Genomic DNA, 112,901 nt, shown 5'->3' with positions numbered 1-112,901 from the left:
ATAAGCTTGAACCTTGGAATCAAAGTAAATTCTTTCACATAACTGTGTTGGACTGCAGTTCTTAGAAAAACAGTCCCCACATACGCTTCAATTATCGAGAGGGATTGACCATACAAAAAAGGCAGCAGGCACTAATCAGGGTGGGATTTACTGCATCTCTCACAAAGACAGGTGTTCGAGGACGCCCATGAACTCCTTAGTAACATAGGAACTATGGGGACGTATGTTCACTTGGTGCCAAGTGTCTAAATGGCTCTAATGGGTCCTCAGCTGCTTTAAGAGATCATAATCCTTAGGAAAATAATACCACTCTTGTATGTGGTCAGACATTTCCATGTCTATATCCTATCACCTAATTGATTAGAAAATAAATATCACATCCCTTTCTTACTTTTGTCTAATCCAACGTGCAAAGAAACGAACACGGTTTAGATGTAAGTATTGTGCTAAGATCTGTGAACGTAGTCTTCTATGCTCTTAAGCCCAATTATTTTTCTGTAGAGGAAAAAAAGTTACTTTTTAAAGGGACAGTCCATTGACCAAATACAAAGGTTTACTCCATATGCTCTCAATGAAAACATGCATGCATTTAATTATGCTTTTTTTTTTTCTTTTTTTTTTTCATTGGGTGTTCTATCTAAAAACAGCTTGCAAGAGCTGTAAATCTGTCTGAACACTTTGCAAGCCTTGTCCTTCTAACTTAGCCCAGACTTTCTGCGGCTGTCCAATCATAGACTTCACAATGCAGCTCAATGAAAAGTCTTTGCACTGAGCAGTTGTCTTCTGGAATTTAGGATTAAACCTGATCAGAGCTGATGAGCTGAACTAGTGGAATGTGCGTCAGGGGCTCTGTTGCTCCCACTAGAATTTCATTATAGAATTGCAACCAGGCATTCTTGATTTGTTGTCACTTTGATCACTCTTGCATGGCAACAACCGATCCCAGCGGTTGTGGGGAGTTTGACTTTTTCCATCTATAGCACTGGGCTACTCTCATCAATTTCATTTCTGGGATGGGTGGAGTGATAAGTATTTCCCAAGCAGGACAGGGGCATTTTTGGGGTAACGGGTGCCCACGAAGGCACAATAGGGAAGCCATTTACTTGAACTCCCTTCTAATCTCCATATTTTACCCTATTCCTCCATCCTATTTGACTACTAGTTACAGCCAGCCGTTTAGGCCGTCACTGCTGCAATAACAATTAGGGTTACTACTTATCATAATACTGATGTAGCGTTGTTGAGACATTGATACTATTATACTGAGTTTCTAGCATGGTTTTGTTTAGCAGTGGTCCTATACCAAGGTTTCTGCATGTGTCTGTTCAGCCGTGATTTATTAATATCGACTACAAATCATTTTACTAGTGGAAATGTGCTTATCTGCAATTACCATTATCAAGTTGGCTGCCACCATAATATCTATACTAATGAAAAAGTTGTGAATAGCACCATGATTAAATATTTGTCAGAGCACACTATTGTGTGCAAAATATTATGTCTATACAGCTATTGTTTTTTAAAGATGTTTTTTCTGTAGTACTATTTTTCTTTTTTTGTGGTTCTTGTGGACTTTCTTTTACCATGATTTATTAAAAGCCAAGTCTTACATCTTGTGGTATTTTATCTTTATAGTATTCCATCTTTAGTACCAAGTCTTGCAACCTCCATTTTCTTGTTTGTCAATTGTTTACTACAGCAGTTACCCACCATTTAGGAGGTTTGCACTGGCTCCAGCTCTTCCTTTTCTGTTTCTCCTTTTCTCTTTTTAGTCACTCTATCCTTAACACACTAAAAATACATCAAAAACACACATTCTACATCTGTTTCTTGGCCAACTAAAACTTCCTCTCACTCCGGCTAACTCTACATAAATAATTAGAATTTTGAATTAAAATAATAGCAGAATAGTTCAGCTTGCGTAGTTCAGAAAAATGAAAAAAAAATAAGTCTTTCAAGGAATATAAGGACATCATTTTAGTTTTTAAGAATTGTTTCGTAAGAATATATAACACAAAAGCATAAGGTGGAGCTAATAATACTTCCCTCTATTCTTAATACAGCCAACAATGTTGAAACAGAAAAAGAGGGATATACAATAGTGCAGATTATCCTTGTGACAGCATACGTATTGGAGGATCTCAATAAAGCACACTCACAAGAATAGAGCCATATGCAGAACCTGGCTCTGGTTAAATCTCCTTAGGATCCTTTTTGGGAGATCCAAACCCCTCTTGAGATGATATGAGGGTGATCCAGTAACTTCCCAAAAAACGATAGATGGCAGGAATATGGAAAAGGCGAACAAATGTATTGATATGGATAAAACAACAAAATATTGAGCATAAATAAAAGTCCAATAATCACCAAAACTCGTTTCGCCGAAGTGTGGCTTCTTCCGTTGGTGTATATGGAATTGCTGGGTCCTTGTGCCTTTTTTTTTTATCCTTGTTCCATTTTTGAGGTCTTTTTTCTTGGTTGAACGCATCATGCGTTCCACCCATATGTTGGCTTCTTCCTGTTTCCGCACGTCACGTCTCATCAAGTGAGCGGATCCTGCAGTAGTGGATCGCAATCTGCGTATTATCCCTCTCTCTGGTATGACTTGTATGCATACGGGCATAAAAAAAGTTCTTAATGGAACGCAACATGCATTTCACTTTCATCTATTCTCAGCAAATACCTTTAGTAATAACATACAGTAAGAACACTTATACTAAATGAAAAATAAAATGCAATTTAAAATATACCCAATAGGGAAAAGATAGAAATGTATTAGAGATCGTATTTCACGATAATATAACATCTTCTTAGCAGCAATGTGAAAAAAAGAAAAGGTTTTAGAGGTAAATTTTTAAAGGGTTAATTTCAAGGATACAGGGATCGATATTTGTAAAGGGAAAGAATCTGACAGTACCACCATCATTTATATACCGAAAAAGTAAAGCCATGTATCTGTAAAGATTTTATACATTTAGAATACAGAAATAGTTCATTAAAAATGCAATAGTAATCAATAATAAAAGTTGCTGAACAATATGAAAAATGAAAAAATATACAAAAAAAAACATGATAAAATACAAGACCTGATCATTACAAAAGGAATTAAGATTAAAAAAGGACACAATTCAAAATCTTGAGTAAGACCATGGGTAATAAGTGTTTTAAAATTATAGATACATCTTATCTCTTCCTCACCTATTTTCTTATTAAAATCTCTTCTCCAATCTTTCTGAACCAATTTAATGACGTAGAAAAAAAAAGATCTTTGGTTATTATTATGACAGGTGTTAAAGTGATTTTAATTATGTGTTTCTAAACCTCTTTTCACATTTCTAATATGTTCTTCAATTCTGATGTGCAGACATCTGGTGGTTCTTTCTACGTAGATCAGATTGCAGGGAAATTTGTAAAAAATTATCCAACAAAAATGATCCCACACAAAGGTTCAAAATATGCCTTTTGAAGTACCCTGGGATGTCTTCTTTAAGAAATGGTATGTCTTTATGGGGTAGTTGGATTATATAGGCTTCTAAAATGGGACATGGACACAGCGTAAAAGTTCAAAGTTTGGAGGGAAAAAAAATGGAATGACTGTGTTTCAAATGTGCCCCTTCCATGTCCACATATACCTGGCAAAGGTACTTATGGGGGTATCGCTGTACTCAGACGACAAAGCTGAGAAACATATGAAGTATTATACAGTCGTAGCACGCATAACGTTTGCAAAATACACTGTGCAAACTCACTTTGTGTGTCAAAAAGGCAGAAAAAATGTTTACCACTACACTTGGTACAAGCTAGCAGAAAAATGATCCCACGCTAAGGTTCAAAATATGCCTTTTGAAATACCCTGGGATGTGTTCTTTAAGAAATGGTATGCCTTTATGGTGTAGTTGTAATATGTAGCCTGCTCAAGTGCTCCAAAGTGGGACACGGATGCATCAAAACCATCCATGAAAATTCACACTTAAAAACCTGAACTTGTCACATCTCTTTTACAGCACTGTAACTTCACAAAATAGTGTCTAGGTCATACATTGGACATATTGTTTTACTCAGAAGGTGTAACAGAGTATAATTTGGGGATTTTTATGACAGTGGTACATATTAAGTGTAAGAAATTATCAGCAAGAATGCAACATATGTAAAAATTTAATTTTTCCCTCCCCTCACCACAAACATTGACATAAACTGGTAAAAAAAAAAAAATGGTGACAAGTTAAGGCACAATATACAACATATAAGATACCCTGGGGTGTCTGCTTTATCAAATGAAAGCCCTTTGTGAGATTATTTGAACAGTCACACTGCTATAATACCCTAAAATGAGACATAGGCCCGTCAAATCCATCTATGAAAATTCTAACTATAGAAACTGAAATAGCCTTTTCTCTTATATGGCACTGTAGCGTTACAGAAAAGTGCCAAAGGCATACAATGGGGGTATCGTTATACTCAGCAGATGTAGCTGAACACAGTATAGGGTTCTGTGCAGGAATAGCACACACCAGCTTTATGAAATACACATTACAAAAGCCTTGTTACATGTGTATATGCCAAAAAAGAGAAAAAACACAACTTTACTCCAATATTTAGCAGAGATTGGCGATGAAATGGCTACGTAAAAATAGCCTTTGATGTCTACTTTATATAAATATATACTTTTGTGAGGCAATTTTGTTTTCTGTGATGGCTACTAAACCTACAAGACAAACATACCAAATTCTAAAATTGTTGCAAATTGAAATTTTATTCTAGTCCTTGTATTTTGTGACCTGTAGCTTTCAAAATAAGCTGAAATCCTATACATATGATGTACTCTATAAATCAAGACACATAAATGAATTTATTTTGAATTACTTTTCTAAGCTGGACTGTGGCAAACCTAGCCACTTCTGAGCTATATGCAGTATAGGTTGTCCGTAGGCTGAATGTATAATGTGTTCCGTTAAATGTATATGTGTTGTGCTATGGCCGTTCGCATGCTGACAGCCGTACGCTGCCAGCATACAAGCATTCGTACGACGAAACACGGCTATCCTGGCCGTTCGCCGTACGAATACGGGCTCCCCAGGTCGACCACACATTCACAAGTCGTGTGGTACCAATTAACCGATTGCAACATTGTTGCAATCGGTAATTAGGGGCTCTCCTAGGTGGCCGTCGTTCGACTACCGACCATGCGGCGGTCGGCCATCTTGGATCCTTTGTCTCTGCAGCGGTGTTCGGTCGTCGAGAGCCTGGAACTGAAAACGGCTACTCAATGATCCGAACACCGCTGGACTTCCAGAGCGTTCGGGAGTTCCGCGTTCGGTACATTATGTGTCCCGTACTTATTCGGTACTTTTAGACCAACTTCCATGTTTAAATGTATTATGTGCGGCGTTCGGTCAATTCAGCTGGGATCAGAGCGATATTCTCACAAAGTGTGCGCTCCGACCCCAGCTATCTACCGAACGTTCGGTTATTCCAAAGTACCGAATATTGTGTGAAATATGTATTTTAGTCAATTGTCGGTTTTGCTGCACGAGGGGATAATCCACTTAATCGTCCATTTTAGTGGGAGTATCCTTCTCGTGCAGCAATGCCTGTTGGGAAAGTCACAATGCATGTTGGGAGAAATCCCCTGGATTATCTGTGTGGAAACCCCTTGCATGGGGAACTGTAAATATGCTGCCTGTGAATAAACCGAGTTAGTTGACTCCCAAACTGTGTTTCGTCCGGTTATTGGGAGGATTGGGGATATTGCCTTGCTTTCTATTCTGACTGTGGATTTCCTGAGGATACCGACGGATATCGTGTATTATTATACTGCATTCCGTTACATGGACATATTATGCACACGCTATTATTGCCAAAACTGTGAAACAAAACTTTATATTTTTTTCCCAATTTTTTGGCATTTTTATAAAATTCATGGGAATGTATCTATGTATATGTGGCATCAAATTAAAGCTCTGTTTGCCCTCTAAAAAACGATGTATAATATGTGTTGGTGCAATAATTGACAAATTGATGCAAATTGCATTGAATACAAACAGCAAAAAAATACAAAAATGGCCTTTGTCCTTAAAGGGACACTCCAGGCACCCAGACCACTTCTGCCCATTGGATTGGTCTGCATGCCAGCTCCCACTACCCTTAACCCTGAAACTGTAAATATTGCAGTTTTCATAAACTGCAATATTTGCATTGCAGGGTTAACTCCTCCTCTAGTGGCTGTCTATTAGACAGCCACTAGAGGGCACTTCCGGGTTTCTAGCACAGATTTTCTGTGCTATAGCGTCAATGGACGTTCTCACGCTATGTAAGGACCCTTCAACATCGCTAAAATCCCCATAGGAAAGCATTTTTAATGCTTCCTATGGGGAAATTTCGGAACCAATTTAATGGTTTCAAAGCAGTAGATGATTGTAATGTTTAAAACAAAAAAATAACCATGTACATTTTGTCCTAAGTGATATGAAAGCATATCACAACAACTGAACTAATTAGCTTTGTTATCCCTGGACATCAAAGCGGAACATACAGCAGGAAGCCTATTGAATGCTATGTCCTGCCTGCAATCATCACCCTCCTCTCGCACATAACTAAATGTCATCCACCCGGTTTGCTGTATTTATCCTAATACGCGGAGCAAAGTAAACCCTTTCACCGAACCCAATGTGCAACAACCCTCCCTACTCATTTATGCCATCTAAATCCCTTATTTTTATGTGCAACTAAGACCCGCTGTCCAAATTCTTTTCCTTTTTGCTTATTTGTGAACTTGAGCCAGTAAATAGGATGTGAAAGTGGAATCTGGTGTGAAGAGGACACAATGGAAGTGCTTACCTGGCCAACAAACCTTCAAGTGCCAAGTGAATAGTAGCATGCCAAACATTTTATGGTGGTTAGCAGTAAAATTGAAAGGTTATTAACTGCAATAGTTCAATAGCTTCAGCACCACCTCAAAACCAACTGCCCAACAGTAAGTAGTAATCACCATTGTAGATTGTAAGCTCGTTTTGAGCAGTACTTTCTTTACCACCAATATCCCCTTAAAGATAAAGGCACTCTAAGCACTAGGACCAACATAGCTTAAAGGGACACTCCAGGCACCCAGACCACTTCTGCCCATTGGAGTGGTCTGGGTGCCAACTCCCACTACCCCTAACCCTGCAACTATAATTATTGGAGTTTTTTTTAATAAACTGCAATATTCCCTTGCAGGGTTAACTCCACCTCTAGTGGCTGTCTACTATATACGGATTGTTTTCCTGGCACTGGAGTTTCCCTTTAAAGGAACACTAAAGAAACATAGAATGTGACGGCAGATAAGAACCATTCGGCCCATATAGTCTGCCCAATTTTCTAAATACTTTCATTAGTCTCTAGAGCTTTGGGAATACAACCATGCAGGCCCCCTGCTGTAAGATATTCAAAGGCGAGTTTTACTGAAAGAGACACTCCACTGTCAAAATACAAAATAGATAAAATCACCAAATGAACGCTTGCATGCATTTTATTATGCATTTTTCATTGGAGCTTCATCTGAAAACAGCTTGCAAAAAACGCAGATCTCTTGTACGTTGATTTTACAAGCCCTCCTCTTCTAACGCTGCCCAGGCTTTGTGACTGTTCAATCACAAACTTCTCAATGCAGCTCAACGATAAGACATTGCAAGACAGGTGCTCTGGGCAATTGCTGCCTCTTCAGTTCAATGCAAGCAAGTTAACCAAACCAGGAAATAACAAGACATGTTGTCTGCTTGAAAAGCCAGGGGGTGTAACCAGTATTAATTATAAATCTGCACTGTTTCCAAAATTAGAAAAATAGTACACACTCTTCACATATAAAGCTTTTCAGTAAGTTAAAGTGCTTTAGGGGCCTGGATTGTCTCTTTAAAGGGAAACTCCAGTGCCAGGAAAACGATCTGTTTTCCTGGCACTGGAGGGTCCCTCCCCCTCCCACCCCCAATCCCGGTTACTGAAGGGGTGAAAACCCCTTCAGTGACTTACCTGAGTTAGCGGCGATGTCCCTCGGCGCTGTCTCCGCCTCCGCGACGCTCCTCTTTATTGCGTCGCCCACCGGCCGAGGGGACCTAATGCGCATGCGCGGCAATGCCGCGCATGCGCATTACGTCTCCCCATAGGAAAGCATTGAAAAATAATTTCAATGCTTTCCCATGTGGTTTTGAGCGACGCTGGAGGTCCTCACACAGCGTGAGGACGTCCAGCGACGCTCTAGCACAGGAAGCCTGTGCTAGAACCCAGGAAGTGACCTCTAGTAGCTGTCTAATAGACATCCACTAGAGGTGGAGTTAACCCTGCAATGTAATTATTGCAGTTTATAAAAAAATTCAATAATTACACTTGCAGGGTTAAGAGTAGTGGGAGTTGTCACCCAGACCACTCCAATGAGCAGAAGTGGTCTGGGTGCCTAGAGTGTCCCTTTAACTTTACTTGCCACTGTTTCTCCGCCTCCTTGGCTGAAATCAAGATTGATTATCTCAATCCAAAGCTTCCCCATAGGGAGGCTAGTGCGCATGTGCAACAAAACGCAGCATTATGCGAATCATATATTTATGTAAGATCAACTGATTGAATAGCAGAGTTCAGCTAAGCTATGGAGGTGTAAGTGCCTCTAGCGGCTGTCAGAAAAACAGCAACTAGAGGTGCATTTATCCATTCCATGTAAACGTTTCTGTTCATACAAAAAACGGCAATTTTATATGGAGGGATTAAAATGACATAACCACAGCACCCAGACCACTTCATTGAGATAAATACAAACATTTAGATTAAGCAGCAACCTCCCGTAGTTTCCCCCCCCCACTTACCTTATTTGGGGGGTGGAATAAAAAAAATTATAACTGTGGACTGCATGAGAAAGCCGCCTGCCTGACCTAATTTTGCAATATGGAATGAGGATTAAAGTGTTGGCATTGTATCAGAACTTTATTTGTTTTAGTTTGCCGGTGGCAGTTATTGATTGCCGCAGTAGAGGCATTGACGGTTTTGCCAGTCTACGTAAACTGCAGCTCTCAGCTCTAGATAAGGAATAAACATGCAGAGATGCTCACAGAACTCTGAATTTTACCAAATTAAATTGAATGGAAAAACTGAAGAAAAATTACCGATTTGGCTGAATTCTTCATATTCGCTATAGTCACAGTAGCTGTTATAGTCTGAGTGTTCCAGTTTGGATTTACTAAAAACCCTGTTGATGTACAGTGAGCCCATCTGTAGTTCAAAGAGTGTGCTTAATCTCATGATAGGAATAAAGAAACCTCATGATATGTCCACAAGTTAAAAATCGGTATCAGGTGTACACAAAGAGTAGCAGTATTAGTAAGCTCTTTGGAGAAAGGCCTATACCTTTTCATAGGCATTTCTGTCAACAGAAGTCCATTAATTGACAAGGGCATCAGGTGACGGTGCCAGGAGGATGGGAACTATTAAGAGAACTTTGGAGTAAAACAGTTTTTGACATACTGGACATAGGACTGTGTCCAGGACCTTCAGACATCATAACTACTTTATTGAGATTAAGTTGTTATGATGCCAGAGGGTTCCTTTAAGGTTACCTATATTCTCTGTAAAGTGGGTTGCAATGTGGTTTGGCTGCTTTTACAACAGACAAAGAGTGTATGTAGTGGGTTGCGCACACAGTGAACAGGCATAAAAAGTATACAGTGGTAGAGTGAATAGAACAAATATAATTATATAAATACCCTATATAGATTTGTCTCAGATGTAACTGAAAGAGATCATAGCTAATATAGGTCAGTACAGTTTGAATAAAATATAAAGTGCAAATGCAAGTATTTTAGATACACCCCACTCACATTTTACCGAGCCTGTGATTCTCTCTTCCGTTTTTTATGTCATTTTGTGTTTGTCATTTTCATGTCAATTTTGGCGCAGTATAACAATATAGCTCCGCCCCCTGGTGCCCGGGATTAGCTGGTTCATAACCGGCACCTTGTAGCTCTGCCCCCTGATCTCAGCCAAGTGCCGGGTGATTTATCTTTGGCTGCTTTTACAAACATATATAGACCAGTGATCTCAAAATCTGAACTACAACTCGCAGGCACCTTGTTGGATTCAAATAATTCTGGGAGTGGGAGTTGTAGGTCAACATCTGTGGGACCAGAGTTTGAAGCCCCCATTCTAAACAAATTGCAGCAGAGGCCCATCTCTATTTCCAAGTTATCAGAATGGTCAGATTGGACTTTTCACTCACAGTACATTTTGGAAACATGATCATTTGGCAGTGTCTAAAATGTTTACTTCTACATAAATATATTCTGGCAGAAGAGTTGTGAGGCAAATTTCCAGAAGTGGAGCAATCACCATAGAAACCGACTGAACATTCCTGTTTGCTCCATTTTTTTTTTTTTAACTTTGCCCTGAAACTGAGCTTCTAAATAACAAGAGCTCTAGGTATCCAGCCTAGAATTAAATATTTTTTTATTAGGTACTAAAAAAAAAAAAACCTCCAGCATTTAGATAGGAAGACAGCCATTAGAGCATTCAAGGAAACATGGAAGATGTAGTTTTAAAACATCTGGCGATCTACCTTTGGGGCACCCCTTCACTAAATGAATATTTAACCCAGCAATGTAAACATTGCAGTTTCCAATAATAATAAAAAAAAAAAAAGTACAGGGTTAAAACTACAGTGCCAATGCACTCAGACCACATCACGTGAAGTGGTCTGGGTGCCTTTCATGGTCCTTTAAGGTAGAAGAACAAAATTATATTTGGGGTTGGAAAAATAATAGTATTATGTATCAATTGGTGGTGGTGAAAAGTTGGTTGCGGTGTGCAGAAACCAACGAACGGGTAGGCCTGTAAATAACAGAGGGCCAACCGAGGAGATGAGTGGAATTAATTAATTAAATAAGGGTTGAGGCAGGTGGGATGACCTGAAACGGAACGGCCCCAGTAGGATTGTGTTAGAGTTTTTATAAGCCAAACTCCTCCCACAAATACAGGTCTTTGGCCTTAAAACATGTATAAAGTCTGCATGTAAAACAACTGAATATAGTGTAAACAGGTTTTGAATCCAATGTAAAATTTCTGAAGGCAGTTTGAATTCGTCTTTATATCTAGAATACACAGTAGTAGCAGCAGCACCTACAATGAAGTCAGTACAAGAGCTTGAGCTATTCCTGCACTCGTGTATATGCTTTAATTCGGGGTCTGCTTTAGTTAATGCAAAATCAGCGCAAGCATTTTGCATGCAGAAGCAGCAGTGTGAACAAACATGAGTGACTGTGTGTTCACCATCAGCGGATGCCATTTTTTTCTGTTTGCTATGTCAGCATGTGATAGTTACGGTGTGTGAAATGTCATTGTCTGTGTTTCACTGTTTGAGTATTCTGCTCAGAATCATCTCCCCAGTTACACAGCCAAACCAAATTTACAAATAAAAAATATAGTAAATGCAAACTCACCGATGACTTGTTTTTATTAGAATCATTTCTAGACTCCGTAAACATTTCTAGGCACATTTTCACCATGCTATACCATTTCACTAGGAATGTACAATATACTCTTTCAATACAATGTATCTTTCTGCACAAACATGCTCCAACATACTGCACTAGTCAATAAAATATATACATATATACTCCCACATATATAACTATAAATATTTGACATATTACCAAGCATACCTACAGCAGAAATAGGGACCCTTTTTAAATAATGCAGAAAAGTGCAAATTCAACATCATGGGCATTAATATTTACGCCACATATATACTATAAGTACATTACTTTAAGCAAGGGTATTTAAAGGTGCATATATTTTACAAGTGCTGTTTAACAAATGCAAAGACAATCACACATTAAGCATAGCTAAGCAATGCCAGTAAGAGCCATTTCAGCAATAGAAACACGATTTGTAATGCAAAGTGCAAAAATGAATTCTAGCATATGAGACATTTTAGTAAGGATTAGTGCAATGTTTGGGGTGGGGGGGGTGTGAACCTATCACTTCAATTTATATTTGTCTTAAAGCAAACCAAAACAAATGCTAATGTTTGCTGCTTTATAAAGTGCAAATAAAAATATTTAGGTGCAATAGTGACAAACATAATTCATACAAGTGCCCTAAATAGCCACAAACACAAGAGAAAACCGCAGTCCAATTTTACAGTTGTAAAAAGGTTAGATGGTAAGGACTTTAGGGGATTCTTCTGAGGGAATGTAAAGCCATCAAACAACAACCACGCATCAAGGTACCAATGTTATATACAGGATCAATGTTCCCTCTTTGGGTACTGAAAGCCCAAATTACTGTAGGAATGATGGGCATTGCTACAGCCATGAGATCGGTCAGGAAATGATCACTCCACTGTTTCTTTGGCACAAGGGCCTGAGCAGTCTCTTCATTTCGCATCTCCAATAAAGGATTTTCAAAGTCAAGTTCTTTCATAGCACGATTTGCATTGGCACTTGCAAAATCCTTCTGCATTGACTCTGGGGATAAAAGAATTGCAGAGTTGGGGTCATCTGGTGTCAGATCTATTAGTGTTTGGGATCCAGTAGAAAATTTTATTTGAAGATCCTGTAAAGGAGATGATCTTCCAAATGGATTGTTATTTGCGTGACTCTTGAAAACCTTGAGAATAAGGTGCTCCAGATCAATGCTATATGGAACCACATCAGTCTGTATAGCTTGTTCCATCCATAGTGATTCTTTTGCACGTTTCCATTTTACCTTATCAAATCCACCTGTTCCAAGGCTGGACTGCAACCCTGTGGAATTCAGATGTCCTAAACCACTAAGCTCACTTGTGGTTTCCATCATTACTTCATCATACAAGTCATCTCTGTTTGCAAGGTCATCATTGACAAGCAGATCACAGTCTGCCATTTCTTCAGTTGCTTGTTCTTCTAATAGGAGTCCTTCTGACATTTTATCATAAATTGCACTTTCAGTCAAAGATGCTCCAGGTGAGCTACAAATATAATCCAGACATGGTTCATCTCTGAAGGACTCATCCTGTGCTATCTCCATGCTACGCAGTAGTGTTTCCAGTTTACGGTTTTGAATGTTTATATCAATGAAATATTTTTGGATCCCTTTATCTTTCTCAGCTAAGCTGTTTTTCATGGTTTCAATAAACTGTTTTAACTGTTTTATTTCCTTCCTCGCTTCCTTTAGGGCAAGTTGGGCTTCAACTCTATGGCACTCTTCTTCAATCCAGTCTTCTCTCATACGGGCCAACTGAGACTTAAGGTCCTCTATTTCTGCTTCTCTGAAATGCCAATAAAAATATATATTTAATATCAAAGAACTGGTATTGGATACAATAAATCAAAGTGTTTTTTTTGTTTTGTTTTTTAACAAATGATACAAAAACCAGAACCACAACTGGGATTTTTGATTGTTTATGCAATAAACTCCAAACTGTAGCAAACAGAAATCAGGTGTAATATAAAGGCCAACAAAAGCTAATCTACAAAAATTATTCAGCCCAGCTATAGCCACAGTTTAACAAATGTAGTTTACATTTTGCCATTTACATTTCAGTTTGCAACAATTTGGAGTTTTGTGAATAAGACCATATGTGCAATAGCAAAAAGCCCCAAACAAATTATGAATACAGAAGATGTTTTTTTCAAGTCTTTAGACAGTTCATTTGAAACAATATATATAGCATATTGAAAACAGTCTCTACATCTAGACCCACTGCAATAATCCATTGGTGTCAACCGGGGGTAATAGCACATACCTACAATTGACTTGACCAGCTTAGTCTGGCATTTTTGTACTTCTGAACTAATGCTTCCGAAGAACCATACGGAAAAATGGTCCTAAAATCTTACACTAGGCATACATATATAACCTTTTTGCTACATGCACATGGCTATCTCACCCACAAGAAATTGCTACAAAATGGCTTGTATTTTGTACAGGCATTTTAACTGCTTGTGGTCCTGTTTCTCAAATCACAATTTTGGACCAAGTTATGCCACTAACCTACGGTCTCCACTCATTTCTTTATTTCCTTCACGGACCCCTTTGCACTATTTGATCTCATACTGCCACATCCACACAAACAAAAATAAACTAGTTCCCATTCTAGCAGATGAAGCGGAAAAAAAAAAAAAAGCTTGTATGTCTGGATAAGCCCAGTCCCCCCCCCCCTCCCCCCCCCCCTCCACTTTCCTTGCATCTTATATAAAAAAATAATAATAATCTAGTACATGTGTTCCATATGGACTGGCTGGATACAGTGGGCTCAAAAGAGAAACACATAGGAAAATTCTTCAAGACATTCTAGAGATTCTGGAGATTCTGACCATCGGGGATTATGCTACTCGGCACCCCAAAGCAGTCGCCCTGAGCAACATTCAGGCAGAGACTGTGGCCGAAGCCCTGATGCGAGTGTTCTCCCAGATAGATTTTCCCCGGGAGATCATCTTGGACCGGGGCACCCAGTTCACTGCCGAGGTAACTCCGCAGCTATGCGACATTAAGCCAGAAGTGTGACACTACCTACATGACCAGCCCCTTGCTCAGGTACAGGAGTAAGATGCATATTACATGTTAATATTCTGAAACATTACTACAAGCGGATAGAGGAGGTAACCGCTATATATGCGCCCTCCACGGAAGATTTTGATAATCTTCCCCTGCCTAACCTCCTGGAGGAGGGAGCTCTGGCAGTGTCCAAAGACTAGGTCCACCTGGTAGACCGCCTGACTGAGCAGGAATGCAGGCAAGCGCAGCAGCTGCTGTCTGCGTAGATGGAGACTTTCTCCAACCTGGGTGCACCCCCCTCACCACCCACAAGGTAGAAACCCCCACGCCCAACAACCGGAGACAAACCCCGTACTAGATCCCAGAGGCGAATCCGGAGAATATGAAACAGGAGATTCAGCAGGTGCTCCGACTGGGGGTGATCAAACCGTCCCAAAGCGAGACGGAGCCACCCGGTTCTGTGTGGACTACAGGAGTCTCAATGACAAGTCTGTCTCAGATGCATTCCCCATGTCCCGTATAGACAAGCTACTAGATAGGATGGCTCAGGGCAGGTACCTCACCTCTGTGCAAGGGATACTGGGATATCTCTGCACTCCTCAGACTTTTCCTCACAAAAAAAAATATGTTTTTTTAAACACTATTGTGTCCCTTTAAAGAAACAAGAATCATGCAGCCAATTTAGCAGATTCATAGCAAGTTACATAGGAGCTGTAAATTAAATACCATTTATGGTTTTATGGATAGATTATTAAAGGGACACTATAGTCACCAAAACCACTACAGCTTATTGCATTTGTTCTGGTGAGTAGAATCATTACCTTCAGGCTTTTTGCTGTAAACACTGTCTTTTCAGAGAAAATGCAGTGTTTACATTACAGCCTAGTGATAACTTCACTGGCCACTACTCAGATGGTTGTTCCTCCTCAGATCCTGCCTGGGTCATGGCTGCCTAGAATGCATCCAAACATTCAGTATCTCCTTCCTCTGCATGCAGACACTGAACTTTCCTCATAGAGATTAATTGATTCAATTAATCTCTATGAGGAGATGCTGATTGGCCAGGGCTGTGTTTGAATTGCCCCTGATCTGCCTCCTTGTCAGTCTCAGCCAATCCTATGGAGCACTGTGATTGGATCAGGCTACCACTTCTGATGATGTCAGCAGACTGCTTGTTTTTCTGAGGCAAACAGCATGCAGATCTACAGCTTCAGACTTGAATACAGTAAGATTTTGCTATATTTATGGAGGCATATGGGGCCCAGAGGAGCTAGATGGTGGTTTTAACACTATAGGGTCAGGAATACAAATTTGTGTTCCTGACCCTATAGTGATCCTTTAAGCATGAAAAAATTTACACATGTTGATTAAAAATATGTATTTATATAAAATAAAGGAATATGTCTATATAAAAAGTTTTACTTTTTTCAGTAGTATAAATGTAATTATGTCACAATTAATAAGGAAAAGAAATGTACAAAAATAAAAACATAAAAATGCACCTCTCTTCTAGGGATGTCTTCGATTCCTTCAATTTTGCCTTCAAATGTCGGATAGACACTTCTTTCTGCTGAAGTGGCGTCAAATACTGTTCAGGGGATGGAGGTTTGATGCCATGATTGTCCCCACAAGAGGTGTATCTCGTGCGTCTGTGAATGCAAAGATATATAAGCTGGAATAGTGCGTCAAAGACTATTGTGAGTCACAAACACAGCATTCAATAATTCTCAGCTACTTACTTCAGTTTTGCTTTGTAGTAGACTGTAATAATCATTCAAAATAAAAATCTATATTTGTGCATGGAAGAAAGGGACACATGGAGGGGTGGGGAAAGAGGAAGGAAAGAGACACATGGAGGGGGAGAAAGGGAGGAAAGAGACACATGGAGGGTGAGACAGAGGGAGGAAAGAGACATATGGAAGGGGGAGAGGGAGGAATTGGATACAGGGAGGGGTGGGGGAATAGAGGGAGGAATTGGACACAGGGAGAGGGAATAGATGGACACATGGAGGGGAGGGGGAATAGAGGGAGGAATGGGACACATGGGGAGGGGAGGGGGAATAGAGGGAGGAATGGGACACATGGGCAGGGGAGAGGGAGGAAAGGGACATGGATATGGGAGAGGGGGGAAAAGAGACACGGGGGTTGTAACGGATCGACGGGCACCCCGACTGAGTACCTCCATTGAAGGATGCTCCAAGCATTGGAGGGCTCCAAGCATTCCAGCCGACACCATAACCACCGTGGACTCCTTCATAGAGCAGGACAGGAACAAGCTCTTACAAGAGCTTAGCAGTGAATATAGCAAGAGAGTATGCAGAGCATAGCAATCCCTTGTAGCAGATTCCCCCAATAAGAGACGGCACTCCAAATTGAGGGTGAAGTAGAACTGACTGTACGGGCACATACATATTATTCACATTCTACAAACATAGTACTGCCCACAGGGTTTTGAAGAACAACCAATCAACACATTACAACACAGCTAACACTCCCATTCATTACATCAGAAATCCTCCCCTCTGCCTGTGATACAATTATCTCAACACAATAGACTAACTTAATTATCACAATCAGGAAAGTATTATAAAACATATCACAGGGAACCCAAAACATGCAATAACCCCATTGGAAGATACGGTTTAATACAGATTCCGCAGAACATATACAGGCTATATGAAAAATAATTACTGTTAAATGTGTCCCCTGTTCTGTAGTTAAAACTACTGAACGATGTCTTTGTGCACCAAATACCGGCGAGATGGCACCGTGTAGAAAAGTCAAAACAGTGTCTATGAGTTAAAATGGCCGCCATCCATTGTTCTCACCATGTGCCTCTGATACATAAAATGGTAGCCACCCAGTAACTCCACAGTTTGTCTGGTAGTCTATCCAGCCGAACCAACAGATGAAATACATGGGTAACAGTGCAACAAACGAAGGGAATCATAAAAAATATGGACAATAGTCATATTTGTGCACAATCTCCAGTGTTGTCACAGGGCACAAATAGGGTTTTCAAATGCCATATATCCCAGGGCTCAGGGCCGGACTGGGACAAAAATTCAGCCCGGGCAATTAAAGGCAGAGCAGCCCACTATTAGGGGCGGGGCCAGAAAGGGGGCATGTCATGTCACCACCATTGACACGCACACTCCCTTCCCCCCCACCAAATGAGTATGTTAATGTGACGCTCCTCCAGAGCATCCAGTGCTCCTGGCCAAAATAAATGCCATGATTTTTTTTTTTTTTTGGGGGGGGGGGGGGGGGGGGGGAGGGGTTGAGTTTGTGCTGCGTTTGCTGGCGATTTGTCTCTGGTGTCCTCAATAGTGGGATACCAGAGATCAAAACAGGAACCGGACTGTTAAAGAGTGTTGTGTATGGGTGGGGGTGTTCCTTGTGTTGTTGTATATGTTTGGACGTTGCATGTGTGTAGAGCAATTGTGTGTGTGAAGGGGTCTGTTTGTGGCGTACTGCATGTGGCTAGGGGCTGTAGTGTGTGTGTCTTTGGGTTGTAAAGTATGTGTGTTTGTGTGTGTGTGTATTTTTATATAGGGCCTGTGGAGTGTGTGCATGTAAGGAGCTGTACTGTGTGTTTGTGAGTGTATCTAGGGGCTCTAGTGTGTGTTTGCATATAGGAGCTGTAGAGCACATGTGTATAGGGGGGATAATGTATGCATAGGTGGTGTGGTGTGTACAGGGGGTGCAGAATATGTATTTATAGGGGATATAAATTAGTGTGGATGCATGCAGGGGGTGTAATGTGTGTGTTTATAGGGGGTATAACGTATGAGAGTGCAGGGAGTGTAGTGTAGGTTTATGGGGTATAGAGTGTGTATGTGAGTACCAGGGGAATAGTGTGTATATAAGGGGTATAGAGTGTGTGTAGTGTGATTGTGTGTTAGTGCAGGGGGTGCTGTGTGTTTGTGTGTTAGTGCAGGGGGTGCTGTGTGTGTAGTGTGTGTTAGTGCAGGGGGTGCTGTGTGTGTAGTGTGTGTTAGTGCAGGGGGTGCTGTGTGTGCAGTGTGTGTTAGTGCAGTGTGTGTTAGTGCAGTGTGTGTTAGTGCAGTGTGTGTTAGTGCAGTGTGTGTTAGTGCAGTGTGTGTTAGTGCAGTGTGTGTTAGTGCAGTGTGTGTTAGTGCAGTGTGTGTTAGTGCAGTGTGTGTTAGTGCAGTGTGTGTTAGTGCAGTGTGTGTTAGTGCAGTGTGTGTTAGTGCAGTGTGTGTTAGTGCAGTGTGTGTTAGTGCAGTGTGTGTTAGTGCAGTGTGTGTTAGTGCAGTGTGTGTTAGTGCAGGGGAGCAGTATGTTTGTGTGTTAGTGCAGGGGAGCAGTATGTTTGTGCGTTAGTGCAGTGTGTGTTTGTGTGTTAGTGCAGTGTGTGTTTGTGTGTTAGTGCAGTGTGTGTTTGTGTGTTAGTGCAGTGTGTGTTTGTGTGTTAGTGCAGTGTGTGTTTGTGTGTTAGTGCAGTGTGTGTTTGTGTGTTAGTGCAGTGTGTGTTTGTGCAGTGTGTGTTTGTGTGTTTGTGCAGTGTGTGTTTGTGTGTTTGTGCAGTGTGTGTTTGTGTGTTAGTGCAGTGTGTGTTTGTGTGTGTGTGTGTGTTTGTGTGTGTATTTTTATATAGGGCCTGTGGAGTGTGTGCATGTAAGGAGCTGTACTGTGTGTTTGTGAGTGTATCTAGGGGCTCTAGTGTGTGTTTGCATATAGGAGCTGTAGAGCACATGTGTATAGGGGGGATAATGTATGCATAGGTGGTGTGGTGTGTACAGGGGGTGCAGAATATGTATTTATAGGGGATATAAATTAGTGTGGATGCATGCAGGGGGTGTAATGTGTGTGTTTATAGGGGGTATAACGTATGAGAGTGCAGGGAGTGTAGGTTTATGGGGTATAGAGTGTGTATGTGAGTACCAGGGGAATAGTGTGTATATAAGGGGTATAGAGTGTGTGTAGTGTGTTTGTGTGTTAATGCAGGGGCTGTAGTGTGTATGTAGGGGTATAGAGTGTATGCAGTGTGATTGTGTGTTAGTGCAAGGGGTGCTGTGTGTGTAGTGTGCGTTAGTGCAGTGTGCGTTAGTGCAGTGTGCGTTAGTGCAGTGTGCGTTAGTGCAGTGTGCGTTAGTGCAGTGTGCGTTAGTGCAGTGTGCGTTAGTGCAGTGTGCGTTAGTGCAGTGTGCGTTAGTGCAGTGTGCGTTAGTGCAGTGTGCGTTAGTGCAGTGTGCGTTAGTGCAGTGTGCGTTAGTGCAGTGTGCGTTAGTGCAGTGTGCGTTAGTGCAGTGTGCGTTAGTGCAGTGTGTTTGTGCAGTGTGTGTTTGTGTGTGTTTGTGTGTTTGTGCAGTGTGTGTTTGTGTGTTTGTGCAGTGTGTGTTTGTGTGTTTGTGCAGTGTGTGTTTGTGTGTTTGTGCAGTGTGTGTGTGTGTTAGTGCAGTGTGTGTGTGTGTTAGTGCAGTGTGTGTGTGTTAGTGCAGTGTGTGTGTGTGTGTTAGTGCAGTGTGTGTGTGTTAGTGCAGTGTGTGTGTGTGTGTTAGTGCAGTGTGTGTGTGTTAGTGCAGTGTGTGTGTGTGTTAGTGCAGTGTGTGTGTGTGTTAGTGCAGTGTGTGTGTGTGTTAGTGCAGTGTGTGTGTGTGTTAGTGCAGTGTGTGTGTGTGTTAGTGCAGTGTGTGTGTGTGTTAGTGCAGTGTGTGTTTGTGTTAGTGCAGTGTGTGTTTGTGTTAGTGCAGTGTGTGTTTGTGTTAGTGCAGTGTGTGTTTGTGTTAGTGCAGTGTGTGTTTGTGTTAGTGCAGTGTGTGTTTGTGTTAGTGCAGTGTGTGTTTGTGTTAGTGCAGTGTGTGTTTGTGTTAGTGCAGTGTGTGTTTGTGTTAGTGCAGTGTGTGTTTGTGTTAGTGCAGTGTGTGTTTGTGTTAGTGCAGTGTGTGTTTGTGTTAGTGCAGTGTGTGTTTGTGTTAGTGCAGTGTGTGTTTGTGTTAGTGCAGTGTGTGTTTGTGTTAGTGCAGTGTGTGTTTGTGTTAGTGCAGTGTGTGTTTGTGTTAGTGCAGTGTGTGTTTGTGTTAGTGCAGTGTGTGTTAGTGCAGGGGAGCAGAATGTGTGTGTGTTAGTGGTGCAGTGAGTTTTAGTGCAGTGTGTGTTTGTGTGTTAGTGCAGGGGAGCAGAATGTGTGTGTGTTAGTGGTGCAGTGAGTGTTAGTGGTGCAGTGAGTGTTAGTGCAGTGTGCAGTGTGTGTAATGTGTTTGTGTGTGTGTATATGTCCTTTAATTATTATTATTAAAAAGTTAAAAAAAAATTCAATGTATTCCCCCTTTTAACTTTGCAGGGGGGGAGGGAGCATTCACATACCTGGTGGTCCAGTGAGGGGGGGCTACGCCACACACACATCCCAGGTGTTCCAGCGGCAGGTAATTCAGTCTGTACCCCGCAGGGTACAGACCATCTCTCTCTCCCTCTCGCGAGCGCCGTTTTTTCAGAGCGGTGCCGCGGGTTACCATGGCAACGCTCTGATAATCTTGGAGCTTGCGAGAGGAAGAGAACGGAAGCTGCTCGGCGTGCGCGGAGGGAGACCGGCTCACTTCCCGATCTCCCCTCCGGCCCATGATAGGATAGAACTCCATCTTGGGGCCGGTGCTGCTGCGCATGGGCCGGCAGGAGAGATCTCTTGATCTTTCCTGCTGGCCTCGGCCCATGGCCATCGCGGCCCACCGGGCATTTGCCCGGTTTGCCCGATAGCCAGTCCGGGCTATAGTCAGAAGGTAGTAGGCGGGCAAGCAGCCCCCTCCAAGAACACGTGGCGAGGTCTGTTCCGCCACTAGGGGGATAGAGGGAGGAATTGTAAACAAGGAGGGGCGGGGTTATAGAGGGAGGAATGGGACACATGGAGGAGAGGAATAGGACACATGGAGGTGGGAGAGGGGGAGGAATGGGACACATCAAGGGTGAGTGGGAGAAATGGGAAACATGGAGAGTAGGGGGTGATGGAGAAATGGGACACGGAGGACTTGGGGGGAATGGGACACGTCGCACACATGAAGGGGCTGGGAGAGAGGGAATGAGACACGTTGAGGGGCCAGGGCAATTTTTGCATTGCAACCCTTTGGTTTCTAGTTATGCTTCTGCCTGGGAAAATGCACCCAGACCACTTCAATGAGCTGAAGTGGTCTGGATGCCTGGAGTGTCCCTTTAACTGGACATTTGTGGGAGTGTTAACCAAACAATTTGTTAAATGTTCAATGACAGACCACTAACCAAGGCTGCCATGATATATATTGATATTTTTTTTACATTTTATTTATTTTTAGTATAATACTTTTCAGAAAAATGTTCCAATGATTGCAGTTAATATCTTTGAGGCAGCTGTTTTGTGACTGAACAGCAGTAGAGAAAGATTAGTTAATGGCTATCAAAGTAGTGGATGGATAATGTAAAGACTTTGTAACAATATCAACAGAAAAATACAGTATACTTTACCGCATAGTGGGGCTGGTGTCACTTCCTTTATATGAACCAGAGTTGCTACTACTAGGAGATGAAACTCCATAGGCATCGTGAGCGTGGCTAGAGTTTAGTGGATTCCTGCACAACATTAAAAAGAGGTCCTTTTCTCGCGAGGCAGGAGGGCTGTTTATTGGTTTGTTTGATGAACCTTGAGAACCTTTACCATGAGATGTGTGACTGAAAGGATAAACCAACATTTATTTTACCGTTAAAACACACACCTTTTTTTTTAACACAACAACAAAAACGCACGCACACACAAAACAAAATCAACATTAATAACATGATCACAAAATTAACACGATTCAAAGAGTCAGAATTCAGATCAATTACAATGATTTGTATTCGCAACCAATGATTTGGTTTCTAAACACTAAAATACACATATATTAATGGAACTGGAATGTGAAAAGAGAGAGAACTGGAGGTGTCGGGTTCATAATACGCAGCTGCATGAAATAGAATGGTTAACATTGGCCACACATTTACCATCTGTAAAACATAAAGTCAGGTTATGGTGCAGACAGAAAAAAAAAAAAAAACTATGACTATGTTAGAATTATGGTATGGATAATTAACACTCCATAAATACAGGATCATTGTCGGTGTAAAAAGAAGCTACGGTGTAAAATCACACTGCATCTCCATATAACTGCTAGTGAAAGCTTCATGGTTAGCATTACTTTAATAGGTTTAGAAAACAAGCTGTTAAAATGTATAAATGTGTTTATAGCAGAGTATCTATAGTCTAAAAGCATAACACAGCATGCAGCTAATCACTAAAATGTGCAAAAAAAAAAAAAAATACAAACTATGCACATACAGATATCCCAAGTTCACCATGTCAAGTGCTGGACTCATTCTACTTACGGCTTTACCCCTTAAGGTTTTTGGCATATCTTGCAATCTTGAAAGCCCACCTTACAGGATGGAGGTGGGCAGGCAAGAGAGCAGGCTGCACAGGGCACAGTGAAAGTGGTGGTTTTGCCCATGAATGGCGCAAGTTTGTCTGGGAAAGAAAGGCATGCTTTAAAAGAGGGTGGCCAGCCTGCCCCCTCCCCCAAGGCAGAACATGCAAACAGCACTGCTGAAGCGGTCTGTGCATGGTCCAAATGCCCAGTTTGTTTGTTGACCTTGTAATCTGCCCGGCAGAGACCCTGTGGTGCAAGGACAGTAACCTAAAATAGCAAATTCAGGACTGCTCTATGGCTTTGGTTGTTTGATACAGCCAATTCTAAATAATTCTCTATGCTTAATAGCACCCACCAATAATGCCCATCTCCTTTTTGCTTTGCCTGTAGAACCATTGCCATGTGCCATTAGGGAGTCCCAGACATTACTGACTGATCACTGAATGGGCATTACGTATATCAAATCAATTCATCTCACACTGCTTTTCACCTGACTCAATGCCCTACTGAGTTAAACTCCCCCACTTATTAATTTGAGAGAGGAAGGGATAGGTTTGAGGAATGACAGCTATCCTTGGAGTCCATAAGCTATTCTGAAGAGGTAGGTTTTAATTAACTGGAGATGCCAATCAGGAGAGAACTACAGTAGTCAATGAGAGGAACTGCAAGAGCATGAACAAGCTCCTTAGTAACATCTTATGTAAGAAAGGGTGTGGTGCAAGCAATGTGTTTAAGGTGGAATTGGCTGGATTTGCAGTATAACAGAAAAGTTAGAATCAAAGACAACACTAAGGCAGTAGGTTCTTTCTTTAAAAGCACAATTTATGTATATCCTATATAAATAGACACATTCACACACTATTTTCAGCTTAAGTTAGCTATGTATTGTTGCACCTCAATATTATCCAATTATTAGTTTTTGTGTTATTGGTGTGCTGCTATTAATCTCCCTTTCACCTCACAGTACTGTGCAAACCAGTTCCAGACAGTCACACATGCATACACAACAAACACAAATCACAAATCAGAAGAGATTTCAGCAGCTTAATAAGCTCATAATATGGAATGTACCACAGTAACAAAACAAACCTGGGGCAACTGAGTGAATTAAAAACAAATCATCTAGTGGGTCTTCCTGGCCACAACCCCAACCACTCGCCTAAAAAAAAAAGTGTCCCTCTTTTTTCATTTTTAATGTTAGGAGGTATGCAATTGTTACTGTGAATTAGGTCAGTGTGCCAGTCCTGGCCAAGAGAACATTGAGGTTATGGGACACCAGCTAGGGAAAAAACCATGGTAGCAAAAGCCATGAACAATTCCTCCTTAATGTCTTACTCGTGCCGTACTCAAACAGATATCTCAATGGATTTCCAAATCTACAGAAGAATGATACAAGGGTGATATATACATGCATGCAACCCAGTGACCCTGGAGAAGAATTTCCCCTCTCCCTCTAAGCCAGACAGGCAAATATCATCTACCAGAGGCTGTGAGCTACTTTATTCATAAGTTAACCATTCTGAATGTCAGAGATGCATCAAATGCATAGCTGGGGCAATGTCAAAATATTTCAACCTTAAAGGACCACTCTAGGCACCCAGACCACTTCAGCTTAATGAAGTGGTCTGGGTGCCAGGTCCTTCTAGGGTTAACCCATTTTTTCAGAAACATAGCAGTTTCAGAGAAACTGCTATGTTTGTGAATGGGTTAAGCCTTCCCCTATTTCCTCTAGTGGCTGTCTCATTGACAGCCGCTAGAGGCGCTTGCGTGATTCTCACTGTGAAAATCACAGTGAGAGCACGCAAGCGTCCATAGGAAAGCATTATGAATGCTTTCCTATGTGACCAGCTGAATGCGCGCGCAGCTCTTGCCGCGCGTGCGCATTCAGCCGACGGTGAGGAGAAGAGGAGGATCGGAGGAGGAGAGCTCTCCGCCCACCGCTGGAAAAAGGTAAGTTTTAACCCCTTTCCAGAGCCGGGCGGGAGGGGGTCCCTGAGGGTGGGGGCACCCTCAGGGCACTCTAGTGCCAGGAAAACGAGTATGTTTTCCTGGCACTAGAGTGGTCCTTTAAACTGGATCAACTTGAACAATGTTAAAAAAATAAAAACTTAAAATATAATAAAGTCAATCACACAACTGGTTAATATCATTTGGGCAACATATGAAAATACCACACAACAACAACAGTTCACAATGGCTTTAACACCTGGAAGACCAAATGAGTGAACAATGCAAAATTCTTCCCTTTGACATTCACAAGATTAAATATGATTCACATGAACACATGTCAGAGGTTCACATGCAGTCACCTCTCTGACTGAATCCTGGCAACCCGTTTTTGAGGCTCTGATCTGTAAGGCAGCCTTCCAAGACAGGAAAAAGAAACAGAAGTGAATGCATTTAATACTAGAACTTTAGAATAATACACCTTAGACAGACATTTAATGCAACTAAATTATAGGTACAAGTCTTTTAGCTCAGTAAATGAGTAAATATTCTTTATACTTTAAACACTGTACAGCTTGTGAGTATCGGTTATTTTGCTACATGTAATTGGACTCATAAACTGATTGCAAGATCTCTGGGTATATTTTGTATACAATATATCAACATTTACTGATGGAAATCTGTATCATCTCAAGTGGAACCGTTGGAAAAGTCCATATTAGGGACAGTTATTCTGAGAAAGTAGAACCAGAATCTAAACAGAAACCAACCATGGACTATACAGTCTCCATCTTCTGCACCTCGTCAGCATGTGGTGCTGGTTACACTGGGAGAATTGTGGAAACGTCATTTCTCAGAATTACTGTGCTCAGAGTGGTCATTTCCCAAGGTCCTACGTGACATATGTTGATAAAGCACTAAATTCAAATTTGCATAAACTTAAAAGCTTTATACTGTTTGGTATCATCACAACGTATCTATCAATATATCTTGCTTGCCATCTATCTATCTATCTATCTATATATATATATATATATTACATAATCTGCTCATTGATTGAATTCTCTTGCTAGTTCCTTATCAGCTCTTGTATGGTAACTTACTATTGGATTAATTCATGCGCTACATTTTGCTCATGACACAACTTTAAGCAGAGCTCATTTCCAATGTATAGAATCAGTATGGAGCATTACTTACTTGCGCGAGAAGGAAGCCTTTTTGCCTCCAGTTATAGCAGTCATATGAACTTCTGGGGCAGAAATGCTCCCTGTACTGCTTGAGGAGCTAAAATCTGCTTCACTCCCTACAAGTGGAAGAGACATAAATTAAGCCGAGGTCACTCACACTAAATCATTTATTTACCTGCATATACATTCAAAGGGTAAATGCTACCTTTCAGGAATATAAACCATTGAATAAAGCATCGGCATTGGTTGTTTACTAAAGTGAGAGTTTAAAGTTAGAGATGTCCCGAACGGTTCACTGGCAAATAGTTCCTGGCGAACATAGCTTGTTCGCGTTCGCCACGGATGGCAAACATATGCGATGTTCGGGCCACCCCCTATTCATCATCGAGTAAACTTTTTTTTCGACAATCTTGAGAGGAGTCTGCTGCTGACTGAGCAGAGTTTAGTGGGGACAGGTAGTGGAGAGGGAGGAGATATGACAGATGGGGAACAGGCATGTAGCTGGGTGACAGTGGGGCGAGGAAGCAGGGGGGGAGGGAAGAGGAAAGGGCTAGCTAGTCCTGATTTGGTGCAACCTAGCAGATTTGCCCGTTTGAGGGAAGATGTTGGGAGCATCAGCTCAGGAGTAGCTGTATTAGAGGAAGCTGTTACTTCTAACAGCCGAGGTGACAGCCCCTCTAGTACGGGTGGGGATCAAAATGTAAGGAAGGCAAGACAGGTTGTGGTGGTAGGGGACTCTATCATTAGGAGAGCAGATAGGGCAATCTGCCACTCTGATCGGCTCAACCGGACAGTTTGCTGTCTCCCGGGTGCTCGGGTCCGGCATGTTGCTGACAGAGTGGATGGATTATTGGGAGGGGCTGGGGATGACCCAGCGGTCATGGTCCATGTTGGTACCAATGACAAAGTAAGAGGAAGATGGAAGGTCCTAAAGAATGATTTCAGGGAATTAGGTAGCAAACTCAAGAAAAGGACCTCCAAGGTGGTATTCTCTGAGATATTACCTGTGCCACGTGCTACAGTGGAAAGGCAGCGGGAGATTAGAGAGGTTAATGCGTGGCTGAAGTCTTGGTGCAGGAAGGAGGGTTTTGGGTTTTTAGAGCACTGGGCCGACTTTGCGATTGGGTACAACCTATATAGTAGTGATGGATTGCACCTAAACGGAAGGGGGTCTGCAGTGCTGGGGGATAGGATGGCTAGAAGGTTGGAGGAGATTTTAAACTAGTAGTAGGGGGGGAGGGTCATAGCAATCTACAAAATGGAGATAGGACAGAAAGGAGATGGGCTTTAGAACAGTATAAGGAGGGTGGAGACGGGGGGAGGGGAGAGCTCAGAACAGAGAAGCTATGTAATGTTGGTAATTCACAAAATAAACAAGAGACGCATGATATTAAATGTATGCTTACTAATGCAAGGAGCCTAAATAACAAAATGGGGGAACTAGAGGCATTAGCATACACTAAACAATATGATATAATAGGCATAACTGAAACATGGTGGGATGAGACACATGACTGGGCAGTTAACTTAAATGGGTACACATTATTTAGGAAGGATAGGAAAAACAAGAAGGGTGGTGGGGTATGTTTGTATGTCAACCATGATTTAAAGCCAAATCTTAAGCAAATTGAATGCGATGAGGAAAATGTGGAAGCTTTATGGGTAAATATCTGCTTGGGGGAAAAGAAGGGAAACCAACTATTGGTTGGGATATGTTATAAACCACCTAATGTTAATATTGACGAGGAACAACAGCTGTTTGAGCAAATTGAGAAAGCTGCAAATCTTGGTAACACTTTAATTATTGGAGATTTTAATTACCCAGACATAAATTGGGACATAGGGACTAGTAGCTCAGCAAAGGGAATTAGGTTTTTAAACTTGTTAAATGACAACTTCATGTCACAACTTGTACAAGCACCAACTAGAATGGACGCTTGTCTGGACCTGGTTTTAACAAACAACGTTGATCTTTTGACCAACATTCAAGTAGGTGAGCCCTTGGGAAATAGTGATCACAATATAGTGTCCTTTGAAATAAACTCAAAAAAACAAAAGCACATGGGGTATACTAAAACATATAATTTTAAAAAGGCCAATTTCAATAAGATAAGGGAAGCTTTACAATATATTGACTGGCATAAACTCTTTAGTGAAAAGAACACTGAGGATAAATGGATCATCTTCCAACAAATATTAGAAAGGTACATTTCTCAGTATGTACCATTGGGAAATAAGTATAAAAGAAACAAATTAAAACCAATGTGGCTTAGTAGAGAAGTAAAACAAGAGATTACAAATAAGAAAAGGGCATTTAAAGCATTTAAATCAGACAAATCAGATGCATCTTATAAAAGATATAAGAAAGCAAATAATGCGTGCAAAAAGGCAATTAAACTTGCTAAACTTCAAAATGAAAAAATGATAGCTAAAGAGAGCAAAACCAACCCCAAAGCATTTTTTAAGTACATAAATTCCAAAAAACCCAAAAATGAAAGTATAGGTACACTTAAAACTGAAACGGGGGTGTTAGTTAATGAAGACCAAGAAAAGGCAGGAATTCTAAATAACTATTTCTCCTCCGTATATATTAAAGAAGAACCCATGGCAATAGATGTGCAAATGATTGCTACTAAAAACTTGCAGAATAATTGTAATTGGTTAACTCAAGACAATGTGCTGCAGCAACTAAAGAAAGTTAATATAAACAAAGCTCCAGGGGCTGACGGTATCCATCCACGTGTACTTAAGGAACTAAGTGTAGAAATAAGTGAACCTCTGTTTTTAATCTTTCAAGATTCTTTTCTTTCAGGAAGTGTTCCGGAGGATTGGAGGAAGGCAGATGTGGTTCCTATATTCAAAAAGGGTTCAAAATCCTTGCCTGGAAATTATAGACCTGTGAGCTTAACTTCTGTGGCTGGTAAAATATTTGAAAGGTTATTAAGGGATAATATTCAAGAATTCCTTGAGAAGAATATGGTTATCAGCAAAAATCAGCACGGTTTTGAGAGGCGGGGCTTAGCAGCCGATGTGAGCGGTCGCACTACTCGAGAGCTCCGAGGCCCAAGCGAGGAAAACGGGCGCACAACCAGCCATCCTGCAACCAAACCACGGCAAAAGCCCTCGACACACACCCCAACACCATGGGGCGCAAAACCGGCAAAAAAAACCCGGGGAAAATCAACCCGGGACTCACCATAGGGGACATGTGGCGGCAGGCCCGTGGCACAGACGAAACCAACATGGCGACACTCCACGGTGGATGTTCGGACTTTTCTGATGACCTCTCAGGTGAGGAATACTTACCGACCCACACTACCGGACGTCCCTCACCACCGACCAACGCCCCACAAGACTCCATGCCAGTGACGGTGGCGATCCTTCAGCAAATGCTAACCGACCACCACAAGGACTTCCACAAAGAGATCACTGCGCTGAGGGGAGACCTAAAGGGGGTGACAAACCGCTTAACCACCATAGAGAACCGAACTGAAACGCACAGTGAGGACATAAGGGACCTCAAACGTACCGTGCAGGAGCTGCAGCTGCGGCTACGCTCTCACGACCACCGCATGGCCGAGAACGAAGATGCCCGGCGGCGCAATAACTTGAAACTCAGGGGGCTCCCAGAGGGCGCCGCAGATACGGACCTGCCGCAAACCGTCAAAAGCCTACTCGCAAAGATACTACCACCAGCACAGGCTGAGCGCATCCGCCCAGAGCGCATTTTCCGGATCCCCAAGTCACCAAAGGCGCCCACTGGATCAACTAGAGACACCATAATTGCATTCCGGAATAGCTCCGACAAGATGGCGATATTGGACGCCCTGCGGGGTAAAGCGCCTCCACAACACGAGGGCAAGGATATACATTTTTACGCAGACCTCTCCAGCAACACCCTAGCCTGGAGACGGTCACTCCAGCCACTCACCGCCATCCTCCGCAAACAAGGCCTCGGCTACCGCTGGCGGCCGTCTCACACCCTTGCGGTCCAACAGGGTCCTGATTTACACCGCATACGTGACTTAAGCGACGCGGCACCACTCCTGCACTCCTTAGGCCTAACTATGGACTCCCTCATACCACCGAGCCAGCAGAACCAATCCTCCCCGCAACACCGATGGGACCCATCCAGGACTGTCCCGTTTGTCCCACAAGGCCTAACCCCGGACTCTTACGCTACCATCACCACTTAAACAGAGTCGAATGACCGCATGGAATGCCGGTCCCTACAACCAGCACGTATATGGAGATTGACCTCTAACAGCTCCATCCAGCACCCTCGACCACTGAAAACCATCTTCATCGCATTCACCACCCCGGAGCCTCATACAGGGTTGGCACACAAGGAATAGTGACACTTGGACTGAGCAGTACTGCACTCGTGGTGCGCTTTCCCAATCCTAGACCCAATTATTGTTATGATTTTGTTCCTTATCTAACATGGAATTAACTATACCTCACTTAGCAAACTGCACCCACTTATAGCTCCAATTGCTTTATTTACTTTTCCACCGCATGTACCCAACTACGACCGCCCAAAAGCCATAACTAGGTTGTCACGGTCGACCCCATTGCCCTTACCCTCCGCACACCGGTTACTCTGATGGTTACATACCACCCGACATAACTTAGGGCAAACAGACTAGATATAACCATGTGCATTCATTCCACCACCAGCACCTCACCTTCATGCCTCAAAGACATGGGTCTCCATCCCGCAATAGGCATTGAGATGCTCCATTATGCCCTCCCACACCAGGATGCACACTTAAGTTACAACCATATGGAATTTTAGACGTTTCCCTTTTTCATTTCATACCGAGGGCCAAAAGAGCCTTAGACCCCTTCCTAGCCGCTGACGGAAGGCAAGATGCACAGTACTCCACACAGGAACAACCTAGGGGTTAACCGAATAAGCAACGATACACACCCAGACTTACATAGTGAGCTCACTTTAGACCACGTTAACCTTACATACACACTTCACTTACAAGCTAACAGACTAGCCTATTACAAGGGTACCAGTCCAGCTCACACTTAAGAAAAGACATGAACGTCGCTATAATAAGTAGTCGGCACTAAAACTAGCCTGAATACTCTGTGCTCTATCATATCCGCGTACCTTACAACTAGCTTTCCTTCTAGCAATGTACAGTTAAGGTAGATATGGGTCCCATGTAGATTACTCATGTGCCTGTAAAGTTAAGCATATTTATATCTGTTAAAATGTGCAGAATAGAGAAAGCATACTACCAACGCTATCTCCAGCTACTATTGAAAACCTAATTTGTTTTCAGTTAGCAAGGTCTTCACAACCCCACAAGTCGAGCTGTATACCTACTGAACTTGGGACCTATGACTAAACTTAGGGATGCCCACCATGTTTTATGTTTTATTTCTGGTTTTAAAACTCTACTTACTGTTTTTATGTTGCCTTTCACTCACTCCCAAAGTAACGGCACTAATGGCTGTTAGGTGACTAATGAAGCAAGGTTCAATAACTTGTGTCTGTTATGTATATATACTAGAATCAACAAATGTTTATGCATGTCAAGTATACGGAGAACTAAAGCTACTACACAATTGGCACGGCAGCGATGATGTTACATATTAATCATATACTGCTATCGCTAAACAATAACTTATCCTACTATGACAAATGTAGATACTCAACCTGTACCTAGCGTGTTTTGTTAATTTAAAAATTTTGTGCGTTCAAGCTAAATGCTGTATAGCAGTCTATGAAAATGTGTTTTTACAAGTGTGTATAATTGTTACTGACATTACTGATGTGCGATTGTCCTTTCACGCACAACAAAAATAAAGAATTTATAAAAAAAAAAATCAGCACGGTTTTATGAAGCACAGGTCATGTCAAACTAACTTGATTGCGTTCTACGAAGAAGTAAGTATAGATATAAGAAGTATAGATCAGGGTGTTGCAGTGGATGTGATCTATTTGGATTTTGCCAAGGCATTTGATACAGTTCCACACAAAAGATTAGTGTTCAAACTCAAGGAAATCGGTCTCGATGAAAATGCTTGTTCTTGGGTAGAACATTGGCTTAAAAACAGAATACAAAGAGTTGTCGTTAATGGTAAATTTTCAAGCTGGACAGAGGTGGCAAGTGGTGTCCCTCAGGGGTCTGTTCTGGGACCCCTTCTATTTAACATTTTTATAAATGATCTTGAAGACAGCATTGAAAGTCATGTTTCAGTGTTTGCAGATGACACAAAACTTTGTAAAATAATACAATGTGAGCAAGATATTACTTTGCTGCAGAAGGATTTAGATAGACTGGAGGACTGGGCACTCAAATGGCAGATGAAATTTAATGTTGAAAAATGCAAAGTTATGCACTTCGGCGTAAAGAATACACAAGCAACGTATACCCTTAATGGAAGCGAATTAGGGATAACAACACACGAAAAGGACTTGGGAATTGTTATAGACAACAAACTATGCAACAATGTGCAATGTCAATCAGCAGTGGCCAAGGCCAGTAAGGTATTGTCATGCATAAAAAAGGGCATTCATTCTCGGGACGAGAATATCATTTTGCCTCTCTATAAATCACTGGTAAGACCACATATTGAATATGCTGTGCAATTTTGGGCACCTGTTCTAAAGAAGGATATCATGGCACTAGAAAAAGTGCAGAGGCGGGCTACAAAATTAATAAAAGGAATGGAACATATCAGCTATGAAGAAAGGTTAACAAATTTAAACCTATTTAGTTTAGAAAAACGTCGCCTGAGAGGGGATATGATAACATTATACAAATATATTCGGGGCCAATACAAACCATTGTGTGGAAATCTATTCACAAACCGGACTTTACATAGGACACGAGGCCATGCGTTTAGACTGGAAGAAAGAAGATTTCGTCTAAGGCAAAGGAAAGGTTTTTTTACTGTAAGAACAATCAGGATGTGGAATTCTCTGCCTGAAGAAGTGGTTTTATCAGAGTCCATACAGATGTTCAAACAGCTACTAGATGCATACTTGCAAAGACAGAATATTCAAGGATATAATCTTTCAATGTAGGGTAATAACTGCTTGATTCAAGGATAAATCTGACTGCCATTCTGGGGTCAATAAGGAATTTTTTGTCCTAGCTTGTTGCAAAATTGTGCTTCAAACTGGGTTTTTTTTTTCTCTTTTGGATCAACAGCAAAAAACAGGTGTGAGGAAGGCTGAACTTGATGGACGCAAGTCTCTTTTCAGCTATCTAACTATGTAACTATGTAACTATGTAACTTTGACCCTGTACCACAGTCAGCAGACACATTCCAGCCAATCAGCAGCAGACCCTCCCTCCCAGACCCTCCCACCTCCTGGTCAGCATCCATTTTAGATTCATTCGGAAGCTGCATTCTTTTTTTTTTTTTTTTTTTAGACAGAAGTGTGTTATATTTGAGCATGCTAGGCTGAATGTGCGTATATCATGGCTAGTTGCACTGAGGGTATGAGTATATAGCAGTACATTGTTGTGAAAGATGGCTGGCATGTTTAGGGTGTAGCTTGCACGTTATCAACTGTGTATTTATATCAGCAGCTCCACCACTAGTTATAAATCAAGTGTGAGTCGCCCCATGAGATGAGACTAGTGAATAACATGGTGTGGAGGATCGGCTATAGTGGGACATGCTTGGCAGGCTGCTGTTTACTGCTTGTGCTCATCCGATCCCTTCTGGGCGCCAGGTGCAGACCCTGGGAGTCCCTGATACCTGGAACAACAAAGGCAAGTCTCTGGCTGAGTGCCGGGTTCGCGGCTTGAGGTGGTGCATGCCGGAGGGGGATCCATGGCTAAACTCCCATGGAAAATTACATAGTTGATGCAGAGTCTGGTTTTAATCCATAAAGGGCATAAATCACCTAACATTCCTAAATTGTTTGGAATAACGTACTTTAAAACATCAGGTATGATGTTGTATCGATCAGGAAGTGTAAGGGTTACGCCCGCTTCACAGTGACAGACCAAACTCCCCGTTTAACGCACTGCAAACACTGGAAACTGTTGTCAGAGGCAGACATAACAAATATCACTTCAAGCAGCTAGGAGTCTCTTTTGGTCAACTAAACGCTAAGATTTCAATGATACAATTTTTGTTAACAAGGTTTAGTGAGACTAAATCACACTAACATATGAAAGAAGGTTTAAGATCAGGCTAAGTGCACTAAACACAGGTACACACGACACGGATGCCCTCGGGCATTTCACAACACAGTTGGGACTGGAAACCTGAGCATCAGCGTCTATAACCCCCAGGCAAACCTCACATTACAGGCAGACAGATTCCCAACGCTCCTTCAATTCAAACACAATTTATCCTGAGATAAATAAAGTGTTATTTTGTTTGTTCTTGGCTTAAAGTGACACTATAATCACCAGAACAACTACAGCTTATTGTATTTGTTCTGGTGAGAATAATCAGGCTTTTTGCAGTAAACGCTGTGTTTTCAGAGAAAATACAGAGTTTACATTACATCCTAGGGATTCCTCATCTAACCACTCCTCAGATGCCTGCTAGAGGTGCTTCCTGGGGCAGTGCTGCACACTGTGCAGCACAGCCATTCAGTGTCTCCACGCTGGAGACTCTGAACTTTCAATTTGATTCAATGCATCTCTATGTGATGCTGATTGACCAGGGCTGTGTTTGATTTTTGCTGGCTCGGCCACTGATATGCCTGATGAGCATGAATAGCAATTACCTCATTCCACCAACCAACAAATCCAATATATGTTCTGTGCCTACCCGAAAAGAACTTTTAGCCTAACCTCAACACAATTTTTTTTAAATACCCATGTAATAAAAAAACTTCAACATACATAACCCTAGTTATTATTTCATATACTCCCAATCACATGCACAAATATATAGAGCAAATGGAAGCTCTCAACTGAAAAAAAAAAGCACATAAACAGAATGGTTCCGTTTAGATTACTATTAAATAAACAGAGTTTATTAAATGACATAATATACTAGATAACTAAAGTATTGTACAAAGTATTCGTACAGATAAAAAATATGGCGCTTCAGTCAAATTACACAGCTATACAATCTGCCAATACACATTTTATTTATTTATTTTACGGTAAATCTATACAGCTAGTCAATGCTGCACATTCGATATGACTATCAATGTGCTCAATGTGCAAAATGGTCATACTCAGCCATATTAAATATGTGGTGCTTATGCAGGAGAGTTCTAAAATCCCTCCTAGTATAATTATTATCCCGAAATATAATTATTAAGTGTTCTTGCATAGCAAGACAACTTAATGTTCTCTCACATATAGATTAAGTGTTCTTGCATAGCAAGACCACTTAATGTTCTCTCACATATAGATTATTATTCTTATTATAGCCAAATATACCACCCTAACTTCTCCCACAGTTTTTACACTACATAGACAAAAATATACCAAAACGTGCGGATTGTTCCCGATTGGTGTGCTATTACTTTGTGGAACGTTTCGCCGAATGGTTCACGGTATATCGTCGTTCGAGGCAAAATTGGTCCCATAGGAATGAATGGCAAAATGTTCAAAGCTAGAGTGGGAGCTGGCAAAAGCTGAAAAATCAGGACATGATTTCTAAACTGCCACCACTCCCTCATTTTTAGGCCCACCTACACAAATCTTATATCAAAACGTTCAGCTATCCCTACTGCCACTAAAAATTTCTAATAGTTTTCACAATATGACCATTTGTTTGCAACTCACGCCGTCCATTGACATTCATTGAAACTCCACTCTGCAAAGCTCACATTTGAAGGGCAATTTCTAAACTGCGACTCTGCCTTCATTGTTAATATCTCAGAGACATACTATGCAGCAAAATGTAGGCCTGGGTCTTGTGATGCTCACAATATAAAGCTCTTCACTGTAGGATTTATAGTTTTTAAAATACGACCGTTTGAAGATGGCTACCGCCAAAATACTCTGACCTGTGCCAGGCTGCAGCAGCAAGTGATGTCATAGACAGAGCCTTTTGTACACCTGCTAAGGTTTTTATAAATGTATGTTTTAATGTAACTGTGCAACAACGTTGCAATTAAATGTGCTATATAAATGATAACAGTTACTCCGCCCACTTCAGTTGTAGACTACTGGTGGAGGCAAGAACACTTCACACAATTTCCCCAGAAATTGTAGCTTTTCTAGTTACAACTATTCTTCCATTTCATTCTTTATTATGAATGTTTAGATTTTGACCTCTTATCTTATTGGTAAAAATATTCTTGACTTAATGAATAGTAAACGTTTTTCTGATCATCAGTTTCTATATGCTACATCCAAGACTTTAAAATCAGAAAAACAGAAATAAAAGCAATAGCAAAAGTAAACGGATTGCATTTTTTGACTATTAAGATCTACTCTCCCGAGCGCTTTTAATTCCAGGAGAAGCAGCTGTAAAATAAACTCTGCCTCGGGCTGCAAAGCCTTGACTGCTGTGTTGTACTGAATATCTATTTTATTCTCTTGGTAGAATTTTTTTTCTAATGCTCCTGTAACCATGGAAACAGACTTTAATAACTCCTTGCGCTCACAGGTCAAGTAAGCAAATCTACACAGCTCCATGACAACAGAAAGGAAGGCTCAGCCTATCCGCGGCGTGCTCTGCAGCTGCTATGCAGAAAGGTAATGCTCATTATTCATTCAGAACGAGACAACACACAATTATCAACCACTGCTAAATAAATGATGCAATACAAAAGAACATTCGAGACCAGTGTTTTTCAAAACCCGTGGTCCAAGATATAAAGAAAGGGTTAGACAAAATCTAGATCCCTAACTGTTATTTTACAACGCAGTGATGCTTTGGGGATTTTAAATAATTGGCAGATGTTTCTTCTTGTATTGGACAGATTGTCATCTTTTTATTATTTCTTGTAAAATTCACATCATCATCAGAATTAAGTTGTTATGGTGCAAGGAGGTCCCTATTGCTCCGCCCTAGACTTCGGCTCCATGTCTGAGCCACTGATAGGAACGTATCTTTTTCACTCTCAATTGAGAACTACTCATACTATCAGCGGCGTCAAGCCAAGACTTCCGAACGGAAACCTCGGACATGGAATAGAAGTTTAGGGGCAGAATGATTTGGCTTGATGATGTATGGTTAAACCATTAAAAGTTTAACCCCTTCAGGTAAGCCGGCACCCAGGAACTCCTTGCACCATAACAACTTCACTCAGATGGAATGGTTATGTTACCCTAAATGGCACTTTAATGTTTACATTTTGCTATAGTAATAACACAGTTTATCACTGGAAACCATTATATCTAGCAGTTACAGTAGGGGCACTTTTGGAGTGAACAATATTCTAGGTTAGTTTATTTCACGGATAAATCTATGCTTTTCTATTTCCAGTCTTCTGGCATCTGTGGAGCATGGAGGTGTAGAGTAAGTACAGTAAATTTCTATGTTGCTGCTTTAAAAGGTTACTCAAAGCACAATGAACGCTTCACTGATTTAAAATGGTCATGATGCCTGAAGTCTGTATGTGACGTCAGCAGGGCAGGATCAGGCTAAGGGAAGAATTTGGCCTTGGCACTGGAGCGGAGGTAAGCAGTAGCTTTAAAAACAGTATTTTAGTAAAACACGTTTTTTGTTGTTGTTGGGGGTAACTCTTTAATTGTTTAGCTCTGGCCAAGTTTAGGGATCCATGTACTGTGTGGTGGCCATCAAACCATTATATGTTGTGAAGTGTGCGGCAGTCTTGTCTTGAGAAAGGACATGGCAAGCCCAAATGTTGACCTACATAACCGTTGGAGATATTGGATAAAACTTAAATATCTATTTGCAAAAAAAGACCCATGAGGATCCATATTTCTTTGGTATCATGGATTATATGTTGCAATATTCCAGTCCATATCATAGAGAGATTAGGTCACTGGCACCCCATTTTGGTAGGTCCTGTTGTAGCAACCTAATGCCTGCTCTCAAGAGATCAATCCACTTACTTGGGGAATCCATCTTCATGGGGCTCTCTTCAGTGCAAGGTTAAATAGGGCCATGGAAGGAGGCACCTGTTATGTACTAGCGTACATACCACGGTCGCGGCCACATTTTGCCAGCCTCTTCTCCTGGGGTCTGTTAGTGAGTGTGTGTTTGTCAGTGAGAGTATGTATGTGTATCTGTCAGTAAATGTGTGTGTCTGTTAGCTAGTGTGTATGCGTCTGTTCGTGAGAGTGTGTAGTTAAAACCCCTTCAGTACTTACCTTTCTACAGAGCCGGACTCCCTTGGCGCTCGGGATCCTCCGCCCCGATCCGCCTCTCAGCCCTGAATGCGCATGCGCAGCAAGAGCCGCGCGTGCATTCAAACCGCCCATAGGAAACCATTACTCCTAAATATATTTATATGCACCAGGGCTACACTCACCTGAACATACATACATTATAAGGGTGCTGTTGGGGCCAAATAATACAAAACACAAAATCCAGAACACTCACTTACTAAACACCAACTTCAAAGGTCACAAAATTCTATAGTTGGTCTTAAAAACAACCGACTTAGCCTTATGAACCCTATATTGTAGAATTGTGTGCGTATGGCTCGCCAATTGTAAAAATTATTGTCAATACCTGCTTTAGCAAGTAGTAACAGTGTTACATATTTTAGTTCGCCGATACTCCATATACCAGCTAAATAAACCAAGTGAGATGAAGGATATTGAAATGATGTGGACAGGACTGGCCCTTCTGGCATCATCTGAACACTGACCAAAATAGCTGGCAGTGAAAGGGCCAGGAATTTGCAAACAAAGGCAAACTACAAATACTGATGCTAAAGAGAAGGATTTGCTACAACAGAGGATGTCCGACTCAGGGTTCTGTTTAAATAAAATTATTATAAAGGAAAAACATGTTTAATACCATGGAAACAGAATTAAATTGAAAATTGTCAGACAAGAATAAAAAGTTGATAAAATGTGGCATTATTTTAAAATGGAGATCTAGGTACACGTTATCACTTTCAAATAAATTTAGATCTGATGTTATTTGGAGTCTTTCTGCTCTGAATATTTTCTACACAACTAAATGTAGAAGAGCATTAAATTATCATATAAAAGTACTCCAGATAATTTTAATATAGATACACATTCAGTCTAATCTCGGGGCAAATACTTAGCAGATTCTTAATTTTCTATTGACATTTCCCCAGTTTCTACCATGTTATAATAAAGGATACAATGGCAAAATAAGTAATTTTATCCCAACAAGGGCAGCGCCGTGCTTCATTGTGAGATGTTTGGTTGTCCAAGACTGTCCTAGATCACCAGTCACTCATTGTAACCTACAATGATGGACTTGTTATATGGAACTGTTGCACAAGGATTTCCTAACAAATTAAAGCTCCTTCACTGCAATTGTTGTGCCTAACCACAGCTTTGCCATCAACCATTCCAATAGTAAACCCACTTTAAAAAAGACTTAATATCCATTTTCTGAAAGATACTTATACATGGTCAGCAACGGTAGACTGTTTGATACAATCTATGCTCTTTGCCCTGACATCACCAGCAATAACATATCAATTTTGGCAAGCATACATGTTTCTTGGCACCAGGGTATCCACCTGGTTTGAATACTTGAATTCTTACTCAAAAGAAAATGAATGAACATACATCATATTCATTATGACTGCCAGGATTCCTGAATGTTAAAATAAAACATATATAAAAATGTTGAAAAGTCATGTACCAGTTTATGATATATCATGCAATCTTGATATGTTGCAACTTAAAGGGACTCTATAGTCACCATATAAAAGCAAGAAAGACAGGTCCCCCAGCCTTCCTTCTTGCTTTTATATGTACTTTCATTCATTAAAATTTTTTTTCGAGGTTTTTATATTAAAAACTTACCTCCGTTCCAGCGCCGAGCTCCCCGCTAGGCCGCGCCACCTTTTTCGTCAAAATGACGAAATCGCGGGGCCCAATGGGACGGCTTCGCGCTGCACCAAACACGTTCTTCATAGAGCGGCATTGAATGCCGCCCTATGAAGAACCTGAGCGCTTTACCGCGCATGTGCGCGGAATGCGCGTTCGCGAGCTGAGCTGTCTGACTGACAGCTCAGCTCGCTTTCTAAAATTATCAATGGGGGGGGGTCCTACAGTCCCCCCCCGGCCCCCACCCCTGTGCGGCGGGTGGGGGCCCTAAAATTATCAATGAGGGGGGGGGACCTACTGTCCCCCCCCCGGCCCCCACCCCTGTGCGGCGGGTGGGTGCCCTAAAATTATCAATAAGGGGGGGGACCTATTGTCCCCCCCGGCCCCCACCCCTGAGCGGTGGGTGGGGGCCCTAAATACAAAGGGGGGGGACCCTAGTTAACCCTTCCCCCCCCCCCCCCAAAAAAAAAAAAATATCTTCCTTCCTACCCCCCTCACCCTAAAAATAATGAGGGGGGACCATTAACTAAAAACCTGTAAAAAAAGAAAAAAAGAGATAAAATCAACTTACCATTCGATGTTTTCTTTCTTCTAAAATCTTCTTTCTTCAGCCCCAAAAAAGGCCAAATAAAAATCCATAATAACCGACGCAATTAAAAAAAAAAAAAAAAAAAAAAAAAGCGCAAAAAAAAATAATCCATCTTCACCCATGGAGGGCTCCGCGCAGACTGAGCTCCGCAGGGTGGGGAAGGCTTATAAAGCCTTGCCCCGCCCTGCAATTAGGCTAAGAACACTCTGATTGGTGGGTTTAAGCCAATCAGAGTGCTCTTTGACATTTTACAAGTGTGGGAAAGTTCTTTGGAATTTTCCCACGCTTGTAAAATGACACAGAGCACTGTGATTGGATGGATTTCAAGCCATCCAATCACAGTGCTCTTTGTCATTTTACAAGCGTGGGAAAGTTCTTTGGAATTTTCCCACGCTTGTAAAATGACACAGAGCACTGTGATTGGATGGCTTGAAACCCATCCAATCACAGTGCTCTGTGTCATTTTACAAGCATGGGAAAATTCCAAAGAACTTTCCCACGCTTGTAAAATGACAAAGAGCACTGTGATTGGATGGCTTGAAATCCATCCAATCACAGTGCTCTGTGTCATTTTACAAGCGTGGGAAAATTCCAAAGAACTTTCCCACGCTTGTAAAATGACACAAAGCACTGTGATTGGATGGCTTGAAACCCATCCAATCACAGTGCTCTGTGTCATTTTACAAGCGTGGGAAAATTCCAAAGAACTTTCCCACGCTTGTAAAATGACAAAGAGCACTGTGATTGGATGGCTTGAAATCCATCCAATCACAGTGCTCTGTGTCATTTTACAAGCGTGGGAAAATTCCAAAGAACTTTCCCACACTTGTAAAATGTCAAAGAGCACTCTGATTGGCTTAAACCCACCAATCAGAGTGTTCTTAGCCTAATTGCAGGGCGGGGCAAGGCTTTATAAGCCTTCCCCACCCTGCGGAGCTCAGTCTGCGCGGAGCCCTCCATGGGTGAAGATGGATTATTTTTTTTGCGCTCGTTTTTTTTTTTTTTTTTTTTAATTGCGTCGGTTATTATGGATTTTTATTTGGCCTTTTTTGGGGCTGAAGAAAGAAGATTTTAGAAGAAAGAAAACATCGAATGGCAAGTTTTTTTTAATCTCTTTTTTTTTTTTTTTTTACAGGTTTTTAGTTTATGTTCCCCCCCCTCATTATTTTTAGGGTGAGGGGGGTAGGTAGGGAGATAATTTTTTTTGGGGGGGGGGGGGGGGGGGGTTAACTAGGGTCCCCCCCCTCCTTTGTATTTAGGGCCCCCACCCACCGCTCAGGGGTGGGGGCCGGGGGGGACAACAGGTCCCCCCCCTTATTGATCATTTTAGGGCCCCCACCCACCGCTCAGGGGTGGGGGCCGGGGGGGACAATAGGTCCCCCCCTTATTGATCATTTTAGGGCCCCCACCCGCCGCACAGGGGTGGGGGCCGGGGGGGGACAGTAGGTCCCCCCCTCATTGATAATTTTAGGGCCCCCACCCGCCGCACAGGGGTGGGGGCCGGGGGGGGGGGGGGACAGTAGGTCTCCCCCCCCCCCCCCTTCAACCACTATTGTGGACAGTAAGCGTCCCTGTGGGTTCGGGCTTCAGCTGTCAGCTGAAGCTGAAGCAGTCAGCTGAAGCCACGCCCACAGCAGTGCTGACAGGCTATCAGCACACAAAGCGCGTTCACAGTGCTTTGTGTGCTGATAGCCCGTCTGATGCATTCACCCAGAATGCATCGGACGAGAGGCCTTTTTAGGGCCTCTGAACTCGGAAGTCCCTCTGGTGGCCGTCTGATTGACTGCAACAAGAGGTGTTCCAAGCTTCCAATGTAAACACTGCATTTTCTCAGAAAATACAGTGCTTACAAGAAAAAGGCTCTGGGTAGCTGTAGCACTCACCTGAACAACCTCATTAAGCTGAAGTTGTTCAGGTGACTATAGTGTCCCTTTAAAGTTCCCGATTCTTTCTTTCCACATATAATCCATTCAAGGTATACTACAGGCATCAAAACAACTTATGCTTAATAAAGCAGTTTTGGTGTATTGATCATGCCCCTGCAGTCTTGCTACTCAATTTTCTGCCATTTATTAGTTAAATCATGTTTATTTCGGTTTATGCAGTCCTAGTCACACCTCCCCTGGCTGTGAGTCACACACAGCCTGCATGAAAAAAATGGTTTCGGTTTCAATCAGATGTTAACCTACTTTAGAAGTTTTTATCTTCTGCTCAATAATTTGAACTTTAATCACACACAGGATATTTAAATAAAAAAAAAAAATATTGTCAGAGTATTGGGGGAAAATGTGTGTATCTGTAAGCGAGTATGTGTGTGTGTCAGTGAAGGTGCGTTTATAAGTGAATATGTGTGTGTGTCTTTCAGAGTGTCAAATCAGAGAGTATCTGTCAGTCAGTGAGTAAGTGCATGTCTGTAAGAGTGCATTAAATCAGTGAGTGGGTATGTGTGTCTGTCAGTGAGTGCATGTTAGTGTATTTGAGAGTTTGTGCCTGTCAATGAGTGGATGTGTCAGTGTGGGTCTGTCAGTGTGTGCCAATGACTGTCAGTGCATGCATCAGTGAGGGCATGTGTGTCAGTCAAAGTGCGTGTTGGTCTTTAACTGTAAGAGGTGCAGCCTTGACAGGAAGGGGTGGGGCGAATTTAAATTGGGGGAGTCCGAGTTTCATCATGCCTAGGGCAGTACATATCTAAAATACACCACTGCATAACAGTATAATAAAACAGCAAAACCTATAACCTGCATGCGGGAACAGGCTACAGACACGAGAACAAATACATTAAGCTATAGTTGTTCTGGAGACTATAGTGTCCCCTTAAATGACTGGTATGGGTTTTTGCCCCTCTTATTAACTAGCAGGGGAAGAGAAGCAGTAAAACATTATCCAGTGAATAAAGGAGACAGATCTCTGTCAGTGATAGCACAGCTCTTCACTGATCACTCTTTGATGGCCCTGTGCTCTCTTGATCAATTACAACAGAGAATGAGGTCATTATTCAAGATAAACATTAAAGTGGATGTTGGTGGAGTATTTCTACTCGTACAATGTATAGATTAATATTAATGCTCTTTAATTTGAACATCTATGTAACATAAAAAAAAAAAAAAGAAGAAACAAAAGGAACAGGTAAAAGACAATGAAAATATACCTGTCTTTAGCAAACCTGTCTTCATTTCCTTTTTGTACCGAGCAGGCTGTAGCTTGCCATCTGGGAATGTACCCACACTGACTTTTTTGTGGCGATAATCATCTTCACTTCCTGTGCAGAACCCCATTGGGCTCATACCAGCATCTGATGGAGTTTTAACAGGAGATACTGACTGACTGCTTGGGCAACCAGTGTCATCTAAATGTAATAGTAAAAAACAATTAAATAGGAGACAAAGTTAACAACTGGTTAATTTCATATATTAAGTTAACGCAAAATTTTCTGAATAATACAATTCTGTAGAAGCACGATGCAACAATGAGAATTCTTAGTACAATACACCTGTTATAGAATCTATTGAATTAGGCACACTGTGCACTGTATTGTATACAGACAACTTTACTCTGTGAGTCCTCATTTTAACACTAGGGTCCTACTGCCTCCTGGGTTGGGAGGGCTTCTCACAACCCACCTATTAGGGTCTCAAAAGTAAGAAAAACTATTCGCAAACTATCAGTTGGAGCTGAACTCCTAACAGGTTTAACCCAAACCATCAGATAAATTATCAGATTCTCAGGACAGTGGTCTCTCTCTTGTTGACATGCACAATCTCAAACAATACTTATACCTCCTCAAACGCCCTTGGAGTCTATGGATTTCATCAGACCTAAATTATCACAAAGAAGTTGCTTACCATTGAAATGTAGACTCCATTCCTGTATGGCCTAGTGGTCAGAAGCCCACACCCACAAAGCTATTGTTGAAGGATTTCTTACCTTCATAATAAAAGTATCCATGCGCTGTGGGCTGTCTAGTCAAGACCTGGTTTTTACTAGTGTCTCTAGTTATACCTAACTTCTTGATATTATTCCAGCCTAGATTGGAACATCATGTTCCTGCATTCTGCCTACCTCTGGAAAGCCTTACCTTCTGGCCAGTTGCCATCAGGATGGGTAAAACTTCTGTCCTGAAACACTAGTACCATAGCTTGTTCGTGCTCTAGTAATCTCTCGCATGGATTACTGTAATTCTCTCCTAATTGGTCTCTCCAGAAGCCGTACTCCTCTCCACCGCCCTACAATCTGTGATGAATGCTGCTGCTAGGCTGATCTTTCGCTAGAGTCGCTCCTCTCACACCTCACCGCTCTATCAATTCTTACACTGGCTTCCTGTACCCTACAGGTGTCAATTTAAAATACTAACCCTCTTACATTTCTTCAATGATTCATAGGTATTCCCCCTCTCAGGCTCTCCGCTCTACTGGTGACCTTCTCCTGTCTGCTGCTCGTATCCTTACTGCAAATTAATGCCTGCATGGACGGCTCCTTTCCTTTGGAACAGCCTGCCTACCCCTGTCAGACTCTCCCCTAGTCTTTAATCCTTTAAGAAGACCCTCAAAATCCATCTTTTTAGGATTGCTTATGGCCTCCAAGAGTAACATTTATCTCTCAAACCTTTCTCTTGCTCTCTCCTAAATGGCCACTCTCACCTCCAGTTCTCCTATTTTCCCACCATGTCTATTTGCAGTCTCCCTTAATACCCTTACTATTGTGTTTTTATAGTTCGTTTGAGCAGGGTCCTCAACTACCTATTGTTCCGGTTACATTTTCTTATTGTCTCATTTGGTAAATTCCTGTTTTATTGTAAAGCGCAGCGGAATAAGCTGGCGCTATATAAATACTAATAATAGTAATATTATTATTATTATTATTATTATTATCCATTTAGGACTTAAAACATTATCAAATGATTTAGGATTTCAGAATGTCTTTTTGGATCATGCTTTTGTACTTATCTTTGGATATACCTTATGAGTCCAACTTACTGGTAAAGATAAACACTGTATGGAGTTTCACCTTTTAGCGAAATATAGGATACAATTTTCTAGAGCACCAAGAGTACTTATTGGAGCTTTAATACTACTCCCTGATCCATCTTCAGACACTAGCACGGACCCGTTTTCTTATAAAATCTGTAGTTGCAGTTCCCCTCCCCAACCTAGCGTAGTCAATGTTTGATAATTTAGAAACTGCTACATTTAGGCAAAATTGATGATCACTTATAAACAAAACCTCCAACTATTCTATAATCCTAGCTAAACTATTTTAAGCTACATCTTGCAATTCTGTTTTAATTTCAGTGATAAACACCATAGTGATTTTTCTTTTCTTTAAATATCAGCTATTTTGGTCTTCAGTTTGAGATTTTCTGTAGAATCCCGCAAACTTTACAGTTTAGTGAATAACCCTACATGCGTTAAGACATTAAAAATGCTTGGAGATATGTAAACATACAGCACATTCATTAAATGAGAAGCATGGCTGTAACGGTCTATATAAAAATACATTTTAAAAGGAAAAAAAAAGTTCTTGGAAAAAGCAAACAAAATGAAAAAAAAAAATTATATATATATATATATATATATATATATATATGACAGCCAACTCAAATAACTAACTCAGTTAAAATTAAATCCACTGATTCATGGTATCAAGTGTTTTGTGTGTCAGAATTTTCTGTACCCCAGCCAACATTATGAAAAGTCACTTGGTGTAAAACGTGTCCTGGGAGTTTCCAAGAGAAAGACATCTATTTAGATGTGTTTTCAGCCAGATGCGGCTGGCAGAATGTTTTCCATAGCTCAACATCCGAGCCTAATGGCTTCTGTCCAAACACAATGTTGAAGGGAAAGGAGGACCCAAGTGTCAAATGGTAAACAGTGTTCTGTTACTTGAGACTGTTGCTGTGCTTGTAGCATACACACACAAAACGAGCAGGGAAACGGTTTTATTAATACTGTCTTCAGTGTAATTATTTACATTTTTTTCAGCAAATCTAGCTGGGCACTTATGCTTCTTTTTCAACATACAATCCATTTGTTTAAAATAAAAATGTTTGTACCATGGAAATACGGTTTTATATACACACAAACTTCTCACATAGAGCTTTTTAAGTTACAGAGTACCAAAGTTGCCCTCTTATTTGAGGAATGCAGCTCACTTATTAACTGAAAAGTAGATGTGCAAGAGTCAAGTCACATATGCCAAGAGTCCCAGATCTGGTAGAAGAGCCCCAATTTGGGACTCTTGCCTTGCAGTCATGGTTTACTATTTTTCTAGCATCCCCAAAAGTACACAGTGCAAATGTGTTGTTACTAGTGATGTCCCGAACAGTTCGCCGGGAACATAGCGTGTTCGGTCCACCCCCTATTCATCATCATTGAGTAAACTTTGACCCTGTACCTCACAGTCAGCAGACACATTGCAGCCAATCAGCAGCAGACCCTCCGTCCCAGACCCTCCCACCTCCATGACGAATAGGGGGCAGACCGAACATCGCGCGTGTTCGCAACCGCGAACTGTTTGGGACATCACTAGGTTACACAAGCTGTAGTTTAGGTATGACTTTTGAAGACCATCTCTGACCATGAAATATTGCTTTGGGGCCATCTTTGCATGGGTAGCACTTTTTCATTGGCAGAATAGAAGAGTTGTTGATAACTCTGCACATCACCATGGACATGTACTGCGTCACCGACTTGTTCCTTCACAGACCCTGCTGCTCCTCAATGATTTCATACCACTGTGTTGCAAAGTATGGATGCCAGTTGGTAAATCACTACCAACTTGCTTGATAACATAAGGACTCAAATATCTAATTCCTCCCTTTTTTTGCATTAGAATGCAAAGGGCAATCTCAAAACTCAAATTTCAGACCTAGATAGTTTACCAGGTTAACCGCATAATCAACAGAAACACTCATTAAAGAACCAAGGTAACCATATTACTTCATCTCTAATAGTCCTTTAGTTTTAACCCAGAAATGTAAAGCATTGCCATTTAGTAGATGGTGTACATCAATGCTTACATTTCAGGATTAAAACAGATCGCTCTTCAAACGCAATTCTCACATCTAACCTCCAACAAGAGCACTGCATTAGCTTTTCATCCCCAACGTCTCTGTAAGGAGCATTGGATTGGACACTTAGAAACATCAGCATGACGTTGCGGGAGGTGGATTGAGCAGTTGCAGGGACATCTGGAAAAAAGGATGAATAAAAACCTTTTTTTCCCAGTTTTTACTTAGATGTCTGGTGGGGAGGCTGAATCAAAATAAAGAGGAGAACACTATAGCGATAGGAATACAGGTTTTTATTCCCAACGCTATACTGTTCCTTTAAGCGGGTGGAGGTTCTTTGTTCAGAAAGGTAAAACACCAATCCCTTCAGATTCCTAGAGGTCCAGTAAGGAGATGTGAAATCCAGAGCCTCTAAGACAAGACAAGCAACTTACAAAAAACTGTTTGTTTATTTTAAATTTCTATTATAACAGGCTCAACCAGCATACCTTGCATAGACTAGAGATTATACATATGTAAAAGATTACTTACAGAATTATTCACTAAACTGTGACCGGTTGCGATTACAAAGTCAATTTCAAATGTAATTCAGAGCAGCAATACTTAAAAAAAATAAATAAAAAAAAATAGTTGATTTGGAATGGTTTTCAAATTGTCTGTTTTAGACAAAAATTGTGCATATAAAAATTTCCAACAATTCACACGTTAGTGAACAGTACTGAAAGATTCAAATATTTACATAGACAAGTCTGTACAGAAGTAACAGTGGCCACCTTCGAAGTGACTGTGTACATCAGAAACACTTGTAGCACTTTTGCACAACTTGCTCATGCATGACGCCTTAGATGGTACAGGCTTTGTGCGGAAATCTGGGTTGAATTGATAAAGCCATGTTGTGCAAGTAGACAGTAAAGATTGGCATATAAATGTTATATATATATAAAGACGTTGCAATGCTTTATCACAAACGCTGACCAGCTAAAAGCCATTCTAAATCACGGAGGGTGAAAGGAGTTTGGTTTGTTATAGGCATGAGAACATGTTATATCACATATGGAAATAGGAATAAACAAATTAATATGGAAATAGGAAGAACTCAGAAAACATATCCTGATATCAAACTTAAAAATTTCCCAAAATGAGTCTAATCCCAAAAAGGACGCTTGAGTGGTGAGGACCGATTTTATCTTGATTTTATTTATACAGCACTTTGATAAATATTCTCTCTGTATTGGGTACAGTGCAAGGTCTGTTCTTTTCTTATCTCTTACATGAGATAGCATTAGACTGGGGAGACACAAAGTTATATTGTGAATATACAAAAAAAAAACAAACGATAGAATCCCAAAGACGGTCAATCTTAAAATGAGATGTTCAAAGGAAGGTTCTCAAATATACTAAAATGATGTGTTTGGAAATGGCACAATATCATATATGCCATTTCATGTACATGAATACTCTCACTTAATATATCTAGAAAGAATTTAAAGTGATCCAACTGTAATTTTATCTCAGAAACTTTAATCCTATACGCAGCGTTGCCTCTTTAGGCTCAAAGTTAATCGACGAAGCCCTAATAAATTATTTGAAGATAAATACTAAATTGACACAACCTACTGGAGGGGAATTCAAAAGTTATTTAATCGTTTTGTTTTAAAAGTTATTTTGAAAAGAATGAAGCGATTTGCGTTTGTGGTTTGGAATCCCAAATAACATAAGGGGGAATGTCTCTCAACAAACATTGTTAGCAAATACATTGAGTCCTACATTTTTTTATTCAAAAAGGAGAAATGGCAGTTTTATACCTGAACAGAAACTGTTGCTGCTTATTGTCCTTGTACATCGACTTGAAGTCAAGTTAAAATCTTTACTTTCTTCTTCGGAAAACGGAGATTCAGAAGATGGGGGAACTTTCTGTTTTGGCAAGAAGGGACGCAGAACCAGTCGAGGGATGCGGCTGCGGGCAATCTCCTTTTCTTGCATTTTCTGTTTACCAAGGAAACATTTTTAACGACCTCAAATGTATAACAAATGTGATGATGTAATAGGCATAATATGGCATACAATGCAATAACCTTGTGTCTTTGTAGTATTTATTACAATATTTTTTAAAAATAGTAATATTTAGGAATCCTGATAGATCAGAAGAGTCATAGATCCTTAAAAAAAAAAAATAATCACAACAACCAAATAGATATTTAAAAGTTAGCTTTTAGGATACTAAAAATAAATACATTTACATCAAACTTATGGTGAAAAGATTTTTTTTATAGGATTGCAATTTAATAATAAAATAAAAAAAATTACACAAAATGTATTTATGGTATTCTGACTGTTGTAATCCATTTTCCATAGCATCCTCTGTATGGCATGTGCACAACCAGTTATGTGAAACTAGATAAATACTGTATATAGCCTGGCAGAAAATAATGAGAATACCATACCACAACGTACAGTATGTACAAAGGAGCATGTGGATTTATTTTATGTAAACTCACCAATATACACATTTGATGAGTTTACCTAAAAATAAACCCACAATGGGGACTTATTTTATTCCTTAGAATTTACACTCAACCTGTGAACGCTGGGTGGAATAATCACATTTTTGCCTAACAAATCCAACTTATCAAAATTTGTTCTAGTGCAGTTGTGCAAATGTGTCTACTGCCTTGTCGTTTTTCATGTTTAGTGGAAAGAAATAACTAAAACAAACAAAAGAGTAAAACATAATCACTGTGACAATTTTATTAAAATCGGACTATTCACCACAGCCCAAACGGTGCCCATTTTTAGAAATTTAAGGACAGATCCAATTACACACTTCTTGAAGGAGCAGATTTATATATTTGGTCCTAATGGCTGCGGCAGTAGAGTACCACTATTGTTGCACACAAAAAGAGGTAGAAATGGTTATTACAGGCCAACTAAAATCAAAGTGACAACGTTGCCATCATAAACAGAATCCATATAAATCAGTTCCCCCAGATCTGCAGTTGCCGACTTGCCGTACCACGTGTGCAGTCGGTTATGATTAATGGAGGAGTCACATCCATAGGGTGGGCTAATACAAACTCCCAAAAAGTTAGAGTTTAAAGCCCTCTGTCTTGTTGGGTTTTTTGAGCCCTGCTTTAAAATGTTACAAAAAAACAAAAACAAAAAAAAAAACCACATTGGCATCTGTCGTGCTTTGAAGTGCTCATGGTGCTTGGAGTCTCTATGTACAGTTTTTTTTGCTATGAAACACTGCACATACAGAATTTAAGTCCTTTGCTGCCAGTGGTGTAATTCCACCTTCAGCAGAATCAATGGACATGCACTTCAGGCTAATGTCAGCCCTGTGTATATTGGACATCTCCATCTCCACACTCAACATGTTGGAGTCCAATGGTGGCAAGACACACGTGCCGCCCATGTCATCCCCTCAGCTCAGACGCCCTGATATCCCTCCCCCTTCATCAAAGATCAGGCTGGGCGGAGAACATAGTTAGGATTACAAAACTGTATTCCTTTCCTAATGCTATAGTTTCCTTCTGCCCCCCTTATCCACACTTACCCAATTCCAGTGCCCAGGGTCTGCCTCCTTCTATTTTGATGTCATTAGGCCTACCCCATAAGAAAGTATTGAATTAACGCTTTCCTAGGGGCTTTAGAAAACACTGGTGGTCCTCATACATTGCGGGTCGACGTCGAGCAACCACCTTACCACCGGGTTAAGGGATACTATAGTGTAAGGAATACAATGTAATACTATGGTTCCTGCTGCCATCCTTCACTTTTTTTCTTATAAAAAAAAAAACATCTCTGTAGCCCATGTTATTTATCCTCCGGAAGGATATTTGACACACTGTATCTATTTGTTTTATTTTTATTTTATTTATTTTTTTTAAATATCGCAGTTTACATTTTGCTGTACTTGAAGGTCATTGTTCCATGCTCATTTCTATCTGGTGTTATTTGTGATGACAAAAGGCCTGAGGTTGGAAAGTGCCATCAATATTTCTTGCTACAGAGAGAAACTACTCATAGATTCTATGGGAATCTATTGAAAACATTTTTATTGCTGGAAGAATAGGAGGTCAGCAGACTTGTTTCACTGTGTTGCAATAAGAACTCAATGTAACAGTAAAATCAAATTAGGAAAATAATTTCTTTCAAAATACAAGAAATTCTTCAGCTTCCTGGCTCAGTTACAACCATCGTGATTATCAGCATTGCAACAAAGGGCCTCAAATTGCACAGTTTACAAACCTGTCCCTAGTATATACTATATATATATATATATATATATATATATATATATATACACACACACACACACACATACACACACATATATATACACACACATATATATGTATGTGACGAAATGCCTTTTGTCACTGGGTTTATTGGTGACAAGCTGCCCTTTACCCCTGGCTGTTGGAGGAGCCTGATTGCCAGCCTCTTACCTGTTGACTATGGTCCCTGGGAGATTTGGCCCTTCAGGTGCAACATTTGGGCACATTGGATTTGCATGGTGCTGCTGCTGGCCCTTTAAAAAACATCCGTGGACATATTATGACTTTTAGGAACAATGTCCCTTTAAGACTGTGTAGCAGATTGCATTCAGGCTGTCTTCAATATTATGTATACTATGTGTTCGGTAAATTGTAAATGTGTAGGTTCTATGTGATAAATGTAACAGTATGTATTTTTATGTCTTTTATTGTCCTTTGTCTGCCATGTGGCTAATGGAGTTTTGCCTCTGTCCTTGGAGATACTAGGATTACTTCCCAATTATCTCCAGGATAGAGACTCTGTGGAACTTGTTTTGGGCAGAAAAGCCATGCTTTATTTGGTCACAAAGGACTTTCCCTTAACTTTTGAACCACTGGTCTGATTAGTGACATTTTTTAATATGTTGTTCCCCTGAATGGATTGATTGTGAATATGTAATTTTTATGGAGATTGGATGTATGGTTTTAGAGTTATGAAAGTTGGGTAAAAAGTATGTTTTAATCGTATGTGTAATTGGGTTACCTCCCAGGATAAGGGGAGGGAATCTGTGGATTGTAACTGAGATGTTATTGGTTGTTTTATACCTCCCTGTGGGCGGTCCTGTATTGGCAAAGATTGTAATAAAAACCAGACTGGGTGTGCCAGCACCTCAGATCATCTTGTACCTTCATGACGTTTCGGCTCATGTTTGGGGGATTGGAGAACTACACTCTGGGGATTGCTATAATCACTATACTCCCCAGGGTATAATCGCTGAGCTCTGCTAAGAGCTTGTTCCTGTTCCTGCTCTCTGGAATTCGGAGAGGTCCACCTACTGGAAGCTGGACCCTGGTCTTGGGTCCAGGGTGGGTGGAGTCGGCGAGACCCCAACCAAGCTGCGGCGGTTCGTGGGGTCTGCAGTGGTTATGGTGTCAGGCCGAGTGCTTGGAGACCTCGGAAAGCACTAGGAGCATCCGTCAGCGGAGGGTACCCAGTCGGGGTGCCAGCGGTTCCGTTACAATATATATCCCCCTCTTTTCCCATCTCACCATTTTCTAATGCCAAAACACCTTTGACACTGATTACCTCTCTACCTCCAATGAAATAATCAAGGATGAAAGGCCTCCTCAATTATTGACCCAAGCCAGTGCTTCTCATAGAGGAGCATTGAGAATGCATCTAATGTGTCTCCTAGAAAAAAAAACATTGAATCCCATGTCTTTCCTATGAGCTGCCACATCACATGACTGAGTTACACTCACAGTGCTGCAGGAGCGTCTCTAGTGGCTGTCTAGGAAGACAGCAACTAGTGCTGGATTTAACCCTGCAACATAAACTAGTAAAGGAAAGGGCCACTGCACCCAGACCACTTCATTGAGATTAAGTGATCTAGGTGACATTTGCGATTCTTTAAATATCCAACTGATGGGATATATATTAAAGGGACACTATAGTCACCAAAACAACTTTAGCTTAACTAAGCAGTTTTGGTGTATAGATCATGGCCCTGCTGCCTCACTGCTATTTAGGAGTTAAATCACTTTGTTTATGCAGCCCTAAGCACACCTCCCTGCATGTAACTTACACATCCTTCCTAAACACTTCCTGTAGAGAGAGTCATCAATTGTTTACACTACCTGTATTGCAACCACTGTTTAATTTAGAATTTCTTATCTCCTGTTCTGTTAATAGTGTGTTAGACCCTGCAGAAGCATCGTGTGTTCAATTTACAGAGCAGGAGATAAACTTTTTAAGTATGTTACATCTGATTTAAAGTGAAACCATTTTTTTTTCATGCAGGCTGTGAGTCACAGCCAGGGGAGGTGTGGCTAGGACTGCATAAACTGAAACAAAAGTAATGTATATCCTAAATGGCAGAGAGTTGAGCAGTGAGACTGCAGTGGCACTACAGAGGCTTTATCAAGCTGAAGTTGTTTTGGTGACTATAGTGTCCCTTTAAGATAAAAAAGCTGATATTTTAGGATAAAGTACTAAATAAGTTGTGATCACCATGGCAACCAGTAGAACACATTTTAACATTTTGCATAGAGAATAGCAATTGGTTTGCCTTAAAGGGACACGAAAGGCACACTTCATCTCATTGAACGGTCAACATTGCACGGTCAACAAACTTGGCATTAAAAAGCCTGCAGGGACATACTATATACAAAAGAATAGCTACATTAAGCTGTAGTTGTTCTGGTGACTATAGTGCCCCTTAATATTTGAAAACTGGTACACGCAAGCAATTAAATTATATCAGATTAGAATGAAAACACCAGGATACATCAAGCATAATAAAATTGGGCTAGAGTATGGGAAATATGCCCTGACTAAATATACGTACTCCTGAAATAAACAGCACCACTATATTCATAGACTTCACGACAAGCTTTGTGGGGTCTTTCAATACAAATCGAATACAATTATTATCACACAAGAAATGATTTAATGTATGATTCTTAATTAAATTATAGAATATAGTCATGTTTCATCTATCCACCATTAAAGTCACCTAGGCCACTTCATCTCAATTAAGTGGTCCTATAATTTATTTTATTATTTATAATTCTTTATTTTTGATGTGCATGTTGAAGACAAAGCGTGAGTGTACACTTTAGATGCATTAATTGCACATAAGATTAAGTGTATAGCAAAGTGTATAACAAAAATCAGCACATATATAAGGAATAGTGACAAAAGTACAGAACATCTGAGAGTATGCAATATTTCACAAGTTTGAAACCGACATGAGTATCTATACATAAGTAGCAGAGGTAGTGATGTCCCGAACGGTTCGCTGGCGAATAGTTCCTGGCGAACATAGCGTGTTCGCGTTCTCCACAGACGGCGAACATATGCGATGTTCGGACCGCCCCCTATTTTTTTTTTGTGATCTTTCAGCCAAATTTACTAATACTAAGTAAAAATTACCGTATATACTCGAGTATAAACCGAGTTTTTCAGCACATTTTTTGTGCTGAAAAACCCCAACTCGGCTTATACTCGAGTCAATGTCTGTATTATGGCAATTTACATTGCCATAATACAGACAATGGGGCTGTGGGGGCTGCAGAGATCTTACTTACCTCTCCTGCAGCTCCTGTCAGCTCCCTCCTCCTCCGCGCCGGTCCGTTCAGCACCTCGGTCAGCTCCCAGTGTAAATCTCGCGAGAGCCGCGGGGTCATAGTGCGGCTCTCGCGAGACTTACAGTGTGAACTGACAGAGTGAGCTGACGGGACCGGCGCGGAGGAGAAGGGAGCTGACAGGAGCTGCAGGAGAGGCAAGTAACAGCTCTGCCAGGCCCCTTCTCCCCCCACTGAACTACCAATGCCACTGGACCACCAGGTAAGGAGAGCCCCCCTCCCTGCCATGTATCAAGCAGGGAGGGGGGACGAAAAAAAAAAAATATAAATAATAATAAAATATTAATAAAAAAAATAATAATAATAATAATAATAATAATAATAATAATAATGAATTAACCAAGGCTCTGAAACACACACACACGCGCTGCACTCACACACACACACTGCATTCATATATTCGGGTCGGCTTATACTCGCGTATATACGGTACTTAGTATTAGTAAATTGTGCCCCTACTCACAATACCGCGAGTAGGGGCATGTCTATTAAACAGTGTGCAGCCTGTGGCTGCTCATTGTTAAAAATGAAAGAAAAAAAAAAAGAAGGGTCCCCCTCCCTGAGCGGGTGGGGGCCCCAAAGTAAAAAAAGGGGGAGGACTTATTGTCCTCCCCCCAACCCCCACCCCTGAGCGGCGGGTGGGGATCCTAAATACCAACGGGGGGGGGGATTTCAAGCCACCCAATCAGAGTGCTCTGTGTCATTTTACACAGCGTGGGAAAGTTCTGTGGAATTTTCCCACGCTGTGTAATTTGACTCATAACTCTCTGATTGGTTACTTAATCCACCAGAGTGTTATGAGTCAAATTACACAGCGTGGAAAAATCCCACAGAACTTTCCCACGCTGTGTAAAATGACAAAGAGCACTCCGATTGGCTTAAACCAACCAATCAGAGTGTTCTAAGCCTAATTGTAGGGCGTGGCAAGGCTTTATAAGCCTTGACCCGCCCTGCGGAGCTCAGTACGCGGCGTGCCCTCGAAGGGTGAAGGATTCATTTTTTTGCGCTCTTTTTTTTTTTTTCAAAGTGCGACGGTTATATTGGCTTTTTATTTGGCCTTTTTGGGGGCTGAAGAAAGAAGACATCTAATGGTAAGTTTATTTTTTATTTATTTACAGGTTTTTAGCTTTATTGACTCCCCCCTCATTATTTTTAGGGTGAGGGGGACAATTTTTTTAGGGCCCCCACCCGCCGCTCAGGGGTGGGGGCCGGGGGGGGAGGACATTAGGTCCCCCCTATTGGTATTTAGGGCCCCCACCCGTCGCTCAGGGGTGGGGGCAGGACAATAGGTCCCCCCCTATTGGTATTTAGGGCCCCCACCCGTCGCTCAGGGGTGGGGGCCGGGGGGGAGGACAATAGTTCCCCCCCTATTGGTATTTAGGGCCCCCTCCCACCGCTCAGGGGTGGGGGTGGGAGGACATTAGGTTCCCCCCCCACTTTGTGTTGAGCCCCCACCCACTGCTCAGGGGTGGGGGCCAGGAGGGAGGACATTAGGTCCCCCCCCTTATTCTTGTTTAGGGCCCCCACCCACAGCTCAGGTGGGTGGGGGCCCATCACTAATGTGGCCAGAAAGAGTCCCTGTGGGTTTTAAAATTCGCCTGCCTATTGAAGTCTATGGCGGTTCGCCGGGTTCGCGAACATTTGCGGAAGTTCGCGTTCGGCAAATTTCATGTTCGCGACATCACTAAGCAGAGGTTCTAAATTCTTCTTTTGTTGACTAGGCATGTATGTCTGTACACAGATGAAGAAATAAAACTTAAAGGGACACTATAGTCACAAGAACTACAGCTTATTAAATTTGTTTTGGTGTGTAGAATCATTATCTTCAGGCTTTTTGCTGTAAGCACTGTCTTTTCAGAGAAAATGCAGTGTTTACATTACAGCCTAGATAACGTCACTGGTTACTCCTCAGATTGCTGTTAGAGATCTTTCTTGGGTCATGGCTGCCTAAAATGCATCCAAACATTCAGTATCTCCTCCCTGTGGATGCAGACACTGAACTTTCCTCATAGAGATTCATTGATTCAATGCATCTCTATGAGAGGATGCTGATTGGCCAGGGCTGTGTTTGGATCATGCTGGCTCTGCTTCCTTGTCAGTCTCAGCCAATCCTATTGGGGAAGCATTGTGATTAAATCAGGCTACCACTTCTGATGAGGTCAGCAGGCAGTGGGCAGGTCTAAAGGAAACAGGCACAAAATAAGCAGCTGCAGACTTGAATACAAGTATGATTTCTATATTTAGGGAGGTGTGAGGGGGCAAAGGGGGCTAGATGGTGGTTTTAACCCTATAGGGTCAGCAATACAGGTTTGTATTCCAGACCCTATAGTGCTCCTTTAATAGTAAACATAGCCTCTCAGATATAAGAGAAAATTACTAAGTATAGGTGTAGTAACAGGCTTAACATATAAAACAAATTAAACGTTGGTAGCGCTGGGAAGATGGTGATTATTAATAAAGGCAAGCAAACAGGGAGTCCTGCTTTATAACTAGGGTGGCAGCTAAAATAGAGGCATCGTCTGGCATTCACCCTATACCGCAAGTAGGCTATAAGAAGCAGTTAATCTCAATGTTTAGAATGATGTTGCTGTGTGCCTGTACACAGTCCTGCATTAGTAGCCGGTTCTTGTACTGAGGGGTCTTGAATGGTCTGCGTCTCCCACCCTGGCTTTAAGAGGGGCCAGAGTTGTGATGTTAATGGTTCTTTTCCTTTTGGTGGAAACCTGTGCCTTTTGGGGAGCTCCCAGTTAGCATAGATGGTGAGAGGAACGCACCATCAGAGAGGCCCCTGGCTTTGAGCATGGTCGGTGAACCTTAGCAGCATCCTTACTCTGCGGTTCGGTAGGAGAGGTGTAGAAGGGAGGTCTGTGCTGTATGCATTTCTAGAACGCTTTACAGATCTGGTCGAATTGAGCCTTAAAATGCTCCCTCCATTGGCAGATTTCTGGGCCCTCCTGAGACTGCATGGGTTGAGGCACCATTTTGGATTCACCATACAGTCGGCTCAGCAAGGGATCCCGCTGTGGCATGTAAGTAGGTTTTGTCAGTGGGGACCAGGATAACCTCACCGTTCCATGGGGGGGGGGCGTTGCAGGTATCGTGGATCGTAGCTTGTCAAAGCAGTCCCTGTGCCTGGAGATGGGCCGCCTCTCCCGGCTACCAGGTCACCTCTCATGTTAGGCCACGTGGTCAGGCTGCGTTATTTCTTGTCAGATTGGTGTGGGACTTGTGTCCAGAAGCTCTCATTCGATTCAGCAGTAAGTCACCTGGATATAGGGCTGTAAATATATCGATTTTGGGCAGTGAGGGATGAAATTAGGTTCAGCTGTGTCAGAGCACTCAAAAAACATGTCTTGCCATCTTGGCTGCTAGGCCCCGTCCCTCAATTAAGTGGTCCTATCATTTTAACCCTGCAATGTAAAACACTGTAGTTTACTAGAAACTGCAATATTTACATTGCAGGGTTAAATACACCTCTAGTGCCAGGAGTTCCTGGGTCTTCCCATGTAAGCAGTCATACAATTTTTGAACAGTTAGATTTTCTGCTGGGCACTGCCTCAACTACAGAAAGCCAGAAGCTGACAGTGAAAGGCTTAACTCATTGTCTGAATGCACCCTAGCCACGCTACCCTTTGATGTTACTCACACAGCCTCCACACATTTAAAAAAAAAAAAAAAAAGGTTCTGCAGTCTTTTAACAGAGCAGGAAATAAAAAAATTCTAAATTAAACACACTATGCAAAGGCAGCTAAAAAAAAGTTAGACTTTTTTCAGAAAGCATATAGGGAGGTTGTGTAAGTCTCAACAAGAGGATGTTTAGCTAGGCCTGCAAAAAAAGTGATTTCACTCCTAGATGTCAGAGAATATAGCAGCAATACTGCAGGAGCATGAACTGGACACCAAAATTGCTCCATCAAGCTGAAGTTGTTTTAGTGCTTAGCATGTCCCTTAAAATATGGTAGACAAACTAATAGGGGTCACCAGATCTTGCTAAAGCTGGAACTGAAATAGTCATTTTTAGAACCCCAGAGAATATAAAAAATAATAATTGAGAAATTTAGACATAATAGTCTAGTCGAGTATGGAGAAGTTTTCCCCAACCATGGGTGCAGGTTTTTCAAACTTAATTTTCAATTCTGCCAAATTCACTGTAGTTGAACAGAATCCCTAAATAGAAACATAGAATGTGACGGCAGATAAGCCATTCAGCCCATCTAGTCTGCCCAATTTTCTAAATATTTTAATTAGTTCCTGGCATTATCTTATAGCTAGAATAGCCTTTTGCCTATCCCATGCATGTTTAAACCCCTTCACTGTGTTAACCTCTACCACTTCAGCTGGAAGGCTATTCCATGCATTCACTACACTTTCCTTAAATTAATATTTCCTGATATTATTTTTAAACATTTGCCCCTCTAATTTAAGACTGTCCTCTTTTTGTGGCAGTTTCTCTTCTTTTAAATACAGTCTTCTCCTTTACTGTGTTGTCATATAGACAGGAATCTATATCACAGCTGCATATGTATGCAAAATCCAAAAACCTACATTTAGTACAGATGCTTCTACAAACATTAATATTCATGGAAGAAAATGAAAAAAATCATAATTTGCAGTAATTGGCCTGTTGATGAGAGATCATTGGTTTGTGTGCAAAGTCTGCTTGTGGAACAATGGAAAAAATTGAATCACTGGGATCTTTTGGGAGGAAAAAAAATAAGACAGATATTGGGCCAGTTACTTTTACTGAATTGGACTTGACGTATGGGAAATGTTCTTGGGTGGCTACGGCATCAGTTACTTTGAATAATATTTTTTTTCTTAATGTTGCTGCCCTAGCCGCTCTTAAATCCATCATGCTTTTAATATTGACATTCTACTTGCTGGGGCTGTGCAACTCTAGTGGACTATGGCATCATGCATCATTACCTTGTGTGGTGTAAGGACATGTGATTCTGAAAGCCTTGCTTAGACCCTATAAAAAAAACTTCAGTGACCAGAGCGCACATGACTATGATGGACATCACTGGGGCTGTGCAACACAGTGGGCCAGAGTGATGTTAAACATGATACAGAAACACCCCCTCCCCCCCGCAAAAAAAAAAAAACATAAATTTTGCTTACCGAAAATTTCTTTTTCCTGAAGATTAGAGGCAGTGCTTACACCATAGGGATATCCAATCTGGAGGGAAAAAACAGGCAGGCAAATCTCCAAACATTTTAACCCCTCCCCTAATTACCTCCTTTCCAATAAGTAGCAGCTCCTCCTGATCATCCCCAGACAATACATAAGCCAAATAGCTGCAAAATTACTGAGTTTATTAGAAAAAGGGGCGGGAATTGTAGCACTGCCTCTAATCTTCAGGAAAAAGAAATTTTCGGTAAGCAAAATTTATGTTTTTCCTATCAGATTAGAGGCAGTGCTTACACCATAGGGATATAATAAAGCAGATCCTGAGGGCGGGTTTCAGTTCACTACTGCTTGAAGCACCCTGCGCCCAAAAGCTGCATACTCCGAGGCCAGTATGTCCCACTTGTAGTGTCTTGAGAACGAATGGAGAGAGGACCGAATAGCAGCTGAACAAATTCGAGACGGAGAAGCAGCTGCACGCAGAGCCCATGACGGCGAAACAGCTCTAGTAGAATGTGCCTTTATAGGGCCTGCAAATTCCGTGCTACTCTTAGAATAAGATAACAGAATACAATCCTTCAGCCATCTAGCCAGAGAACTCTTCGAAACCAACATACCTTTTCTTTGTGCCTATGAACAAGACAAACATACTGATATCCTACCGGAAGGATTCCGTAGCTTTTAGATATTGCCAAAGACATATCTTTACGTCTAAGCAGTGAAAATTACTTACCAAGGCATTAGACGGATTCCGACAAACGGTCGGCAAAACCACTTCTCGGTTGACATTGGCAACAGAAAAAACTTTAGTGATACCTGAAGGATCGAGCTTCAGAACCTCCTTGTCCTGATGAAAACCAAAAAGGGAAAATACTCCCGAAGCGCTCGGATCTCACATACTCTTTTAGCTGACGAATAGCCACCAAAAAAAACAAAAAAACGGTATCCAACGAAAACATCTTCAGGGAAACTTCTTCCAATGGTTCAACAGACGGTACTCAAAGCGCGGAAAGGACCAAATTCAGATCCCAGGGAGGACAGGCTTCCCTAACAAAGGGCACCAAACGTGTCAGAGCTCTGAAGAACCTTGAAATCAGAAAATTCGAGGTGAAACATCTGAGGGAGAAGAAACTGATAGCAGAAACATGTAATCTAAATGAAGCAGGTTTAAGACCTTTGCAAATCCCATCTGACGGAAGCATAGAATCTTATGGATGGACGCGGAAACAGGGTTGACTTCAAGCCTACAACACCGCTGAAAAAACTTCCAAATCCTAACGTAGAACCTTGCAGTAGATTCCTTGTAAGATGCCAAAAAAAAATTTTTATAACTTCAGGATCCAGACCTTTACCCTCTAAAATCTGGAGTTCAGAAACCAGGCCGTCAAACGGAATCTCCGAAGGGCCGGAAGAGGCACCATGGCGTCCTCTAGAATTACTCCTGAAAGAGGAAGCTTCCAAAAGGTGGCCCCCGGAAAGTTCAGGAGAACCGAGAACCAACTTCTTCTTGGCCACCATGGAAGGATTAGGATAACACTTACATTTTCCAGCCTTACTTTTTGAAGTATTCTGGGAAGAAGCACTACTGGCGGGAAGATATATGCCAGGTTGAACTTCCATGGTACTGACAGGGAATCTATGAAATCCGGCCTGTCTGCTGGATTTAGGGATGCAAAACGTCTGCTTGTTTCAAATGATGCCTGCTCAGGGCATCTGCCACCACATTGAACTTTCCTAAAATGTGAACTGCAGAGATTGACATAAGGTGCACTTCTGCCCACAGCATCTCGTACCTCCCTGTTTGTTCAAATATGCCACTGTCGTTCGATTGTCTGAACGAATTTGAATATGTTGATCTTTGATGAGAAACTGAAACGCCAAGAGTGCCATCCATACGGCCTTTAATTCCCTGAAGTTCGAGGAACTTCTCATATCCTTCTCTTGCCAGGACTCCTGCTTCTTTATGTCTCCCAGATGGGCCCCCCAGCCCAGCGCAGAGGCGTCTGTTGTTATGATAGTGAAGGACTTCATCCGGACTGACAGACCCTCGTGGAGGAATCGAGAAAATGTCCACCACTGCAGACTTTTCAAAGTTAGATCGTTAAACCTCATCAGCCCATCTAGGCCGAGATCCTGTCGATACCAGACTTGCAGAATGTTTCTTTGTAGAGGTCTCATTCTGGCTTTTGCCCAACCGACTGCCGGGATTGAGGCTGTAAACAGACCCAGCAAGCACCTGGCTTCTCTGATTGAAAACACACTTATTTCTCTGAGATTCCGGATTAACCGCTTGATCTTTAGTATCTTCTCTTCTGGCAGGAATAACTTCATCGCGATAGAATCCAAAATTAGACCCAAGAACTGGATCCTTTGAACTGGCACTAGTTCCGATTTGTTGAAATTTATTAGCCAGCCATGCTTTTCCAGCGATTTGATGGCTGTCCCCAGGTCTAACTGTAGTTGAACTTGGGACTCTGCAATGAACAGCCAGTCGTCCAAATATGGAATGACAGCGATGCCCATACCTCTTAGAAAAGCTGAAACTACTACTAGAAGCTTTGTGAATACTCTGGGCGCTGATGACAGGCCGAAAGGCAGTGCTCTGAATTGGTAATGTTTGGTTACCGATTGGCAGCACACCGCAACCGTAGAAAACTTTTGCTGGATTCTGCTATGGGTACATGAAGATAGGCATCTTTCAAATCCAGGGACGCAAACCAACTTTATGGGTGAATAAGCAGAGCAGCTGACTTTACTGTTTCCATGAGGAATTTCTTTTTGATAATCCGCTTGTTTACGGCCTTTAGGTCTAGGATAGGTCTGAACGAACCAGCTGGTTTTGGTACCAAGAAAAGTCTTGAATAGGTGCCTTGATGTCTTTCCTTTAGAGGAACTTCTTCCACCACTCTTTTTAGTAACAGAGTCGATACTTCCCGCATCAGAGGGAGTTCCATATCTAGAGAATGAATCTCGGAACATAGAAACATGTCCTTTGGGGCTTGTGATAATTCTAGAGCGTATCCGTGCTCCATCACTGTAAGGACCCAGCGATCCGATGTTGTCTCTTTCCAGTGCTCTAGGAAGTGACTCAACCTTCCACCTACAGGCCTGGCGTCATCATTTTTTATTTCTCTTGGCAGTAAACCTTTCCTTCTTCCTATAATCAAAGGCTCTTTTCTGTTGACCCTTGAAATAGTTTCTACGAAAGAAACTTCTAAATGAGGGAAGTGTCTCTGCGTTACGGCTTCTAAACTGCTTCCTATATGATACTGGTAAAGCTTTCCTTCCTTCTTCATCTGTTTCAGCAACTCATCCAGTTTTGAACCAAAAAGTCTACCCAGTTCAAAAGACAGTTCACACAGTGAATTATTAGATGCCGCATCTGCTGACCAATTTCTAAGCCAAAGCGCTCTTCTGGCGACTGTTGAAATACCTATATTCTTGGCCGATAATTTCAGGCTTTCTGCAGAGGCATCCACTTTTCTAGTTCTTCCAACCAAGTTTATGGGCCTTGGTAACGGATGACCCCGTAATCAAAGCCTTAGCTTGGGCTGCAGAAGAGATGAACAACATCTTTAAGGAGGAGTCCATGCGTTTATCCATGACCTCCTTGAGCCCGCTTAAATCTCCAATTGGTAATGTAGTCTTCTTACCTATTTGAGCAATAGGAACGCCCACTACAGGGATAGTATCCAGCTTACAGTCTTGTTCCGCTTCTATGGAAAAGAGAGATTTAAAAACTGTCTAGCCAATAAACAGCATGTGACTTGGGAATTTTCCAATCTTTTAAATCAACTCCCCAATCTGTGGTTGAAAAAGAAACCTATTGGACTTCTACCCTGTTCCTCAAGTTCAAATGCCACTGCACTTCTTTAATCAATACCCCAAATGGATTCTACTGGGAATGCAGATTCCTCATTTGATGAGACACTGCTGAATTATCGCCATACTCAGAACCACTAGTTCCAAACTAGAATCGGAACTTCCCAAGATCTTAGGCTTTTGTTAGCATGTATAACAATCTGAGAATCCTGGGCAACCGAAGCCTGGATTGTCTGTAATGCTGCTGACCACATATCCACAACTGTTTGCTGCATACTTTGTTGCAACCAGCTGATAAAGTGGACATTTCTGTTCTTTGTGCTTCCTCTGAAGCTTCTTTGAACACACAGAGCAAAGTTTCCTTTTTACAACCATCTGGCATAAGATGGCCACACACAGAGCACATTAAATGGTTGGCTAGATGTACATTTCCCCTTCTCAGCAACTTTATCCAAATTTTCAGGATTATATACTGGGAACAGAAAACAAACAAGGGAAAATAAACAAAATTTTTCCCTAAAGATTCAGGCTAGAACCATTTAAATAAAAACTTAATCAGTCTTACCTTAAATGGCCTGAGAGTGTGTTGGAGGGCAGGTGAGAAACACACTTTGCAACCGTTCTGAGAGCTCCTGGCAAACAGAGGTTGCTGCTGGTAATGCTCCTTTTAAGTCCTGTAACCAAACAAAAAACGCCAAGTTCAAATTTGGCGCCTGAATCCAGGTTCGCATTGCGCATGTGCATAGCGCTCTGCGACTCCCTGGTGGAACGCAACGCAACCTGTGTGTGCGTTCCACCGACAGGACCTCCCAGCCGACGCACGCCTGCGTCCTTCGTCAGACCGGCACCTGGCACGGCAAGAGACGGAATAAATTCTGAGGGACCACGCCGTCCGGCGTGTTAAACGCTACTTACCCGAACATCAAGGAAGCAGAGCCTCCCGAGCCTCAGCCCTTCTCACCTGCTTCCTGGAGAACCTTCCTGCATAACCTCCCCTGCCGAAGGCAGGCAAAGAACTGGGGATGATCAGGAGGAGCTGCTACTTATTGGAAAGGAGGTAATTAGGGGAGGGGTTAAAATGTTTGGAGATTTGCCTGCCTGTTTTTTCCCTCCAGATTGGATATCCCTATGGTGTAAGCACTGCCTCTAATCTGATAGGAAAAAAGCTTTTTAATTAACAGTTTTTTGTTTCTTTTATGTACATGCTGTTTCACCATACGGTCTCATCCACTGGAATATATATATACACACACACACACACACCATAATTCGTTAACAAAACAATACACGGTTGAGAATTTATTAATGACAGACAATGTCTGCTACATATCATACTAGTCTAATAAAGTTATTATAAAGTAACACCAAGATATTTCTGCGCTACTATTAGGTTACGGTCGTTAATGATAGTAATCATGTCTAACCGTATAAATGTCTGCAATCCCTTCTCAGTATTTCCTAAGCCCCAACACATCCAATCCTAGTATCTGTAACCCTTATATTATAAGGCCCATTATCCCCCCCAAACATGTGCATTCCTAAACTCATATCCCCCTTAACTCTAAGCAGCAAAGTCATGCCAACATTCCTTCCCCCTTCTCCAAAAAGCTCTTATATATAAGCCAACTTCACCGCCCAGCATTGCTGTCTCCAACACTCAATGCTGGCACATTATACTGCATTTTAAAAAGGAGCCAGGAAATATTGAAGCTGCTTTAGGAGTATGCGCCGCAGAACTTGTGATTAAATAGCCACCTGACATATCATCACATACTACATACATTAACACACTCTCATTGTAAACATATGTTCGGGTTGGAGGGGAGAGGGAAATGGGTTCTTAGGATATTCATTTATAATTAGGGTGAGGCTGCTCAATTTTGTAATTCACATTTTATTAGGGGTGCCAATTTTAAAACTGGAGTATTATACAGATACCCACCTTCTGTTACTGTGCATTTAGAAAAACACAGAGCATTAATAATAGATTTATAGTATTGGAATATTATTTTATCAGGGTTGCACAGTTCCCATGTATTTTTGTAATCTGTCCAGCCTACAAATTACAGCACGTCTCCAAAATAAACACATCTTCTCCTTATTTTTGCCTGTGCTTTATTGTCAAACAGATTCGGGTTTACATATATATACACAATGTGACCATGGCACAATCACTTGGTTGTGCAGAGATAACCTACACTGAGATAATGTACTGCAGCATGAAATCATGGAATTCAATTAGACTGAACACATACATGCACCTTTGCAGCAGCAGCAGCATCATCATCATTAGCAAGACGCCTCCCTGAGCTAAATGTAGGTTACATCAATGGTGATACATTTGTCAGCACGTTTAAACAGTGATACATCATCAGCACATCCATAATTACAAGCGTAAATCATCCATGGAGTATGTGAACAGTATTTATAATATACTAGGAGTAGATTCATTTTTCTACGGAAGGAAAAAAAAGCAGAATGTAAAAATAAAAAAAAGTCTTCCTTGAATTGGTTATCATTTATAATTAACCCATGGAATGCAAGAAACATATAACAGGGGTGGATGTTTAAATATATAGCATAACCTTGTGACACCAATTATTTTATATTAAAGATGCACCCTGCATTTAAAGAGACATACTCCTTCGTGTATTAAAGAGCATTGCCCTAATTATCAATTGAACAAATAAAAATTGATTTTAAAAAAAGACACAAGAGCCAGCAGAGATAGAAAGCTGATGATGTCCCCACCTTGCTGTCTTTCAGTGGTCCCATGGTCCACACTCCAGGTAGTGAAGCCTGTGGGTATAGAGGGAGGAGGCCAGTGAGATGACAGGAGACACAACAGCTTCAATAAAACCAGCTATGTATTATTGATTAGCTCTGGCTGCTCTCCCAGATCTATCTCCCTCTCATAGTCAGAGAGCCCACTGCAACTTGTTGACACCCTGGGATCTGCCTCTTGCTTTTTTGGGGGCGTTTACCTGCTCCCTCTCCCCCTGATTCTCCTCCAATATCCCCATTCCTCTGCCTCTGGTATTCCTGACACGTGGCTACATCAGATTGATGGTTCTAACCTCATTAACCTTTTATTAAGTAAAATGCCATCTGTTTATTTAACTGGAGTGATTTTCCATTGAACCCCTTGCCCGTCCTGTTACAATGTAACAATAACCATATAATGAGTAGTATCAGCTGTTATCTATCCCACGATCCGTCAACATTCTATCTCCATCCGCTGACTCTGCTAATGTCAGCTCTATGTCCAAACCTTTTACCTGACCAGACACCTGTCCAGACCCTTTACTGCATCTCAGCCTCCCCCATTACACACCTCGGTGTCACTGGCCGCAGGTCTCCCGTCTTCTCGCATGGAAGGCACAGCTGCAAATGCTGCGCGCTCGGAGCTGCCCCCTCTGCTGGCAGACACGGTACGTCACGTCGAGCTCACTGTCACCAGTGGGAGGGAAGGAGGGCAGAGCAAGTTACAGATATACTGCAATAATGTGCTATGGAGACAGAACCTGCTGCTCATCTCACCTAGGCTACAAGCACACTCGGTTAATCGTGTGCTTTGAGTTCACTGCTGTCTAATGACATCTGGTAGGCAGGAGGTTAATGCTCAGTTGTTACATCACCTGAGAGTTAATTTTAAATACCATAGGGATATAAAGCACAGAGGAACTAGCTTGCTTGGACCTGAAAACCTTGATGTTTTATAGATAGATCGGTAGATTAAAACAGGGGGCTGCACTCAGCTGAACATGAATAAATGGGGTGCTGCTGGGGCCACTTCATACAAGATCCAACACACTCACTCATCAACTAAACAGCAACTTCAAAGGTCACATAATTTTTTTTTTTTTTTTTTTTAAACCTCTAATCTAAGCAAGAGGAACTGCCAAAAATGGGGTACATTGACGTCGTGACAGGCTTATGCAATGTATGATCAGTTCTGTAACTAAACCCTCTTTATTTTTGCCCAGATTAGGTGTTTTAAAAGAAAAATAATAACAATTTGTGAGCTTTGAAGTTGCTGTTTAGTGGATGTGTGAGTCTGCTGGATCTTGTGTATTATGTATGTACATATTTTTCAGAAAAGAAAAAAAAAACACAACCAAAAAAAAAACCAGTAGCATATTTACAGTTAACATCATCTCAAGTGTATAAACAGGGGCGGGCTGGGCCGGGGGGCAGGGAGGCAATTGCCCCCCAGGCCGCCCGAAATTCTTTTAGGACCGGCCGCGGTGGGCCGGCCCTTTAAATGCTGCAGCCGCCGAGCGCTCTATAAAGAGCGCTCAGACGGCTGCAGCAGCTTTTCCCTCCCCTCCCCTGTAGCGTGGCCGAGCTGGTCTCCGGTCCGCGGTCTCGGCCGGAGTGATGGGAAGGTGCACACTGAGTGTGCACTTCCTGTCAGTCCGGCCGGATACAGGAAACAGAAATTCCTGTTCCGCGCGGAGTTTCTGTTTCCTGTAACCGGCCGGACTGACAGGAAGTGCACACTGAGTGTGCACCTTCCTATCACTCCGGCCGGGCACCGCGGACCGGAAAGCAGCTCGGCCACGCTACAGGGGAGGGGGTAAGAAGAAGGGAGGGGGGGAAGGGGAGAGGAATAAGAAGAGGGGAGAGTGGGGGAATAAGAAGAGGGGAGAGGGGGGAATAAGAAGAGGGGAGGGGGGGAATAAGAAGAGGGGAGGGGGGAATAAGAAGAGGGGGGATGGGGAGGGGGAGTAAGAGGGGAGGTGGGGGGGAATAAGAAGAGGGAGGGGAATAAGAAGAGGGGAGGGGAGAGTAAGAGGGGAGGTGGGGGAATAAGAAGAGGGGAGGGGGGAATAAGAAGAGGGGGGAGTAAGAAGAGGGGAGGGGGAGAGTAAGAAGAGGGGGAGAGTGAGGGGGAGTAAGAGGGGAGGGGGGAGTAAGAGGAGGGGAGGGGGGAGAGTAAGGGGAGGGGGAGAGTAAGGGGAGGGGGGGGAGTAAGAGGAGGGGAGGGGGGAGAGTAAGGGGAGGGGGAGAGTGAGGGGGGAGTAAGAGGGGAGGGGGGAGTAAGAAGAGGGGAGGGGGGAGTAAGAAGAGGGGAGGGGAGAGAGTAAGAAGAGGGAGGGGGGAGTAAGGAGAGGGAGGGGGGAGTAAGAAGAGGGAGAGTAAGAGGGGAGGGGGGAGTTAGAGGGGAGGGGGGAGTTAAGAGGGGAGAGGGGTAAGAAGAGAGGGAGGGGGAGTTAAGAGGGGAGAGGGGTAAGAAGAGAGGGAGGGGGAGTAAGAGGGGAGGGGGGTAAGAAGAGAGGGAGGGGGAGTAAGAAGAAGAGAGGGAGGGGGAGTAAGAAGAGAGGGAGGGGGAGTAAGAAGAGGGAGAGGGGGAGGGGGAGTAAGAAGAGGGGGCAGTAAGAAGGAGGGGAGATAAGAAAAAGGGGGGAAGAAGATGGGGTGGGGGAATAAGAAGAGGGGGAGGGGGGGAGTAAGAAGGAGGGGAGATAAGAAAAAGAAGGGGGTGAGTAAAAAGAGGGGGTAAGAAGGAGGGGAGATAAGAAGAAGAAGGGAAAGTAAGAAGGGAAGGGGGAGTAAGAAGAGAGGGAGTAAGAGGGGAGGGGGGTAAGAAGAGAGGGAGGGGGAGTAAGAAGAAGAGAGGGAGGGGGAGTAAGAAGAGAGGGAGGGGGAGTAAGAAGAAGAGAGGGAGGGGGAGTAAGAAGAGAGGGAGGGGGAGTAAGAAGAGGGAGAGAGGGAGGGGGAGTAAGAAGAGGGGGAGAGGGGAGTAAGAAGAGGGGGCAGTAAGAAGGAGGGGATATAAGAAAAAGGGGGAAGAAGAGGGGGTGGGGAATAAGAAGAGGGGGAGGGGGGAGTAAGAAGGAGGGGAGATAAGAAAAAGGGGGAAGAAGAGGGGTTGGGGAATAAGAAGAGGGGGAGGGGGAGTAAGAAGATGGAGAGATAAGAAAAAGGGGGGAAGAAGATGGGGTGGGGGAATAAGAAGAGGGGGAGGGGGAGTAAGAAGGAGGGGAGATAAGAAAAAGAAGGGGGTGAGTAAGAAGAGGGGGGAGTAAGAAGGAGGGGAGATAAGAAAAAGAGGGGGGTAAGAAGAAGAAGGGGAAGTAAGAAGAAGAGGGGGAGGGGGAGTAAGAAGAAGAGGGGGAAGGGGAGTAAGAAGGAGGGGAGATAAGAAAAAGGGGGGGAAGGGGAAGGGGAGTAAGAAGAGGGAGAGGGGGAATAAGAAGGAGGGGAGATAAGAAAAAGAAGGGGGTAAGAAGAAGGGGGAGTAAGAAAAATAGGGGGGAGTAAGAAGAGTGGGGAGTAAGAAGAAGAAGAAGGGGGAGTAAGAAGAAGAGGGGGGAGTAAGAAGGAGGGGAGATAAGAAGGAGGGGAGATAAGAAAAAGAGGGGGGAAGGGGAGGGGGAGTAAGAAGAGGGAGAGGGGGAGTAAGAAGGAGGGGAGATAAGAAGAAGGGGGAGTATGAAGAAGAGTGGGGAGTAAGAAGGAGAGGGATAAGTAAGAAGAAGAAGGGGGAGTAAGAAGAAGAAGGGGGAGTAAGAAGAAGGGGGTAAGAAGAAGGGGGGTGTAAGAAGAAGAAGAAGAAGGGGGAGTAAGAAGAAGTAGGAGGGTTAAGAAGCTCTAAGGGACAGAAGGGACAGCTCTATAGGACAGGGGGCAAGACAGGGAGCACTTTCACACTATGCGCACACACACACACCCACAATGCATCCCTATACATACACAGAAACACACAATGCATCCCTATACATACACAGACACACAACATGCTTCCCTTACACACAGAGAAACACACAATGCATCCATTACACACACACACACACACAATGCAACCCCCACACAAAGACAATGCATCCTTTGCACACATACACAGAAACAGACAATGCAAACACACACACACTGCTTTTCTTACATACACACAGAAACACAATGCATCTCTTACACTCAATGCACACACATACAGACACACACCTTGCATCCTTTATGCATACAAACACAGATTCACACAATGCATCCCTTACACACAACCAGAAACACATAATACATCCCTTATACACAAATACACACTGCTTCCACTACACACAAACACACTGCATCACCTGCACAAACTGGTATCCCTATAAACTACATACCATAAGCACACATATTAGATCCTCTACAATAACTCATAACACATCCCCTACACACTCCACTCCCTGTGAGCGAACTCATGGGTGGGTGGAACATATAAGTGGACTTATGAGTGGTCCTTATGGGCATACCCACCGTCAGGCCCTGGGGCCCAGACCTTGAGCTGTGTAAGAGGCCCCCAAAAAATGGAGCTGCTTCTAATTCTCCCAGAACATTGAATTTTGTGACCACAGTTGCAAACAGCCTCCAGAGATCCTGTTCTACACCAGACCAGTGGAGCCAAACTGCAGCTCTTCATCATCCTCTTCTAATTGTAAGTAGGCAATCTAGTATATTATTAGTGACACTAATCTATAATTTACCTCACATTAAAGGGACACTATAGCTTAATGAAGTGGTTGTGGTGTCTATAGCTGGTCCCTGCAGGCTTTTTAATGTAAACACACACTGTGTGCAGCACTGGCGTTAGTTCATATGGCAGATCATATGGGTGGGGCATTGTGATGTCACATGGGGGGGGGCGGCAAATTTATATTTTGTCTAGGGCGGCAAAAATCCTTGCACCGGCTCTGATCCTGGGCAGGTGCACCAGTCTACTGGTGACCCACAGGAGGGGAGTTCACTGATTGCACTGCACTCTCCTCCTGCCCAGACCCGTCTTGACCGCAGTGCAAGTGCCCTCTGCCCCTAATTTATAGTGGCTCACACTCACAACAAGCAGTGCCTGGAGCCCTTTGCAGAGATGGAAACAAAGAGGTTCTGCGGCAGCTGGCCGTCCTGCAAGCATTACATTAAACAGCTGTTTAAAGACAATGCAGCCACAGGTGGCGTTGTGCTGGGAGACTGTGATTACTCTTCACTTCCTCCCAGCCTACAGAGCAGCGCATGGGGGAGAGAGAGGAGGAGGCATGATTTAATCTTACAATAAATCCTCTAAGCAAACCTTTATAAATTTTGGGGGATCAGCTCTGTTTCCACAGTTTATTGGTGTTTACTCTGAGGTCTGTATTAATATTGAGGGATGTCTAAGTAGTAACGTCAGTGTGTGTCAGCAGGGCCAGCCGTTGGGGTGGGCAAGCTGTGCGGTCACGCAGGGTGCCATGACAACAGAGGCACCCGGCGGCCAACACAGCTCACAAGTTGGGTACACCAGCATATTTAGTTTAAACGATTCGCTGGCGGTCCACTGGTGCGCACCAGCAGTAGGTGCAGTCAGATCATATCCTCTCCCTCGTGGTTCCAGCGCTCAGTTAGTGAGTCAGAGCACAGGCTCAGAGATTCTCAGCCTGTGCTCTGACAACATTGAAAGTCAGAGCCGTGAAGGAGTGGGTATGGCAAAGAGCTACTGATTAGCATAACATCAATATCCGTTATAAAACCAGGAAAAGGTGGGCATGGATGGTGAACTGATTTGGTGGCGCAATGGGCCACTTGACTGGTTTTGCCCCCCAGGCCTAAGGCTGCCAGCCCTCCCCTGTGTATAAGGGTTATATTGTGTGTTTATGGGAACTTACCGTGAGTGTGTATAGTGGATGCAGTGTGTGTATAAGGTATGTACTGGGTATATGTGTGAATTTATGGGGTGAGATAGGGACTGTGCTCTCTGGGGGCTAAAATGGGAGCTGTTTTATATTTTTTATTATTAATTAAAAAAAAAATATTCCAGTTTCTTGCCTTGGGCCAGGGAGGCGATTCCTTGTGGTTTGGATGTAGTTAGTGATTCCAACCTGCACCACTGCCGCGTGCAGACTGCATACACTCTTCTTGAGAGCCCTGACTCTATATATTATCAGAGTATTGCCGTGGTAAAGTGAGGCAACACTTGGCTGGCTAAGTTAATGGCTGGCTCGAATGAGGAACACTAACAGTCTGCACCTAGCGGAGGTGCAGACTAGACTTATGAAGGGTGATAACTTTCAGTTCTTCCAAAACAAAATTTATAAATGAAACATTTTAACCCCCAACGTTCTGTGATGTGACCATTTAGTTTGGCCAAGATCAGAAAAGTAAAAATCGTAATTAATTATGTGGCATCTGGCCAGCTACCACCACAGTTTTTTATTTCTATTTGAACAGTAGCATTGTACTGTTTTTATTTTTAGTTCCCAATTTTGGAGCTGAAGAAAGACATTTTAAGAAGACAGAAGACATATAATGGTAAATATGATTTTTTTGTGCATGTTTTTATACTTATTGCCCCCACCCACTCAGTATTATTAGGGAAGGTAATACGTTTTTTTTCTGAGATTAGGGGTTGCAAGAGGCTTCGAGAACCATAGTCACCTGGCAGGGAGACACTTAGGGAAAGGGGGGGGGGGGGGGCATGGACAATGGCATTAATTCTCCCCTTGTTATCATTACTCATTGCTCATGAGTAGAGATTGTGGGGGACAATAGGTCCCTCATTTATCAATACTAGAGCCCCCACCTGCTACCCATGAATAGGAGCTGTGGGACACACTAGTTCCTGTGTTACCAGAAGTAAAGCCCCAAACTCAAGGGTGGGGGGAGACATTAGGTCCACCCAATTTATGAATTCGGTTCCTCACCTGCGAACCATAGGATGTGGCAGGGGAGGCTAAGTCTCCCCTTATTTATTTTAATTACTGCTACTCACATAAGCACACTATGTATTCCTGATTCATCATTGAATTTAGAGCCCTGCTCTGAGGTTTTTCTGGCATTGCTTTTTTTGTTTGTGTGTGCAAATTGTTTTTTTTTTGTTTTTTTTAGTTAAGACAATGTGTAAGACTATTGCAATTATGCCAATATCAAATTAACTTATTTGTCAATAGGAGAACATAAAATTGTATTACTGAATAGTAACCATTTATGAATCATAATTTATAAATATCCCATGTAGAGGTGGAGACCTAGAAAAAGAATTGGATAAAGCTGAAGCAAAGTAGATCTTCCAGCGACATACCTTAGAACCCAAAATGTTAAATGTCGACTTTGAATTAAATGCATTCATGTAATTCTCTATTTTCTTTAAACTCTTCCCAATTTTACCAAAAACAACAATGAAAACCTAAGTTTTCTATGAGTGTAGCGCTAGGTACAGTTGGAAATATAAAAGTGAAAAAGTGCTTTAAATGCACTTACCCTCTTTTTCTCACTTGTATATATGAAAAGAAAAAGAGAGAAAATATACAAATAATTGTGCAGTATATTACAGTGGGTTAAATTAGATAGTGAATATGCCGGATATAGAATTGAATCCACTCACATTTTTTAGAGCCTTTTACAGATCTAAGGCTCTAAACTTCCTAGTGTCTGTGTCTTTTTTGGGTAGACCACACGACCCTTCTCTCCCGATATACGTGTGTGTATTTTCCTCCGTGTTGGGTAGAAAAAAAGGGGCACAGGTAATCCAATCTGAGCGTAGTATTTCAGATACTTTAAATGTCAAGATGTAAATAAAATATGATATTGCTCACCTTCTTTAGAGCCTTTGATAACCGGCTCTAAGTATGTTAGCCTAGTGTCAATTTGTGACACTTCCCCTTTCTGGAATCACTCCAACAGGATGCAGCAAAGTAGGTTTAAGTATAAAATATATATTTATTATAAACAGAGAATTTCTAAAATTTGTATACAATACACTAGAAAATAAAAAATTAAAATATCATGTGGATAATACAAATATAAATATAAGTTATTGCCAAAACGCGTTTCACCGTTACACGGCTTCCTCAGTCGGCTCCTGATCTTCTCCTGGGTGATTCCGCTTTATGTACCTTTAAATTGGCCGCCAAAAGTCTCGTAATTCTCGGTCCGGTGTGTTTTCAGTGACGTGGGCCGATGCCGTCGCGTCACTTCCTGTCTTTCTGACTACATTTCCCATGATGCTGTGTGCGTCCCGACGTCACTTCCGGTTTTCGTCAGTGGTGTTGTGGGAGATCGAGTTCGTAGTGACATCGTTGAAAAGTTCATTTATAGTCCATAAACACATAGTTAGCATATTGTTAGTTGGGACCGGGATAAAAGGAGACAAGTATAATTTAATTATTAAGAGATTTTACAGTATGAAAAAATATGTATAAAACTCAGTAATAAAATTGAAATAATGATAATAACAAAGTAAAAACACAGATTTGACTGTATTTAATGTGTCGTTTTTTTGTGTAAAATCATGTTATTCTCTCTAAGGGTTTAACTGTGGGGTATACCTATAAAGATAAAAACTGTTGGGTTGTCCTACATTTTGAACAGCATATGTTGGAGAATCTCTCTTACTCATGATGATTCTTAATTTTAAAAAGAAAGGGTATGAAAAACACAGTGTGTCAAATCATTTTAAAGAAGTACATAACAATGATCCTCAATTTTTAAACTTTTTAGCCATTCAAAAGGTCACTCTAAACTGGAGAGGGGAAGATGAAATAAAAAAGCTAGGAAAAACAGAGACAAAGTGGATTTTTAATTTAAATACTTTAGCCCCTTTGGGTTTAAATGCGGATTTCGAATTATGCCATTTCCTTTCATTTCTTATCATCATTTTTTATCATTTTTTATCATTTTTTCATCATTTTTCCATCCTTTTTAAAATTAAGAATCATCATGAGTAAGAGAGATTCTCCAACATATGCTGTTCAAAATGTAGGACAACCCAACAGTTTTTATCTTTATAGGTATACCCCACAGTTAAACCCTTAGAGAGAATAACATGATTTTACACAAAAAAACCGACACATTAAATACAGTCAAATCTGTGTTTTTACTTTGTTATTATCATTATTTCAATTTTATTACTGAGTTTTATACATATTTTTTCATACTGTAAAATCTCTTAATAATTAAATTATACTTGTCTCCTTTTATCCCGGTCCCAACTAACAATATGCTAACTATGTGTTTATGGACTATAAATGAACTTTTCAACGATGTCACTACGAACTCGATCTCCCACAACACCACTGACGAAAACCGGAAGTGACGTCGGGACGCACACAGCATCATGGGAAATGTAGTCAGAAAGACAGGAAGTGACGCGACGGCATCGGCCCACGTCACTGAAAACACACCGGACCGAGAATTACGAGACTTTTGGCGGCCAATTTAAAGGTACATAAAGCGGAATCACCCAGGAGAAGATCAGGAGCCGACTGAGGAAGCCGTGTAACGGTGAAACGCGTTTTGGCAATAACTTATATTTATATTTGTATTATCCACATGATATTTTAATTTTTTATTTTCTAGTGTATTGTATACAAATTTTAGAAATTCTCTGTTTATAATAAATATATATTTTATACTTAAACCTACTTTGCTGCATCCTGTTGGAGTGATTCCAGAAAGGGGAAGTGTCACCCCACAAATTGACACTAGGCTAACATACTTAGAGCCGGTTATCAAAGGCTCTAAAGAAGGTGAGCAATATCATATTTTATTTACATCTTGACATTTAAAGTATCTGAAATACTACGCTCAGATTGGATTACCTGTGCCCCTTTTTTTCTACCCAACACGGAGGAAAATACACACACGTATATCGGGAGAGAAGGGTCGTGTGGTCTACCCAAAAAAGACACAGACACTAGGAAGTTTAGAGCCTTAGATCTGTAAAAGGCTCTAAAAAATGTGAGTGGATTCAATTCTATATCCGGCATATTCACTATCTAATTTAACCCACTGTAATATACTGCACAATTATTTGTATATTTTCTCTCTTTTTCTTTTCATATATACAAGTGAGAAAAAGAGGGTAAGTGCATTTAAAGCACTTTTTCACTTTTATATTTCCAACTGTACCTAGCGCTACACTCATAGAAAACTTAGGTTTTCATTGTTGTTTTTGGTGATCTTGTATGTGTGGTGGGTTCATAGGAGTGCCCACTGAGTGTTTTAGCGGCTATTCTGATATAAATATACACGACTATATAAGCGCCACCTATTCCACACCATTGTGTACTTTGGACTTTTTTGTATATCCTACTCCTTGTAGGTGTGGAGGCAGCTAAAATGTCATTATTTGAAAGGAGAAAAAATTATTGCACAAATATAGACACTATGTTTGATACCCCCACCTTAACTCACAACTCCCAACCTCAAGTTAATACCTATGATTTAAGAGAATGCCAATACAAATTAACAAAATGCATGAACCAAGAGGTTAAAATAATTTGGGAAGTAGCGACCCTAGAGAAGTATATCAAAGAAAAAATTACTCCTAGAGGTCTAAGATACAACAAATATCCCACATTTGATAAAGGGGAGGAGGAATTTATAGAAGAGTGGCAGGAAATGTTAGAAACTTTCTCCTTTACTAGCATGAAGATGATAATTAAAAGGAGAAAACTCACCCTACAAAAATTAGATAAAGATATTAACGAAATCCAAACCCAACTTCTAAACCACACCTCCCCCGAAGAATATGAAACCATAACAAAAATAATCCAAAAACAAATAGACAGAACAGAGACAGAAACTATAAACATTAAAAGAAAAAAATACAAAAGGGACAGGTACGACTATGATAACAATCAGGTCACCACGTATGCAACAAAGAAGCACATAGACACACACACCAATAATCACTACAACAATCAAAAGAGAAGGAACTATTCCCCACAACCAGTTAGAAACCACACTCACACAAACAGAAGGGAGAACAACTATGACTTGAACACAACACATTCACAGTGGGAACGCAACCATTCACGGGATAGGAGACACCACTCTAGAGTCAGGTCACCACATAGACCCCCTATGCCACAACCGAGATTCAATAAATTTGCACCAGCCCCCACAAAGGAAAGACATGAACCAAATAGAAAAGTGAGGGAGAGATCACCCATCCTCACGAGAAATCGAAAGGAGACACAAAAAAATCATGACTTCACTACAAATAGATTTGACATTTTAACAAACAGACACAACGAGGATGATGATTTTTTCAGGAGGGACGCCAAAAAGGGAAATACAAAGCAGCACAATCCCCACACAATACAAACTCTCCTCAAAACACCCCCCCCAAAAGACAAAGAAATTTAAGAGGAGGGGTGCCCGAGGAGGAAAGACACACGATAAGATAAGGAAAATATTAGCACAACCTAAATCAATTATTTTTAATTTAACTGGCAACCCCCTACCACTGGCTCAACAAAAGATTCTGAACAAGGGATTGAAATTTGTTCCCACACAACCCCTAAACAAATTTGACATTTTTATTGATCTAAACAAATACAAGAGACAGCTGTGTCTAAAGAAATGTTTTATGAGGATAGATAAATCAGTGCAACAGATACCTACCTCAAAATATATACATACTGACCTTAAAGAAAAGTCCACTTTCTTTCCAAACAACTTTATATCAAAAGAAATGATTTCGTTCGAAAATGCAGTCATGCAGGAAATAAATAAGATAAAACCGAAAGATAAGAAATATATGAATCTAAATAAAGAAGAATGGGCAGCTTTAAAAATACTCCAGAAAGACAAGGAGAAAGTGATCAAACCAGCTGATAAAGGAGGAGGCATTGTAGTCATGAAGACGGAGGATTATTTATTAGAAGGACGTAGACTAGTTGGAGATGTAGACACATATGAGAAACTGGTAGGAGACCCAACAGCCAACATTAAGAAAAAATTTGAGAATCTACTACAGAAGGGAAAGGAAATAGAGATACTTAATGACAGAGAGTATAAATACCTCAATGTCACGAAACCAAAAATCCCTGTTTTTTATCATTTACCAAAAATCCACAAAGATGCCACTAACCCTCCAGGTAGACCGATAGTCTCAGGTATAGATTCTGTATCGAGTAGACTATCGGAATACCTGGACAAATGTCTACAACCAACTGTACAAAAAACTAAAAACTACCTCAAAGATACCCTAAATATCATCCAAGTTTTACAGGAGACACAATGGAAACCAGATTACATTTTAGTCACTGCGGATGTGAGTTCACTCTATACGATTATATCACACACTAAAGGAATAGAGGCCACAAAATTTTTTCTTAAAGAAGAAAATTTCTACCCTGAAGAACAAATTAATTTTATAACAGAAGGGATAGAACTTATTTTAAACAACAACTATTTCTGGTTTGATAACGAATTCTTTTTACAGAAAGTCGGTACTGCTATGGGGACCAGGTTCGCTCCGAGTTATGCGAATCTCTTCATGGCATTCTGGGAGGAGAAGTTCATAAATCATAACGAGGACTGGAGAGCGAACCTGGTCTCTTATAAGCGGTACATAGACGACATATTTTTTATCTGGAATGGGTCAGAGGATCTTTTAAAGTCATTTTTAAACTTTTTAAACACTAATGACTGGGGAGTGAAATTAACCACTGAGTATAGCAAAACAAGCGTAAACTTCCTTGATTTAACAATTTTTATAGAAGGAGCCCAAATTAAGACAAAAACTTTTTTTAAACCAGTGGATGTGAACAATTATATTTTTTTAAACAGCTGCCATTTTTCACCCTGGTTAAGAAATATCCCGAAAGCACAGCTAATGAGGATCCGCAGAAACTGTACAGACACAAATACATTTGAAACCCAAGCCATTAAAATAAAAAAGCAATTCGTAGAGAAAGGCTATAAAGAAGAATCCCTTTCAAGCACCATTAAACAAATAGGAGCTATGGATAGATCCTCTTTATTGATATACAAGCAAAAAACCACAAAAGAACACAATATTTTACCTTTTATTAGCAATTTTAATCAGGAAAGCCATAGAGTAAGAAGAATAATCAGCAAACACTGGCCAATGCTAAGAAATGATCCGATGCTGCACTCTATTTTACCGGAGAACCCCAAATTTATATATAGGGGAGCACCCAACCTAAAACAGAAATTGGTACACAACCATATAAAAGACAAAAAATCCACCCCTTTCTTTCAAAAAAAAGGTTTTTTTGGCTGTGGACTATGCTCAGCCTGTAAAAATACAAAGAGCACGAAAAGACATGTTACAGAATTTTTAGACTCAAAAAAAGAAAATAAATATAAGATACGGGAAATGACTACATGTTTTTCTAAGAGAGTTATATACCTACTACAATGTTCTTGTAATCTTCTATATGTGGGCAGAACTAAGCGTCCTTTATACGTAAGAATAAACGAACATATACGAAATATAAAGAAAGGGTATGAAAAACACAGTGTGTCAAATCATTTTAAAGAAGTACATAACAATGATCCTCAATTTTTAAACTTTTTAGCCATTCAAAAGGTCACTCTAAACTGGAGAGGGGAAGATGAAATAAAAAAGCTAGGAAAAACAGAGACAAAGTGGATTTTTAATTTAAATACTTTAGCCCCTTTGGGTTTAAATGCGGATTTCGAATTATGCCATTTCCTTTAATTTCTTATCATTTTTTATCATTTTTTATCATTTTTTCATCATTTTTCCATCCTTTTTAAAATTAAGAATCATCATGAGTAAGAGAGATTCTCCAACATATGCTGTTCAAAATGTAGGACAACCCAACAGTTTTTATCTTTATAGGTATACCCCACAGTTAAACCCTTAGAGAGAATAACATGATTTTACACAAAAAAACCGACACATTAAATACAGTCAAATCTGTGTTTTTACTTTGTTATTATCATTATTTCAATTTTATTACTGAGTTTTATACATATTTTTTCATACTGTAAAATCTCTTAATAATTAAATTATACTTGTCTCCTTTTATCCCGGTCCCAACTAACAATATGCTAACTATGTGTTTATGGACTATAAATGAACTTTTCAACGATGTCACTACGAACTCGATCTCCCACAACACCACTGACGAAAACCGGAAGTGACGTCGGGACGCACACAGCATCATGGGAAATGTAGTCAGAAAGACAGGAAGTGACGCGACGGCATCGGCCCACGTCACTGAAAACACACCGGACCGAGAATTACGAGACTTTTGGCGGCCAATTTAAAGGTACATAAAGCGGAATCACCCAGGAGAAGATCAGGAGCCGACTGAGGAAGCCGTGTAACGGTGAAACGCGTTTTGGCAATAACTTATATTTATATTTGTATTATCCACATGATATTTTAATTTTTTATTTTCTAGTGTATTGTATACAAATTTTAGAAATTCTCTGTTTATAATAAATATATATTTTATACTTAAACCTACTTTGCTGCATCCTGTTGGAGTGATTCCAGAAAGGGGAAGTGTCACCCCACAAATTGACACTAGGCTAACATACTTAGAGCCGGTTATCAAAGGCTCTAAAGAAGGTGAGCAATATCATATTTTATTTACATCTTGACATTTAAAGTATCTGAAATACTACGCTCAGATTGGATTACCTGTGCCCCTTTTTTTCTACCCAACACGGAGGAAAATACACACACGTATATCGGGAGAGAAGGGTCGTGTGGTCTACCCAAAAAAGACACAGACACTAGGAAGTTTAGAGCCTTAGATCTGTAAAATGCTCTAAAAAATGTGAGTGGATTCAATTCTATATCCGGCATATTCACTATCTAATTTAACCCACTGTAATATACTGCACAATTATTTGTATATTTTCTCTCTTTTTCTTTTCATATATACAAGTGAGAAAAAGAGGGTAAGTGCATTTAAAGCACTTTTTCACTTTTATATTTCCAACTGTACCTAGCGCTACACTCATAGAAAACTTAGGTTTTCATTGTTGTTTTTGGTGATCTTGTATGTGTGGTGGGTTCATAGGAGTGCCCACTGAGTGTTTTAGCGGCTATTCTGATATAAATATACACGACTATATAAGCGCCACCTATTCCACACCATTGTGTACTTTGGTCTTCCCAATTTTAAACTATTTTTACATTACCATCTAGTATTTTCTCCCTCCACTGTTCAGAACTATTAGTATTTATTATTCTTTACCTTTTTTACAATTCTTATAAATGATTATTATCCAATATTATAAATGACTACTATTCAATATAAGAATTTTATGCTCTTATTTTGGCAATTGGCTCATCTGATAATGGCAACATTTCTATACTATGTTTCAACTAGAGAATGTTTACTAAATGTATAACGTATAATGCTCTTTAAAGTCTGTCCAGTGTCATACTATATTTACTGTTCACAACTATATGTAATGTTTTACAATTTGTACTGTTTTTATGATCTTTTAAAATTATGATTTTACAAATGACAAATGGCATCCCCTCTCCCATGTCAAAGGTGATATCTCCCGAGGAATAAGAGGACTCATTCCCTCCCAGTGCCATTCTGTCCCATGCAGCTCTTTGGGATCCCCGCTGGAGTTCACCAATAACACAGCATGTTGGGATCCTATCAGCCTTGGGTTGTATGTTCTTCCTTCCCATTCCTCTTTCCCACCACCGGTGAAGGGTTATTGGCTCGGTTGGTGCCCATTTTCACAGTTAATATAATTGTTTGAGAGAGCCAGGCTTGGCGCTCGGGGAAACGCGTCTGTTCTGTTGCACAGATGGCTCCGCCCCCTTCCCTTCCCTTTTCTTTTTATATTACATTTATAGCACTATGTGATATTGACAGCATATATAAACAATTTAGCATTAGGTTTTATTTATATTTGTACTTTGCAAACTAATATTAGGCAGAGGTGAGAATCAGCTACAAGCCTCCTATGTTCACACCCAAAGGATAAGTTACAAAAAAAATTAGGACAGAATAGCTTAGCCTTTCACAAAATGCATACTTTACACACCTGGAAAGTAAACAGTAGCAACTCACATACTCTGTGTAATCTGTGTTTGTTTTCAAATATTGCAATTTTATGCTGGCAAACATTATTCTTACATTAACCCTTCTTACCTTTTAATTAACTCTGTTGGTTTGTATGTAACGTTATTCACATGGGGGTAACTTTTTTTCTAATATTTACTACAAATTAAGATATAAACCACAATTATTCCTCATTGATATTATCAATTGCCAGTACTTGGCCAAGGTCTTAACCCCTTAAGGACACATGACATGTGTGACATGTCATGAATCCCTTTTATTCCAGAAGTTTGGTCCTTTAGGGGTTAAAGGAACACTATAGGGTCAGGAACACAAACATATAGGAGGGAGCAAGAAGGGCAAGAAGGGGAAAAAGGGAAAAAGAGAAAAAAAAAGGTGGATGGAAACTCCCCCAAACCCCCAAACCAAATCCCAAACAGAAAATAGTTAACTAATCTATTTATTTTCTTAGCTTTTGTTATTTTTAATTATTATTATTATGTTATTTATATACCGCCAACAAATTCCGCAGCGCTTGACAGTGGGTGGACCAACAAACATGTAGTGGTAACCAGACAAACTGGACACACAGGAACAGAGGAGTTGAGGGCCCTGAGGATAGTATTAGACTAATGACAGTTGCAAGAGAGGAATTAGGCGGGAGCTATTTACAGTTTAATTGATACGCTTTTATGAAGAAGTGGGTTTTTAATGATTTTTTGAAGGAGTGGAGACTGGGTGAGCATCTAACAGTGAGTTCCACAGGAACGGTGCAGCTCTCGAGAAGTCTTGAAGGCGAGCATCAGAGGTGGGAGTACGGACAGAAGATAGACGTAAGTCTTCAGCAGAGCGTAAGGGCCTTGACGGGACATACATGTGTATTAGGGAGGGTAGATAGGTGGGAGCAGCATTATGTAGCGATTTGAAAGCAAGAACCAGAATTTTAAATTGAGCCCTATATCTTACAGGAAGCCAATGTAGGGACTGACAGAAGGGTGAGGCGTGGGAGGTGCGGGCAGACAGGAAGATTAGCCTCGCCGCCGCATTCATTATGGACTGTAACGGTGCAAGTTGGGAGCACGTAAGACCACTGAGAAGCGGATTACAGTAGTCAAGGTGAGAAAAGACAGTGGGATGGACCGGCACCTTAGTCGCATCTGGCCTTAAGTAGGGTTGGATGCGCAGTGTTTTTGAGATGGAAGCGGCAGGATTTGGTGATAGACTGAACATGAGGCGTAAAGGAGAGGTCGGAGTCAAAGAGAACACCTAGGCAGCAAGCCTGTGTTGTGGAGTTGATGGTAGTGATATAGATTCTTTTAAGCAAACAAATAAGTTTGAATGACTATCTGTTCCTGTCCAAATTAGAGATGATTAAATTGCGTATACGCAGAAGTAAATTCACACTGACACATGGAGTTCAGGTTAAAAGAACTTCGAGAAAATTTAATGGCATCTGGTTAAAAAGCGGGTTCGCAGACCCTTATAAAGGCAATATTGCATCATCATAGAATATCAAGATAACAACAAATAAACATCATTAATTGGGTTAGGTGTTAAGTGGCTATGTCAATACCCACCCATCAATATTATTAATTGGCTTAAGTACTAAGTGGCCGGCTAAATGTCCTCCCACCGAGAGGTGGCGTCATCTTGGACACGGGAGTGGACACGATGGCTCAGACGCCATTTTGCTAGCACGAGGCTTTACTCGATGGGAGGGGGGCTTTAGGCGCCATTTTGAGTAGTTAGTGCTGTTAGATTCGAGGTCAGGTTCAAGGCTTTTTAGTGAATGGACATTTCATTAGTACAGTTCTCATGATCTAACTATGGCATACAATGTTTCATACTACAGGAACTTGACAATTCCGGTGTTGCTCATATCCTTCTAGAAAATACATTCTCTTTCTAATATTCTAAATGCTGTTAGGAAAATCTGTCATATAAGAAGTTACTGGAGTTAATGGAAAATTTAATAAGGGTTTTAATAATTCTATAACAGTCCCCCCTATGAAATGTTAGGCACTAAAAAGATAAACTTTATTTGTTAATACCAGAAGACGTGTTAGCCCAAAGGCACAGAAACCCCATGACCGCTAGCTGGGTGTTATTGCAAAGTGCAATTCTGTCCCTTCCTGTCCCTAATAGGCTGCAGCTCATCCGTCAATACGGTCAGGAACTTTCTTCACTCCGCTGGTATCCCGCAGTGGCTTGCCCACCACATCTCCGCACGGCAGTCTATCCATAAAGACGGATGCTGTCCCTAAGCTGGTTCCCTACCTAAAACTCTTGCACCTTATCAGTAAAAGGGATAGTTTGCAGCGGTATACAGGGTGAAGTGAGATCTTGGTCATCAACTGTCAGATGTGCAAAAGTTGGTGCCGCTTGGTCTGCAGTCTTCTGTAGGAATTTTCTCAGACAGGGGAGGACACAACAAACGAGAAGAGCGAGAATAAAAAGAAAAATTAGTAATGCCATACCAATGTGAATTAAAGCTTTTTGCCACCCTGTCATCCAACCAAACCACCTTTCCCAGGGATCTTTCACCCCAGAATTCCTTTTTAACTCTTCAGAGAGCTTATTTAATTTCTCTATGGCCATAGTGACTTTACCATTAGGACCTGTGTTTTCTGGGATGTAGGTACAACAGGTCATGGTGTCGGGCAGTATTTTACATACGCCCCCCTTCTCAGCTAGAATCATATCTAAGGCCATTCTGTTCTGGAAGGACATCTGGGATGTGGCCTGCAATTGTTCGGCTAAACCCTGGAGGGCATCTCTGGTGTAGTTGACAAAGTGTTGTTGGTTGTAATAAATGTAATTAATCCAATTTAAATTCTTGTTTGCAGTAACTATGGTAAAAAGTGATTCAAACCCCGCAGCAACTTCATCTCTTGCTTTAAATTCATTAGGCACCCCCCTAGGCAGCCCAATGGCATCAATATAAATGTGGGGGTCAAAACTGCCTCTTACTGGGGCTTCGCGCTTGACCTTAGCTGGTGTGTGTATGGACTCATGTATGTCAGGGTGTGTGTCAGAGATAATATGTATGGGCATGATGGCTTTAGCCAGAGTACACTCCCCCCACCATTCCTTGTCCATTCTGGATCTTAACTGTAAATCCCCACACAACCAGTAAATATCCCCTAATGACCTAGTATGGAATTGTAATAGGTACATAGGGACAGTTCTGTAGGTGGCACAATATCCTTCGGAAAAGTTACCCATGAACTTACCAATTCCGTCATAATTGGCATAACAGGTGTAGTTTCCCTTATAGATCGTAACACCATCTGGGGGTTTGACATCCTTGATTAGGAGGGGGTATTCTACTGTCCATGCTTTGCATAGGGACCTATTAAAATTGTAGTGGTAGGCAAAAAGACTTAATATGCAATTTTCTATTTCTAATGGCAAAGTCAAGGGCACGGTGCCGAGGTGAGGCCGGGCACCACCACACACATAGCATGCGGTTCTGTTATGCTTGTTGGCATTATATTTCATCCATTCCAACCATAAATTAACATCATTAAAACCTGTTTCAGCGGCCATGGTATCTTCAAAGGTGGGATTAGCAATGGCCATCATGTCTTTAAAGGACTGGATGTGTGGTTTTAATGGGTTTGGGACCATGTGGGTAGCCCCTTGCCACTCTGGAGAGTAGCACATATCTTTTAGGTAGAAGTGCCCCAATTTGTTATAGGAACCTTTCTTCCAATACATTCCCATTACATACTGGTCTGCATCCGTTGGGCTGGGATGCTCTATGTTTAGAATTCATTTTAAAGGTGTACCTCCTCCAGGCTTCCTTAAAGTCATTCTTTGGAGGAGGGATCTACCATGGTCATCTATTTTAGATAAGGCACTTTTGGGTTTGTAACCCCAGGCAGGCCCAGCATTCCACCCTGCAGCCCCCCCAATGGTTACAGTTATGCCCCCATTGTTTGTCAACTACACAAACATAGGGGTCTTTTACATGAGGTATATCTCTATAAATGGTTTGAATTTGTGACGTTGGGAATGGGCAGTCTACAATGTCACAATAGTCAAAAGTATACGTAGCCACACGGGTACATGAGGAATTGTACCAGAAGGTGTACCCACTGGCATCTTTAGTAATGGCTACTTGTTGGGCCTTAATTAGGCTAATTAAGGTGATAATGTACCAGGGGTACATGGTTGTGCGGTGTCTGCTTCCTCTGGGGCAGGAGTCTTCTTGCAATGGGAAGCGTGGATCCAATGTGGCCTGCCAGCCAACTTGACGGAGGTTGAAGTGATCAGGAGAACTTGGAATGGTCCGTCAAATCTTGGTTCCAGGGTGTGTTTCCGCACAAATTTCTTGACCAGGACCCAATCTCCGGGAAGCAGGCTGTGGGTACCCGTATCAAAATCGGGATCTGGAATTGAAGAGAAAACTTGGGCATGTATTTTGTTCAAAGCACTTGCAAGTTCAGTTACATAATCTACCAAAACATCAGTTTGAAGCTGTAGCTGTTGTGGGTAATAGCAACCTAGTCTGGGTGCAGTCCCAAATAAAATCTCATATGGGGATAATGAATGCTTCCCTCTAGGTGTGTGTCTGACGCTGAATAGAGCTATTGACAAGCTTTCTGGCCAGGGCATCTTTGTTTCTTGTGACATTTTTAACATTCTAGCTTTTAGGGTACCATTCACTGCTTTGTGGGTGGTAAGGGGTGTGGAAAGCTAGGGTCACCCCCAGAGCAGTCCAAATTTCTTTAGTCACTGTTGCTGTAAAGGCTGGGCCCTGGTCACTCTCAATAACTTCTGGGAGTCCAATTCTACATACAATGTCTACGAGTAGACGCTTTGCTGTTGTCTTGGCAGTGATATTGGCTACTGGATAGGCTTCTGGCCAGCCTGAAAACATATCCACTATTACTAGTGCATATTCATGGTGACCACTCTTTGGCATCTGTATGTGGTCAATCTGAATTCTCTGGAATGGGTACATAGGTTTGGCCAGGTGTTTCAAGGGTACTTTGGTTGGTTTCCCTGGGTTGCACTTTGCGCAAATGACACAGGCCTTGCAAAAGTTGTTGATCAGTGTAGTAATTCCAGGTGCTTCATAATACTTCTGTATGAGGGTGGCCATTAGGTCTTTTGACAGAATTGCAGGTCCATGTGCCCATTGGACTACTGCTGGATATAAATTCTTAGGGAGGCAGAATCTAAGATTGTTGTAATATACTCCATCTTCTAGAACTGCTCCTTTCTTCTTCCATTTCTGTATTTCCTCAGGGGCAACTGTAGCTTGCTGTTCCCGTAGGATTCTTAGGTCAGTAGGAAGAGTCTGTAAAGTAAAAATAGGAATTTCTTCGTGTCCGGACACTCCTTCATCCACTTCCTGCAATTCTCTTGCCGCTTGCTTAGCAGCCTGATCAGCTAAATGGTTGCCCTTTGCTTCATCTGTATCCAATTTCCCGTGTGCCTTTACTTTCAAAATGGCCACTTCTTCTGGGAGTAGGAGGGCATCCATTAGTTCTTTGATTGCAGAACTGTGTTTGACTGGCGTACCGGCAGTGGTAAGAAATCCTCTTGTTTTCCAAATTAATCCGAAGTCATGAGCCACGCCCGGTGCATATCTTGAATCTGTGTAGATGTTGGCGCGCTTTCCTTCAGAGATTTTGCACGCTGAAGTCAGGGCTTGCAATTCGGCTTCTTGTGCAGACATTGTTGGTGGTAAAGATGATGACTTGATAATTTCATCTGTTGTGGTTACGGCATATCCTGTGTGGTATTTTCCTTCTTCATCAGCATACCTTGAACCGTCCACGAACAGAGTGAGATCAGGATCTACTAGTGGATCCTCATGCACGGTTGGTAGATGTGTTGTTTCCATTTTCATCTGTTCAAAACAGTCATGGGGTGTCTCTGGGTCATAGTCATTTACTATGACCAGATCTTGAAATTCATTTTCCAGGAAGTGGCGTGGCCATGCCTCTAGATGGTCAGTTACTGGGTATTTGACAACGCCATTTTCCTGTAGCTGTGATTCATTCATGGTGGCCCATAATTTTGCCATGGGCCCAAGATCATTCCATGATCTTGTCTTTAACTTGGTAACAGGGACATGTGGAATGGCAATGTCCCAATGATGATACAAATGTTTGAGTTCTGGAGGTAGATGAATCAAGACCATACTGTTGCCTTCAGAGTCACAGTAGAAGTCTTGTGAAGTAAGTTTCACCTCGACCAGATGATAGAGCTCATCTTCATAGCAGGGTTCAGGAGTGATATTTGGCTTGTACCACATGGTACAGAAGGCATATCCTGCTCCATCGCAAAGAGGTGCCTGTCCGTCATGAAAAGATAAATTGGGATGCATTTTCTTGATGGTGCCAGCAAGAAGGAAAATGTAGGTTTCATCCATGATAAATCCATAGTATATACCCCCCTCAGGAAGTGGGAGAAGAGTGGACGGATTGAGAACCTGACATCTCTGGAGAGTGATGTTGTCAGGTAACAGGAGATGACATTGAAGACGGAGGTGTCTGGCAGGAGAGACATGCTTGAGTTGGACTTGGTTGATTATGGCAGAAATGTCATGAGGGGCCAAAACAACTAGAGGGTGGCCAAGGACCAGGTCTGCAGTTCTTTCAATTAGTTCCCTGGCTGCAAAAACGGCGGCAAGAGGGGGTTCCTCTGGCCACAATATCCAGTTGGCAGGAGAAAAATCCAATAGGCCTTTGTCGGCCTCTAGATTCATGTGCTTGGGTAAGAACTCCTGTAGCATGGCCTTGTCTTTCAGAGACAAATAACTTGAATGGTTTGGTATAATCTGGTAGGCCAAGGGCAGGAGCAGAAGCAATAGCACGTTTTAGGGTACAGAAGTTGTCATGGGCTTCTATGGTCAAGCAGAATGGGTCTGACTTGAGGGCATCATAGAGTGGTTGCATGAGCAGAGAAGCTTCTGGGATCCATGCTCGGCAGTAAGAAATGAGGCCTAGGAAGGCATGTAGAGACTTTGAGGTCCTTGGGGGTGGAATATCCAGTACTGCTCTAACTCGGTCACGGGTGAGATGTCTAGTACCCTGAGATAGACAATGGCCAAGGAAGATAACAGTAGGTTGACAGAATTGAAGCTTGAGAAGTGAAGCTTTACATCCTTGTTCTGCTAAATGGCAAAGGAGATTTATTGAGCATTCTTCTGTTTTGGGTATGTCATCTCCACAGAGCAGCAAATCATCTACATATTGGAGCAGGACGACCTCTGGATGTTCAGATTGCCATGGATCAAGAATAGAACACATGGCCTTCGCAAATTGACTTGGTGAATTTTGTGCCCCTTGGGGCATGACAGTCCATGTATACTGTTGTTTTTCATGTGTGAAGGCAAACAGGTATTGACAGATTGGATCCAGAGGTACACTGAAGAAGGCATTGGCTAGATCAATGACTGTGAAGTACTTTGCAGAAGGTGGAACTCCAGAGAGCAGAGTGTGTGGGTTTGGCACAATAGGGGTGTCCAGGACTGTTGCTTCATTCACTGCACGGAGATCCTGGACCATTCTGTACTTCTCTGGTTCTCCTTTGGGTGTCTTTTTCTTCACAGGAAACAACGGGGTGTTGCATGGTGATTCACATTTGACAAGAGCACCCTTCTTCAGGAGTACTTGGATTTGAATTGTGATAGCTGCAGCGTGTGCTGGTTTCAAAGGGTACTGTGATTTCCTTGGTAACTTTGCTCCTGGAATGAGTTTTACCATCGCAGGTGGGACTTTTAGGTGACCTATGTCCTCTGGGCCTGAGGACCACAGTTTTGCAGGAACATCTGTCTTTAGTGAATCAGGGAAATTAGACCTCAGTTCCTTTGCATCCCCATGGGGTTGTTCTAAATGGAGCATCAGAGGCAGGGAGCACAAGGCTGTCCATCTGGAGTGAAGATGATAGATGCCTGCAGGCGTGAAAGAACATCAGCGCCTAACAGGTTAATGGGGCATGTGGAAGACACCACAAAACGAGCAAGCAAGCTAGGATAGTTGCCAACCCGTAAGGGAGTTGTTAAAGGACTTTGTCTTGGTAGGCCATCCACTCCTACACAAGAGACATCAATTTTTGACAGAAATGATGGGTCTGGCAGGTCTTGTTCTCACAGAACACTTCGGGCTGCACCTGTGTCAACAAGAAATGTAGTAGGTTGTCCTTCAATGGGTAGGGTCACAGTGGCAAGTGCCCCCCCACTGATCCCCTGAAGACACTGCCATGACAGGGGTTAATGACACAGGCTTGCCAATTTCCTAATCTTCTGGCTCCTCAACATGTGGAAGGGCTTTTGGGGTCTTGGGGGCAGGAGCAGACTTGGTCACTTTCTTGGGTTCTGGGCACTCATTCTTGAAGTGCCCTTTTGCATGACAATTGAAGCAGAATCCATCTTCGGGTCTGGTTCCTCTGGTAACAGTGCCAGGACGGGACACCATAAGGGGAGCTGAATTGGGCTTTCTTGGATTCTGAGCAGATTCTAGTCCCCTAGCCACCAGGAGTAATTTATTCAGAGGAACAACTCTATATTCAGGGCGTGCAGCAATGATCCCCTTGCGTATAGAGTCTTTGATGCCTAGGACAAAGGCACCGGACAGCATTTGAGAATGAATCTTATTAGTAAGATCAAATCCCAAATCTGAGAACACTTGAAACAGTCTTGCATGGAACCTTTCCACTGATTCTCCTTTTTCCTGTACTATATCAGTAAGGCCAGCAGCCTGATCTGCAAGTTTATCCTTAGCCCAGTCCTTTAGCTGGTTGCAGAATGCTATTCATGAAGAGTAATCAGTATCAGTCTCAAGCAAATTTGTGCTGAGGTGGCGGGCTATGCTAGGCCAGTAAGCATCTCCGGCCTTAATGGCACAAATGCTTAGTAAATCACGCCATGCGGCGGAATAGGTCTTTTGTATCTGAACTATCCCTCGGTAAAAAGGCATTGGTTGCTTTTCTGGGTCAGGGAGTGATTTCATCAAAGCACTAGCCTGAGTGGGATTAAAAGAAACATATTTAGGAGGAGCCTGCTCTCCCCGGCCCATATGTCCGAAAGGATCATCGAGGGAACAGCGAGGCTGGGGCTCTATGGCATCCGGTGAGACATGGTAACCATGAGAGCCAACCTCTTCAAATTCATCTTCGTATGTGACCTGGACCCCTTTGGGAAGCGGAGCCGCTTGAGGTGTCAGGACTGGGGGATATGTGGGGATCCCGGATGCCGGGGTAGACAGTGGGTCATGAGTTCGAGGTGAGAAATCACTAGGAAGTACTGGCATTAGGGGTGCCGGATTACTGGGGGCCGCCATATTGGGGGCGTGGAAGGAAGCTGCGTTAGGGTTAAGAGAGGTAGTGGCGGCCATGTTGGATGTGGGCACATCCGGGGCAGACTGTATCGGGATGGGCGTGAATGGGGCCTGGGGTGTGGCTAGGGAAGGGAAGTAGGGATTGTTTGGATAGGACAGGGCCACGGGATAGGGGTAGGGGTATGGCCAGGCCATCTGGGCAGGGGCTAGGGCGGAACCTGGGGAGGGCGAGATAGCTGGGTAGGGATTAGGAAGGGAGATGGGATATCCGGGGTAGGGATATGAAGGTGGGGAGGCGGGAACTTGGGCTGCGGGAGGAATAGGCAGAAGGGAGGACGGAGAGAGATTAGCAGAGGCAGGTGTAGTAGGAGGGACCGAAGCGGGTGTAGTAGGATGGGTAATAGCAAGTGAGGAGGGGTTAGTGGGCTGGGTGGGTGCAAGTGGGAGGGTAGGGTTATAGACGGAGAAAGAGCATAGGGAAGGAATGACGGATGGAATAGCTGGATTAGGCAGGGAAGATAGTGTAGGGATGGATGAGGGTGATGATAGTTGTAAGGATGATGGGGGGGAGAATAAAGATCCATCAGAATTCAGGACTGGGTAAACAGGGGCGATGACGGGATGGGTGATGGGAGGGTTAGGGGTGGGGATCATGGTCAGCTGAATGTCACTCATTGCTGACTGAACCTTGGGAATGGACATCCCTGGGCGCCATTTTGGGGCGCTGGCTGAGGGAATCCCCCAGCAACATAATTATTATGATATACATACAGTTTCAAACCTTTGTGATCAATTTCTTCCTCAACCCAACCTTCCTGCTGAATAGCTCTTGCTACTCTGTACCAGGCTTCTGCTGTACGAAGCAAATCATTATCTGTAAGCTTGCCTTTCTTCTCTGTCAGTAATCTGCGCCAGCTCTCTGGCTGTAATCTACCACATGAAGGTACAGCAATTCCACACACTTTAGCAATCTTTTCAACTCTCTTAATCATCTCTCCACCCTCTCTGTCTTCAACTAGATCACACGCTAACCAGCCCTTACTGGGCTTATCTAACCCCTGTCCCATTCCCCCTATAAAAGTCGTCCCAGATATAGAGGAAGAGAGAGAAACAGAGTGTCTACAATGCTCGACTGCTACGTAAGGGTGGGTCCCTACGTACGTCTTCCCAAAACGTAGACAAGTCACTTATTCCGCCTACCCGAGGTAGCCACGGATTGGAGCGAGGTGAGAAGTGTGTGACCAATCACTTCTCTCACAAAGAGAAATAGGAGGGGAACGTGTAAATAACACAGGAAGTAGAGTAAAAGTAAAAAGTGAAAGTAGAGATAGACACAGGAGTTTGAATGACTCCCAATTAAGACAACATTTCAATTAAAAAATACAGTGCATGCATCACAGTTCAAATAAATTCAACAGTAATCCCTTTCCTTTACTCATGTGGCCAAAGCCACCTCCCTCAACCTCGTAGTGTCCCCGCTCGGAGAATGACTTTCGTAAGTCTCACTACCAGCGGCGACGGAAAACAGCTAACACCGGCCCGAGTTCTGTACGCCTCCCCCGTTACAGTGGTCCGGTACCCGTGACCACCACTTCCCTCACTCCCGTAGTGCCCCTACGGACCCACCCGTAAGTCTCACTACCACGTGGTGATGGAGACAGCAATGCCTGCCCGAATCCACGCGCCACAAATAAAGAAAAATTGGAATGCCACCAGCCTCAGCGCTCGAGGCTGGAGGGTACCACCTCTCTGCAAGCAGAGCAATGTGCAAAATGAGGCTAGCTAGGCTATCAAAGGACACCAAAGGAACCCCCAGGAAGCTATGAGTCTACACAAACCTCCACAGATCCCTCTCCCTTTTTTCCTTACTGCCACAGCCACGTGGCACCTAAAAAGGGCAAACAGGCAAAAGAAGACCCCCAGGAAAACTTCCACAGGTCCACCCCCCTTTTTCCTTACAGCCACAGCCACGTGGCTCCTAAAAGAGGTAAACAGGCAAAAGAAGACCCCCAGGAAAACTTCCACAGGTCCACCCCCCTTTTTCCTTACAGCCACAGCCACGTGGCTCCTAAAAGGGGTAAACAGGCATTCACTCTACCCGGGCACTAAGCTAAAAACAAAACAAGGCAAACACACCCAGGTAACAGATAGTCGACATGCAGGTAAACAGGTGGGTATCAATAAGGCCCTGGGCAAGTTATTACCTGACTTTGATGTCCTTCCGGTAGCAGTCGCAGACACTAGGACGGGTCAATCAAAGGGGCTGGAACATACCGGCTAGGCTCTGCAGCAGTCTCTACCGTGTACTGGGAGGTGATCAGTCTCCTTTCCTTCCCCCAGGATTCCTCCGTCCAGCGTCTTCTGGGACGGCTAACCGGCCAAAGGCCATAACCCGGGGCCCCACGTTAGATGCGCCAAATTGATATAGATTCTTTTAAGCAAACAAATAAGTTTGAATGACTATCTGTTCCTGTCCAAATTAGAGATGATTAAATTGCGTATACGCAGAAGTAAATTCACACTGACACATGGAGTTCAGGTTAAAAGAACTTCGAGAAAATTTAATGGCATCTGGTTAAAAAGCGGGTTTGCAGACCCTTATAAAGGCAATATTACATCATCATAGAATATCAAGATAACAACAAATAAACATCATTAATTGGGTTAGGTGTTAAGTGGCTATGTCAATACCCACCCATCAATATTATTAATTGGCTTAAGTACTAAGTGGCCGGCTAAATGTCCTCCCACCGAGAGGTGGCGTCATCTTGGACACGGGAGTGGACAGTGTCATAAGCTGCAGAAAGGTCAATGAGAATTAGGATAGAGTAGTGACCATGTGATTTTGCTGCGAGTAGATCATTGGATACGTTGGTCAGTACCGTTTCCACAGAGTGCTTAGTGCGGAAACCAGACTGAAGCGGGTCTAGCAGAGAGTTGGACTCGAGGAAGTCTGTCAATCTTGCATACACAAGTCTTTCAAGGATCTTGGATGCAAAAGGCAGTAGCGAGACAGGACGGTAGTTAGACGGGGAGTTAGGGTCAAGTTGGGCTTCATTAGAATTGGGGTTACAGTTGCATGTTTGAAGGGTGATGGAAATATGCCAGAAGAGAGAGAGATTGAGAATTTTAGTGAGAGGTAGAGAAAGAGAAGAAGACAGATTACGGATGAGATGTGAGGGAATTGGATCTAGGGAGCAGGTGGTGGGGCAGGAGGACTGGAGCAGAGCAGAAACTTCTTCCGCTGTAGTGGGTGCGAATGAACATCAATGAACAGCAGAGGGAGTGAGGTTAGGGGAAATATTGTAAGGGAAAGAAGAAAGATGAGAGATCTCTTCACTGCTTGTAGAGATCTTGTCAGTGAAGTGAGTTGCAAAGTCTGAGGCGGTCAAGTTAGTAGGTGGAGGAGGAACAATAGGACAAAGAAGAGTGTGAAATAGTTGTTTGGGTTCGCAGGAGAGTGTGGTTATGAGGATATTCAAGTAATCTGCTTTTGCTCTGTAGGGTAAATATGTGAAACTATATATACACATAGATTAACAAATTTTGCTGTTAAAAGTATTTCTCTAATTGCATACTGAGTTGCTATAATTTTGAGCCTGAGTGTCCAGTTTGTGGGAAATACAGAATAATATATAATTTTACTATCACTATCTACACTTTACCTGACTGTATTGATTCTTTAACAGAGACTCTGTATTAGCTGTCAGATTCTACTAGTGAACCTGTAACTAAAAGGTGCAACAACTAATAGAGTATGATTCTTTTTTTTCTCTTTCTTTATTTAATTTTTATTGAAATGATGCAAGTGTACAATATACCAGAACAGTTAGAATAGGCAACATTTATACAGCAGGCATAATTACATAATTACATAGGCTGAAAAGAGACTTGTGTCCATCCACTTCAGCCTTCCTCCCATTTGTTTTTTGCTTTTGATCCAAAAGAAGGCAAAACAACCCAGTTTGAAGCACTTGCAATTTTGCAACAAACTACGGAAAAAATCCTTCATGACCCCAAAATGGCAGTCAGATTAATCCTTAGCTCGAGAAGCTATTATTACCCTACATTGAAAAATTATATCCTTGAATATTCTGTTTTTGCAGGTTTGCATCTAGTTGCTGTTTGAACATCTGAACAGACTCTGATAAAACCACTTCTTAAGGCAGAGAATTCCACATCCTTATTATTCTTATGGTAAAAAAAATATTTCTTTACCTTCGACAAAATGCATGACCTCGTGACCTTTGTAAAGTCTGGTTTGTGAATAGATTTTCACACAGTGGTTTGTATTGGCCCCAGATATATATGTATAATGTTACAATATCCCCTCTGAGGAGACTTTTTTCTAAACTAAAGAGGTTTACATTTGTTAACATTTGTTAAACAATTGTTTTCTTGGTGACTATGGTCTCAGCTGCCTTGAGATCATTAACAGGATCCTCCCGTGTAGTTCTGGGCCGATTCCTCATAGTTCTCATGATCATTTAAACTCCACGAGGTGAGATCTTGCATGGAGCACCAGACAGAGGGAGACTGACAGTTATTGTGTGTTTCTTCCATTTGCAAAATAATCGCACCAACTGTTGTCACCCTCTCACCAAGCTGCTTGGCGATGGTCTTGTAGCTCATTCCAGCCTTGTGTAGGTCTACAATCACAATTATCTGTATACAAGACACTTGGTAGCCAGAAATCTTGCTGATTGATAGATCAAATTCTTATTTCACTCATTGACATGCAAATCAATATCTAACTTTTTTGACATGCGTTTTTCTGGATTTAAAAACAAATAATATTCTGTCTCTCACTGTTAAAATACACCTACCATTAATATTATAGACTGATCATTTCTTTGTCTGTGGGCAAACATTCAAAATCAGCAGGGGATCAAATACTTCCAGCCCTAACTGTATAGAGGAACCCTTATATTGTTTCCTTTATATAAGCTCTACCTTTCTGTATCCAAATATATTTCACTTTCCTTTTATGACTGCATTTTCCACACCTATTTAGATGTGTTTGGGTTTCTTCGTAGCATCTAAGTCTATTGCTCCTAAATAAAACTAGGTCCGTACAGAACAGTCTTGCTGAATTAAACAAAATGTTTGTTATAACTAGTGCTGTGTAATAACCAATATATGTTGGTAGTTAATAGTATTGTATTTTGGAATATATGTATTTTGAAATAGTGCTGGGTGTGTATTTCTCTTGTAACTTTTTGAGTCTATGCATTTACAAGTAACAAGATTCTTGGTCCCAGATTGATATGGACCTATGTTCTATAAGGCATTTTACGAGGTATTAGCATCTTAGCAATACCTTATATGGACATGGCTTTCATCCTGAGACCAACCTGGCCAATATTTCCTTTATATCTAAAAAGATATAAGGAAAAGAGCCCACAAACGTTTCCTTTTATTGACTGATCTCCCTGCTTAACACGTATAATTTCTGGGTTAAATTCCTGATATTGGAGCTCGACCTACTCTCACTTCCGACTGGTGTGGAGTAGTAGCTTTCACATACAAGGTGGCAAGTCAAGTGGATGTCCCTACGCCAGTCCTAGGCACCCGATGAGCCCGTATATGTGCCCTCAGTTCCGGCTCCACTGGGGTCCAACAATGGAGATCCTGATTATGGTGGTTTGCCCAAGGCATGGGGCTGTAATTGGAGGGATCATTTCTGGGGGCTCAAAGACCAGTAAGGCAGCTGGGAGGACCAGGCTTATTTGCCATGTATGGAGTAAGTGTATCAGTAGTCCAGTTGTGGGAGCTGTAGACAACAAACACCCTGTTCAGGCAGCCTGCAGAAAATCTGCGCCGTCGATCCCATCGTAGGCCACGAGGCCACCATTTTGAGGTCCAGACGCAGGAATACAGGAGCTGGATAATCTAGGTCACCTGTCAGGATGACATCGAATACCTTCAGGGGGGATTGGGATAACCCCCCCCCCTGGTCAATGTAAGAGAGGTCGGGGCCCGTAAGGAGTGGCACCAGGCCTGTAAGCAGGGCAGTGGCTGTCTGCCTCGGTCTTCTCCCGAATAGGCCACAGACTCCAAACCTACGCATTGGCCCTCATGGGGCTTCAAAACTCTTGCTAACTGAACTGACTGGAACTGAATGCAAAGTAGGTTTTTTTCTATTATTATTTTTTATGTAACCTAAACGAATTTACTAATTGGAAGGTACTCCTAGATTAAATGTACTATGTTATTTCTCACTAATGAAGGTAACAATACGTGTTAAACAAAAATAAATTGTTGAGAATGACCATTACTCCAGGATTTAGTAAGGTGCTATGAAAGGGATAGCCAAAAGCTTGAGTTTCTGCTTTGTTAATATTCTAACTTCTGAACAATAACTATACACTTCTTTGGCAGAAATGTGAATCTTTAGTGAGTAATGTCTATTGCGAATGATTGCTGTGAGTGTGTAAAATTACATTTCTCTTGTAGGAATAACATTCATGTGGAAATTAAATCAAAGTTCACTCATGTGATTTTTGGGTAGCAATACTGTTTAAATAAATTCTTCCCAGACAACATAGATGAGATTAGTGTAAGACAATGGCCCAGATTGTTTGCTTAGTATTTAAATGGTTAGATATTGTCATATATTAAATTCTTGTCAAAAACATTGCCATAGGTCAAGGACCACAGATGTAAACAACACACATGAAGCTAAGTCTCACTTACCTTTCTCCAGCACTGGGCTCCCTCGGCGCAAGAACCGCGCGTGCATTCAAACCGCCCATAGGAAAGCATTACTCACTGCTTTCCTACGGATGCCAGCGTCTTCTCACTCTGCTTTTCACAGTGAGAATTGCAGAAGCGGTCTCTAGTGGCTGTCAGGGAGACAGCCACTAGAGGCTGGATTAACCCTTGTTTAAACATAGCAGTTTCTCTGAAACTGCTATGTTTTCAGCTGCAGGGTTAACACTAAAGGGACCTGGCACCCAGACCACTTCATTGAGCTGAAGTGGTCTGGGTGCCTGTGGTGGTCTTTTAATTGTTTAGTTCACTATTTTTTTTACAAGACAGAATGTATATCCAACATCTGAACTGCATTATATGAGTTTACTGTACATGCACTATTTGTAAACAAAGGGAAGACTGGTCTTAGCGGAAATACTTCACTGACTGGATGCTGCAGCTTCAGTAAGTAGTTTATACCAAATAATGGATACTGAGAGGGCACTATCAGTTTTATTGTTTTCCTTTTTCAATTTCTGCTGGATGCTTCTCCAGCGAGGCGTTATTATTAAAATACATTTAAGTAAAGGGTTTGGATGTTGTTTTTTGTTATTTAATGAAGGTGAAGATGAGAGCAGTACTCCGCAGCATCCTCGCTAACAAATCCTCTATTCACAATGAATATTCTCTTTAATTATCTTTCTCCGTGTTTTTTTGATTACAGAATAATACTGTGGCATATTAAAGATGCAATCTGTCTACTGTAAAAGCATTGTATCAATCCTTTTATGCATTGCAGGGAAATTAATAAAATCAAAAGCATAAGTAATGAAAGCATCAATAAGTATCATGAACTGAATTTTATCATTGCCATAAAACCAGCAGATTGTTTGATATGGAAGAAGAAAAGGAGTGCACATGTGTAACTAGTCACTGCCATCTGGTGGCAATTTGTACAAATGGCATACAAATATCTGAATTTTTGGAAGGACACAAGTTTTGGCAGTCACACACTTAACACGGAGCAATTTATTCACTGATCAGCAAATTGTGGTGACCGGAGAACTAATTTACAAAATGGATGGTAAATTAGCAGATTTGAAGAAATGAGGAGGGGGCATTATGAAATAGTTTCATTGAGAAATGTAGTCTTATGGAACACTCCAGGCACGAAAAAACCCTAAACAATTATCCAGGATTGTCCTGGATCTCCCATTAAAAAGATTTTGTGATGTTATCCCTTTTATCTTATAACTGGCAGTGCAAGGGCCATTATATTGAGCAGATAGGTCATTATAACTGTATCTACTGGTTTGTGGGATGGGCTTAATTATTTTAATGTGTTTGTTCATTGGTTGATCAGTTCATCCTATGCACTCACATGTACAGCAGATAAAGAATTACATAAGAGAGATTGAGGAAAGCTACTATCAGCCATAGGTCCTGCTCAATATACTCCTAACCATGTACAGTGTTAAAGCGGCACTGTCATGCCGAACTTACCTTTCCCCAATCGATTCCTCTTCTCTTCCTCAGTCAGGATCTGTTCTCCATTTCTTCCTGTCTGCTCTAGTTTTGTTTAAAATCATAAGACAAAGTAGGGACAACTTGTTTTATGGAGGTTTCCTACGCCTGACCAGCTATGACCAGTAGAGGAGCAAAGTGTGCTTCTTTTTCGGTGGTCAGAGCAATTTTCCCACAATTCTCAACTTTCCTCCGAGTTCTGTGGTGGGGGCCGGGGGGGGGGAGGACAATAGGCCCCCACCTTATTGTTATTTATGGCCCCCACTCGCTGCTCAGGGGTGAGGGCTTGGGCAGAGGATAAGAGGTCCCCCCAATTCTAATTTAGGGCCCCACCCGCCACTCAGGGGTGGGGGCCACGGGGGAGGACAATTGGTGCCACCCTTATTGTTATTTAGGGCCCCCACCCCCCATTTAGGGTCCCCACCCGCTGCTCAAGGGTGGGGGCCGGGGGGGGGAGGTTAATAGGTCCCCTTCTTATTAAAATTTAAGGCCCCCACCCACCGCTCAGTGGTGAGGGCCAGGGGGGGACAGTAGGTCCCCCCCATTGTCATCTAGGGCCCCCACCTGCTGTTTAGGGATTGGGGCCGGGGATAGGCCCCTCATCCAGTTTAACTGCTCAGTTTAATTGCCCCCACTTGTGCGGCACAGGTAAGGGGCTCAAGAGGGGGACACTAGGGTTTTGGTTTTGTTTTTTAACAGTGAGCAGCCACAGGTTACTTACTGTTTAATAGACCTAACCTCACTCACGAGTAGGGACAGAATTTACTAATACTAAGTAATCTTTACTTAATATTAGTACATTTGGCTGAAAGACCAATTTAGGTCTTTCAGCCTTTTGGTAGATCGCTGCCTGATACAGTGGGATTAGGAATTAGGGAGCTATCTACTAAGCGGCTACAAGATGCAGCTGCGGCACAAATAGGGTCGGAGTTTCATTCATTAGAATTAAATTCCGATACGAACAAAGTCCCGAATTGCATTCTACAATGAATGGATAAACTGTTCTCATTCTGTTAGGACGTAATTCGGTAGTTTCGTCGGCATTCTGTCTAAATGACAGGACATTCGGGAATACTAAAAGGAAGCATCGCGGGAACACGAAGGAAAGGTGAGGATTGTGAGAAAATTGCTCTGACCACCGGAAATGAAGCACACTTTGCTCCTCCGCTGGTCAAAGCTGGTTAGGCATAGGAAACCTCTATAAGACAAATAGTCCATACTTTGTCTTATGATTTTAAAGAAAGCTAGAGCAGACAGAAAGAAATGAAGAATGGATCCTGACAAAGGAAGAGATTAGGAATCTATTGGGGAAAGATAAGTCCAGCATTACAGTGCCGCTTTAAATAGCATAGGTAAAAACAAAGAAAACATAAAAGGTGATGCTGCTTACCTAGAATTACATCAACCATAAATAAAATATTAATTAATAAATTAAAGTAATTGTAGCCAGGGCTCAATGGTGTGTCCCCTGTAATTCCTGAATTCCATAAAGACTAAAAAGATATGTAAATAGAGGAAAAATCTTCAATCTACAAGCATATAGTCCTGGCCCTAAAGTGTTAAAAACACCACCTAGTCGCCCTTGCCTTTTACCCATTTCCCCATTTCCCCCTTAAATATCGAAAAATCTTACATTTTATACCAGTCTGCTGTTGCTGGCTCTGCCTATGTTCTGCCTGCTTGGCTGACATCATCAGAAGTGAGTGCCTCAGCCAATCACAAAGGAAATCATTGGATTGGATGAGAATTTTAAAATGACAGATCAGGGGCAGAGCCAGCACAATTCAAACACAGCCCGGACCAATCAGCATCTCCTCATAGAGATGCATTGAATCAATGCATCTCTATAAGGAAAGTTCAGTGTCTCCATGCAGAGGTTGGGGACACTGAATAGCACTGCTGCTCACTGTGCAGCAGTGCCCCAGGAAGCACTGCCCCAGTAGCCATATGAGTGACTTATCAGTCTAGATTCCTAGACTGTAATGTAAACACTGCATTTTCTCTGAAAAAAAATAACAGTATTTCCTGCAAAAAGCCTAAAGGGTATTATTCTACTCCCTAGAACAAATACAATAAGCTATAGTTGTTCTGGTGACTATAGTTTCCCTTTAAAATTTCACAATTCAATTTTTTTTTATATCCAATACTAGATTAAGAGAAAACACTTCATATATTGTTACATAGTAATGTAGGTTGAACAATTATCATTGAGTTCCATCTTTAAAGGGACAAATTATAGTCACCAGAACCACGACAGGTTAATGTATGGTTTCTGGTGTCCCTGCAGCCTTAGCACTGTAAAAACTGCCCCATCAGAGAAAAAGCAGGGTTTACATTGCTGCCTAGTTACATCTCAAATGGCAATCACACAGACAGTGTGCAGAACCTACATTCAGTATCCCTACACTCTGCTTGGAGGAGCTGAACGTTCCTCACAGAGAGGCACTGATTTCTATGAGATGTTGATGATTGGCGCCAAGCGGCATTTTGCCATGCATGCACAATAGCCTCCGGATTGGTTTGGATCATAAAAATTGATGCTCTCGACCAGGAAGGGCAAACTGTGGTGAGACCAACACGGCATGGGAGAAAAGTTGAATAAAATTACCTTTAATTTCCGGAGAGATCGGGGCCAGGGACCTAATGCTATATTCCAGCACTATAGAGTCGGGAATACTTCTTTGTATTCCTATCTCTATAATGTTTTTTTACAACACATCTTTTTATGCTGTTGAGTCAAAACCAATTTAAAGTAATGACCAATTATGCCACAAAAATGAAAAAGAAAATCCTACTTGACTTCATGGTGGCAATCAGATTCCTCCTTTTGTCATCAACCTGTTCACACACACATTAATTGTATCTTTGCATATTCCGTTTTTTCTTTGTTTGTTTAAAAAAAAGAACCCATTCAGTACTTTAAAAAAAATATCTACAGAACTCTTAATATCAAAATGCACATATGGATACACAGAAGTGACGTCTGCGTTCCAACTCGCACTTCCGTGCGTTCCACTTCCGTGCGTTGCAAAGTTACCGCTGGAACGCACGGAAGTGCGAGTTGGAACGCAGACGTCACTTCCGGTGACGTCTTGGTAATCTGAAAAGCGGGAAAGAATACCACGATCAGCTGAGAGTCGGCAAGTTGATGATCAATCCGGAACCAAGTTTGAACACACCCACCACACCACCAATAGGATTGAGAGCTGTCTTATATATTGGGACTGTGGGATGAGGGAGGGTACAGCGGGAATTTTTTATGTATGGAGATTGTTGAATTTATATTACTATTTTAACCTGAGAGGTCCCCGATGAAGTTCTGATTGAACGAAACGCGTTGGACCACTGCCTTTTATTTTATCTAAGAATAAATATCTTTTTTCTACCATACTTATTGTTCCTGCTCTCCTTTTGGTTTCCGGATTTTCCATATCCATTACATCCAGTGGATTCAGTGTGTGACCCCCCTACAGGAGTAGGTGGTGGTAATTTCAAAGCGAATTTCCTACCCACATCTTGTGAGTGTACTCGAGAACGTGTCTGTGATTACATATTTGTAACAGTCTTCACTATGTTTTATTAATTTTTTATAGGTTCAGACAGCGTCTTCCCCTATCTGTGTATCCATTTGTTCTATTTTGGCACCTATGTGGAAAGTTGCCGTTGGGAAGCTGTCAATGAGTTAAGTTTGTTTTTATTTATATATTTTTCTGCACAGACTATTAGAGTGTGTGTACTGTTTCAAAATGCACATATGTATGGACTATATATGGAGAGACTCACCATCATCATTCAACATAAAAATCAGTTGAGGCAGGGAACAGCATCTGGCAGACGTCATGTAAGAAGTTCTAAAATGGTTGGACTACTTAAGGTGGAGGGGAGGGGATAGAGGACCACTGCAGCGTGCTCTAGTGGTTTTTGTACTACAAACATTTGAAATTGTGTGAAATCAAATAAAGAGAACCAAATAACAGAGGTCTCTATGCAAACTTTGTGAACACTCTTTATAAATAGCTGCAACTACACTGAATGTACAATTTTCCAAACAACACACAACCATGTGAAAATTTTGATAAAGCAGTGGAGCGCTATATATGAAGTGACATAACCATTAATTGCTGTGAATATACATACGGTAATATAAAAAAAACACTTAGCTTTAATTTTCCAATAATTTCCAATCTGATGTATATCCCTTTAAATACAAAGTAAAGTGCAATAGTGTAAAACCTTTAAACATACAGTAGTTTATCAAAAATGCCAATAGAACACTCACATATTCCAGAGTTATATGACCTAGCTCTGGTATGTAGCGCTGTTTGGTCCGTTATGGGTGACCACTCCCCTCTTCAATGTTGTAGTAGTGGTGGTTGCTTATATTTTCAATATCACAGGACAAAGATATGCAATAATAGTGAAATTTCACTTATGAGTATATACCATTTTATCAAGGTAATAAATATACTCACAAACGTGGAACCTGTATGTTGGCTCAGTATAAAGGCCTTATGTGGTAAAGGACCAAACTCCCTTCTTTGGTGATACAGAAATCCAGATGGTAATTTTTTCAATACGTTATTAGGTAAAGTAATTTAAAACAGTAAAAATAACTTAGATTTAAAAACAATAAATATAAAATACCAGTTAATGTATTAAAGTCCTTGTGGGTGTCCAGAGATGCGTTTCGCCGTCATACTGCTTCCTCAGTCTGGTTGAAATAACTCCTTTTGTCCCTGTTCTTTAATTTATACCTCTCTTGATTATTATAATCCGTTCCGGCTGCCGTTCATTACCTCCAGTTGCTCCTTCCAGTACTTGGTTGTGTTTCAAGCCTCGTTTTTAATCCGTGATGTTGTGCAACCTTACTTCTGTTAAGGGTTACGTCACGTCATATCCGTTTCGCCAAGGAGAAGTACTTACACTCTATGCTCTGCGTGCCACAATGCGTTCCAAAGTGTATACAGGCGCTGAAACTCCGACCTCTATTGTCCATAACTTCTTCTATGTTGCATAAATATTCACACAGTTAAAATAAGCATAAGAATAGAGATGTCCCGAATAGTTCGCCGGTGAATAGTTCCCGGCGAACATAGCTTGTTCGCTGTAATGAAAATATACCCCAACACGCAGGATTCAGCTAAACAGAAGACAACACAGAGGGAAAATACGTCTACCGGACCTTAGAGTGGCCGGACTCGACGTATATAGGAGAAGTACAGAGTCAGGAACGATTCGAGGTCAAGGGCACAAAGAGACAACGTAAACTAGGACTAGCCGTGGTCTGGTACACAGTAAACAGCAAGCCGGCAAACAAAACAGATAAGGATAGAGAGATAACGTAGTCAGAAAACAAAGCCAAGGTCAAGTACGAAGTAACACAACTGAACACAACAAGCGCTAAAGGGAACTGAAACAGAAACCACGATAGGGCAAGGAATCAAGGGAAAAAGGTGAGTTTAAATAGCTAAACAACTATTTTGATTGGTCCCTGTCATCCCCACGCCCTCAAAAGGTAAGTGTATGGGGAGTGTGGCATGACAGGGACCAATGGGAGGCCTTTTCCAATTTAGGCTCCCACTGTCCCTTAAAGAGCGCGCCCGAGACCCGCGCTCTTAGAGTCAGGCGGGACACGTGACCGCTTCTTACGGTCACTGCCCGCCTTCCTGTTCCTGCCTTCAGATGAGCCGCGCGCGGCTCGTGCAGCAGTAGGACCGCGCGCGGCTCAAACAGAGGACCCCGGCCGGCCCCTAGAAAGGATAAGTACCGCTACATTTGCATTCGCCACGGAGAGCGAACATATGCGATGTTCGGTCCGCCCCCTATTCGTCATCATTGAGTAAACATTGACCCTGTACCTCACAGTCAGCAGACACATTCCAGCCAATCAGCAGCAGACCCTCCCTCCCAGACCCTCCCACCTCCTGGACAGCATCCATTTTAGATTTATTCGGCAGCTGCATTCTTTTTTTTTTTTTCTTTAGACAGAAGTGTGTTATATTTGAGCATGCTAGGCTGAACGTGCGTATATCATGGCTAGTTGCACTGAGGGTATGAGTATATAGCAGTACATTGTTGTGAAAGATGGCTGTCATGTTTAGGGTGTAGCTTGCACGTTATCAACTGTGTATTTATATTAGCAGCTCCACCACTAGTTATAAATCAAGTGTGAGTCGCCCCATGAGATGAGACTAGTGAATAACATAATACATGAACGGTTAAGGTAAAGCTGCATTCTTAGTGAGAGGAGGGACAGTGTAGCTGCTGCTGATTTAATAGGGAAATCGATAGCTAGGCTAGTGTATTCAGTGTCCATTACAGTCCTGAAGGACTCATCTGATCTCTGCTGTAAGGACAGCACCCCAAAAAGCCCTTTTTAGGGCTAGAACATCAGTCTGCTGTTTTATTTTCCTGTCTAATCTAATTGCAGTTACCTGCCTGCCAGCGTGTGTGTCAGGCTCACAGCGTATACTGTGCCCACTTGCCCAGTGCCACCACTCATATCTGGTGTCACAATAGCTTGCATTTAAAAAAAAACAAAAAACTTTTTTGACTGTAATATAATAGCAGTCAGTTTTCTTCACACGTGTGCGTTTCAGGGCCTGCCAGGGCACAGTGTCACACCAGTGCAACTCATATCTGGTGTAACAGTAGTGTACATTAAAAAAAATACAGGGGGCTTGTTGTCACCTTGGTGTTGTACGTGGCTGGGTGGAGGAAGAGACCTTCAATGACATCAGTGAGGACAAGGAGCGGGACATGGCTAGCTTGGTATCCAACCTTGTGCAAATGGGGAGTTTGCGGTTGTGCAAATGGACTGTTGGCAGTTGTTTGCGGTGAGTTTGGTCTGTCACTGTGAAGCGGGCGCAACCCTTACACTACCTGATCGATACAACATCATACCTGATGTTTTAAAGCACGTTATTCCAAACAATTTAGGAATGTTAGGTGATTTATGCCCTTTATGGATTAAAACCAGACTCTGCATCAACTATGTAATTTTCCATGGGAGTTTTGCCATGGATCCCCCTTCGGCATGTCACAGTCCAGGTGTTAGTCCCCTTGAAACAACTTTTTCATCACTATTGTGGCCAGAAAGAGTCCCTGTGGCTTTTAAAATTCGCCTGCCCATTGAAGTCTATGGCGGTTCGCCCGGTTCGCCCGTTCACGAACATTTGCGGAAATTCGCATTCGCCGTTTGCGAACGGAAAATTTTATGTTCGCGACATCTCTACATGAGAACATAATTCAAATTCAAATGGTGCATATTGTGCCCTATGAAGTATTTATTATACAGCTCATTAGGTGGAATATAATTTTATCCCATATTCTTTTTAAATATAGATTTGGTTATGTAGATAGGTTATTATATTTAGCAAATATTCCAAAGGATACTTACATACCCTTTTTTTTCCTAAAGATGACTTTTAACTAGCTGACTTCTCATGTTTCTTACCCCTCTATGAATAATATTAGGTTGATCCGTTAATATTTCTTTCAGAACTGGATGATGTTGGAGTATATGCCAGTGCCTTTTTATTATGCTTCTTCTTCCCTATTGTTACTGCTAAAATCATAAATAAAAGGAATTTGGTTGAACTTTTCATTCTTTCTCTTGGGTTTATACTCAAGTAACTCTTTCATATTCCTCTCCTTTATTTCTTTTTTTTGCTTTTATAAACTGCAATAATTACCTGCTAGGGTTAACTCCTCCTCTAGTGGCTGTCTACCAGACAGCCATGTTTAACAGAACGGCCCTTTGTTAGCATTAGTACAGCCACTAGAGGGACTTCCGGGTGGATAGGTGACTTTTGGTTGCCTAAACGACGCTGGATGTCCTCACGCTATGCATGAGGACTTCCAGCATCACTAGAATCCAATAGGATTTTTCCAATTTCCTATCGGGAAATCCTAATGCAAGCACGGCCATTGTCTTAAGGTTCCCCTTTAAAAATATATTAAGAGCGCTAACTACAGTATAAGTACACAATGCCCACGTTTATCTATTTTCTGCCCTCTGAAATAGACTTTACAATCCTGAAACAACTAGAAAATAATATAATTATTATAATGAAATACAAACTAACTGGACAGAGATGTAAGTTCAACCAATGGCAATCTGAGAATTGGATTACATCTAAAACCCAGGGTATTAATCCTTGCTTTCCTAGCTTTAATCCAGTCACATTGCTCTTTACCTGTAGCTCCAGGGTTTAGGTTCCCTATGGATATTTCACATGAATGGGATAACCAGATCCATAGGCAATTTGCCAATTACAATTTTATGTAAAATTTGGGCATTTCCCCCAAAGTTTGCAGGATAGAAGCGATCCAGTCTCAGGGCTGGGTTAAGCGCCATTTGGGCCTGGTGCTGATAATATTGATTATAATATAAGTTGTGGGGGAGGGGTCTGGTTTCCCTTCTTAAGGAGCCCCAGTCCCCTCCTCACTACCGTCTCAGGTCTGGTGATTTGCATACCGTCACTACCGCCACCTCGTGGGAACGCATACCTGGTTCTGCAGCCCCTGGTCGTCCGTCTCGTTGCTTCCTGACTTGCCAGAGCCTCATCCAGGACATCCTCTGCCTCGACACCAGGATATCCTTCTGTCAGTCCCTCCATTGGCTTCCTATTAAATATAGAGCTCAATTTAAAATGATGGTTCTTGCTTTCAAATCTCTACATAATGCTGCTCCCACCTATCTATCCTCCCTTATATACAAGTATGTCCCATCTAGGCCCTTACGATCTGCTGAAGACTTACATCTATCGTCTGTCCGTACTCCCACCTCTGATGCTCGCCTTCAAGATTTCTCGAGGGCTGCACCGTTCCTGTTGAACTCGCTTCCCTCCTCCGTTAGATGCTTACCGTTAGATGCTTACTCCACACCTTCAAAAAATCGTTAAAAACCCACTTCTTCATAAAAGCGTATCAATTAAATTGTTAATAGCTCCTGATTGATTCCTCTTCTGCAACTGTCACTAGTATAATACTATCCTTACCTTTTTGTGTCATTTTACCCCACTCCCTCTAACATGTAAGCTCATTGAGCAGGGCCCTCAACCCCTCTGTTCCTGTGTGTCCAACTTGTCTGGTTACAACTACATGTCTGTTCGTCCACCCATTGTAAAGCGCTGTGAAATTTGATGGCGCTATATAAATAACATAATAATAATAAATCTCCATCTCCTGAGAGATATAGGGAGTGTTCAGCAATCCCACGTAGAGCATAGAGAAGATAATTTTAATAATAATAATAATATCCGCTAATACTCCAGTCTCAGAACTTCCGTTCCTGCAGCAATCACATCGCGACCCGTGTCATTAAAACCGTAAGTCAGTAGTCGCAGGCACCAAGCATCATCCTGGGACGGCCCTATACTTCCTCCCATTTTGTGCTTCTATGTTCAGTTGCTGTCTGGTCTTTGTGGCCATGCGAACGGTCAGGTTACATACTGTCGTGAGCATGCGCACAAATGCTCCTGTTCGACATACAAATTAATAACGATTGTACGGTACTCCCAGTACTGCATTTCGCATAGGTTTCATGGTTTGAAACGTTCAATGATATTCTCAACCTCCTTAGCCATCACAAGGGCCGTTTGTATAAGTTTTATGTTAGCATTAGTACACACAAATTTCACAAAATGGTTGTTTCTCTATAGCGTTTATGCATGGCAGGATGACATGTCGTCCTCTGGTGGTCAATTTTGATAATGCACAGATAAAGTTAAAGTTTTGTCGCTATGTTAAATTGGTTAAAGTCATATAACAAAGTACGGATTACATGTGGTTAGGACTCATTAATAAACCTGCAATTATGTTTCCTTTTCTAAGTATTTCCTTTTCTTGGTATTTCTATTGTACTACTCAAGTTGATCTTTTGTTCATATTATAGGTACAGTTATCTCCCTACCATAGTCGGTTTACTCTCTGGGGGGTGGTTAGGGGGCTGTTACAGGTATGCAATCAATCATGTAGATGCATTTTATGTTTCAGCCCCACGAAGTGCTCAGCATTTGAGCAACATCACTCTTATCTATGCGATTCACTGTTTCCCATAGGTTAGTGGTTACTGTTATTCTGGCACACATACAGTCTCATTGGTCTTCCAGTGCTTATGTTATATTTTCTACATTACTAGCTTCTAGGCCATTCAAGTCTTCCATGAAGTCCTTTAGAGCTGGTTAAACTTTTGCTCAAGTGATAAACCGGTAGGTATCTTTATAGTATAATATGCATAGGGTACAACACAATTTGAGCACTACAAGGCTATCATAACTCTCATAGGTATTACAGATGGATGGATGCTTCAACAGAACTTACTCCATTCTGTAAGTTCATCAGGTACGTCCGTCCCCATTTCTGATCTTACCCCACAACTCCTTGCTGGTTTTCTGTAGATAGGTTCATACTGGCTGATTAAGAAACGGAGGCCACTAGTTAAAATTTATTTCAAGGCCTTCTATGCCTTAGCGTAGTGGTCCTGTAAGGCCAGCACCCATCCTCACTCAGAGGTACGTTTACCCATTTGGCCAAATCATAGTCAGTCGCCTTGCTTGGTGGCATAGAGAGGGCCTCACTTGTCTATCTTATGCTCTTCAAGTCACCGAGAGACCGTTACCCCACTACAACATTCCGTGGCCACAATGCCAATTGACAAAGAAAGAGAAAAAGCTTTTAAGGAAGTTACTGTAGGACAATTTGGAGGGGGTAACCCTTCACAAAAGTTAAAATGTAAGAAATGAGAGAACAAAATCTGTCCTAATAAATTGGGATCCTAAATAAACTAAACCATAAAATCTAACATTTAATAGATAATATTAAAACGGTATAGTAACCTTAAAATTCAGGGAAACAGAGGATAGGGAAGATATATACAGGAATTAAGAGTATGTACAGACAAGAGATAGTGTTAAGTGATAGATACCTTTCACAAAGATGGTGAGGCAAATAGATACTTGTGTATAAGATCAGTATCCAAATGAGGTAACTATCTGATAGTATGTAATATAATTGTAACAATATTGGACAGGGTAAGAATCTCTTGAATTACAAAAATTAGAACAGAGAGGGATAAAGGGGATATCACCTAAATGTCTAGTTCAGTGAAGCTGAACTTGTGGTGAGTTTCTGTCTCTAAACCTCTTGATACATAACAGTAAAGAAAAATAGTGCATTTAGTATAAGAAATCAGGTTGAAGCCATATTAAAAGTATACCTACACCTTCAAGACTACCCGTCCACAATTACATGTTCCAATCACTTTCAGATCTCCTAGATGCCTCACCATTCGAGACCCAGACAAATCACGTCATTAAAATGGCCATCTCTTTTGCATTCTTTGGCTTTCTCCGACCTAGAGAATTCACCACCAACACTAACTCACTTGACTTCGTCACAAAAGCACAACTGGTGAAAGCACATGACCACTCAGGGGTGTACCTAGAGCATTTGGAACCCAGGGCGGGTCCTATTTTTGGTACCCCTCCAACTTTAAATGTAAAAAACAACTGACATTTTTTTTTTAATGTATTTAGCAGTGAACAGTGTTTGTCTGTTTGAATGTAAGCATGTTTTTGTATGGAGAATGTGTGAGTAAATGTAGTGTTTGTATGTAGTGTTGGCATTTGCATTTGTGTGTTGTGTGGTATTTGAATGCAGTGGTATGGCTATATATAATGGTGGGGTTTGTATGTAGTGTTGACGTTGAAATGCATTATTGTATTTGTGTGTAGTGTTGGCAAGAGTTTGAGATGTATACACATATACACATACACACACATTCACACACACTGACACACATGCAGATACACAGACACACATTCACACACAGATAAACATTGACACACATGCAGACATAGTGGCGACTCTAGGAACAATATATAGGGGGTCCAAGTAACTGTATTCGGCAATGGGGTAATGTGCTGCCATTGGCTGTCTGATGCCAGCATGCTGTGCTCTGCATGCTGGCATCTGACAACACATTTGCATAGGATTCACATTAGCCAACCAGATTTATTGTTGTGGGCTGGCTGACACCTCTTAACTTTGATGTTTGTTTAGCAGATAACTCCTCTATTTGGTATCCTTCTGTGGGATTGCCATATTTAAGGATGCCAAATAAGGAGCTATCTGCAAAAAAGCACCATAATTTAGTATCTTTAAATATGGAAATCTCACATAAGGGCACTAATTTAGGGAATTAATGACTAAACAGCTAAAAGAACAAAATTTAAAAAAAACTTTTCTTCATTTCAGTTGTTTAGTAGATAAATCCCTTATTTGTTATCCTTGTGTGGGATTGCAATATTTAAGGACACCAAAATAGGGAGCTATCTACTAAACACATACACATTTATATACACACAATAACACAATAGATGTATGTCTGTGTGTGTATATCTGTGGTTGTGTGTGTGTGTGTGTGTGCATATATATATATATATACAGGGCTCGAGTCCTGCAGGAACGCATGGGAACGGCGTTCCTGCACTTTTTCCAAAGCAGGAACGCCGTTC

The 112,901-nt window shown here is 41.8% G+C and overlaps 1 protein-coding gene across 2 annotated transcripts; it reads right to left on the bottom strand.

Moving 5' to 3' along the window:
• Window positions 1-11,449: 11,449 nt before the first annotated feature.
• SYBU (syntabulin) lies at window positions 11,450-67,523 on the bottom strand. 2 transcript variants are annotated; one of them, XM_063451131.1, is made up of 9 exons: window positions 67,426-67,523; window positions 66,843-66,890; window positions 49,322-49,502; window positions 43,659-43,856; window positions 26,025-26,130; window positions 25,190-25,243; window positions 21,943-22,146; window positions 15,990-16,136; window positions 11,450-13,258 (listed from the first exon to the last, which is right to left on the bottom strand). In XM_063451131.1, exons 1-9 carry the CDS (start codon window positions 67,462-67,464, stop codon window positions 12,181-12,183), a joined length of 2,055 nt encoding a protein of 684 aa, XP_063307201.1. In that variant the 5' UTR covers window positions 67,465-67,523; the 3' UTR covers window positions 11,450-12,180. The 2 variants fall into 2 exon arrangements, with proteins under 2 accessions (XP_063307201.1, XP_063307202.1); XM_063451132.1 differs by lacking the exon at window positions 25,190-25,243.
• Window positions 67,524-112,901: the final 45,378 nt, after the last annotated feature.

This window comes from Pelobates fuscus, chromosome 4 (assembly GCF_036172605.1).
Source record: "Pelobates fuscus isolate aPelFus1 chromosome 4, aPelFus1.pri, whole genome shotgun sequence".
NCBI classification, from domain to species: Eukaryota; Metazoa; Chordata; class Amphibia; order Anura; family Pelobatidae; genus Pelobates; species Pelobates fuscus.
This window is presented reverse-complemented; position numbering and strand designations above follow the sequence as displayed.

Excerpts from the sequence above, each read along its gene's own strand:
- SYBU (XM_063451131.1), bottom strand. The coding sequence starts at position 67,464 with ATGCGAGAAGACGGGAGACCTGCGGCCAGTGACACCGAG. Across the intron at positions 25,244-26,024 it reads AAGGCTTCCTTCTCGCGCAA|GCTGCCTTACAGATCAGAGC; the intron begins GTAAGTAATGCT and ends CTGTCTTGGAAG. Across the intron at positions 13,259-15,989 it reads AAGACATCCCTAGAAGAGAG|AGAAGCAGAAATAGAGGACC; the intron begins GTGCATTTTTAT and ends TTGGCATTTCAG.